This window comes from Lutra lutra, chromosome 3, assembly GCF_902655055.1.
Source record: "Lutra lutra chromosome 3, mLutLut1.2, whole genome shotgun sequence".
NCBI lineage: Eukaryota > Metazoa > Chordata > Mammalia > Carnivora > Mustelidae > Lutra > Lutra lutra.
In genome coordinates, this window is record NC_062280.1 from 6,710,976 (window position 1) to 6,855,154 (window position 144,179).

Below are 144,179 nucleotides of genomic sequence, written 5' to 3' on the forward strand. Positions count from 1 at the left end.
ATCCCATAAAATTGTTCAAAAGATCTGATTGAGGTCAACACTGCTGGCTTCCCTGACATGGGAGGGAAAAAAAATCACAGTTTGTTAATATTGTTCATCCCACCTTAAAAATAACAGGAATACAGTAAACCCTTCTAATGGGGACTTAAAAATAATCAATTCTATTAAGCAAATTTGTGTCAAAGGGAGAAATGAAATGCAATTACGGCCTTTCTTTATTTCTTTCTTTTTCTTTTTTCTTTTTTTTAACAAATATTTACTTATTTGAGACAGAGACAGCATGCACATGTATGGAAGCCAGGGGAGGAGCAGAGGGAAAGGGAGAAGAGAATCTCAAGCAGACTCACTGCTGAGCACAGACCAGACAAGGGGCTGCATTTGATTACCCTGGGATCATGACTTGAGCAGAAGCCAAAAGTCAGAGGCTTAACTGACTGAGCCATCCAGGAACCCCCATTATGGCATTTCTTAAAACTACTATAATGAAAATGTACAATCTTAGTATAAATAAGTCAATTAAATCCAAAATCTAAGGGAACATGTAGTTTTAAATAACTAGAAAAATGAAAATAAAAGTGCAAAAAGAAGTACCTACATGAAATATGCAATAAAAAAGTTTAGAAAAAGAATCAAAAGATAATTTTGAGGATAACTTAATAAATTATTAATTCATATCAAGAATAGTGGGAATTAGGATTTCAGTGAGCATTAAAATTTTCATGAGTGGATTACTGACATCCAAGCCTATCTTTCTAAAGAGTTACCATAATTTGCATGTTCTGTAGACTTTCTATCTGTCTCTTTGATGGTTATTCACTGATCTGCTTTAGAATGAGAATGAAATCCAAAATCTATTAATATTAATTTGTTTTTTATTTATCTTCCATATCATGTAGTTTATAATTTACAAAAGCTCTTGGGGATTAGAGGGTGAATAGATATTCATAATGGTTACATTATTATTACAAATGTATACCATTAGCAGGATAACTGGTTATTATAGTTTTGTTCACTTGCTCTTTTTTATTTGAATTTAGGGTAGGTAGTTTGGTTGCCTTGTTTTCTTTCCTTTTTCTTTTTTAATATATTTCTATTACTTTTTGCTTTACTTTGACCTCCATCTATTAATATTAAAAAGTAATTTCTCTTCACTTTTTTAATATTAGGTTATTATACTTTACCAGTGCATATAGAATCTACATTTTTTACTCTTATAGGCTAATAATCAATCATTATCTAATAATCATCAGCATTTGCCATATTTTTACTAGGCAATCTTTACTTGATAAAGTTTGTCCCCTAATATGTTCTAAGAAAAGATTGATAAGGAAATTATTTCTGTAGATCTTGCATGTTTAAAACAGTTTTTCTAAAAGCTTGATCCTTGAAAGTCAGATTGGCTGAAAATAAAATATTTGGTTTACACTTTTAGGCTTCCTAAAAATGTTTTTCCTCTGCTGTCCAATTTTGAACATGGCTTTTAGGAAGTCATATGATAAACTGAATATATTTCCTTTATAAAGAACTTCATATTGTTTTTAAGAAAAAAAAACATTCAAATAGGGAGAAAAAAAGCCACATTGATGATTGGAAGTTGTCCAAGACTGGTATCCTAGGTTAATCTTTATCTTTCATTAATTCAAAATTTTCTAAAAATACACATAATCCATTTTTTTAAAGATTTTTTTAATTTATCTATTTGACAGACAGAGATCACAAGTAGGCAGAGAGGCAGGCAGAGAGAGAGAGAGAGAAGAGGAAAAAGGTTCCCTGCTGAGTAGAAAGCCCAATGTGGGGCTCGATCCCAGGACCCCAGGACCATGACCCAAGCCAAAAGCAGAGGTTTTAACCCACTGAGCCACCCAGGTGCCCCTATACATAATCCATTTTTATTTTAGAAAATTATCAATTGAGTTTTGGGGGTATTTTTTTCCTGGAAAATTATTTTGGAGAAAAATGAGGAATAACACTCATTTAAGTGTTCGTACAACTTGAGCACTTGTTAATTCCCAACAAGAGATTATTACTTCAATTAAACAGCTGTGATCTGATCCTAGTAAATCAGTGAATTTGTGCCCCTGAAAGGGAAGGCTGACGAATGCCAACATCGAACTATAAATTTTAATTCACCTCTTTCTGAGACAGCTCTCTCTTGCCTAAGGGAGATTGGAAAACACTATGAAGGGACCAGCATTTCATCACCCAGAAAGAGATGACAGTTAAAGTCATCCAAGTACACATAAATGAACATAGAGCTGTCTTAAGAGTTTAACCTGAGTTAATCATGTATCCCCTTCTCTTATTCAAAGTACAAAGTATCCAAAGGCAGAGCTGCGGAGGAACATTAGGAAGAGGCACATATGTAGATGGCCATTTGGAAAATATCCTCAGCAGTCTATATATGAACATTTTTTTCCTATGGGATGAAGGCTTCATTTACCTGAAGCTTCAAACAGTGAAGGTTAAGGTAGTAGGCTTTATCATCAAGAACCTAGCTTTATAACTCTTCTATTTCTTTAGGAAAATTTATAAGTTTCTTTTTTTATCTGTAAAATATGAATAAATACAGTGTCTCGAAAAAAATTTGTAAGGATTAAATGATGTGAGCCCACATTTATATGATTGACACATGAGAGGTCTTCACTCAAGGTGACTTTCTTTCTTGGCCTACATTTTCCAGTAACCTATTGTTCACATCTTTATATGATTTGTTCATATCTTTTGAAACTTAACAGCTTTATGCAATGCAGAAAAGCAACCTCATCAGTAATTATAAACATCACTCTAACAGTGAGCAATGAGGTACATATATTTAATGCCATGCTCTAAATGGCAGGATAAGAGAATAAAACTTTTCTGTGTGTGTGTTTCTGTGTGTGTATCCCATTAAATTTTCTCTTTTGAATGTATTAAATGAGTATTTGAATGTCTTATAATGCCTTTATCTTAGTAATCACATGTAATTCATATATAAATGCATTTATACTATAAATGTGTGCTAACATTTTATTTTACTTGTACGTGAATAATAAAATTTTTGGAGATCACTAGTTTGGTCAGTAAAAGCAAACCAAACTTTGGTAGTATTTGTGAGGTCATGCATGGGTGTACATAACAGAGTAAACTGAAATTAATTGCCGGTATTGCTCTTGACATCCCCGGTTTTGAGCACAACATTTGGCACTATCCCACTCCTCAGTGGCACAGTTCATTTTGTCAGCCAGGGATAGAGCCTGGATGCTCAAGCTGGTTTTTCTCCCCAGGAGTTTTTTAACTCTCAGAGTTGTTTGTGCTGAGCCTCTAGGAACTCAGCAACTACAATTCAGATTTTCCTACCCTAGTTCTCCTTCAGTGGTGGTTTCTGCTAGTCACTACTGCGGGTGCAACCATGGTTGATATATTCAGCTATACATCCCTTCAACCACCTTTCATCAAAATGACTAGGAGGAGGAATGACCAACAGAGGAAAAATTCAGAGACTGTGCCCTTTACCACAGAATTATTGGATATGGACATAAACAGTATGTCAGAAAGGAAATACAGGGTAACAATTATCCAGGCAATGGCTAGGTTGGAGAAAACCATTTGCGGCAACATAGAATCTTTGAGGGCAGAAGTGAGGGCTGATCTGGCAGTACTAAAAAATACTATTAATGAGATCCAATCCAATCTAAATTTTCTAACAGCTAGGATAACCAAGACTGGATTAGTGATTTAGAACACAAAGTGATAGAAAAGAAGGATTAGGAGGAGACCTGGAACAAACAGCTTAGAAGCCATGAAAACAGAATTAGGAAAATAAATGACACCATGAAACGTTCTAACATCAGAATTATTGGGAGCCCTGAGTGGGTGGAGAAAGTGAGAAGACTAGAAGATATAGCTGAGCAAATTCTCGATGAAAATTTCCCTAATCTGGGGAATAGAACAAGTGTTCCTGTCCTAGAGGCAGAAAGATACCCCCCCAAGATCAACAAGTCTAGAAAGAATTCCAGACACTTAATTGTGAAAATCACAAATCATAATTTCAGACAGGAAGTCTTAAAGGCAGCTAGGAGGAAGAGATTCCTTACATACAGAGGAAGGTCCATCAATATAACATCAGACCTGTCCACAGAAACCTGGCAAGCCAGAAAGAGCTGGAAAGACATATTCAGGGCATTAATGAGATGAACATGTAGCCAAGAATATTTTATCCAGCAAGGTTGACATTCAAAATGGATGGAGAGATAAAGAGCTTCTGAGACCAGCAAGGTTTAAAAGAGTATGTTATCACCAAGCAGATACGACACAAAGGTTCTATAAAAGAAGAAAGAACCCAAGAGTGACACAGAACAGAAATTTACAGAGACAATCTATAGAAACAATGACTTCACAACCAACATGATGTCAATAAAAATATATCTTTCAATAATCACTCTCAACATGAACAGCCTAAATGCTCCCATAAAATGGCAAAGGGTTGCAGACTGGATAAAATGACAGGACCCATCCATATACTGTATGCAAGAGACACATTTGGAACCTAAAGATACATCCAGATTGAAAGTGAAGGAATGGAGAACCATCTTTCATGCCAACGGGCCTCAAAAGAAAGCTGGGGTAGCGATTCTCATATCTGACAAATTAGATTTTAAGCTAAAGACTGTAGTCAGAGATACAGGACACTACATCATTCTTAAAGTGTCTATCCACCAGGAAGATATAACAATTATAAATATTTACACCCCCAATATGGGAGCACCCAACTACACAAGCCAAATGTTAATCAAAATAAAGAGTCATATTGACAAGAATACATTAATTGTAGGGAATCTTAACATGCCACTCTCAGTAACAGACAGATCATCTAAGCAGAAAATCAGTAAAGAAATAAGAGCCTTGAATGACACATTGAACTAGATGGACCTCATAGATCTATACAGAACATTCCATCCTAAAAGAACAGAATACTCTTTACACTGTATATGTGAACCACATCTTTTTTATCCATTCATCTGTTGAAGGACATCTCGACTCCTTCCACAGTTTGGCTTTGTGGACATTGCTGCTGTGAACACTGGAGTGTGGGTGCCCCTTCTTTTCACTACATCTATATCTTTGGGGTAAATACCTAGTAGTGCACCTGCTGGGTTGTATGGTAGTTCTATTTTTAATGTCCTGAGGAACCTCCATACTGTTTTCTAGAGTGGCTACAGCCAGTTGCATTCCCACCAACAGTGTAAGAGGGTTCCCCTTTCTCCACATCCTCACCAACAATTGTTGTTTCCTGTCTTGTTAGTTTTTGCCATTCTCATTGGTATAAGGTAACACCTCATTACAGTTTTGATTTGTATTTCCCTGACGGCTAGTGATGTTGAACATTTTTTCATGTGTCTGTTAGCCATTTATATGTCTTCTTTGGAGAAGTGTGTGCTCATGTCTTCTGCCCATTTATTGACTGGATTACTTGTTTTTTGGGTGTTGAGTTTGAGACATTCTTTATAGATCTTGTATACCAGCCTTGTCATTTACAAATATCTTCTCCCATTCCATGGGCTGCCCCTTAGTTTTGTTGACTGTTTCCTTCACTGCACAAAAGCTTTTTATATTGATGACATCCCAAAAGTTCATTTTTGCTTTTATTTTTTAACAATTTTTATTTATTTATTTGAGAGAGACAAAGATAGTAACAGAGCACACCAGTGGGGAGGAGAGGGAAAAACAAGCTCATCATTGACTAGGGAGCCCGACATGGGGCTCAGTCCCAGGAACCTGGGATCATGACCTGAGCTGAAGGCAGATGCTTAACCAACTGAGCCACCCAGGCACTCCCAAAAACTTTATATATTGGGAGATTTACAATCCATTCAGCCTAATCATATATAGTGTGCTCCTATATCTTAAGGACAAAATGTAAATTATATAAACAGGCATCTAAATTTGAGAATCAATGCAATGGGATAGTTTAAAGTTTAAGTGACAATGCATTTCATATTAATTTGCTAATTAGTAATGCTGTGTTTTGAAAATATGTGAACTCAACTGGTTATACCATCTTTGATTAATTTATTATAAATATATATGATTTAATCAGTAATTTTAATCTTCAGGAGATATATATTGAGATGAAAAGAACCTTTTATATCATTTTTATTTCAACTGTTGCTAAACTTAGAATTTACAGGCGTTGACAAGAAAAAGAAAATCACTCAATATTTTAGAGATAAGTTATATTTCAAAAATATAACTCAAATATTCATGGACTCCTGTCTTTATAGTAAAAAAAATTAGATTCTTCTACTCATTTTTGCAAAATATTTAGATCCTTCTACTCATTTTTGCAATATCTACTTATTTTTGCAATGTCACCTAAATAAATGTTTATTAAAATACCCAAAACATAAAAAGATTTTTACTTATGACATGTTCTGAATGTAAGTATTAAAACTTTAAAATATTAAAATTTAAAAAATTTAAAAAATGGTTTTTTTTTGTTGTCAGAGAAGATACCAGTTTTTTTAACTATTCTTTTTTTTTTTTTTTTCAAGATTTATTTACTTGTTTACTTTGACAGACAGAGATCACAAGTAGGCAGAGAGGCAGGCAGAGAGAGAGGAGGAAGCAGGTTCCCTGCCAAGCAGAGAGCCCGATGCGGGCTTCGATCCCAGGACCCTGGGATCATGACCTGAGCCGAAGGCAGAGGCCTTAACCCACTGAGCCACCCAGGCACCAGAGAAGATACCAGTTTTAAAGTTTTTAACAATCTATTACTGTTGTGGGTTAAATAATATCCACCCTCCCAAAATCCATGTCCACCCAGAAACTGAAAATGTGATTCTTCTTTGGAAATAGGTTCTCTGCAGGTGTAATTAGCTGAAATTTGGTAGATGAAATGAGCCTGGATATAGGGTCCATCCAGTTTTGTTAGATGAGCCAACTTTCAATGTCCATCCTAAGATAGTTATTTCCAGCAACAAGGTGACAGTTTGTCTCTCTAAATATCTTTCATGTTCACAAGGATGCACAGTTCATCCTTGTCCCCTTCACAGTCATCCTAGCCACCAGTTCCCTCTGCATTTTTCAACCTTCCCTCTCTATCCATTTCTACAAAAATTGCTTATGTTCTTTTTCTTTGTATATTTTAATACCATGCTGTCTGTTACATAACATCTCAGTTAACAACTTTGGGTTCTCAATGATGAAAATTTATTGTACCATGGTTTTGATTTTAGGCATCACTGATTTCTCATACCTATACTATCTACTTTGGTAAAACAGCACAATGCAAGATCATGTAATCTGGTAGAAGATATTCAGCTTGTATTATTTTTCTGGAGACAATGATTTGTCAGAGAATATCTGATTAGTCATGAAAAGCAAAGTAATCCCAATATTATACTTTTAAAAAAGCTATTTGGAAATGTATATTCTTCTAATCACATGACATAAATCTGGGAGCATAAAGGGTTATTGCTGCTATAGTTATCTTGAAATCAACAGAAAATTTAGTATTTAGTATGTTAATATTTCTTTGATATTTCTTTGATATTTTTTTCTCTTTTTTACTCAAATGTGATCCATGCCATCTAAGGATTTGATCTGCTAATCTAACATCAGTGTCTAGTATTCCATAGTTTCCACTTTGGCTTTGTGACGTTATGGGATTTTTCAAGACCACTATCCCCATTTTCAATAGTGTCCATTCTACTCCTTATTTTCTTAATTGTATTTTGAATTTCAAAATATCCTTTTTTTCGAAGAACTTGATCCTGTATTCCATACATTTCATATGAGTAACATCTCAAAAAGCATTAAAAATCATTATATATGGGTGTTTTTTTATTTTTCCATGAAATTTGCCTTCCTATGATACAGTTTCGTAATTTGCTTAGTATCTTTCTGTCACTTTCAACTAGCAGTTTGCAGTGTTAATTGTTTATTGGAAGGATTTTTAACAATTCACAGCCTTGCCATGCTATGAGCAATTAAATTAGAATCTCTGGGTGTGGCACCGATATTTCTTTAATTCCACCAGATGATCCATTGCTCAACAGAGAGCTCCTGTGCTAAATAATAAATAATCTTTCTTTGACTACATGTCTATGTATTCAATCATACTGAAAACTATCGTCACATAAAATGGTGATCAATTCAAGCTACTGGATTTTTCTAGGTAGTTGTAGTTCAACAGGAAGTGAGCAAGGCGATCTTTCTTTCCCCTCTGACTAGAATTTAACATGTCTATGTGCTGGAAATCACAGAATAATGAGTTCCTTGTCTACAGACTCTATGTATAATCGAGAAAGGCCATGCTCTGTCCGCTTCACCAAAGGGGAATACAATTATTTTCTAATGTCATTAGGATTAGTGTGTTGCAAGGTTATGGGAGAATCTTCCTCATGCTTTGTGGGATTCAATCCATTTCATTCCATTACACCCCCCCCTAAAGCAGCTATGAAATTGATCATTCCTCACATACTGTTCCACAAAGAAAAGTTGCCCCACCACTGGCTATTGACTCCATCATTACTTCTGGCCATGCATCAAAACAGACTGAGATTTTGCCATTGTTTAACAACTAGTTATACTTCTGATTATGCCTTTTTATGGTTGATAGAAAGCAGTCATAAACAGGTACCTTTCACCTACCAACTTTCCTGATTTTTCAGCTATAATATCTGCCATATTTGTAATTAGAACTTTTTCTTAGTTGTATCTTAACAATAACATATATTTGGCTTATAGCAGTGGTTTTCAGTATTAAATCATGAATATGATAATCTGATAAAAATTATAGTTTATTTCAATCTGGAATTTAAACCAGATTATAGTAATTTATGTAGTATTTTAAACTTCTAATTTTAAGAATTAATTTCAATATTTGCATTGATTTTTGTAATCACATATAAACTTAACTGATTTTAATATTCACCATCAGATTTTCTCTTCTGCAATTTCATGATTCATAAATTACAATCCATTTTTATATACTCAAAAAGTGTTTTCAGAAGACATTAAAACTGGTTTTATGATTCCTTACTAGACAAAAAAATCTATTTTTGTGGTAATCAGATGAGACCTTAGTTGCTTCTGTTCAAAGCAAAAATATTATTCTATTGTCATTAATCATTGACTACAGGAAGTCAGAGTGGTTTCTTTTGAAGTAATATGGTATTAAACACTCCTCCCTGATGCTTAAATTTTAATATTTTATGTTTTTATTTTTACCATTTAACTAGGATGAAATTTTGCATAAGAGTGATCTCATTTTAAAATGTGGTAAAACCTGGGCGTCTGGGTGGCTCAGTGTGTTAAAGCCTCTGCCTTCGGCTCAGGTCATGGTCCCAGGGTCCTGGGATCGAGGCCTGCATCGGGCTCTCTGCTCGGCGGGGAGCCTGCTTCCTCCTCTCTCTCTGACTGTCTCTCTGCCTACTTCTGATCTCTCTCTCTGTCAAATAAATAAATAAAATCTTTAAAAAAAAATAAAAAAATAAAATGTGGTAAAACCTAACTGACATATATCCACATTATTTTAGCACCTAAATATTTCCCTCCATTTTAACCATGTCTTTAATTCTGTTTTATTTCCCTATACATTTTAGATTTATCTGTACATATGTTTTATCTTGTCACTTTTCAACAAATTTACTAATAAATAATTTATATACAATTAAAAATATTCCTTCAAAGAGTTCAGTGAGCTATGCCAAATGGGTATACCTGTGTAAACATTGCACAATCAAAACACAGGATATTTTTCTCCACCCAAAAGTTCCCTCATACTAATTTGCAATAGAAGCCTGCTACCCTAGGCCATGGTGATCATTTCTGTGTTTCTGTCACTATAAATTAGTTCTGCCTACTCTGGAACCTCACACAACAATTCATGCAGTTAGTTCTGTATTGCATCTGGCTTTTCTTGACCAACATTTGAATTTTCCTAAACATTTTTCTTTTTTATTTTATTTTATTTTATTTTATTTTATTTTATTTCTTTCCAGTGTTCCAGAATTCATTGTTTATGCACCACACCCAGTGTTCCATGCAACATGTGTCCTCCATAATACCCACCACCAGACTCACCCAGTTCCTAAACATTTTTCTTAACTAATTGTTTCCTTTCTCAGCCTATTCTCTTTGCATCATGCTATTGCCTTGCATATTCTTCATGTTATTCTATCTCATCCTTGCCTACTCCCTTTTATCCATTTAATTCTTTCTCAGAGTCTCAATGTAAAATTTAGTTTTGTCCATGTCTTTAGCTTCTGCAGCAAATATGTATTTCAGAAATGCTATTTATCTTTAAGAATCATAGTCATGTTTATTTTGTGCTGCCTATTTTTTCATATAGATCTAATAAAATTAGTTCACCTAACATTAACATTTTGAATGTTAGTTCAAACTAAGACATAGTCATTTTTCATCATTGTTAAGACTTAATTTCTGCATTTAACCTGTCCTCACATTAAGTCTAATTAGATGCTGGCAAAATCTCCCATATCTGAATGATTAGAGGTTATTTATATTTCCCAACCTAATTTCTATTATTACCATGCCATGCCTTCCTGTACAGAAACTTGGCCAAATCACAGAGGAAATTACTGGTATCTCTACCTCTTATCTTTGTTTCAATACCTGGCAATTAAATTTCAAAAGCTATGCCTCCCACAAAACTATTACTTTATGTCTTCCCACACTCCTTTCTTTCTAGTTCCCCTCTGATAAAGTTTCTAAATTTAGGAAACATAAACTTCAGTTAGATAATATAGTATTTGGAGTCCAGGGAAAAAGATGAGGTTAAAGTCGCTCAAAACACAATCATGTGGGGTGTCTGGTGGTTCAGTTGGTTAAATGGCCTTCTCTTGATTTCCACTCAGGTCATGATCTGGTCATGGGATGGAGCCCCACATGGTGCCCCATGTTCAGCAGGGAGTCTGCTTGAGATTCTCTCCCTCTTCCTCACCCTCCCCTTCTCCCCACCTTGCATGCATGTGCACTCTCTCTCTCAAATAAATAAATAAATCATTTTTTAAAAAGGCTATATTTTATGAAAGTTAGGAGTAAATATAGAAGTATAGGTAACTCACAGATATTGACTTGCATATCTATATAATAATGTATTAAATAATTTAAACACCACCATGCTTTAGAAAGCAAATGTCTTTATATTGGAACTCATGATATCTTTTTTTCTGTACCTGATTATTTTTTCTTTCCTGATTTGGTTCTTTTTTTTTTTTTTCCCCTTCATATTTCTATAGTGACTCTTTTCCAGCTAAGTTATTTTTCCATATAAGTCTTAGAAATATTTTGAAGTAGGAAAACATGCCCTGTGAATTCTGTTTTAATGTCTATATGCAGAAAGTCTAATTATATCTATCCATTCTGAGTAAAACATATTATTGAATCTTTCTCAGTCAAATGTCTCAGATATGGTTGTTATTTCTTGGTAACAGAGTTGAATTATGAGCACACTTAAGTTATTTCTACTTCTAAATAGCAAATTCAAATTACATATAATATCACACACAATAATTACTTGTTAGTACTTAAAATATAAATTTTAAAAGGAAATAATAAAAAGTCTTTTGAAATAATGGAGATCAGTCAATGTTCTCTTTCTATTTGTATTAAATGGACACTATAAATGAAATAATGCAATCTCAAGTACCCATTTGTATGCAAAAAACTGATTTGTATGCACACACTACTCTTCTTCATGGGAGAGATTTCTTAAGGAGCAGGGGTCAAAGCAATTTCCAATTAACCTTTAGATAACAAAAAACGCAAAACTCAAACTTTTTCTGAATATTAAGACAATATCATTGGTAATTTGATAATTTGCTGCAGTGATGAAAAACCTTTAAGACACAAGGTAAAATCTGAACTCCTTTTTTAAAGAACAGAATCTAAAAGAAATTTGATTTTGATTTATTTAGCAACAAGTATTCTTTTTATTATGAAGCAATTCCCTTTCCTGCTTATAGAAACATTAGAGAACTAATATATACTAAAGAGTTAAAATATAACATTATTAGATAAGATTCTATACTGTCTTTAAGAATTTCATAACTGCATTATGAGGAGGAAAAAATTAACATTCAAGGGCCAGAATAAATTTTTACTGTTCTTGAAAAATTTTACAGTAGATTTAACTAGGTGTCATTATTTTGTATTTCCACAGTGACTTAAGTATCTCCTTCAATGACACACTACCTTCTTAATTATTGGTTTAACTGCTACTCGACTGTAAATCTGTAACAGGACTTTAAACTTTTTAACTTTTAATTACAAAGGGCCAATGAATTTGGTGTATGTTTTAATTCTTAATAACAGTGCACACTGCCTCTAGTTAGGTCAGGGATTATAGATATTCTATTGTCTATTGTCTATGAGTGTCTAGTGTAATATCTGTTTGACTATTATATCACTCTTTAAAATGATCCAAAGTGTAGTTCAGATAAGAAAAACTATCAGCTATTTTATTCTCTTATTAATATCACTTTTCACATTATACTTGTCCTTTTTAACAAAATTTGTTCCTGAAATTTAATTTCTTATATAATGCAGCTGAAGTTTTTCTTTGTTAAGTTTAAACTCCAAACTTGTACCAGGAATAAAAAAGACATACAAAAGAATTTCAAATTCAGTCTCACTTCTACCAGAGCTATTCAAGACCAGGCACAGGGTGAAGATGTGTGATAGAAGAGTGTGTTCTTAGACCACTGAATCTTTTAAAGGAAATGTGAGGTTTTGAAAAAAAAATAAGGAGCCATATCAAGAGAACTCAGACAAAACTGCAGTCCATCAGACTGGGTTGTTTTCTTTAATTTTCTTTGACATACAAGTTATTTCCATGTGCCCTTTTGGTATTTGCAGCTACTATGATTATAGATACAAATGGCTCAATTGAGAGTACTAGTTAAACTTCAAGAAGCTCAAGTTCTCCTTAATCCACTATGACCTAGAAGTGAGGTTTTTAGGCCATCAAATTAAAGACTCTGGAACAATATTTATTCAGATTCATAGGCTGCATTTATCAATTTTTTCTCTAAACAAGATTCTCTTGGATAAGAGCGGCTAAATAACAAATGTATAAACAAATTCCTCTATAAAAATCAGATTAAGGAAGTTCACCTACAAAACTACAGTTTTGACTTAGAATAATAATGTACTCTAAAATACGTTATGATCTTTTATCTCAACTTAGATAACTTTCTCTATGCTGTTTCATTTATTACAGCAACAAGAATTACAAAAATGTAACTTTTCTTTGCTGTGCAAAAGCTTTTGATCTTGATAAAATCCCAATAGGAAACAGTTAACAAAACCAAAAGACAACTGATAGAATGGGAGAAGATATTTGCAAATGACATATCACATAAAGGGCTAGTGTCCAAAATCTATAAAGAACTTAGCAAACTCAACACCCAAAGAACAAATAATCCAATCAAGAAATGGGCAGAGGACATGAACAGACATTTCTGCAAAGAAGACATCCAGATGGCCAACAGACACATGAAAAAGTGCTCCACATCACTTGGCATCAGGGAAATACAAATCAAAACCACAATGAGATATCACCTCACACCAGTCAGAATGGCTAAAATTAACAAGTCAGGAAATGACAAATGCTGGCAAGGATGCGGAGAAAGGGGAACCCTCCTACACTGTTGGTGGGAATGCAAGCTGGTGCAACCACTCTGGAAAACAGCATGGAGGTTCCTCAAAATGTTGAAAATAGAACTACCCTATGACCCAGCAATTGCACTGCTGGGTATTTACCCTAAAGATACAAACGTAGTGATCCGAAGGGGCACGTGCACCCGAATGTTTATAGCAGCAAAGTCTACAATAGCCAAACTATGGAAAGAACCTAGATGTCCATCAACAGACGAATGGATAAAGAAGAAGTGGTATATATACACAATGGAATACTATGCAGCCATCAAAAGAAATGAAATCTTGCCATTTGCGACAACGTGGATGGAACTAGAGGGTATCACGCTTAGCGAAATAAGTCAGTCGGAGAAAGACAACTATCATATGATCTCCCTGATATGAGGGAGAGGATATGCAACATGGGGGGTTAAGGGGGTAGGAGAAGAGTAAATGAAACAAGATGGAATTGGGAGGGACACAAACCATAAGTGACTCTTAATCTCACAAAACAAACTGAGGGTAGATGTGGGGAGGGAGGTTGGGAGGGGGGTGGGATTATGGACACTGGGGAGGGTATGTGCTATGGTGAGTGCTGTGAAGTGTGTAAACCTGGTGATTCACAGACCTGTACCCCTGGGGATAAAAATATATTATATGTTTATAAAAAATAAAATTAATAAAAAAATAAAATAAAATAAATAAGTACAAAAAAAATGTAACTTTTCTTAGGGCAGGTTATTTAAGGAAAAATTCAATATGCACCTATCTACTGCACCTTTTTACAATGCCCATGATGGTGTTCTTGTCTTAGTCCCAGCAGTTACTGTGGCCATGACATACAATTTGAGTAATTTAAGGAATATTTCCATATCCCACAAATTATTTCTCCTGAGGGTTTTTCTATCCCTGAAATTCATAAGGATTTATTTAGATTCATAACTAGCACAGATGTCTAGTGGCTTGTCATCAAGTATTAGGTGAATGAATTAAGCAAATATTACATGAGGTAAAACATTACTATACTCTTGATTATTAACTCAATTCAAGAGTTTTCATCAGATACCTATGAGAAGAAAGTGTATATCAGACTATCACGAATGTCTGGGTGGAAGTGAGTAGATTAAAGAGACAGGAAATCTTTAAGCCTGCAGCATCAATGAAAAGGTTCATATTTTCAAAAGTAAAGAGAGGGGTTTAAAAACCAATAGATTAGTACTAAGATAAATTCAAAATTTTAACTTAAACTAATATTTACCATCCACAAGTGTTTGTAGACTGCATTCTATTAAAAAAAAAAAAAATCCCCCAATTCCAGCTCAGTACCTAAATTTCAGGAAAATTCATAGGAGAAAAGTAATTTGACAGATTGTGAAAATGGAGGATTTGAGGAATACCACTGCAAGGGAGGTCTCTGCATATATTCTATCTAACAAAATTTGTCTGGAATAATCATTCCTGGTAATTTCTAAGGTAAGGAATTTATGTAGGCCCAGAGTGGAAGTTCAAGGGTATTTTGTATACCTTATAGGCACAACTATTTGAAGTGCCTTCTCCAAAGTTACCCATAAAAGATTTTGAGGTAATCTATTGGCCTTATCACTTTACAGCCTTGCAAATGACAATAAAAATAAAGCAAAAAAATAAAAGAATAAAGGAATTTTTTTAAAAACAATAAAATCACTGTATCTATCATCCATTTATCTATATCTGTATAGATAACACATAATCTAACTACCTATTGCTGAGCAACAAACTACCCCCAAACTTAACAGTTGAAAACAATAAGCATTTATTATATCACAATTTCTGTGAGTCAAGAGTTCTCACAAGGCACAAATTAAACAGTGCTTCTAGTTCAAGAATCCATAAAACTGACAGACAAGCTACAGTCTTATGTGAAAGCTCAATCCGGGAGGGTCCACTTCTGAATCTGTTAGAGGCAGTTAGTGAGAATGCCTGGAGGACAGCGAAGGGGAAGTCATAGCCAGCTACTGGGAAAGTCAGAGACCTGTCCTGACTTTCAAAACCACAAGAAAACCTGACTTTCAAAACCGCAAGAAGCAAAATCAAACCAGACAGGCCTGAAATGGTGATTACCATGACAGGAAGCCCCTGACCAAATAAAAGAAAGAAAAGGCCTGAAACACTGCTTCCAAGAAGCCCTGTCTCAAGTTATACTACCTCTTAGTTAAAAACTCTCAATAAAAGCTAAAAACCCAAACCCAAACTTGGAGTTCTCTCTCTTGAGTGACCCTCTCTCACATCTCAAGAGTGTACTTCACTTTAATAAACTTTCTGCTTGTACTGCTCATCTGCTGTGTTGTATCTGTCTTTGAATTATTTCTCATAAAAAGACAAAAACCTTCGAAACATCTTTTACATAGGCTGGGTGAAGGCCTCAGGGCTTGAGGTCTCCTTACCACCCAGCAACAAACTCATGCACATGGCAACTGGTAGTTCTTAGGTCCTCTCTGGCTACTGGCTGTAGACATCAGTTCTTTGTCATATTGGTCTCTCTGTAGGGTTGCATATAACCTGGCAGTTTATTTCCCCAAGAATGTGGAATTCAGGAAAGATTGGAATTCTCAAGGCAGAAGCAAGAGTCTTTTATATTACCTAATCTGAGAATTAACATTCCATAACATCTACAATATTCTGTTCTTTAGAAATGAGTTAATAAAACCACATGCAGCCCATGGTCAAAAGAAAGGGCTAACACAAGGGCATAAATATCAGGAAATGGAGATACTCCTTGCCATATTCACACACAATAGCACAAAATGAACTATTGGACTATTATTTATTTTATTTTTTAAAAGGGTCATTTAATTGGCTAACAGAAACTTGAAAAAAGGTTCATCATCGTTAGCCATCAGGGAGATTCAAATCAAAACCACATTGAGATACCACCTTACACCAATTAGAATGGCCAAAATCAACAAGACAGGAAACAACAAGTGTTGGAGAGGATGTGGACAGAGGAGAACCCTCTTACACTGTTGGTGGGAATGCACGTTGGTGCAGCCACTTTGGAGAACAGTGTGGAGATTCCTCAAGAAATTAAAAATAGAGCTACCCTATGACCCTGCAATTGCACCCACCACTGGGTATATACCCAAAAGATACAGATGTATTGAAAAGAAGGGCCATCTGTACCCCAATGTTCATAGCAGCAATGGCCACAGTCGCCAAACTGTGGGAAGAACCAAGATGCCCTTCAACAGATGAATGGATAAGGAAGATGTGGTCCATATACACTATGGAGTATTATGCCTCCATCAGAAAGAATGCATACCCAACTTTTATATCAACATGGATGGGACTGGAAGAGATGATGCTGAGTGAAATAAGTCAAGCAGAGAGAGTCAATTATCATATGGTGTCACTTACTTGTGGAGCATAAGGAATAACACAGAGGACATTGGGAGATGGAGAGGAGAAGTGAGATGGGGGAATCAGAGGGGGGAGATGAACCATGAGAGACTGTGGACTCTGAGAAACAAACTGAGGGTTTTGGAGGGGAGGAGGGTGGGGGTTGTGTGAGCTGGTGGTGGGTATTAAGGAGGGCACATAGTGCCTGGAGTACAGGGTGTGGTGCATAAGCAATGAATTTTAGAACACACACACATGTGCAAATTAATTTTTTTTTAAAGACTCATTTATTTATTTGTGGGGGAGCACAGAAGGAGAGGGAGAGAGAGAATCCCAAGCAGACTCTCTACTGAGCATTGAGGCCAACATAGGGCTTGAATTCAGGACCCTGAAATCATGACCTGAGCTGAAATCGAGAGTCAGAGACTTAACAGGCTAAACCATCCAGGTGCTTTATCATTAAAATCATAACTTTGTTCCATGGGCTTTTATGTTTTAAGATTTTAGTTATTTATTTGACAGAGAGAGAGAGAGAGATCACAAGTAGGCAGAGAGGCAGGCAGAGAGAGAGGAGGGCAGCAGACTCCCCGCTGAGCAGAGAGCCCGATGCAGGGCTCGATCCCAGGACCCTGAGACCATGACCTGAGCCGAAGGCAGAGGCTTAACCCACTGAGCCACCCAAAGACTAAAGGACGTGAACAACAAATATGGATTTTTGAAGAAAAAAACTGCTTTGGGGTCTAGATTACCTTTTTTTTTTTCCTGCTCATTTCTTGGCTTCCTTGAAAAAATCTGCACGTGTGAAGAGTGCGACATAGTGCAATCAGAGCGTTTTATCACGGCTTTCAGAAAGAAATTACCTCTAAATTATGCAAATTGCCTTAATCAACTGGATAAATATGAGTGTGAACAAAACGTAAAGTGTTGTTGAAAATTCATTGATATGCATGTTATCATATTCATCATTCTTATTGTTAGTCAACGGCCTGTGAGAGCCCCAGGAAAATACGGGTTTCCTGCTTCAATTTCTCTACTCTCGTATTTATCTATGCTTTGTTGTTTTATTATTGTTACTGTCAGTCAATTTGACAACAAAGTATATAAAGTCATGAAAAAATAAGTGGGTGTAATATCGTTTGTTGACTGATTATGTAAAGAAGCAGTTTGATAATTTTTATAGTTTTTCAGTTTAATTGACAAAGAAATTGATGTAACTTTCTGGGGAATTTTTATATTAAAAACAGAAACATAAACACAAACATTTTTTAAAGGAAAAGATATGCTCTAAAACAGAAATCTAAATATTAGTTAAAAATTACTTTTGACATGGTGAAAATATACTGACTAAAGTCACAGATAGGGAAAATATTATTTTGTCTATGATTGCACAAAAGTAATCATTGGAATTAGAAAGGATTTTGTGCTTAGTTTTAGTCACTGTTACCTTCAAATGAAGAAGAATGTGAAGTTCTTGAGAGCAAAATTGCAAAAATGTTATTTATGAAACAACCTCCATCCCATTTTAAAGACTGTGTTTTATCCAAAAATATACCCTGGAATAATGGTTGATCCTAACATTGATTTTTATTTTTATTTATTTATTTATTTTTTGGTATTCTTTTTTTTTTTTAAAGATTTTATTTATTTATTTGAGAGAGAGAGAGAGACAGTGAGAGAGAGCATGAGCGAAGAAAAGGTCAGAGCGAGAAGCAGACTCCCCATGGAGCTGGGAGCCCAATGTGGGACTTGATCCCGGGACCCCGGGATCATGACCTGAGGTGAAGGCAGTCATCCAACCAAGGCACCCAGGCATCCCCTAACATTGATTTTTAAATGCCCCTCTCATGCATCTAACTAGAGTTAGATGTGAGAGTTTCTGTGAGAGAAATTTTATTTTCTGAATTTCACATGATTTTTCCATTTTTTAACTTAATGTTTTTATACAAAAACTTTTCATTTTATACAAAATTTGCTTTATACAAGAAGCAAAATTCTCACATGTATGTATTTTCTTATAAAACTCAAAACTTCCAAATCTTTAGTCATTTCTCACGGAAACTATTTCACAATTTATTCTCTTTTCCTATCTAATTACCCATAGCACATCATTAGAATTAACATGTTTTAAATATCCATAGGGAAACATAATATTCAATACGGACTTTGAAGTTTACAAGGTTTGCACACATTCCTGGCCCTGAAAGGGAATTCTAGCTGCATGTAGAATTCTAACAGATGTAGTCTTGTACACGGTTAGCACGCCGACGATATTGTATAAGTTGCAGTAATCAGGGAAGAGGAGGACTACAAGGTCAAGAGGTAAACTTGAAATAGAGAAGAAAAATGAGGCTGGAGACAATTTATTAATGGCTCGCAGGTATCGATGTGGCTGGCTTAACCACCATGTTACTTCTACCAGGGCTATGCACTTCCTACATAACAAAATTATTTCTCTTTCTGGCAAAAGCGTTCAAATATGTGTCTTCCATGAAGAAACCATCATGTGCTACTACTACAACTTCTATATCACACAGGCTGACAGTATATTCAGAGATAAGGCCCTTATTCAGCAAATTTTGCCCAGACCTCAGCACTGTATAAATTACCTGTGTATCTGAAAATTATTAGTATTGGGTCTATTTCTTGGGAGTGTGTCCTTTATATAGCTTTTGATAAAGTACTCAACTTGAGAAGAGTCTTTTCTTTCCTAGTTTGAGGTTTAAGTTGCATATTTCAGTTACTAATATAATAAAGCAAGTAAGTAGATGACATTTTAGAAGATAAAATTTTTATATATAACATAACCATACACAGAAACATTTTCTTTCTCTTTCTGAAACTTTATCAGACATAACGCAATAATTTAGGAAGACAAGAAATAGCAATGTAAGATGAAAAGAGAAACTTACAAAGCAGAATTTATAAAATACTGCATATTTTCAGTTGGTTCATGAGTACGACATACTTCCTATTAAAGATCAGCTGGATTTTGAATAATTTAAAAATTGAATCAGAAGAGACATGATAAAAATACCCTTGTTGACTTATTCATTCAGCAATTTGCAGTTACCCAGCAGCATTTAGCGAGTGCTTCCTTTCATTCTGGGTTGTCTGAAACTGACTGGAAGAATAGGAGTGTTTGCAGGCTTAGTGTTTGAGATAAGGAGCCAATCAAGATTGTTTTTGACCTATGACACATCCCAAATCTGGAGACAAGTCACATGGGCCCCTAAGCAACCAGGGCTGTCTTCTCCTCTTCTCCAAGACATAGCCTGCTCTGTTCTGGTTTTAAGCACTGAAGTGAAGCCTAGGATCTAAAGAGTCCCCACAGTGGTTTCAAGACTCTGACCTTGGTTTCTATTGGTAGGGCACTGGCCCACACCTTACCTGCTTGACCCAATAAGCTTGTGGGAAGGGTTATGCCCAGTTGTTAGCAGCATGTTCTCCCCTAACTACCATGGGTACCTTCAACCATGCAGCCCAGAAAATACAAATTAATTAAAACAAAAACAAAAACAAAAAAACAAAACAAGACAACACAAATTAAACAACCAAACAGTCAGCCTTGAAAGCAGGAACCTATTAGTAGGGATGTGACAGGAGGTAGTGGCACTAATTATCTATATCCTTCTAGGAACAAAGACCATGATGGTCTTAGAATGGCACTCACATTCTGGAGATCCTCTCAGAGGGTGTTGGTGGCTGGCTGGAGTTGCGATGTGAGTGACGGTTCTCGGTTCAACCTCAGGCTTTTCTTGGACTCAATCTCAACAGCTCATTTCAAGAGGAATGCAAGCTGAATGAGGTCTCACAACATCATTGGATAAGAAGAATGTAATTGTGGTCCATGTTTTTCTACCTAGACTATCTATCCTTCTAACCTCAGAAATAGCCTTCTTTCAGTTTATCACTGGCAGGAAAGGGAGGATGCTGCATCAGAAACAGTGATTCACTTTTGACCGGTGTTTTTATATATAAGCCTAACTCACTTTAAGCAAGGGAATATTTTGGATCACTACTGCTTTATATTACTTTACTAGTAACAAACCAAAGACTGAAAACCTATAGTGAACGTTTTTAAAATCTGCTTTCTGAACTCAATAGGATATTCAAAACTAAATATTTTTAAATTTCTCATGATTATACTCGCCTGAAATGTGTATTGCTTTGATGTTTTGAAGTATGTTTGGTCTTAATTCTAAATAATGACTCCAACAGATAGACTACATAATTTGGCATGTTTTCATCTGCAATTCTGAATTAATTCCTTATATGGTTGCTGCATTAGATGAGATAATGTATGTTAAATGCTTAGCACAGTGACTGATATAAATGCTCATTGCATGCTTGTTTTGATCATAAATGATAACTAAAAGAGATCATTTAAGGAATCTCTCTGAACACACACTGATATAAATTTTAATATATGTGTGCATGAAAAGCCCATACACTTTAACTCTCTGAAAAACCTCAATTGCATATTAAGAAAGTGGCTCACAGTTTTTGCTATAGAAAGTTGGCAATCCTGAGGCTGTATTTGGACAGATGCTAACATGGTGCCTGAATGTCTATGCCCTCTGCAAGGGAAGGCAATGTGAGGGGCATTTTTCAGTTCTCCAAACCTCAGAAAGTCCTGACTGGACTGTCAGACTTGTCTTTACTAAGAGGGAAAATGGCAAGATGGTGTACATGTAGTCTAACAGAGCACTTTATCTTATGACACTCAAAGTGTTTAACAATAAATCCTTCCTCATCCATTCAACAGCAAACATGTAGTTCCCTGTAGTTCAGCAGAGAAAAGAAAAATAACATTCATCATTTTCCCCAAGTGCAGGTTCTATCTGGTAGGATTTGCAATCTATAAGAAACTCATCTTTGATGAACTTGACCAGTCTTGCTTGGAATTTTTTTTGGTGTGGGCAGCGGGGGGGCTTTCTTACACATTTATCTGAATAATTTCCCTCTTGTTTATGCCATTAACTTCAGGACAAAATCACTTTACATACCGAAAAAAACTTTACTCTGCACAATATAAATGATTTGTATTTATTTTTTATATTTGTTGATTGCTCTTTAAAGTTTCATTTCTGGAGCTAAGATTCTGGAGCTAAAACTTTACTCTGCACAATATAAATGATTTGTATTTATTTTTTATATTTGTTGATTGCTCTTTAAAGTTTCATTTCTGGAGCTAAGATTTCAGACTTGGTCAGAAGCAAAATTGTTTTTGAAGGCCCTGGGCATTATAGATATTTGGAGGACATTCATAGCAAACTTTGAATAAAAACAAACACATGAATTCTAAAGATGCAGAGCTAAGATTGAGAGAGAAAAAATATTTTCCTTTTGAAAAAACAATAAAATCAGATGGGACTACTCTCCAAAGAAAAATAAGGTTCATCTGTATCTCTTTGCCTGCTTGCTAGTTTTTGTTTTTGTCCATGTTTAGGAAAAAAACAGAAATAAAGATGAGAGGAAAAAATAAAACAATATGAAGTCAGAGAAAGAGGCAAACCATAAGAGGCTCTTAAGCATAAGAAACAAAATGAGGGTTGCTGGAAGGGTAGGGGGATGGGGTAACTGAGTGATGGACATTAAGGTGGGCACATGATGTTACATTAGCACTGGGTATTATATGAGCTGATGAATCACTGACCTTTACCTCTGAAACTAGTAATTCACTACCTGTTAATTAACTGAATTTGAATTAAAAAAAAAAGATGAGTAAACTCACTTTTAGAGCAGCATAGGGATTAGAATCAACGATGTTAAACTAGTATCTTCTCTTTAATTAAATACCTCATGTAAAGTAATATTTTCCAACTGAAAACTGAAGATCCTATGAGAAATACCTATTTTTCAAGGCTATCAGAGATACCTATCATAGTCAGAGGTTGGTCACACAGTCAACCAACACTGAGTCGCTCAACCCTTCGTGCTGGGAGTTCACTTCTCATTCTCACCATGACCATGCTTCTGATATATGCCCTTACCGTCCTTCTTGGGCTGTACTTCCACTTGTTTTCAAGCAATCTTTCTCAAGCTTTTCTAGTTATCAACTTTTTCTATTATTCTCAAATAATTACTGACACCAATTGTCATTATTTCATGGCTTCATGCTCATTATTTAATCCAATTCAATATTAAACAGCTTCAGTAATTAGCATATAAGTACCAAATACACTGAAAGATTTTCAGGATTTTCATATTTAATATGGAATCACTCCATCCCTGAAAACGATTTTTGCCAAGGTTCTCATTTTCTTTTTTTTTTTTAAGATTTTATTTATTTATTTGACAGACAGAGATTACAAGTAGGCAGAGAGGCAGACAGAGAGAGAGGGGGAATCAGGCTCCCTGCTGAGCAGAGAGCCCGATGCGGGGCTCGATCCCAGGACCCTGAGACCATGACCTAAGCCAAAAGCAGAGGCTTTAACCCACTGAGCCACCCAGGTGCCACAGTTCTCATTTTCTTATCCATATGTCTGATTTCCTTTTTCCTTTATACTCTGTGTTTTGTGCCTTAAATGTGCTTGAGTTCTGTCCTCGTTTCATTGTCTAAATACATGCATATACATACATACACATATACTTACAAACACACTCCTAGAGGCTAGAGCTCCCATATAGAGTGAAAAAAGTCCAAGGAGGCTCCGGTATAAATTTCAAAGGAGAAAAAATGGGATAGTCCCTTTAAACCTAAAGACCTGGAATTACCCTGAACGTGGTTTATTAGCTGGTGAAACCCAAGTTTGACAGTTAAATAGGCACTGTGCTGGTTGGAGGTGGTCAGCTGTGCACATGTTGTGACTATTTTGAAATTATGGCATTCAGGTGCCTCTGCTGAGTATGGGGTAGCTCTGGGAATTAGGCTGCTCAATCATGAATACACTGTTGTCAGAGGACTGTAGGAGGGCCAGGCATCACATTAAAATCATTCTCTATAAACAGTATTATATATTCCCTTGGGCTCAAATGACATACCATTTTGAACTCTACCAAATCTATATTCATACCCTAATCATTTCCTATGTGGTAGAGATCAGAAGTCCTAACTCTCTGCAGGACACATCTATCAGAAATTCACAGATGATAGTGTCCAGAATTGAGCTAAGCTTTTACCTTTTTAACTCCATTATTTTTAAAGCCATGGTATCTTAAACCATTGTGCTATATGGATGGAGGTCTCAGTGATTTGTCCTATATAACTGACCATCCCTGACCTAAAGAATGTTGTGCCATATGAGTGACCTCACGAGCCTGTTTAGTTGACACTGGCTGGCCTCCAGGTCAGAACTGGCCCTTCTATGCTAAGAGCTATAAATTTTGCCTCACATCCCCTCTGGTTCCAGGCTGAGCTGGCCCCCCAGAGTGGAATCTGGGAGGGGAGACCAGCACACCTATCCCAGGCTCCTTGAAGATGTAAAGACAAGATAACATAAGAATGCAGCTCACATCCAGGCAAATAAATGTTTACTTTCCGACCCCATCATTTGCCCAATAAAGGGGGGGGTTGCCTGGGTGGCTCAGCCATTTAGCGTGGACCTGTAGCTCAGGTCATGATCCCAGGGTTCTGGGATCGAGCCCAGCATTGAGGTTCCTACTCTGTAAGAAGCCTGCTTCTCCCTCCCAACCCTTGCTTGTGTTCCTTCTCTAGCTGTGTCTGTCAAAAAATAAATAAAACCTTTTTTTTTTTTTTTTTTTAAATATGGCCCTCATGGGAAATGGTCAGTTGGAAGTCTTACCAGAGGAGAGGATGCTCTGCCCAGGCCTCTCCACGGGGCTCCAGACTGGCTCTCTCCACGGGGCTTTCCCAGCTAATGAGGCTGGATGTTGTAAGTGCCCGATTTGATGTAACTTTTTCTTCTTTTTAGTGCTTACCATTGCCCTCAGCTATGTGCAGATTTCCCTTCTATTCTTTCTGTTTCCACTAGGTTTACACTTTATAATACCAATAAAGTGCTTTTCCCCCTTAAAAACCAAAAACACAGCAGTTGTGAATCTTTTCTTTAGAATAACCATGTAATACAGTTTTTTTTTTCTTTTTTAAACTTACCTTTATTGAGTCATAATTTTCATGGAATATGTAGACCAATTTTAAGAGTAGAGTTCTATGAGTTTTGACGAATATATATAAATGTGTGTGTGACCATCACCATGCATAAGATTTAATATATTTCTATCACACCAAAAGCCAGGTAGGCATCTACTCCCAATCCTGACACCAGAAAAACACTGAAATTATTTGTTACTATATATTGTTTTCCTTATTTAAAATTTCATATAATGGACTCATATAATATGTACTGTTGGGTACCTTTGTGTTTTGTTCAGTGTGTTTTCGAAATCCATATATGTAGATACGTGCATTAGCATCCTTTCCTTTCAACATGGAGAAGTACTCCGTTGTGTGCATATACTCTAACGTGTTCACCCATTCATCTGCTAAATGACAAAACAGCCAACTAGAGTGAAGCGGTTACGATCTCTTTCCAAGTCTTAATGTAGATATGTATATATTTTCATTTCTTTTGGGTCAATACCTAGGACTGGAACTGGCAGATCAATACCACTCAGAGATACGCTTAACATTATAAAAGCTGACACTGTTTCCCAAAGTGATTTTTATCATTTAACCTGCTGACTAGAAATATGTGAGAATCCGAGTTGTTTCACATCTCACCGCATATTTGTGACCAGCAGTCTTTTTAATTTTGCCTTTCGAATGAGTGGGTCATGGTATCCTACAGTGGCTGTAACCTGCAATCACTGATGACTAATAATGTCGAGCTTATTTGAATTGTTATAAGTTCATACATCATTTTTGTGAATTGTCTTTTAAATTATTTTGCCAATCTAGTGTTGAGATATAAGATCTCTTTACATATTCTGCATATAATTGTCTATTTTTCAGAGATTTTAATTTTTAATTTAATAAACTTGAATTTCTCTTTTTTTTAATTTATTTTAATGTTATAGATGTGCTTTTGGTGTCAAGCATAAGCACTCTGATGTTCCACATTTCCTTTTCTTGCTAAAACTTCCAGGACAATGATGAAGAGACAGGAGGAAGAAAACATGCTTGCCTTCTTATAATCTTAGGAGAAAAGCATTCTGTCTTTCACCATATGACATATGTGGTAAGTATTTTATAGATGTTCTTTACCAACTTGAGGAGTTTTCTGAGAGTTTTTAATCATGAATCAGCATTGGATTTGGTCAAATTATTTTTCTGCATCAAGTGATATGATCATATTAGTTTGGCTGGTTCAGGTGTTGGATTACAGTGATTCATTTTTTAGTGTTAATGTGAGTTTCAAATAAATCCTACGTGGCCTAATGTATAATTCTGTTTATATGTCCTTGTGCTCTATTTGCTAGTATTGTGTTGAGGGTTTCCATCTGTGTTCATAAAGAATATTACTTTGTTGGTTTTCTTATAATAACTTAATCTGGTTTTATTATTTTTTTATTTTTAAAGATTTATTTATGCATTAGAAAGAGAGAAAGGCAAAGAGAGAACGAGGGGGAGAGACTCCCAAGCAGACTCCATGCTGAGGGCAGAGCCCTATGCAGGGCTCCATCTCAAAACCCTGAGATCATAACCTGAGCTGAAATCAAGTCCGTGCTTAACTGACTAAGCCACCCAGATGCCGCTGGTTTTAGTATTAGGGTAGTATTGTCATAAAATGAGTTAGGAAGTGTTTCTCTTTTGCGGAAAAGACTGTGCAAAATTTGTATTGTTCCTCCCTTAACAATACAATTTGGTAGATTTCACCAGTGAAAACATGTGGACCTGGTGTTTTCTCTTTCTGACATCATGTCTTGTCAAAACTGACAGAAATTACAACTAAGTTTGCAACTTAAAAAAAAAAAATTGGGGGCCCCTGGGTGGCTCAGTGGGTTAAGCCGCTGCCTTCGGCTCAGGTCATGATCTTAGGGTCCTGGGATCGAGCCCTGCATCGGGCTCTCTGCTCGGCGGGAAGCCTGCTTCCTCCTCTCTCTCTCTGCCTGCCTCTCTGCCTACATGTGATCTCTCTCTCTGTGTGTGTCAAATAAATAAATAAAATCTTTAAAAAAAAAATCACTTCAGATCTCTGGTGATTCCAGGAAAGAATGCAGAGTATATCAAGACAATCTAATTGTATCAAAACTGTATGAAATAATCTCACTAAAGTGGTGGAAGAATAATCTCACTAAAGGTGCTGGGAGAAAATGTACTGACCTAAATAACTTGGGAAATGAGTGGAGTCTGGAGTTTTAAAACTGAAGTTAAAAGGAACTCTGTAGGGCGCCTGGGTGGCTCAGTGGGTTAAGCCGCTGCCTTCGGCTCAGGTCATGATCCCAGGTCCTGGGTTCGAGCCCCACATCGGGCTTTCTGCTCAGCATGAAGCCTGCTTCCTCCTCTCTCTCTGCCTGCCTCTCTGCCTGCTTGTGATTTCTCTCTGTCAAATAAATAAATAAAATCTTAAAAAAAAAAAAAAAGGAACTCTGTATAAATAGTGTACAGGGTTTTGTGCCAGCCATTCTGATGCTGCTATACATGTATACTGGAATTGAATAATGGACCAAATGGAAAGTAGATCAGATTTTTTACTGTTTCTCATTGTTGGAGTGGAAATTTACAGTTCAGCAAGGGGAGAAGTCTAGAACAATCCACGTGGTAACAGACCTGAACTGGAAACATTAGTAAGAACTCATGTTTATCTTAACATCTTTATTGATGACTACATACACAAATAGTTATGTGTGTGTGTGTGTGTGTGTGTATAAAATAAACAAAGATTAGTGTATTCACATGTATTTCTTTCCTCTACAGGGTTAAAAAATGATACCCCATTACCAAAAAAGTTTACAACTGGTTCCCAGATCTTTGTTCCTAATTCCAATATCCAGTAAAAGCAATGAGGGCTCCTTGGAGAAATGGATGATTGTAGATATGTGGCACAAAATATATAGAGCATAGAGCATCTTTTTAGTGACAGAAAAAAAAGAAAATACTAAAAATCAAACAAACAAATATTGTCGGGTATGTCAAGGGACACTAGAGCCAACTAAAAGAGTTTCCAATATCCAAAGGTAGAATGTTTGGAGCAAACAAAATAAACAGTATTAGATTATAACCCAAATTATAAAATAAATATTTGTGAATGATTATTTATATAATTAAATAATTGAATAAATTAATAAATGGGGTAAGAGACAAATTTTCCAAATAAAGAATTCCAAATAAATCATGCAGATACTCCATGCTAAAGAGGGAGGGCATAACTCCCTGTATTTTAAGTGTAGAAATGTAGTGACTTCCTTTTAAAGAGTACAGTATGAAAAGGGGAACAAACAAAAGTACCTTCAGGTAGAGAAATCCAACAAACACTATTTCAGCCAATATTCAGAACCAAAATTAACAGTCAAAAGTCATCTTGATAATATGCACCCCTGATACAATGTAAGGAAACAGAACTTTAAAATGTGTGATTTCCTTCTTAAAATCCATACCTGAGTCTATCTGTAAGAAAAACACCAGATAATTCCAATAAAAAGAAGTCCTACAATATACCAGACCACCACTCCTCCAAACTGTCAAAGTCATCATAAATCAGAAAAGTCTGAGAAACTGTTGCAGCCATATGGAGCCTAAAAAAGACATGATAGCTAAATATAACATGGCATCCTGAGTGAGATGCTGAAACAGAAAAAGAACAAAACTAAGGCAATATGAATAAACTATGGACACTCCGTAATATTAGTTGGCTTCATTAGTTGTAGTAAGTATACCACACTAAAATACATAATGTTAATAATAGGGCACTATGATTGCAGGCATATATGGGAATTACTGAACTATCTGCTCAATTTTTCTAATAATAAAAACAGCATGGGATTAACTGGTTATTTTTAAGTAATATTGAATCAACATAATCAACATAATATAAAATAGTGAATTTAAAAATGATACATGATACCTGAGACACTTCTCCAAAGAAGACATACAAATGGCTAATAGACACATGAAAAAATGTTCATCATCATTAGCCATAAGGGAGATTCAAATCAAAACCACATTGAGATACCACCTTATACCAGTTAGAATGGCAAAATTCACAAGACAGTAAATAACAAGTGTTGGAGAGGATGTGGAGAAAGGGGACCCCTCCTACGCTGTCTGTGGGAGTGCAAGTTGGTGCAGCCACTTTGGAAAACAGCATGGAGATTCTTTAAGAAATTAAAAATAGAGCTTCCCTATGACCCTGCAATTACACTACTGGGTATTTACCCCAAAGATACAGATGTAGTGAAAAGAAGGGCCATCTATACCCCAATGTTTATAGAAGCAATGGCCACGGTCGCCAAACTGTGGAAAGAACCAAGATGCCCTTCAACGGATGAATGGATAAGGAAGATGTGGTCCATATACACTATGGAGTATGATGCCTCCATCAGAAAGGATGAATACCCAACTTTTGTAGCAACATGGATGGGACTGGAAGAGATGATGCTGAGTGAAATAAGTCAAGCAGAGAGAGTCAATTATCATATGGTTTCACTTACTTGTGGAGCATAAGGAATAAGACGGAGGACATTGGGAAATGAAGAGGAGAATAGAGTTGGGGGAAATTTGGAGGGGAGATAAGCCATGAGAGACTGTGGACTCTGAGAAACAAACTGAGGGTTTTAAAGGGGAGGGGGCTGAGAGTTGGGGTTGGGTGAGCCTGGTGGTGGGTATTAAGGAGGACATGTATTGAATGGAGCACTGGGTGTGATGCATAAACAATGAATTTTGGAACACTGAAAAAACAATAAAATTAAATTAATTTTTTTAAAAAATGATACATGTAGGGACACCTGGGTGGCTTAGTCAGTTATGCACCTGACTCTTGCTTTGGCTCAGGTCATGATCTCAGGGTCTTGAGATCAAGCCCCCTGTAGGAATCATGCTCAGTGGGGAGTCTGCTTGGAGTTTCTCTTCCTCTGCTCCTTCCCCCACATGCTCACTCTCTCCTTCTCTCACTCTCTCTCATTTAAATAAATAATTTTTTAAAATGATGCATGTATTAGATATTATAAAGCCTTTTTTTCTTAACAGACTGGAATATTTATCAAGGTACTTTTTTTTCCATTGGTTGGTTACTACTAATATGGTTAATTCTTAAGGAATTGGCATGTATTTCACATTCTATATCTAATCACCTTTACCCCACAAGCCTGTATAATTATTAGACTAAAACATTAATCAGTGTCGCAGGCAAGCTTAGCATTCAGAGCTGTTACTGAAAGTTAATTAAAAAGAAATTAACAATAAAATTTTATTTAATACTATGTTAAAGTTACTATCTGTAATTAAAATATGATTTGCAGAAAGAATAAAGAAGGAGGCTTCAAAAATAGCTAAAAATAATTTTCAGTCCTTCCACATATAATGTAAAGGTATAAACTGCTTTTATCAAAGGTACAAATATAGTATGATTTTTTTTTTGTTTGTTTCACTTGCATATAAAATCCTTGGGCATATCTTCTTTCTAAAACACACCATAATACATTTTATGAGCAATCAGGACACTTTCCAGATAGTTATTAGCATTCTGCAATTATTCAACTAGCTTCATGGAGGCTAACAGAAGCAACTTTTAGTTCTCAAGGCACAAATAACACATTTCAGTGTGCACATTTCATTTACAACAGAAGATATCACAGAAAGCAGAACAAAATTTAATTAACAAAATTTATCACTATTGTATTAGTTTGCTAAGGCTGTCATAACAAAATATCACAAACTGGGTAGCTTACACAACAGAAATTTATTTTCTCACTATTTTAGAGAAATCCAAGATGGAGGTGTCAACAGGTCTGGTTTTTCCTGAGATCACTTACCTTGGCTTGCAGATAGTTGACCTCTAGATACCATCACATTGGGATCAGGACATCAATATATGAACAATAGGAGGACACAATTAAATCCATGACATTTATCAAAATTGAAAATAAAAGTTTTGCCATTTTAAGAATTAAACTAGACTGTAATATTAGTTTTCATTGAGGAATTAAACAATGATTCCAATTTCATTTTGTTTTGTTAAGGTTTTACTTATCATCTAGTTTCAAAGGTTCAATCACCAAATAATTTTTCACATATCCACTCAAAGTAAAATGTTCTTTTTTCATTAAACCTCTTTATTTCTCTACCATTTTTTTTTTAATGAGAGGGGCAGGAGGAGGGGCAAAGGAAGAGTGAGAGAGAGAATCTTAAGCAAGCTCCATATTCAGTGTGGAGCCAGACTCAAGGCTCGATCTCATAACCTGAGCTGAGATCAAGAATCGGATGCTTAACTGACTGAGCCACTCAGGTGACCCACTTTTCTACTGATCTTTCTGACCTTTTCTATCACAGTGCTTTTTATTCTAACATGTTCATGATTTAAGATAAAGAATATAGATATTTGGGGCCCCTGGGTGTCTCAGTGGGTTAAAGCCTCTGCCTTCAGCTCCGGTCATGATCCCAGGGTCCTGGGATCGAGCCCCACATCTGGGTCTCTGCTCAGCAGGGAGCCTGCTTCCTCCTCTCTCTCTCTCTCTCTCTCTCTCTCTCTGTCTGCCTCTCTGCCTACTTATGATCTCTGTCAAATAAATAAATAAAAGTCTTAAAAAAAAGATTATAAATATTTATCCAGGTGGACATATTTTCTCCTCCTCCTCCTCCTCCTTCTTCTTCTTTTTCTTCTTCTTCTCCTTCTCCTTCTCCTTCTCCTTCTCCTTCTCCTTCTCCTTCTCCTTCTCCTTCTCCTTCTCCTTCTCCTTCTCCTTCTCCTTCTCCTTCTCCTTCTTCTTCTTCTTCTTCTTCTTCTTCTTCTTCTTCTTCTTCTTCTTCTTCTTCTTCTCTTTTTTTAGTTAGAGAATATGTCATTTCAGAAAATTACTTGAGGGGCACCTGGGTGGCTCAGTTGGTTAAGTGTCTGCCTTCATCTCGGGTCATGATCCTGGAGTCTAGTGATCCAGCTCCACATCATTCTCCCTGCTCAGCGGGGAGTCTGCTTCTCCCCCTGTCCCTCCCCTGATCGTGCTTTCTCTCTCACTCTGTCTCTCTCAAATAAATAAATAAAATCTTTTAAAAAAAATACTTGAAAGTATTAAAAGGATACACAGTTCTGAAATCAAAAATTGAAATAGATGAGTTAGTCAACTTCAATTTTTTGGCCACAGAAAATGCAAGGTAACATCAACATCATTAGCATCATCATTAACCATAACAACCATGTTTTTATATTTCTTATTCCTATTAGTCATATTTTTTTAAGTTTTTATTTAAATTCCAGATAGTCAACATATCGTGTTATATTAGTTTCAGGGGTACAATATACCGATTCAACAATTCCATACATCACCCAGTGCTCATCACAGCAAGTGCACTCCTTAATCCCCATCACCTATTTCACCCATTCCCCCATCCATTCCCTGACGGTAACTAACAGTTTGTTCTCTGTAGTTAAGAGTCTGTATCTTGGTTTGCCTCTGTCTCTCTCTTTGTTTTCCCCTTTGTTAATTTGATTTGTTTCTTGCATTCCACACATGACTGAAATCATATGGTATATGTCTTTCTCTGACTTACTTTGCTTAGCATTATACTCTCCAGTTCCATTCATGTAATTGCAAATGACAGGATTTCATTTTTTTTTGATGGCTGATTATAATTCTATCATATGGAATGATATATTCATCAGTTGATGGACATCTGGGTTCTTTCCATAAATTGTCTATTGTTGATAATGCTATTATAAACATCAGGGTCAATGTGTCCCTTCAAATTAGTATCTTTGTATTCTTTGGGTAAATACCTAGTAGTGCAATTGCTGATCATAGCATAGTTCTCTTTAACTTTTTTTTTTTTTTTTTTAGATGGGGGAGGAGCAAAGGGAGAGGGAGAGAGGGAATCCCAAGCAGGCTCCATTCGCAGTACAGAAGTCCAATGTGGGGGTCATAGATGTCATCAGGTCAGACCTGAGCTAGAATCAAGAGTCTGACATTTAACCAACTGAGCTACCCAGGTACCTCTACTTTTAACTTTTTGAGGAACCTCCATATTGTATTCTAGTGTCTGCACCAGTTCCAACCAACAGTGCAAGAGGGTTCCCCTTATTCAAAATAAAAACTTCTACACAGCAGAGGAAACAATCAATGAAAGTAAAAGGGAACCCTTGGAATGGGAGAAGATATTTACAAATGGACATATCTAATAAAGGTTTAGTATCCCAAATATATAAGGAAAGAAGTTATAAAGCTCAACACCAAAAAAATGAATAATCCAATTTTAAGACATGAATAGGCATTTTTTTTTAGTTTTTTTTTTTTTAATTTTTTTTTATTTTTTATAAACATATATTTTTATCCCCAGGGGTACAGGTCTGCGAATTGCCAGGTTTACACACCTCACAGCACTCACCATAGCACATACCCTCCCCAATATCCATAACCCCACCCCCCTCTCCCAACCCCCTCCCCCCATCAACCCTCAGTTTGTTTTGTGAGATTAAGAGTCACTTATGGTTTGTCTCCCTCCCAATCCCATCTTGTTTCATTTACTCTTCTCCTACCCCCTTAACCCCCCATGTTGCATCTCCTCTCCCTCATATCAGGGAGATCATATAATAGTTGTCTTTCTCCGATTGACTTATTTCGCTAAGCATGATACCCTCTAGTTCCATCCACGTCGTCGCAAATGGCATGATTTCATTTCTTTTGATGGCTGCGTAGTATTCCATTGTGTATATATACCACATCTTCTTTATCCATTCTTCTGTAGATGGACATCTAGGTTCTTTCCATAGTTTGGCTATTGTAGACATTGCTGCTATAAACATTCGGGTGCACGTGCCCCTTCGGATCACTACGTTTGTATCTGGGTATTTACCCTAAAGATGAATAGGCATTTTTAAAAAGAAAACATACAGATAGCAAAGAGACACATGAAAAGATGCTCAACATCACTGATCATCAGGGAAATACAAATCAAAACTAAAGTGAGATATCACCTTACACCTGTCAGAATGGTTAAAATCAACAACACAAGAAACAACAGGTGTTAGCGAGGATGTGGAGAGAGGCTTCATATATTCTTGGAATGTCTCTGTATATGCCAAAATTTTTCCAATATTATTTTCAAAATAGAAGGCACAAAATAATCAGCCTTTTCCTTGTATACCCAATTAAAAAGTATTATTATTAGTAGTAATAATAATACCAGTAGTATTTATACTTTAGAAAAGTTTATTTCAATTTTAGAACTTATTATTGTAAATGTTAGGGTATGATTGTGGTAAAACTTTAGAATAGGTGCTATAGTCTCAATATTTGTGTTCCCCAAATTTATATGTTAAAATTCTAAGGCCCCATGTAATGCATTAAGGGGTAGAGTCTTTGGGAGGTGCATAGGTCATGAGGGCAGCATGAGGGCAGAGGCCTCATGAATTAATTCAATGCCCTTATAGAAGCCTGAGAGATATCTCTCTCTCTCACCCCTTCCACCATGTAAGAACACAGTGAAGCTGTTGGCACTGCAAAAAAAGAGGGCTCTCAACAGAACCCAACCATGCTGGCACCTTGCTCTTGGATTTCTCAGTGCCCAGAACTGTGTGAAAAAATTTATGTTGGTCATAAGCCACATAGTCTGTGATATTTTTTACAGCAGTCTGTAGGGATGACCTAGTTATTTTTCATAGATTAATTACACTCTTGTCTCAAAAATTTTTGTGCCTAAAAACGTAAATCTTCTTGGAATTGACAATTCTCTTACACCAGTTTGTTTTTGATGATTCATTACAGAGTGGATTATTATGACGGTATATTATGTTCATTGATGTAAGTATTTTGTGTCAAATCAGTTACAAATTTAAATATTTTTCTATTGTTTACATATGATCCAACATTCATTATTCAAATGTATCTCTTGTCTTCAATGAATTATTGAGTTTTTGTATAATATAAAAATGGTTTGCTTCTATTTGCTTCTCAACTTCAAAATAATTCCTATTTCTGTTATTGTTGATTTTATCACTTCTGCTTTATATTTTCCCATTATATTTTTATATGAAAATTTCTGTCAGTTCTATGACAAATAAATGAAACAATGAAACAAAACACTACCATTTATGTATATATAAATTATAATTCTTCAATTTCTCACTTATTTTATCAAAATATACCAAATTCTTGCCAAATTGATCTTAAAAATATTTTAGCTTTATCCACAACTTGAATAAACATTTTGCATCTCATTTGAATATCTGTTTCTCTTCCAAATCTTTAAAAATATAAGTTTAAGTCTCCAAAATGCTGCCTTATGCATATTGCAAGATTTGGAGAACTTTATAACATGCAAACTATATCATTACATTTACCCATTAAAAATTCAACTTCAAGTGTGTTTAAAATACTTCTTCTATCGCTGAACTGAAAATTACACATAATTATTTCAAAATACCGAAGTAGTCAACAACTTTAGGAGCTGTGCATTTTCTTCAACAAGATTTAAGCAATGAGCTGTGCACAACACATATTATGCATGATTATTAAAGTTTTAAAAAGTGCATCAGCCCTTTCTAATCACATTTCAAAACAGTTTTTTTGACACTTGATTGGCAGAGAATATTGTTCAAAAGCAGGTTACAGTCACCAGAACTTGGGTGAATCAAGTCACAGATAGTTTTCTTTAATGAAATTTTTAAAACCACTCATAGAGTCTTCTGTTAGATAATAGGTCACAAGACTCTCCCACTGGTCAGAATTTTGTGCACAAAGTCATTTTATTGCTGATTTTTTTTGCTATATCAATTAATTTTGTATTTTTCCATATTTTTTATTAATTCTTGGGGACAAATAAATCCCTTTTTCCAATTTAGTAGTTTTCCAAATGTTCATGCAACAATTTATCAGATTCAGCATTTATTTAAATTTTTGTTATTCTGAAAACCATCACTTTTGGAAAAATCTCTTTTGCTATCAAAATAACAGTAATTACTGCAATAACTATTTTTTAGACTTTCAAAGTAATATTGAATGCTTTCTTTTATTCATTCTTAAAGATTTTGGTCTAGTGAATTATGCTTGATTAATGTATAATCCAAATAAGCACAACCATCCATACTCTAAGGAGTCTTCCTATCTTTTGAAGATTCTTTCTATACTCATTTGGTCTGAAAAATCACCTGAAGTATTGCCTGTCTTGTTAAAATCAGTTTACAATTTCCAATGGTAAAAAGACAACCTCTTCAATGGATGACTTTGGGAAAACTGGACAGCAACATGCAGAAGAATGAAAATGGACTACTCTCTTACACCATAGACAAAAAATAAATTCAAAATGGAGGAAAAACCTAAATGTGTGACAGAAAACCATCAAAATCCTAAAGGGGAAAAGAGGCAGCAACTTCTTTAACCTTGGCTGCAGTAACATCTTAGTAGACATGTTGCTAGAGGCAAGGGAAACAAAAGCAAAAATGAAATATCAGATTTCACCAAGATAAAAAGCTTCTACACAGTGAAGGGAACAAAACTAAAAGGCAAACTACCGAATGGGAGAAGATATTTGCAAATGACATATATGATAAAGGGTTAATATCTGAAATCTATAAAGGCCATATCAAACTCAACACCCAAAAAGCAAATAATCCAACTAAGATATGGGCAGAAAACATGAATAGACATTTTTCCAAAGAGATGTATGAAAAGATGCTTAACAAGAAAAGATCCTCAACATCACTCATCATCAGGGTAATACAAACCCAAACTACATTTGTCAGAATGGCTAAAATTAACCACAGAGAAGACAACAGATGTTGGCAAGGATGTGGAGAAAGGGGTAGCTTCGTATACTGTTGGTGGGAATACAAAATATAGTGCAGCCATTCTAGAAAACAGTATGAAGATTCCTCAAAAAGTTAAAAAATAGAACTACCCTATGATCCAGGAATTTCTCTATTAGATATTTACCCAAAGAATACAAAAATACGAATTTGAAGGGATACATGCACCTTGATGTTTATAGCAGCATTATCAACAATAGCCAAATTATGGAAAGAGCCCAAGTGTTCATCCACTGAGAAATGGATACTGATATCATTTTATATATATATATATATATATATATATATATATATATATATATATAATATAACAATATTACTCAGCCATCAAAAGAATGAAATCTTGCCATTTGCAGTGACATGGATGGAGCTAGAGTATATAAGCCTAAGTGAAATATGTCAGTCAAAGAAAGACAAATACAGGATTTCACTCATATATGGAATCTAAGAAACAAAACATGAACACAGGAGAAGAGGGGAAAAAGAAAAAGAAAAAAAAAAGAGAAAGGGAGAAGCAAACCATAAGAGACTCTTAACTGTAGAGAACAAACAGGGTCACTAGAGGGGAGGTGGCCAGGAGATGGAATAAATGGGTGATGTCTATTAAGGAGGGAATTTTGTTATTGATGAATCACTAAATTCTAGTCCTAAAACTAATATTACAGGATATATTAATTAACTAGAATTGAAATAAAAATTTGAAAAAGAAAAAAAAATTTATTCCAAAAATTTTTAAAACTATTCAAAAACATTTTTAAAAACCATTTATAAACTCATTTTGGAAATATATTTTTATTTTATTATTATTTATTATGTTTTTGAGATGCATCTCTCATTCACTGTCTATCCTGTTGGAGGTCAAATTATAATCACTGATTTTATTTATTTATTTATTTATTTATTTTTAATCATTTGATTTTACTGATTTTAACAAACAAGATATCTTTCATTAGATATACTGTTGATATAAATTATTATTCTTCATAACAGGCCATAATGAAAGAATATGCTACTCTTCAAAGTTAATACATTTTTCAAAATGAAGCTACTGCTAACATTTTTACATTCTCTATTAATTATAAAGTGAGCTTTTTATTCTTTCTTTTTTTTGTTTAGTCTTAGAGAGTATCCTCATACAAAATTAAAAAAAAAATCTATTATTGTGTACAGTATGTATATTTCTTTGTGTTTTTCTCATTCTCATGTATTTAGCCTTTGGAGTCACTTGTGTTAAATAGGAATTTTTGCCATTTTTAGGGCCTGTCAGTCTTCTTTCTTTAAGGTTATATTCTGTGTCATCTACTGAATTTGTTTTCCTTTCATATTAAAAGTAGCCTGGATGACTCAGTCAGCGAAGCTTCTGACTCTTGGTTTTGCTCAGATCATGGTCTTAGGATCCTGAGATCAAGCCTTGCATTGGGCTCTGCACTAGGCAAGGAGCCTGCCTAAAATTCCACCTCTTTCTCTCCCTGTGCTCATAACCCTTTGCTTGTATATTCTCTCTCTCAAAAAAATAAAAATAAATTAATTTAAATTATATTTCACTGATACAGGGACACCTGGGTGGCTCAGTTGGTTAAGCAGCTGCCTTTGGCTCAGGTCATGATCCCAGCGTCCTGGGATGGAGTCCCGCATCAGGCTTCTTGCTCGGCAGGGAGCCTGCTTCTCCTTCTGCCTCTGCCTGCCACTCTGTCTGCCTGTGCTTGCTCTCTCTCTCTCTCTGACAAATAAATAAACAAAATCTTAAAAAAAATAAATAAATAAATTTCACTGATACATATAAGCAATTTAAGTGAATAAAAAGTCAGGGTGTCTGGGTGGCTCAGTGAGTTAAATGTCTGCCTTCTGCTCAGGTCATGAACCCAGTCAGGGTCCTGGGATCCAGCTCCACATCAGGCTCTCTGCTCAGTGGGGAGCCTGCTTCTTCCTCCCCCTCTGCCTACTTGTACTCTCTTTCTTTCTGTGTCAAATAAACAAATAAAACCCTTTAAAAACTTTTTAAAAATGAATAAAAAGTTGACAGTATGAATGTATGTACAACAGCTTACTAATTAATATGTGTAGGATTTTTTTAACTGTGAAAATTGCTCCTTCAAGTGATTTTTACTATGTTTATTATAATTTTGTGTGTTGGGTGCCTGGGTGGCTCAGTCAGTTAAGTATCTGCCTTTGGCTCTGGTTATGATCCTTAGGTCCTGGGATGTAGCCTTGTGTCTGGCACCGTACTCAACAGGGAGTCTGCTTCTCCCTTTGCCCCTGCCCCACTCATGCTCTCAAATAAATAAATAAATAAATAAATAAATAAATAAAATTTAAAAAAAATAATAATTTTGTTGGTTGCTCCATGTAAAACCCTAGATAACTTTAAGATAATTCTCAGATACTAAAGACCAATCAAGTATGATAGGATACATAAACCATGAACTTTCAACAGACTTAATTCCTAGTTGTATTCTGCTGTGCATTATTCTAAGCATCAGAATATTGATGTTTTCTTCTGCATGATTCCAACAAAATTTTAGAGGTTTTTTTTTACATTATGCTACATATTATATTATTAGATACATTCCTATGAGAAGAAAAACTCCATTTTAACTAAGCTTGTAACTTCTGCTTATAGTTTTATATGTCTGATGACAAAAAGGATTTTCCACAAAGTAGGATTTTTTTTCTCCTCCACCACCCACATCTTTTCCATATTTTGTGTCATAAGACAAGTAATATTAGGAAAACAGCCTAACCTGCCCTGCATATTTTTGCCAGGAGTCTGGGTGAGACTGTATTTTGTGCAAAGTATTTGTAGAAGTTATTCGTATATCAGGATGCCTACAAGTAAACCAAATATACATGCAAAGTATTGGGAACCACACTAATATCTCTCATTAAATCAAACCATACATATGCAAAATCCCAATTACACTTAACCATACCAAGTAAAGGCGGCCACTTCAATCATACCTGACACAAAACGTAACTGTGACAGAAGTCAGAAAGTGACAGGATAACAGTCTAACCAAAACACTTGATTAATTTTACAAAAATACATGAACACATCTTTCTCTGACTTATTTTGCTTAGCATTATACTCTTTAGCTCCCATAGCATAAGTGGAATGAATGAACAAAGGGGAAAAAGAGAGAGCAAGAAGCAAATCAAGAAACAGACTCTTAACTATAGAGAAAAATCTGACAGTTACAAGAAGGAAGAGGGGTGAGGGGTTGGATTAAATAGGTGATGGGGATTAAGGAGGGCACTTAATGAGTGACGGGTGTTATACAGAACGTTGAATCACTATACTGTACACCTGAAACTAATATTACACTATGTTAACTAACTAGAATTTCAATAAAAACTTAGAAAATAATACATGAGGATGTGGAAACATTTTTAGGTCCCAAGTCATTGAAAGGACTGGTGTGGAACACAAAAATAAGTAAAAGAAGGTAAATAAAAATTAAGTTAATTATTTTCAATGTAAATTCACTTTCTCAAACAGTGCTGTCAAAAAGTGTTTTGTTATAAACACCCAAATGTTTATAGCAGCAATGTCTACAATAGCCAAACTATGGAAAGAACCTAGATGTCCATCAAGAGACGAATGGATAAAGAAGATGTGGTATATATACACAATAGAATACTATGCAGCCATCAAAAGAAATGAAATCTTGCCATTTGCGACGACGTGGATGGAACTAGAGGGTATCATGCTTAGCGAAATAAGTCAATCAGAGAAAGACAACTATCGTATGATCTCCCTGATATGAGGAAGTAGAGATGCAACATGGGGGGTTAAGGGGGTAGGAGAAGAGTAAATGAAACAAGATGGGATTGGGAGGGAGACAAACCATAAGTGACTCTTAATCTCACAAAACAAACTGAGGGTTGCTGGGGGGAAGGGGGTTGGGAGAAGGGGGGTGGGGTTATGGACATCGGGGAGGGTATGTGCTATGGTGCGTGCTGTGAAGTGTGTAAACCTGGCAATTCACAGACCTGTACCCCTGGGGATAAAAATATATGTTTATAAAAAATAAAAATCAAAAATCAAAAAAAATAATAAAAAAAAAAGAACACGGAAATCCACCAAAAAAAAAAAAAAAAAGTGTTTTGTGCTCAGAGAAATAAAATATTGTAAAATGTTAGAAACTGACTGGATAATCAGAAAAGCCCTCTTAGGGTAAGAGATAGTTTAACTGTTCTCTAGATTATTAAATAGTGTCAACAATGACTGATTCATATGGAAAAATGTTCATTGTCTATGGAATCAGTAATGCAAACACCCACAGACCTTCCTCAGAATCTAAAGAAGTCTAGACAGATGAGGAGGGAGAGAAGACAGTAGAAGAAATGACAGCGATAAGACATGGGTCAGAATATGTCAGAATATGTCAGACTATGATAAGCCACACAAAAGAAATTTTGGAAAGGAAGGCACAGGGACCCAGTCAGGGAGCTGAGGGGCTTTACAAGATTGTGGTAGTAATGATTAGACCACAGAATCTCAGCTACATTTAGTTATTAAAGTTACTAATTTCCCAATTTTGTTCTGAATTACTTTCAATTGGAGTCATGGATAGAATGTAAATGAAAAGTTACAAATCAAATTGAATGTACCACATGTAATGTAATTTTCCTGTTAATATTGCTCCTGTATATTCATGCCAATTTTTTTCACCACTTAAGCATGATTTTATTTGCTTAAAATTTTTATATACTCCAAGTCTGTATTTATGTAATATCGGACCCAATGTTTAGTAAAAGTGAAAAAATGTATGATAAAATTAAATGTTCAAAAGCTAATTCTAGATGGCATCTAGTCTTTTGCTATAAAATGTTAAATGGAAGAGCCAAATTAAATTTGAAAAGAAAATTACATAAGAAGAGATAAATAACATAACTTCCATGCTTTTCACTGTAATAATGCTATATTCTCCAAGGTAATCAATGAGATAAACATAAAATCTAATACAATTTTATCAATGAATTACATTTACTAGGTAAATGGCATGTGAGCAAACACTTGAAACAAATGAAGGAATGATACTTGAGGATAACTGTGAAAGGTCTCCCAGACAGAGGGAACAGCATATGTAAAATACCTAAGGTAGAAACCACTTATCACATCAAGGAACAATTAAGAGATGTGTGTGATAAGTTAGAGAAAAGGAAGATGTATGAAATCCCCCTCTTGCAAGTGCTGTTTTTCAATAGTGTTTAGCTCAAAATAACCCTTCTGTCAAAACGGCATATTTGGGGATTGCATATTCTACCACCTTGAGAAAAAAAATACAAACATACAGAGCAGTGAAAATTAGACATATGAGAAAAATGGAGTTAGAACACTAGGTAAATGAGGAAACACTTAATAAATTTAGAAAAATTTTGGTTCTATTAACAACTCAAAAGTAATATTCAGTCATTATTTTATACCCTACAGTAAATCTTTTCTAGTTGACACAAAGGCTTGAATATTGACATCAAAATCTTGGAGTGATGAAGGGTTTCTCAACACAATGCAAAACCCATAACCCAATTTTTTTAGTAAACAAATTTTTACCCAAACTAAATGTCAGAATATTAGTGAATCAAAAACACCAAAATGAAGTAAATAGAAAAACTGCAACTTGGGAAAACATAGAATGCTTATAGTTAATTAATGGTTAATATCTTGAAATTATAAAGAACTCCTTAAAAAATAATTAAAATACATACAAATCCATGCGACAAAGTAAAAAGCATATCCAAGAATTTCTGGGAAAGAAGGAAAACCCAGCAATAAACTCCCCATAAAGGTAACCAGCCTTATTAATAATCACCAAAAGAGAAAATAAAAATATATTATTTAATCTTAACGAATTTTCCAAAAGTTTTGAAAGTCATAATGTTAGGTGTTGATGAAGATATAAAGCAAAAGTTTTTGGTTTTGTTTTTGTTTTTACAAAAGTCTAGATGGAGTTTAAACTACTACAATAATCCAGCAATCTTATTCCTAAGTATTTACCACAGAAAACTCTTATACATTAGCTCCATGGACAAGTTCACCTATGTTCATAGCAGCATTATTTGTAAGAGTATTTGTAAGAGTAAGAGTAAAATCCCCAATTTAAAACAATTGGGGATTTGTAGAAATCCCCAACTGTTTTAAATGCAGAACTGAAATTAAGAAACTATAGCTACATGCTTTGACATGGGTGAGCTCCTTCAAAAAATATACTGTGCCAAATAAAACAAAACAAAAAGCAATGTGTAAAAAAATAAATAAATACATACATAGAACACAGTAGAGTTTAAATACATTTCAAAGATTTCCAAGACTGAAAAATAAAATGTCTAGGATGGAATTCTTATGTGGTAAAACCATGGAGTTTTTTCGGGGGAAAAATGGTAGTGGCAAAGTACTTATCTGATGGTGGAGTTCAAATATACTAGTATACTAGCCTATTAAGTTATTTTGTAGACATTTATTTTATTTACTTTTATAACTTGCATTTCTAGAATCTATAATTTTAAAAGAATTAAATATCTCGAATAAAAATTTCCTTGAAATAACTATGGAATTTTATTTTAAAATAAATAATATTTGATATAAAAAGTTTTGCTTAATGATATTTATTTAACTATACTGGCAACAGGTGAGGTTGCTACTTGCCTTCATATCTTAGAAATTGGAGTATAACTTTGGAGATACAAGATAACTAAATGTGTTAAAACATCAAGAAAAACATGAGGTTTTATTTAATCACATAATCAAAAGTGTTTTGTTATTTGACAGTGCTTTTCATTAAGGCTAAATTGAGAATGCTACAGAAGGTCACACATCTGTTCTTTGCAAATGCATTTGTTACCAAAAACAAAGAAAAAAAAAAAGATTAAAAAAATAGAAAAGAATTGTTTTTTTAAAATATCATGCATAAAACTGAATTAAATCATTTATACATAAAAATTATATAACTATAATTATATAATATTCTTTCTCAATTTATTTTATATCCTAAAATTTTGAGGCTCTCAATTTTTTGCTATGTAACTTTCTGGTTGAAAGTAGGATTATTCAAAAATTGGTTAGAAATTCAATAGTATAATTTAGAGTTTGAAGTTAGAGAAATGTGGAATTTTTATTAAACATAAAGAACCAACAGCTATGCTTCACATGTTAAAAGAGAGTCACCAAATTGATCCCGCAATCAAAGGGAAGCATTTACACAAAAGCATAAACATCAGGAAGAGGATATCTTTGCAGGACACCATGGAGATTCCATTCAATGAGAATGTATTTAGTACTTTCAGGCCAATATATTTAACAAATTAGAACAGACAACATTAAAACAAAAAACAAACAAACAAAAAAACCTCCTTTATTAATTCAATAGATTAAAAATACAATCAAAATTTTCCCAAAGAAATGCCAGTCTTAGATGTCTTAATTGGTGAATAGTATCAAACATCTAAAGATGAAATGACACAAATTGTACATATATCCTTTCAACTTATCATTTTTAATATAGCATATCCCTGATACTAAACCAGATAAAAACATCACAAGAAAAAAAGACTAAGCAATATCTCTCATTAACAGTGTCTCAAAATTCTTTAACAAAATAATAACAAAGCAAAACCAGTAATACATAAACAAATGTGGTTTATCCTGACAATACAAGGTTGCTTTAATATTCAAGAACAATGATAAAAGAAAAGTCTCCTTTGCAGAAAGGGTTCCAAGTAGATCTGCCCTCAAGCGGAGCAAATTTCTCTCTCCTAAAGTGTTGTCGCACATAGTAGTTTCTTTCCAGGAGTGCAATATGGAAAGGGGACAAATAGGTAACTTTTCAGTGGAGAAACATGAAAACTACCTTAGCCAGGTGATCAAAGTCAACATCCAAAGTGATATGCCATGTTGATACTATGTTCTTCTGGCAATAGGCGATGTAAATGGCACTTTACCTATGTACTCCTCCTCCCCAAAACCCAAACCTTGTCTAATGATGAGAAAAACATGGGACAAATCCCAATTAGCATCATTTTACAAAATACCTTGCAATTAGGCCTCAAAATTGTCAAGGTCATAAACAAAGGAAGTCTGAGAAAACATCCAAGGAAAGAAGAGAAGATATGACAACTAAATGTATTATGATATCTTGGAAGGAATTCTGGAAAAGAAAGCAATGTTAGGTATAAACTAAGGAAATCTGAATGAAGTATGTTTTTTAATTAAAAATATTGTATCGGGCGCCTGGGTGGCTCAGTGGGTTAAAGCCTCTGCCTTCGGCTCAGGTCGTGATCCCAGGGTCCTGGGATCGAGCCCCATATCGGGCTCTCTGCTCAGCAGGGAGCCTGCTTCCTCCTCTCTCTCTCTGCCTGCCTCTCTGCCTACTTGTGATCTCTCTCTGTCAAATAAACAAATAAAATCTTAAAAATAAATAAATAAATAAATAAATAAAAAATAAAAAAATAAAAATATTGTATCAACATGTTTATTAATCATAAAAAATTGCAAAGTAATAATTTAAGATATCAATAATATGGGTAACTGATTAGGGGTAGAAGGAGTTCACAGCAAGTCTTCCCAAAATACACCACTTGGCATGTGGACCATTTTGAACTAAAGGTACATAAGACGCTGCAGGCTCAAGAGAAACTCTTGCCCCTTCCTTATCTACCTAGAAGAATGTAAATTGGGATCTTTCCTACACTTAGAGTTATTACCAGATATAAATTTTACCTGAGTATCCCATATATGGGTTCTGTATAGCAAGGCAAATATCTAATTACCAAATATCTGAACTTACTGCCCTGTGAACTACCCTCCTCCCTTCTGAAGCCCCAGACCCCTCTCCCTTTCCTTAGCTCAGAACGTATATATACCTCATTTTCCCTTTCTGTCTTTTAATCTCTCATGTATCTGGGGAAATTAAATTTGATTTACTCCTATTAATCTGTCTCATGTCAATTTAATTCTTAGATCAACCAGAAGAAACTTTGAAGAATAAATTTGTTTTCTTCCCAAAAGAGTGCAAGGAAGCTCTGTACTATCTTCATATCATTTATGGGGAAAAAAAAAAGACCCCAAAACTTCTAAAAATTGTTGTTTAAGAACAAATGTAATTCATCAATTAAAAGAACAAAAAATAAAATCATAAAAATGTGAAAGATGATTTAGTAATAGAGTATATTGTAATAAAAGTCATAAAATAAAATAAAATGACAATTTGAAAAGATCATTTGAAAAATCTATAGCTAACATAAATCTAATGCTAAATGAAGTATCCTTTTCACCTCACATCAGAAAATAGGCAAAGATACCCACTTTCACATCTAAGATTCAATGTTTTACTGAAGTATTTGTATAGTATGATAAGAAAAATAAAGATATGGATAAAAATTCAGAAACTTCACTCTTCTTATGAATGACATCATTTGTGAAATTCAAAAAAATTAAAACAAATGAAAAAACCAACTAATTCTAATAAATGAATTTGACAAGATGGTTGGATATAATATATATATATATAATTTATAGGATAAAAATAAGGTATATTACCAACATGACCATGGGGGAAAGCAATTATTTCTTATGACAGAATAAGTGTTCTGGTAGATGGAATAATGGCCACTCAAAGATATACATGCCCTAATCTCTGGAATCTGTTAATATGTTACCTTAGAAGGAAAAAGGGATTTTGAAAATGTGATTAAGAATCTCAAAATGAGAAAATTATGCTGGATTATCTGGCTGGACCCAAAGTAATCACAAGGATGGTCTGAGCAGAGTAGATGTGACAAAGGAGAGGCCAGAGTGATTCAAGGAAGGAACCGCGCCTCATCTAATGCCAGTAACCTCTAGAGGAAGCTGACAAAGTGAAGGGCATGGATCTCCCCCTAGAGCCTCCATCATGAAAACAAATCTGCCTCTAAATTAGTCCTTCTGACTTCGAAACATGCAAAATAATAAATTACTGTCCAGAGCATAAAAATACTCCTATAACTCAATAGAAATTAGAAACAAACCAATAAAAAATGAATAGTATAAGAAGATGTATAATGGCCAACATGTATACATGATAATATTTTCAGTATTATTTAAGAACAATAGCCAAAAAAACCACAACTTTTAAACTGTGATGTGATACCTACCCTACAACCAACAATTCCATACCACGGTGTTTGCTTTATAAATATATGTTCCTCAAAACGAGGTAAAAAATGTTCATAGCAGTCACATATTAGAAACTAGGCAAATTACATAATTATAATAAATAAAATATTACACAATATTAAAAAGAAGTGAAACGTTAATACATATACCAATATGGATTAATCTCAAAAGAATTACATTGGGAAAGGAATCAGGCATAAACATAATTTATGATTGTACTCTGATTAATTTAAGAACACAGGCAGAAGTAATATGTCATGATATAAATGAGTAGTGTCTCCCTTCTGGAATGTAGGTGATTGTATAGGGGAGGAAAAATGATTTTCCCTTTACCTTTCTAGGTTCTTGGTTGAGATCCCTCTATAATTGAAAGACAGATTAATAGGAGAAAAAGAAATATAACTTTAATAACAAGTATACCTTCTTATACATAGGAAATAGACTGAAAAACTGAGTTACTCCTCAAAATGGCCTAAGCCACCACCTTAAACTCCACCTTCTGCTAAAGACGAAAGCAGTTGTTGAAAGGCAAGGTAAACAGTAATGGGAGGTTAGAAGGAAAAGCACAGTAAAGAAAGGTAGGTTGTTAGTATGCAGATTTAGTTCCTAGCCTTCTCCGTAAACGTTTCTAGACATTTAATCATCTTTCTCTTCCTGGTAAAAGGATACCCCTACAAAAGATTTTCCTTGTAAATGTAAGTCTCTTACCAAAATGTAATTTCTACTCAGTTTTTTGAACTTTTCCCAGGTCTGCAATTTCTTAAAAATAATCAGTCTAAAATAACCCTATGGTAAAAAGCCATATTTTGGGGTGGCAAATTCTGCTCCCCTTCAGCTGTGAATAGGCATAAGGATAAGAGAATTCTCTGAGTCTGATGGAAATGTCCTATATGTGACTGAAGAGTGAGTTTAATGAGTGTGGAGTTATCAAAACTCACTCAAATGAACTTAAGGTCCATATATTTACCTTAATTATTTAGAAACAGAAAAAGTAGTACTAATCTGAAAAGTGTTTTTGGGATGGGTTAGAGAAGTGATGCTTTTTATTAGAAATCTTGTATTACTTTTATTTTTTAATATTTAATATTTTTAATTATATAAGAAGATTAAGACACATGTAAAAAGTATAGTATCAAAGTAAATTGAGAATGAATTTTGTAAATAGATGTGGTGAGCTTTTATATAAACCACTCTAAAAGGAATAATCGATTTTAAAATTTTATTTTTTCATCCTTTTGCTTTCTCAAGTATCTGGCCTTTGCCCTGGACTTCCCTAGGCATCCATCTACTTAAGAAAATTAAAATTTGTTACATATGGAATGAAAGGAGAAAGGCTCAAACAGTATTAAATTTTTTTTACATTCTAATTGGATTGTGCACAAGACAATGGGTCTTTGTAAGTCAGGCTTTTCACTTGAGAAAGGATTTTCAAAGTCTTTTATTCTTCTTTACTATATCAACAGCTGTACTTCAGACAGCTCAAATACTGAAGTTCTCACAGTGAAGCAGGGATGTAGGATTCACCTGTATGAACTAAGCAAAAAGGACAGAAGAGTGGAAGCTAATTCAACTACCTTCTCAGCTTGAAAGTTTTGAGGGCAAAGAAGAGAGAGAAGTGACTATCTAGGTCCTAATTTCACTCTTTTTTGTTTTTGTTTGAGAAAATAGCAATGCCTTCAATGAGGAAAAGAGGGCAAAGAACAGTTCCACTGCTATCAACGTAGGACCTGAAGAGACCTGTCCATTCACAACCAACAGCTACCTGTGGTATAGTCACAGCAATTCTGCCCCACAGTATGGTCAGGCAGAGGGAGAGGCTCTAAGGTTTAGCAGTCTGAACTGCTTCTCATTTCTTCAGTAATACACAGACATTGCGTACGTCTCTGAGAGTCAGAGGGGATCTCCGGCAAGGAGCTGCACAAAGCGAACAACAGGTTCAACCTTAGTCCCTTGTTTTAAGCCCCACCAAGACATAATACCTAACCTAACTGCAGTTGCAGACTCTCCTAGGAGTGTAATTTTAAACCCATCAGTCTGGAAATTCTTGTTCAGTACCAGTGAGGTAATATGTTGATAAGACTCCCTGCTCTTTCCCCTAAGGAAAGGTGACCTTACCTGAAACAATCCTTTCCTCTTGTTTCTATCTATAAAACCCTTCCATCTGTTATAACTCCTTGGAGCCCTCCAATTTGTTGGATGGGATGCTGCCTGGTTCATGAATCATTGAATGAAACAAATTAGATCTTTACATTTACTTAGTTGAATATTTGTTCTTTAACAGAACCAAGGTGACACCAAGTCAGCATAAGGAAAACCTATCCAATGACTGAAAATCGTTTATTCTAATTAGAGATGGTTTGCAAAAAAAGACTAACTTAATTATTAAAGATATTTCATAACTTGTGCAATCCAATATGATTTTTTTTCCTGTAGACCAATGCATAATGAAAATATAAGAGGAAGACCAAATAAACCATGAAAACTTTTGTTTTTAATAACAATCTTCTTCACATCTGAGTTTTAATACAGGTAAAGTCTGTACTCACTATACCCCCATTTTTAACCTCACATTCCTTACATATAATTTATGATACATAACCTCTTTGTTTCTACCCCTTTTTTTTAAAAGATTTTATTTATTTATTTGACAGAGAGATCACAAGTATGTAGAGAGACAGGCAGAGAGAGAGAGAGGGAAGCAGGCTCCCTGCTGAGCAGAAAGCCCTATGCAGGGCTGGATCCCAGGACCCTGAGATCATGACCTAAGCTGAAGGCAGCAGCTTAACCCACTGAGCCACCCAGGCGCCCTGTTTCTACCCTTTTGTTTGTCTATATTCCTCTTTTTATTCCTTTCTTTGTAATCTGACTTTTGATCATTTACCCCAGCTAGAGTCTCCCAACACATTACTTAAGGGAGGAGAGGCTAAGTTCTTTTTTTTTTTTTTTTTTTGACAAAGTTCTTGAAAGGAACAATTTTAATATGATTTCATTTTCTCTTACTTACATGATTTGTGGATTATAATTTGAATAACTTTCAAGGCAACAACTCATCTAAATTATTCTTCTCTCTTGGTAGTTGAGGGACAGGAAAAAGGCTCAAACAACTAGAGAGACACAGGATAGGTAAGAAATAGAGCACAAACAACTAGAGAGACACAACATAATTTTTCTATATTCTTCTTTTTTTTTTTTTTTAAGATTTTATGTATTTGTTGTCACAGAGAGAGAGAACACAAGCAGGAGGAGAAGCAGGCAGAGGGAGAAGCGGGGTCCCGGCTGAGCAAGGAGCCTATGAAGGACTAGATCAAAGGATGTTGGTTGGGATCATGACCTGACCTGAAGGTAGTTGCTTAACTCACTGAGCCACCCAGGCATCCCACAATGTAATTTTTTCTTTTTTTAATCTGAATGCCAAATGTTTGGTTCCCAAAACATCACCAAAACAATCTGTTGATAAATAGGCTGTTGTTCTATGATGATAGTCTTAGGAGCATCCTCACAGAGAGAAAGGCCATGTCAAGAAATATATTGAGGGGTGCCTCGGTTGTTCAGTTGGTTAAGGGTCTGACTCTTGATTTTGGCTCATGTCACAATCTAAGGGTCATGAGATCGAGCCCAAGTTCAGCTCCACGTGGGCATGGAGCCTGGTTAAGATTCTCTTTTTCACTCTCCCTCTGCCTCTCTTCCCCTAAAAAATTAATTAATTAATTAATTAATAATAAATATGTTGAAGTCTAACCTAAGGTGGTTTAAATAAACAGAGATTGATCAGAATCAGATAGGAATCATTATGATAATTTATGATTAGGAGCAGATAGAAATCGGCATTTTGAGATGAGGGAAATAGTCTCCTGTGTAAATGGTCATTCAAGATGTTTATATTAAAGAGTAGCTAGGTCTCATGAAGTTACTAGAATCAACATTAAAATTATATTTGCAACTTTTATCTTCCTGGTCAAGGTCCCTTAGCAGAGTAAAGTCATCTTGATGAAGACAGGGGACTAGCATATGAATATAGACAATAATGCAGGTGGTATTGGCTCTCACTATGAGGGTTAGCAAACGATGACGGTGATGGTGACCCTTGGATGGGACACGATGATAATCAAATATTTAAACGGTAGCCATATAGAGGATATTATTGTTTAAAGCTCTCAAATAAGGAAGTTGGATAAAGGAATGGAAATAAGAGGGTGGAGCATTTTAGTTGATAAAATAGGATACGTTTTAGAGTTATCTAAAATATGGTATTTCTCATGAGGTAAGAAGTTTCCAGAACTATTTAAAAGCATTCCATCCAATTACATATCATCTTAGCCTGCATCAAACAATCATAAATCTTTGCGGTTTTCAAAAGAAAATATGTGTTCCTTCCCTAAACTTATCCCTACCCCCACTTCCCTTCAGTATTCCCTTAAAGCAACATGTCAGTCATGAATGAACTACAGTCCTGTTCCCTCATCCTCATTCTTAGGTCCAGTGAATGGACAGCCTCTATGGCAAATTAGAAAGGAAACATGGTAGGGGTGCCTGGGTGGCTCAGTCATTAAGCTTCTGCCTTCAGCTCGAGACATGATCCCAGGGTCCTGGTATCCAGCCCGCACTGGGGTCCCCGCTCAGCGGGAAGCCTGCTTCTCCCTCTCCCACTCCCCTGCTTGTGTTAATCTCTGACTGTGTCATTGTCAAATAAATAAATAAAATCTTTAAAATTAAAGAAAAGGGGCACCTGGGTGGCTCAGTGGGTTAAGCCGCTGCCTTCAGCTCAGGTCATGATCCCAGGTCCTGGGTTCAAGCCCCAAATCGGGCTTTCTGCTCAGCAGGGAGCCTGCTTCCTCCTCTCTCTCTGCCTGCCTCTCTGCCTACTTGTGATTTCTCTCTGTCAAATAAATAAATAAAATCTTTAAAATAAATAAATAAAATAAAATAAAATAAAATAAAATTAAATTAAATTAAATTAAAGAAAAAAAGAAAAGGAAACATGGCAGAACAACTCAATACTTCTGCAAATTTCTGACCAGAAGTGATCAGAGGTACTGGCAGGAAATCCATTTGGCAAAGCAATTCACTGAAGAAGCTTAGATCGAGGCATGTGAGGAATGAGGAGTGTTGAAGATGAGAGGACGCACATTCTCCCACAGGGGAAGCAATGAATGTTTTTTAAATACCACAAACTTCCTCCATGACCAAATCTAGAATTTGTGTATTGGATAAAACTAGAAAATGTCGAATAAACCTTCCACCATTAATGTTCTATTATGTTCATGGAGCCCTAATTTCCTCATTTATAAAACAGTAAAAATATTGTCATGCTATTTCTGATTTCCATGGATCGAATGAGATACATCTTGTGAATATAGTTATTGGCACTAGACTTCCTAAATTCCTAAAATTTCTTTATTTCCTAGAAAAACATTGCTAAAATGTAGGTTTATTATACTCTTACATAAATATGAAAAGGAAGTAGCATTTTGTTTTGAAATTTATAGTTATAATTTTACCACACATTTACTACTGTTTTTAATATATCTTATCCATTCAAAATATAAGATGATAAAATATATATCATAATGAAAAACTTATATGAGCTTGTTAAAATGATCTATACATCTATTGCAAAGTCTAATAAATTGTCATAAGTATCCTATTTTATGAGTTATTGCATACAATTTGTATCTGAAGTGGGTCAGTACTATTATCTGTATTAAATATGAATAAATACAAATATAAGGAGGTTAAACGGCTGAAACTATATGTCATGTCAAAGATCAAATCAGAGATTTGTACTGCTGTGTTTTTATTTATTTTTTTTAAGATTTTATTTATTTATTTGACAGAGAGAGATCACAAGTAGGCAGAGAGGCAGGCAGAGAGAGAGAGGAGGAAGCAGGCTCCCCGCTGAGCAGAGAGCCCGATGTGGGGCTCGATCCCAGGACTCTAGTATCATGACCCGAGCTGAAGGCAGAGGCTTTAACCCACTGAGCCACCCAGGCGCCCCTGCTGTGTTTTTATTTCAAAGTCAATAAAAATTTAATTTATGTAGGCAAACTTCACCAACTTGACTTAAAAATAAGTGAAATATATTGTTATGAAAATATTCTGACAAGAATGACCAAATTTCAATAAACCTTAGCTCTTCCGCTCTCTCCAGCTCCAAGCAGGAACATGTTTTTCCCTCAACTGCTCTATAGGTTTTATTCGTGTGTGTGTGTGTGATCCCCAGAAAACAGTCTGTCATTTATAACAATCAGTCCATAACGTTTTTTATCCTCCTCTGACTGTCATACGCTAATAATTCTCGTTGATAAATCTCTTTGAAGACATTGTTACTGAACTTTCGAGGCTGTCGTCATGAAAAATGCAAAGTATGTGTAAGAATTGCAATCCAGGGGGCGCCTGGGTGGCTCGGCGGGTTAAGCAGCTGCCTTCGGCTCAGGTCATGATCCCGGCGTCGTGGGATCGAGTCCCACATCAGGCTCCTTGCTTGGCGGGGAGCCTGCTTCTCCCTCTGCCTCTGCCTGCCATTCTGTCTGCCTGTGCTCGCTCTCTCTCCCGCTCTCTCTGACAAATAAATAAAATCTTTATTAAAAAAAAAAAAAAAAGAATTGCAATCCAGATGTTCACGGAACCATGAGGGTGACAATAAAGAACTCTGCTCTATAAAAAGCAGCCAAAATAATCACTCCCATAACTACGGACACACTTTGTCACCAGGCATCAAAGTTGCTCTGCTTAATATCAGCATCTTACAAAGTATCATGCTTCCAGACCTTCATTTCTTAGAAGTAAGAGATTGCCTGGAGAACCAATACAAAACTGTCCAACATGATTGACTTATCTGCCCTTTGGTTTTGTTCTGTTTATCTCAAGAATAAACAATGTTGTTGAAATCATACTTGACATGTAATCAAACTGTCGGTGAGTGTGCAAGTCGTGTCTATGTTCCTGCGTGTGCATGGGGCTATATGCATGTGTGCATGTGCTTTTGTGTGGTGATGGGGCCAGTTTTAATGTTTTAATTTTCTTTTCCTCACTATGAAAGCAGTAGTTTAAGTCATTGGACCCAGTTCTGAAACATTCCTGTTTCTGCTTGTTTTATTTTTGTATATTTAGGGCATATTTAGGTTTTTTTAGGGTACCAGTTTCCTCATTCCTCAAATTTGTTTCAATCACTATTAAAATAGAAGGCTTCTGGTGTCCCCCTATATTGCCCTATTATAGTGACAAAAACTTTAAGAGTAGATTGTAGCAAAAGAAAAAGAGATGTGTTTTCATTCCATCTTCAACAATCACTAGAACAAATGAACATTTCCCAAGATTATATACTGAAATGATGGCTGTATAGTATCTATCTTTCCTTTAATGTCTAATCTAAGTAATCATTACCCTTTTTCATGTTTCACAAAATATGACTTCATAAAGGCTTCTTTAGTTTTGATAAAATTTACATTAATGACATTATCTCTAGGCCATTCAATATACTTATCTAAAGCAGACATTTATTTTTCAATTTTTTTAATAGATCTTTTAAAAATATTTTATTTATTTATTTAAGAGAGACAGCATGAGAGAGAGAGAGCACAAGCAATGGGGAGAGGGAGAGGGAGAGGGAGAAGCAGACTCCCTGCTGAGTGGGGCGCCTGGCGTGGGACTCTTTCCCAGGATCCTAGGCTCATGACTGGAGAGGAAGGCAGATGCTTAATGGACTGAGCCACCCAGGCACCTCTAAAATAGACATTTAGAGCAGTTTTAAGTTCACAATAAAATCGAGCAGAAAGTTAAAAAGAATTTTCATATACCTCCTGCTCTGTCTCCCCATGCACAGTCTCCTCCACATTCCTCACCAGAGCAGTACTTTTGTTACAATCAGTGAACTTATACCAATGCATCTTTACCACCCAAAGTTCGCTGTTTACATTGGTGTACATTCTATGAGTTTGATAAATGTATAATGACATGTGCCCAACATTACAGTACAATACAGACAGTTACACTAACCTAAATACCATCTGTGTCCCACCTATTAATGCTTTCCTCACCGCAAACCTCTGGCAACCACTGATCCTTTTACTGTCTTGCTTTTACCAGGATATCAGAGTTGGGCTCATACAGTATGCCTTTTCATATTGGCTTCTTTCACTAGGTAGTATGCATTTAAGTTTCCTTTATACCCTTTTTGGCTTGATAGTTTATTTCTTCTTAACACTGAATCGTATCCCATCATCTTTATATACCACAGTTTACTTATCCACTCACCTATCAAAGGACTTCTTCTTGGTTCCAAGTTTTAGAAATTATAAACAAAGTTGCTATAAACATTCTTGTACACTGCTTTTGTTTTTTTTGTTTTGTTTTGTTTACTTATTTGTTTTGTTTTGTTTTTGGTAATAAGAAGAGATTACATGAGATCTACCCTCTTAACAAAGTTTTAAGTATACAATACACTACAGTTAACAATAGACACAATGGTGTACAGCAGATCTGCAGAACTTATTTATATTGTACAATTGGAACTTTATGCCAGATGCACAGCAAGTCCCATTTACTCCTCCCACCAGCCCTTGTTAACACCAATGTACTTTCTGAGTTAGATGATTTTAGATACCTCATCTAAGTGGAATCATGTAGCATTTGTCCTGAGATTGGCTTATTTCATGGGGCATAGTATTTCCAAGGCCCACCCACATTGTCACATATAGCAGGACTTCCTTCTTTTTTATGGATAAAAAATGTTTCATTGTATCCAATGACAAACATTTAGGTTGTGTCCACATTTTGACTATTCTGAATACTGCTGTAATGAACACAGGAATGCATGTCTCTTTGAGATCCTGATTTTAATTCTTTTGGATAAATATTATGAGGCAAAATTGCTGGGTCATATGGTGATTCTAATTGTAACATTTTGAGGGACTTCAATGCTATATGTGAAGGTTTTGTGTGAATATAAGTTTTCTATTGACTTTGGTAGATACCAAGGAGCATGCTTGCAGGGTGATATGGTAAAATTTTCTTTAGTTTTGCTAAAAAAAAAAAAAAAATCCAAACTATCTTCTAAGTGAATGTATCATTTTGCATTCCCACCAGCAATGAATGAGAGTTGCTATTTATCCACATCTTCAGTAGCATTTGGAGTTGTCATTGTTTTCAGTTGTTACCATTTTTTAAAAAAGATTTTATTTATTTATTTGAGAGAGAGAGACAGTGAAAGAGGGAACACAAGCAGGGGGAGGCAAGAAGGAGAAACAGCCTTTCTGCTGAGCAGGGAGATGATGCAGGGCTAGATCCTAGGACCCTGGGACCATGACCTGAGCTGAAGGCAGTCGCTTAATGACTGAGCCACCTAGGTGCTCTGAGTTGTTACCATTTTAAAAGGTGTGCAGCGTTACCTTGTTTTGACTTGCAATTCCCTAATGGTATGTAATGTTGAACATATTTTCATGTTTATTTACCCTCTTCATGTCTTCCTTGGTGAGGTGTCTGTTCAGATCCTTCATTCAGTTCTTCTCATAAGCAATCACACAACAAAGATCAGCCAACAGTTATTAATAGAAAAGTTGTTTCTCTAGAGTTTTTGGCTAGTTTTATCTTAACCACTTTATGACAATTATACTTTTAGAATGAGAAAAGGCCACTTATTTTTATTTATTTTGATTGTGTTATGTCAGTCACTATATAATATAACATTAGTTTTTGTGTTTTTTTGTTTTTTTTAATTTTTTTATTTTTTTCAGCATAACAGTATTCATTATTTTTGCACCACACCCAGTGCTCCATGCAATCCGTGCCCTCTACAATACCCACCACCTGGTGCCCCCAACCTCCCACCCCCCCCACCCCTTCAAAATTCTCAGATCGTTTTTCAGAGTCCATAGTCTCTCATGGTTCACCTCCCCTTCTAATTTCCCTCAACTCCCTTCTCCTCTCCATCTCCCCTTGTCCTCCATGCTATTTGTTATGCTCCACAAATAAGTGAAACCATATGATAATTGACTCTCTCTGCTTGACTTATTTCACTCAGCATAATCTCTTCCAGTCCCGTCCATGTTGCTACAAAACTTGGGGATTCATCCTTTCTTTCTTTTTTTTTTTTTTTTTTTAACAGCTTTATAAACATATATTTTTATCCCCAGGGGTACAGGTCTGCGAATCGCCAGGTTTACACACTTCACAACACTCACCATAGCACATACCCTCCCCGATATCCATAACGCCACCCCCTCTCCCAACCCCCTCCCCCCATCAACCCTCAGTTTTTTTTATGAGATTAAGAGCCACTTATGGTTTGTCTCCCTCCCAATCCCATCTTGTTTCATTTACTCTTCTCCTACCCCCTCAACCCCCCATGTTGCATCTCCTCTCCCTCATATCAGGGAGATCATATGATAGTTGTCTTTCTCCGATTGACTTATTTCGCTAAGCATGATACCCTCTAGTTCCATCCACGTCGTCGCAAATGGCAAGATTTCATTTCTTTTGATGGCTGCATAGTATTCCATTGTGTATATATACCACATCTTCTTTATCCATTCGTCTGTAGATGGACATCTAGGTTCTTTCCATAGTTTGGCTATTGTAGACATTGCTGCTATAAACATTCGGGTGCATGTGCCCCTTCGGATCACTATGTTTGTATCTTTAGGGTAAATACCCAGCAGTGCAATTGCAGGGTCATAGGGTAGTTCTATTTTCAACATTTTGAGGAACCTCCATGCTGTTTTCCAGAGTGGTTGCACCAGCTTGCATTCCCACCAACAGTGTAGGAGGGTTCCCCTTTCTCTGCATCCTCACCAGCATCTGTCATTTCCTGACTTGTTAATTTTAGCCATTCTGACTGGTGTGAGGTGATATCTCATGGTGGTTTTGATTTGTATTTCCCTGATGCCGAGTGATATGGAGCACTTTTTCATGTGTCTGTTGGCCATCTGGAAGTCTTCTTTGCAGAAATGTCTGTTCATGTCCTCTGCCCATTTCTTGATTGGATTATTTGTTCTTTGGGTGTTGAGTTTGCTAAGTTCTTTATAGATTTTGGACACTAGCCCTTTATCTGATATGTCATTTGCAAATATCTTCTCCCATTCTGTCAGTTGTCTTTTGGTTTTGTTCACTGTTTCCTTTGCTGTGCAAATCTTTTGATCTTGATAAAATCCCAAAAGTTCATTTTTGCCCTTGCTTCCCTTGCCTTTGGTGATGTTCCTAGGAAGATGTTGCTGCGGCTGACGTCGAAGAGGTTGCTGCCTGTGTTCTCCTCGAGGATTTTGATGGATTCCTTTCTCACATTGAGATCCTTCATCCATTTTGAGTCTATTTTCGTGTGTGGTGTAAGGAAATGATCCAATTTCATTTTTCTGCATATGGCTGTCCAATTTTCCCAACACCATTTATTGAAGAGGCTGTCTTTGTTCCATTGGACATTCTTTCCTGCTTTGTCGAAGATGAGTTAACCATAGAGTTGAGGGTCCATTTCTGGGCTCTCTATTCTGTTCCATTGATCTATGTGTCTGTTTTTGTGCCAGTACCATGCTGTCTTGATGATGACAGCTTTGTAATAGAGCTTGAAGTCCGGAATTGTGATGCCACCAACTTTGGCTTTCTTTTTCAATATTCCTTTGGCTATTCGAGGTCTTTTCTGGTTCCATATAAATTTTAGGATTATTTGTTCCATTTCTTTGAAAAAAATGGATGGTACTTTGATAGGAATTGCATTAAATGTGTAGATTGCTTTAGGTAGCATAGACATTTTCACAATATTTATTCTTCCAATCCAGGAGCATGGAACATTTTTCCATTTCTTTGTGTCTTCCTCAATTTCTTTCATGAGTACTTTATAGTTTTCTGAGTATAGATTCTTAGTCTCTTTGGTTAGGTTTATTCCTAGGTATCTTATAGTTTTGGGTGCAATTGTAAATGGGATGGACTCCTTAATTTCTCTTTCTTCTGTCTTGTTGTTGGTGTAGAGAAATGCAACTGATTTCTGTGCATTGATTTTATATCCTGACACTTTACTGAATTCCTGTACAAGTTCTAGCAGTTTTGGAGTGGAGTCTTTTGGGTTTTCCACATAGAGTATCATATCCTCTGCGAAGAGTGATAGTTTGACTTCTTCTTTGCCGATTTGGATGCCTTTAATTTCCTTTTGTTGTCTGATTGCTGAGGCTAGGACTTCTAGTACTATGTTGAATAGCAGTGGTGATAACGGACATCCCTGCCGTGTTCCTGACCTTAGCGGAAAAGCTTTCAGTTTTTCTCCATTGAGAATGATATTTGCGGTGGGTTTTTCATAGATGGCTTTGATAATATTGAGGTATGTGCCTTCTATCCCTACACTTTGAAGAGTTTTGATCAGGAAGGGATGCTGTACTTTGTCAAATGCTTTTTCAGCATCTATGGAGAGTATCATATGGTTCTTGTTCTTTCTTTTATTAATGTGTTGTATCACATTGATTGATTTGCGGATGTTGACCCAGCCTTGCAGCCCTGGAATAAATCCCACTTGGTCGTGGTGAATAATCCTTTTAACGTACTGTTGAATCCTATTGGCTAGTATTTTGGCGAGAATTTTTGCATCTGTGTTCATCAAGGATATTGGTCTGTAGTTCTCTTTTTTGTTGGGATCCTTGTTTGGTTTTGGGATCAAGGTGATGCTGGCCTCATAAAATGAGTTTGGAAGTTTTCCTTCTATTGCTATTTTTTGGAACAGTTTCAGGAGAATAGGAATTAGTTCTTCTTTAAATGTTTGGTAGAATTCCCCCTGGAAGCCGTCTGGCCCTGGGCTTTTGTTTGTTTGGAGATTTTTGATGACTTTTTCAATCTCCTTACTGGTTATGGGTCTGTTCAGGCTTTCTATTTCTTCCTGGTTCAGTTGTGGTAGTTTATATGTCTCTAGGAATGCATCCATTTCTTCCAGATTGTCAAATTTGTTGGCGTAGAGTTGCTCATAGTATGTTCTTATAATTGTCTGTATTTCTTTGGTGTTCGTTGTGATCTCTCCTCTTTCATTCATGATTTTATTTATTTGGGTCCTCTCTCTTTTCTTTTTGATAAGTCTGGCCAGGGGTTTATCAATCTTATTAATTCTTTCAAAGAACCAGCTCCTAGTTTCGTTGATTTGTTCTATTGTGTTTTTGGTTTCTATTTCATTGATTTCTGCTCTGATCTTTATGATTTCTCTTCTCCTGCTGGGTTTAGGGTTTCTTTCTTGTTCTTTCTCCAGCTCCTTTAGGCGTAGGGTTAGGTTGTGTACCTGAGACCTTTCTTGTTTCTTGAGAAAGGCTTGTACCGCTATATATTTTCCTCTCAGGACTGCCTTTGTTGTGTCCCACAGATTCTGAACTGTTGTGTTTTCATTATCATTTGTTTCCATAAATTTTTTCAATTCTTCTTTGATTTCCTGGTTGACCCATTCATTCTTTAGAAGGATGCTGTTTAGTCTCCATGTATTTGGGTTCTTTGCAAATTTCCTCTTGTTATTGAGTTCTAGCTTTAGAGCATTGTGGTCTGAAAATATGCAGGGAATGATCCCAATCTTTTGATACCGGTTGAGACTTGATTTAGGACCAAGAATGTGATCTATTCTGGAGAACGTTCCATGTGCACTAGAGAAGAATGTGTATTCTGTTGCTTTGGGATGAAATGTTCTGAATATATCTGTGATGTCCATCTGGTCCAGTGTGTCATTTAAGGCCTTTATTTCCTTCTTGATCTTTTGCTTGGATGATCTGTCCATTTCAGTGAGGGGAGTGTTAAAATCCCCTACTATTATTGTATTCTTGTCGATGTGTTTCTTTGATTTTGTTATTAATTGGTTTATATAGCTGGCTGCTCCCACGTTAGGGGCATAGATATTTAAAATTGTTAGATCTTCTTGTTGGACAGTTCCTTTGAGTATGATATAGTGTCCTTCCTCATCTCTTATTATAGTCTTTGGCTTAAAATCTAATTGATCTGATATAAGGATTGCCACTCCTGCTTTCTTCTGATGTCCATTAGCATGGTAAATTCTTTTCCACCCCCTCACTTTAAACCTGGAGGTGTCTTCGGGTTTAAGATGAGTTTCTTGTAGGCAACATATAGATGGGTTTTGTTTTTTTATCCATTCTGATACCCTGTGTCTTTTGATTGGGGCATTTAGCCCATTAACATTCAGGGTAAGTATTGAGAGATATGAATTTAGTGCCATTGTATTGCCTGTAAGGTGACTGTTATTGTATATTGTCTCTGTTTCTTTCTTATCTACTACTTTGAGGGTCTCTCTTTGCTTAGAGGACCCCTTTCAATATTTCCTGTAGAGCTGGTTTGGTATTTGCAAATTCTTTCAGTTTTTGTTTGTCCTGGAAGCTTTTAATCTTTCCGTCTATTTTCAATGATAGCCTAGCTGGATATAGTATTCTTGGCTGCATGTTTTTCTCATTTAGTACTCTGAATATATCATGCCAGCTCTTTCTGGCCTGCCAGGTCTCTGTGGATAAGTCTGCTGCCAATCTAATATTTTTACCATTGTACGTTACAGACTTCTTTTCCCGGGCTGCTTTCAGGATCTTTTCTTTGTCACTAAGACTTGTCAATTTTACTATTAGGTGACGGGGTGTAGACCTATTCTTATTGATTTTGAGGGGGGTTCTCTGAACCTCCTGGATTTTGATGCTTGTTCCCTTTGCCATATTGGGGAAATTCTCTCCAATAATTCTCTCCAATATACCTTCTGCTCCCCTCTCTGTTTCCTTTTCTTCTGGAATCCCAATTATTCTAATGTTGTTTCGTCTTATGGTGTCACTTATCTCTCGAATTCTCCCCTCGTGGTCCAGTAGCTGTTTGTCCCTCTTTTGCTCAGCTTCTTTATTCTCTGTCATTTGGTCTTCTATATCGCTAATTCTTTCTTCTGCCTCATTTATCCTAGCAGTGAGAGCCTCCATTTTTGATTGCACCTCATTAATAGCTTTTTTGATTTCAACTTGGTTAGATATTAGTTCTTTTATTTCTCCAGAAAGGGCTTTTATATCTCCCGAGAGGGTTGCTTTAATATCTTCCATGCCTTTTTCAAGCCCGGCTAGAACCTTGAGAATCATCATTCTGAACTCTATATCTGACATATTACCAATGTCTGTATTGATTAGGTCCCTAGCCTTTGGTATTGCCTCTTGTTCTTTTTTTTGTTGTGAATTTTTCCGCCTTGTCATTTTGTCCAGATAAGAGTTTATGAAGGAGCAAGTAAAATACTAAAAGGGTGGCAACAACCCCAGGAAAATATGCTTTAGCCAAATCAGAAGAGATCCTGAATTGTGAGGGGGGAGAAAGGGGATAAAAAGGGGTTCAGAAAGAAAGAAAAAAAAAACTATTAAAAAAAAGAAAGCCGATAAAGAAAAAATATAAAAAGAGGAAAAAATATATATATATTAGATAAACTATTTAAAAAACGTTAAAAAAAAGAAAACGGTAAAAGTTAAAAAAAAATTTAGCAGAAGAAGAGAAAAAGAAAAAAATTGAAAAAGAAAAAAAAATTAAATTAACTGCAAGGCTAAAAAATCATGGGGAGAAAGCCATGAGTTCCGTGCTTTGCTTTCTTCTCCTCTGGAATTCCGCCGTTCTCCTTGGTAGGTGAAGTTGGTCCTGGCTGGGTTTCCCGTTGATCTTCTGGGGGAGGGGCCGGTTGTAGTGATTCTCAAGCGTCTTTGGCCCAGGCGGAGTTGCACCGCCCTTACCCGGGGCCGCGCTGAGTCATCCGCTCGGGTTCGCTTTCGGGAGCTTTTGTTCCCTGAGCGCTTTCCGTAGAGTCCGGAGGACGGGAATAAAGATGGCGGCCTCCCGGTGTCCGGCCCGGAGGAGCCGAGAGCCCGGGGCCCCACTCCTCAGTGCGCCCTCAGAGAACAGCGCCAAATGACTCCCGTCACCCTGGCCTCCGGCCGCGCTCCGAGCTGACCGAGCCTGCGACCGGTTCAAGGTTCAACCCTGAGCTGAGAGTCACTCCTCGGCTCTGTCTCTGCAGCCGGCTTCCCCGTTCTAATACCGGTAAGCTCTGCGACACTGAGACACCCCCGATCCTTCTGAGACCCTGCGGGACCTGAGGCCGCGCTTACCCCGCCTGGGCTTCACCCCAGTTAAGCCTCTGGAGCGATGTCCCTCAGTGGAACAGACTTTTAAAAGTCCTGATTTTGCTCCGTTGCTCCGCCGCTCGCCGCTCGCCGGCCCCTCCCCCCGCGGTCTATCTTCCCGTCGCTTTGGATTCACTTCTCCGCCAGTCCTACCTTGCAGAAAGTGGTTGATTTTCTGTTTCTGGAATTGCTGTTCTTCTTCTCTTCAATCTCCCGTTGGATTTGTAGGTGTTTGCAATCTTTAGATAAGCTATTTAGCTGATCTCCCGCTACCTGAAGTAGTCTCAGCCTGCTACTTCTCCGCCATCTTGACTCCTCCTATAACATTAGTTTTTGATGTAGTGTTCCTAGATTCATTGTATGCACATAACATCCAGTGCTCCATGCAGTACATGCCCTCTATAATACCCACCGATCCTCCCACTCCCTTCCCCTCTAAAACTCTGTTTGTTTCTTGAAATCCACAGTCTCTCACGGTTCATCTCCCCTTCCCATTTCTCCCCCTTCACTTTTCCTTTCCTTCTCCTAATGTCCTCCATGCTATTCCTTATGTTCCACAAGTAAGTGAAACCATATGATAATTGACTTTCTGTGCTTGACTTATTTCACTCAGTATAATCTCCTCCAGTCCCATCCATGTTGATGCAAAAGTTGGGTATTCATCCTTTCTGGTGGAATTATGGACTATACGGATATGGACCACCATATGGTCCCTAGGGATATGGTGGTCCATATCCATTCATCTGCTGAAGGGCATCTCAGCTCTTTCCACAGTTTGGCTTTTGTAGACACTGCTGCTATTAACATTGGGGTATATATGGACCTTCTTTTCACTACATCTGTATCTTTGGGGTAAATACACAGTAGTGCAATTGCCAGGTTATAGGTTGCTCTATTTTTAATTTTTTCAAGAATCTCCACACTGTATTCTGAAGTGGCTGCACCAACTTGCAGGCTGACCAACAGTGTAAGAGGCTTCCCCTTTCTCCACATCCTCTCTAACATTTGTTGCTTCTTGCCTTATAAAATTTTTGCCATTCTAACTGGTGTAAGGTGGTATCTCAATGTGGTTTTGATTTATATTTCCCTGATGGCTAATGAAGATGAACATTTTTTCATGTGTCTGCAAGCCATTTGCCTGTCTTCTTTGCAGAAGTGTCTGTTCATATCTTCTGCCCATTTTTTGATTTGATTATCTGTTTTTTGGGTGTTGAGTTTGATAAGTTCTTTATAGATCTTGGATGTCAGCCCTTTGTCTATAGTGTCATTTGTGAATATCCTCTCCCATTCTGTGGGTTGCCTTTTGTTTTGTTGACTGTTTCCTTTGCTGTGCAGATGCTTTTGATCTTGATGAAGTCCCAAAAGTTCATTTTTGCTTTTGTTTCCTTTGCCTTTGGAGACGTGTCTTGAAAGAAGTTGCTATGACCGATGTCGAAGAGTTTACTGCCTATGTTCTCCTCTAGGTTTTGATGTATTCCTGTCTCACATTGAGGTCTTTCATCCATTTATAGTTTATCTTTTTCTTTGGTGTAAGAGAATGGTCAAGTTTCATTCTTCTGTATGCAGCTGTCCAATTTTTCCAGCACCATTTATTAAAGAGACTGTCTTTTTTTCTACTGGTTATTTTTTTTTTTTCCTGCTTTGTCAAAGATTATTTAACCTTAGAGTTGAGAGTCCATATCTGGGCTCTCTACTCTGTTCCATTGGTTTATGTTCTGTTTTTGTGCCAGTACCATGCTGTCTCAGTGATCACAGCTTTGTAATAAAGCTTGAAATCAGGCAACATGATGCCCCCAGCTTTGTTTTTCAACATTTCTTTGGTATTTTGGGGTCTTTTTTAGTTCCATATAAATTTTAGGATTGTCTGTTCCAGCACTTTGAAAAATATCAATGGTATTTTGATCAGAATGGTGTTGAAAGTATAGATTGCTCTGGGAAGCATAGACATTTTAACAATGTTTATTTTTCCAATCCATGAGCATGGACTGTTTTCCCATCTTTTTGTGTCTTCTTCAATTTATTTCATGAGGGCTCTATAGTTCCTTGAGTATAAATCCTTTACCTCTTTTGTTAGGTTTATTTCAAGGTATCTTATGGTTTTGGGTACTACTGTAAATTGAATCAATTCTCTAATTTCCCTTTTTACAGTTTCATTGTGGGTGTGTAAGAAAGCAATTGATTTCTGTGCATTGATTTTGTATCCTGCCACATTACTGAATTGCTATATGAGTTCGAGTAATTTGGGGGTGGGTATTTTTGGTTTCCAGATTATCATGTCATCTGCCAAGAGAGAGCTTGACTTCTTCTTTACCAATTTGAATACATTTTATTTCTTTTTGTTGTCTGATTGCTGTTGCTAGGACTTTTATTATTATGTTGAACAATAGTGGCAAGAGTGGGCATCTTTGTCATATTTCTGATCTCAATGGGAAGGCTCTCAGCTTTTCCCCATTGAGGATGATATTCACTGCAGCTATGGGGAAGAGATTCCTATGTACTGAGGGGGAACATCAGAATAATGTCAGAGTTGTCCACAGAAACCTGGCAAGCCAGAAAGGGCTGACAAGACATATTCAGGGCACTAAATGAGAAGAACATGCAGCCAAGAATACTTTATCCAGCAAGGCTGACATTCAGAATGGATGGAGAGATAAAGAACTTCCAAGACTGGCAAAGAGTAAAAAATTATGTGACCATCAAGCTGGCTCTACAATAAATATTAAGGGGGGGTTCTATAAAAGAAGAAAGACCCCAAGAGTGATATATAACAGAAATTTACAGAGAGAATCTATAGAAACAAGGTCCTCACAGGCAACATGATGACAATAAAAACATATCTTTCAATAATCATTCTCAACATGAATGGCCTCAATGTTCCCATAAAATGGCACAGGGTTGCAGATTGGATAATAAGAGAGGACCCATTCATATGCTGTCTACAAGACATGCATTTTGTTTGTTTGTTTGTTTTTAAGATTTTTTATTTATTTGTTTGACAGACAGAGATCACAAGTAGGCAGAGAGCCAGGCAGAGAGAGAGGAGGAAGCAGGCTCCCTGCTGAGCAGAGAGCCCGATGTGGGGCTCGATCCCAGGATCTGGGGATCATGACCTGAGCCAAAGGCAGAGGCCTTAACCCACTGAGCCACTAAGGCACCCCTACAAGACATGCATTTTGAACCTAAAGATACATCCAGACTGGAAGTGAAGGGATGGAGAACCATCTTTCATGCCAACGGACCTCAAAAGAAAGATGAGATAGTGATTCTCATATCAGATGAATTAGATTTTAAGCTAAAGACTGTAGTCATAGATACTGAATGACACTACATCATTCTTAAAGGGTCTATCCAACAAGACGATCTAACAATTGCACATATTTATGTCCCCAGCATGGGAGAAGCCAAATTTATAAGACAACTGTTAATCAAAATAAAGAGACATATTAATAAGAACACAATGATTGTACAGGATCTTAACACGCCACTTTCAGCAAAGGACAGATCATCTAAGCAGAAAATCAAGAAAGAAACAAGAGCTTTTAATGACACTTTGGACCAGATGTACCTCATAGATATATGTAGAACACTCTACCATAAAACAACAGAATACTCATTTTTCTCAAGTGCACATGGAACTTTCTCCAGAATAGACCACATATTGGGTCACAGATCAGGTCTGAATAGATGAGATTATTCCCTGCATATTCTTAGACCACAATGCTTTGAAACCACAATTCAATCACAAGAAAAAGTCTGGAAGAAATTTAAACACTTGGAAGCTAAAGACCATCCTCTCAAGAATGTTTGGATCAATGAGGAAATCAAAGAAGAACTTAAACAATTCATGGAAACCAATGAGAATGAACCTATGAGATATAGCAAAGGTGGTCCTAAGGGCAAATACATAACTGTCTAAGCCTCACTCAAAAAAATAGAAAAATCCCAAATATACAAACTGTTTTTACACCTTAAAGAACTGGAGAAAATCAACAATGAATTGAGCCTACCCCATACATGGGAAGGGAAATAATTAAGATTAAAGCATAGATCAATGAATTAGAAACCAGAGAAACAGTAGAACACATCAACAAAACCAGAAGGTGGTTCTTGAAAGAATTAATAAGATTGATAAACCACTGGCCAGACTAATCCAAAAGAAAAGAGAAAGAACCCAAATTAATAAAATTATGAATGAAAGGGGAGAGGTCACTACTAACACCAAGGAAATAAAAAACAATCATCAGAAAATATTATCAACAGCTATATGCCAATAAGTTAAGCAACCTAGAAGACATGGGTACATCCCTGGAAACTATAAAGTTCCAAGACTGAAACAGGAAGAAATTGACAACCTGAACAGACCAATAACTAGTAACGAGATTGAAACAGTGATCAAAAACCTCCAAAAAAACAAGAGCCCCGGACCTGACAGATTCCCTGGGGAATTCTACCAAACATTCAAAGAAGAAATAATACCTATTCTCCTGAAGCTGTTTCAAAAATTAGAAACAGAAGGAAAACTTCCAGACTCTTTTTACAAAGCCAGCGTTACCTTGATCCCCAAACCAGGCAAGGACCCCATCAGAAAGGAGAATTTCAGACCAATATCCCTGTTGAATATGGATGCCAAGATTCTCAAAAAGATTTCCTACCATGATCAGAGGGGATTTATCCCGGGATGCAAGGTTGTTCAGCATATGCAAATCAATGTGATAAAACAAATGAATAAGAGAAGAGAGAAAAACCACATGGTCCTCTGAATTGATGCAGTAAAAGCATTTGACAAAATACAGCGTCCTTTACTGATTAAAACTCTTCCAATTATAGGGATAGAGAGAATATTCCTCAACTTCATAAAATCCATCTATGAAAAAGGCCATTTAAAGAATAACTTGCTGCCATCTCTTGCATGTTATGAAAGAGCGATAAACTTCGAAGTACTGAAGATGGTAATTTATGAGGAGTCCATTGATCTGGAGTGATAAATGTGAGTAGACTATTGCCTTCTTCAGATAATGCTCTTCAAGGAAAATGTGAAGCAAAAAATGAGCTGAATCACTTTATTTAATAGATAAAATGAATATTGAGTTCCTGAGACAACATAAAAAATAAAAGAAAATAGATTTGAAAAATATATATATACACATTATATATACACAATGACACAATATATTATAAATATATACATACACACACGCACAGACACACACATATATGAATGATATGGGGGATCAAAAGAGAGGAAAGAAGAGAAAGGGAGAAAACAAAATTACAAGGAAGACTGAGTCAGTGGATTTTAACTATGCTGCGTAACAACCAGTTTTATCTAATAATGAAGTACAAACTTTTTTGGTAATATATTAGTTTTATTAATGCCATTTCAATAAATTTCTAATGAGAACAATAAATCTTGGGGTTCTATTGTAAGCTAATAAAAAGAACTGCGGTGGTACAATATGAAGTGGGCCAAAAAGAGAAAATGGTGGACACAGGAACTGAAAGTAGGCGACAGTGAGGAAATAGGCAGCAGTACATGTGGTAACGAACAGAAGTACCTTTGAATAAAAAGGAAAATTCTGGCTATTGAATAAAACTCCCTTAGAATTGGAAGGAATATTTTATGAGACTTAACAAAGCTATAATATGGTAACATGAGGCATATTTTTGGATAATAAAAATTACTCAAAGGGTGGAAGATTTGTTTCGTGTGGATTGAAGGTATCAACTATACCCTCAAATGTTCTACAGAATATTTCCAGCTATTATTAAATATTCATATATTCAGCTTCAGTATTGTACATAGTTACTCTCTTGACTTTTGTTTTCTATTTTAACTGGCATTTTTACTAGCTCATATTTGAACAAAAATATAAATTATAATTTATATTTTTATAATTATGTATTTATAAATGTACATGATGGCTCAAAATATATTGAAATGCAACTTCTCCTTGCAAGTTTCTTTTTTGCAAAACTGTAATAAGAGAGTTTGGGCTACTTTTCTCTTCTACTATTCCTATATGTGAGTTTTTTTTTAATTTGAAATATGACTGGTAGCACAAACACATCTACTGAAATCAAAATCCTTTTAACTTTAATGTTTTAACTTCCTACTTTTTATTTTTAATTTTTCTTGTTCATGTATGTATTTCTATAGATATTGAAATTTCATGTCGAGAAGAATACTGCTTTCCATGCTAGGTCTTAGTGGGTGATTATATATAAAACCCTTTCTTCAAAACATTAGAAAAAAGACATCAAGCAAAAATCACCTCTTGAAAGAAACAGTCACCTAAATGAGTACTAATAAAATGACACAAGTGACTCTCTTTTTTTTTTTTAATTTTTTTTTAAAGATTTTATTTATTTATTTGTCAGAGAGAGAGAGGGAGAGAGAGCGAGCACAGGCAGACAGAATGGCAGGCAGAGGCAGAGGGAGAAGCAGGCTCCCTGATGAGCAAGGAGCCCGATGTGGGACTCGATCCCAGAATGCTGGGATCATGACCTGAGCCGAAGGCAGCTGCTTAACCAACTGAGCCACCCAGGCGTCCCACAAGTGACTCTCTTAATTAAAATATCTAAGGGGCTAAATGAGATAGTCAAGAAAAAGAAATCTACTTATAAAAATATTTTCCATAATGGAAAGAAATTTGGTACGTGGTTACCTTGTCCCTGAAGTACTATTAAAAATGTAGAAAGGAGATAAAATTCACATCTTCCTCCACATTCCACAAGGGATATTTTGGGAACACAGAAGACTTTTATGTATAGTGTTTATTTTTCTTCATAAACCTCGAATCATACTTGATTACTCCCTGATCACATTCAATCAGTCATCACGGTTCCTTGATTCAGCTAGTGAAACATCTATCTCTCATTCCCCAGCCAGTTCCTACTTCTTTTACTCCATTTGAATTTCTTAGTATATTTTATCACACTTGTAATAATAACTTCTTTACTAATCTCCAAATCCTTTGTATTGCCAAATTCTAATATTTCATATAATGAAAAAAAAGCAACAGATTCCAAATACAATACTGGCATCTCATAATTCACAAACAGATTCAGTTTTTTCCAAAGATCAACCATTAAATAACCCAATTCTTTGCACTCTATTCATAGGCAATAATACATCCTCACTACCACCACTATCATCATCATCATCATTAAATATTCTGCAAGTCCCCTTTCTTAACTCCTGAATCACTTTCCAACCATGAGGCTTTAAATCCTCCCTCCATTTACTCATTATTAACCGTAGTTTTCTACACTCTTTTAGGTTTCAGTCTCTGTATTGAGTCCTGCAACTGCAATGACACACAAAACACCAACTATGTCACTGTCATCATGACAAAGGCATACATATAAAGAGAAATGTAACAACATAGTTGGTGATGGAGGAATATAGACACCGAAAGATCTGATCTTGGAAAGTATTGTGATGTTTCTGAAATAAAACCATGACAAGAGAAGTACAACAAAAAAGAACACTGATCAAGTGCCCAGGAAATGTGTAGAATCTGAGCTCTGTCAAGCTTGGTGATCCCAAATCGCCTGCATCTGGGGCTTGGCCAGTGAATTTTCCACTTTTTATAATGGGTATCTGCACCATTTGTACCGAAGTCTTCAACTATAAACCAGCCAATGACCATGAGAAGAACAGTAACTTCTAGTCCACGGTTGATGCCCTCCCTGATTCATCACTGTCTACTTATTTAGTTTGGTAGAATATAACACTGTCACTCGAAATTTAAAAAAAAAAAAAATCTAAAGGACTCCCATACACTCAACTCAGTAGTACTTAAAACTCCAATAGTTAGAATATAGTTTAAAACAAAGCGGGGTGCCTGGGTGGCTCAGTCAGTTAAGCTTCTGCTTTCAGCCCAGGTCATGATCCTGTGGTCCTGGGTTCCAGCCCCTTGTCTGGCACCCTGCTCAGCAGGGAGTCTGCTTCTTCCTCTGACCCTCTCCCCTGCTTGGGCTCTTGTACATTCTCTCTGTTCCTCTCAAATGAATAAATTAAAAAAAAAATTTAAAGCAAAATAAAATAAATCCTTCAAAGCTGGGACAAACAGCTGAACAATGCATTCACAAATAAAAATCCATACATTTTCACCCAATTTTCACAAACATACTTTGTCATGGGTATCCTCTAAATTCATTTCTGAAGATACTTACCTAAAAAATAGTTAGTATTTAATGTCTACAGGTCTGAGGTGAATGAGTTTAATAAGATAATGACATTATTATAAATAAGAATTATATAATAATAGAGAATGAAATATTTTAAAAGTGTCTCCCAGGATTGTGCCAAGGTTATATGCATAAATTTGTTTTGTCAAATAATAATGTATGGACCATTTGTTTTTACTACATAGAAATTTGAATTATGTGGACATTTTCTCTTTAAATAAATACATAGTCAAGGTCTATGACTACATTTTGAAGCTATGGTTTCAGATATGAAATGTTAAAAAAACACATGAAAATCAAATCACTTACCCAGTTATTTATTCACTCAACAATCACAAAGATTGGAAGTTGAACATGATTATTAGCTTATCACATTCAGTTTCTTCTGAAAAATTAGAACATTGTATTTAAGCAGCTTATGTAAAATGGTACCCACGAAGTCATATAAAAAATAAAGTTTCCAGCCACTTCTATATAAAGTTTGGAGGACATAAATCACTTTGGATCAAATTTTTACTATTATGGGACAAAATCCTTTTAATGCATTTCTTTTTTTAAGCCAGGAGCCCAATGTCATTAGACCAGTGGCTTGATAAAGAGTCCTAAAACTGACTAAAGATGACAGTCAGTAATTCTGATAGAGGTGAGTAAATCTGCATAAGAGTTAGAGCTCCTTTTTAGGGAAATGGGCCAGCTTTTGAAATTTGCTTCAGATACACTCACTGTTAATAGAAATTTACTGATGGATCAGTAATGGAATAAACAATCACTAACAGGAAAGCACATGACCAACAAAAGGTAAGTCATCATGAGGGGAGATGGGAGTTAAGTCATGGTCCAGGGTTTTGTCAATGACTAATACTACATGGCAGGTGGCTCAAGCTTGGAGCCTCCTCAATCCCAGCTACCTTAGAAAAAAAATGGCTATTAGGAATAGTCTGAGCATGTGAGCATAAACCACAAGAATATAAAATACTAAAAATACAAAAATGCATTTTTAGTACAATCTGAATGATATGCAAATAATTTGAAAATATTTAGACAAATATTCTAACCGGTTATGAGTTATTTCTAAAATAGCTTGTTCACTCAAACAAGTTTATACAGATACAGATTACCACAGAAGAAGTAACATTCGATTAGCCATTAAGGCAATAATGGATTTCCTCATGCATGTAATAGAAGTGTCCCACTACATGGCTATTTCTAATCCAAACAACAATTCACTGTATTAGAAATGTTATTATTGATAGGAATGAAGCATCTTAGAGTTAGAGGGAACATTGATAATATGGTGAAATGTATCCCTATACATTTATAAAATGGACTTTTTTTATATCTCTTTGTTGACTATTTCCAAGTCTATATATTTTTGTTTGTTCTTGATCCAGTAATAATTTTGCCATATGAGTTAATTATCTGGTTATGACCACCTAACAACTTAAAATATATTGATGGACAAGTAACTGATTATAATTCTTTTAAAAGACATACATACATAACAAGAAAGATACTTTTTTGGGAAGGTCTATAACCTTAGGAAATAAAATTGATTAAAAAATCATCAAAGTTAGGAGTGCCTGGGTGGCTCAGTGGGTTAAAGCCTCTGCTTTTGGCTCAGGTCATGATCCCAGGGTCCTGGGATCGAGCCCCATATCGGGCTCTCTGCTCAGCAGAGATCCTGCTTCCTCCTCTCTCTGCCTGGCTCTCTGCCTACTTGTGATCTCTGTCTGTCAAATAAATAAAATCTTAAAAAAAAAAATCATCAAAGTTAAACCTTAGTGGTACTTGCAAAAATATGTAACATATAAAACTGTCACTTTTAATTAAGATTGTCCTGGGGGGCACCTGGCTGGCTCAGTCAGATAAGCCTCTGACTCTTGATTTTGGCTCAGTTCATGACCTCAGGGTCCTGAGATCAAGCCTCATGTCAGGCTCTGCACTCAGTACAGAGTCTGCCTGACCCTCTCCCTCCCATTTTGCCCCTCTCCCACTTGAATATGTGCAACACGCAACATGCATGTGCTCTCTTTCTCTCTCCATCTCTCCTTCACATAAATAACTAACTAACTAAATAAATAAAGTATTTAGAATTAAGATTGCCTTGTTTTTACCCTGATGTATGTCAAAGGGCACATATAATAAGCTACATGAATTCAAAATATAAAGAATAGATAGGAATTATCTGATATATTTTATTAAAATATAATACTGCTGAAGCAAGTCATTTGGGAGATAGTCATTGTATTAAATTATATATATTCATTTAACTACATTAAGATGGACTCAAAGAGATTTTGTGATACAGCACATAAATAGGAAGGCACTATTCCAAGTGCCTGGTTTTGGTAGTTCATGGTACCAACTTGAAAATAAATTTGAAGAAAACATCAGATAGCTTCCTAACTAGTATCATAAAATATGTTAGAAAAAAAATCTCAAAGTTTAAATGCAGGGAAATTTAGCATTATCACAATTATCACATTCCTTAGAAAAACAGAGAAATTATTTTTTTTCTATTTTCACAGAATTTCTAAAAAAATCATCCAAACCAATGCATTAATTTACTGTATGCATTTAAGATTTACAACTTACGTATTTCAAAGTTCTACTGAAGAATCAGAGCATATTGTTGGTTTTATAAGACTCCAACTTCCAGAGTTAATTGGTTGACCAAAAGGGTCCAATATTCCTTCTGTTTTTTATCCTAGGGAAACATCTAGCAGCTAGGAGACATGGATCTTGAAGAGAGCTAAATTGAGGAAGTTCTCTGTTTCCTTATAAAGAGGTACAATTTTAAAATAAGGTAAATATGAATGAACAGTAAATAAAAATAATGAAGTAATGAAATCACTATTAATTGTCAGTGGCATTTTTTCTTACTACATATTCTAAAATCTTGGGACTTATATTTAATTTGATACCAATGAAATTAAAAGTTTTAATTTCCTTTGACTAGGTTAAAAATTTAATTTATGCCATATTTCTCATGAAAATTCCATTAACGGAGTATAATCAGAAAAATCAATCAAGTAAACACAATTTTTCATATTTCATAATGTGCTGAAAGATGATTAGCTTGCAACAAGAAAATCATTTTCAAAGACTTACTTTATTTTTTTAAGGATTTTATTTATTTATTCGAGAGAGTGCAAACATGAGCAGGAGGAGGGGCAAAGGGAGAGGAAGAAGCAAACTCCCTGCTGAGGGGGAGCCCCAGGTCAGGCTTGATTCCAGGACCCTGATAGCATAACCTGAGCTGAAGTCAGACAATCAACTGAGCCACCTGGGTGTCCCCATTTTCAAAGTTTTAAAGAAAACCTGGCAATATTAAGGTTAACCTTGTGACAGTCTAAGAAGAATATGCTATTATGCCTAGATAAAGGGGGGGAAATCTGTAAATATATACATGTTAAGTCATTTTCCCCTATTCTGATACTGAATAGTTGAGTATGGATTTAGAACTGAATTTGCCTATGTTGTTTGACACGGCTGCCGCCTACCTGTAGGACAACTTTTTAAAATAAAATTTGTAACTGTTTACCTTCTCTGAGTGAAAAAAAAAATAAAACTTTTTGTTTTGTTCTGTTTTGTTTTTTTGAGGAGGGGAATAAGTTTTTCAGGGCTGATTCAATCCTGTGCTGTAGATTGGATTTCAGCCCGGAACTGCCCACCTACCTAGATGACTCTGTGTGCTGAATAACCACATCCAGTGGTCCCCTTATCCTACTACATTAGCTGTTCTTGTAAAGAGTTCATCATTATTTTAAAGAAGAGAGTAGAGCAAATAATATTAAAAAGAACCCTGTGCAGCTACCACTTTACAGTAATCAATGTTAACCTTAAACTGATTTTTTCATAAGAACATTTTTTTAAAAGCAAAACATTTCTGCAGATAAATGTGAGGTCTCTTTGGTTTCCTTCCTCAGTACAACTTCCTTTCCATAAGAAGTTCCTGCATATTTGTTGTATATTTCTGATTTCAGCTTTTATGGTCTCATACATGAATATATCTATAGTTATACACACAGGCATATAGTTTATGAAGACATATATATGTGTCTTATGTATTGATAGATGAATATATTTATGAATATACATTTGCATATATACTATGAACACAAATATGTACATATATATCCATAATCATAAAATTGCTTATTTTTGAAAAATATATGTTATATCATATTGGGGAAATAAAAGACCATTAAACTTCTCTGAAGATTCTGATCTGCCTAAGACAGGAGACTAAGAGGAAAATATAATTTGAGTCTTTCCAATTAAAGGACAATGTCATGTAATTCTTACTGGAAGTCAGCAGCCAATAATCGCATTTATATATGGTGCTTTTAATTGGCATTTTAGTGCTACCCCTTTATGTATGAATAGAGAGACAATGGGGTTTTCATCAAACATTTGAGGAAAGCTTTAAACAAATTAAAAGGAGTCATGGGCACCTGGGTGGCTCAGTCAGTTAAATATCTAACTCTTGGTTTTAGATCAGGTCATAGTCTTAGGATCATGATCTTGGGGTCATGAGATCAAGCCCTGCATGGGGCTCCATGCTGGGCATGGAACCTGCTTAGGATTCTCTCTCCATCTCCTTTTGCCCCTCTTCCCTCCATGAGCACTCTCTCTCTAAAAATAAAATAATAATAATAATAATAATAATAAATTTCTTTTAATAAAAAGAGAATAAAAAAGGAATGAAGGGAGAAAGAAAGGGAAGAAGGAAGGAGGGTGGTGGATGGAGAAAGACATAAAGAGAGGGAACAGACAAAATAAATTTGGAGAAAACAGAGACAAAACAGATAAGAACAAATTTCCAAACATAGTTTATTGCTATCCTGAAAGATATAAAAATATGCATCATCTCTATGAAACAAAAATGGTTAAAAGAATGTTCAGAAAACAAAAAGTTCCTTTGAAAATTAAAACAATGATAGTTAAAATAAAAATCTCAATTTAACCACTGGAATTATAAGGTGAGGCATTTTTCCAAGATTTTGATGGGAAAAAAAAGAATAGAGACAGAAATCAGAAAGAAATAAGATGAACATCAGAACATTTGTTCAGGAGGTGAGATATAATGTAAAAGTTCCCGAAAAGAAAATGAGAGTGAGATTAAGGACAAAAGAGAGAGAAAGGGGATAAAAGGAAGGAGAGATTATAGCAAAGGGAATTATGAAAAAGACATTCAGGAATATTCTCCAGTACTCAAGGTCATAAATTTTGAGATATAAACATACCAAGTGCCAACAATGCCCTACAGCAAAAGATTCACTCACATTTTGAAATTGCAGAACACAGAAAAAGAAGATACTAGTTTCTGTAAAGATCTAGTCAAAGGAAAAGAGTTGAGAGAAAGAATGATTTTAAATTGCAATATTTAAAAAAAATAGATATAGTGGGGCAAATTTCAAAATACATAGAAAAATATTTCAAAAATAGAACACTCTACTGAAGCAAAGTTTCAATTGAGAGTGTGAGTTCAAAAATGATATTTTCAGACATGCAAATTTTGAAAAAGAAAAAATTAACTCTGTGCACTCTTTCTAGGGAGCTAATGGAAAATGTATAGCAGTGAAAGAAGGAAGCAAGCATTATCTGACTGATCTCTCAGTAGAGACATTGATTTTTTTTTAATAGGCTACACACCCAGCACAGATCCTAAAGTGGGGCTTGAACTCATGACCCAGAGATCAAACACTTAACTGACTTGAGCCCCCAGGCAGCCCATAGACATTGATCTTAAACTGGCTCAGGAGTAGCGTATTACTCTCACCTACATGCTTGGCTATTCAAAGCCCTTTTTTAGTATTATACATTATAGGGTCCCTAGAATCATTGAGCCATTCCATTTTGGCAGCCTTTATCCAAGTGTCATTTTCTGATGGACTGACCAGTATGAAAATGAATTGGTAGAGATTGATTTCAAATAAATTTTTAAATATTCAGTGACTTCCTGCTGGTGTTCCTGAAGTGTTGGGAAGTCCTAAACTGTACCAATTCTTGCATGGGACATTCATGCATCTGGAAATTCTAACACTTTCTCAGGGTGAGTAGAGGGACAGTTATTCCAAGTAATATCTGTGGTGGAGTATGTATTGGGAGTATGTAGAGATAAGGATAGAGAGGCAAAGCTTCAAATAGATTAAGAGAAATTCTCTTTTTATTGCTATAGTCAAGATATTTAAGAAGGCCAAATTTGAGTAAGTATTTTTTCTTGGAGTTTTCTTTGTATCAATCATGGGAAGCAGATCATGAAATATTTGGTATTTGTCCTCCAGTATTTTGTAAGGATCTTGTATTAGTTAGCGTTCTCCAGAGAAACAGAACCAATAGGAGAGAAACAGAATGGAAATCGAGGTAGCAGAAATAGAGTGGCAGATGATAGATGATAGAGCTAGATAGATGATAGATATAGATAGAAAGATAATAGATATAAGAAAAAGAAAAAGAGACGAAAAGAATTGGCTCATGGGATTACGGGGGCTACCTCCGAAAGCCTACAACAAACTGGTTGGAGATTCAGGTAAGGGTTGATGTTGCAGTCTTGACTCCAAAAGTTGGAAACTGGAGTAGAATTTGTATGTTTCAGTCTAGAGGTGGACTTCCTTCTTCAGGAAATCTCAGTCTTTGCTCTTACGGCCTTCCACAGTTTGGATGAGACCCACCTATGTTATGGAGGATAATCTGCTTCACTAAAGCCACTGGAATTTTTCTAGAGATTAAATTAAGTCTATAGTATAGGTTTGAATGATATAGACATTTTCAAATACTAATTCTTTCAATCCAAGAACATGAGATATCTTTCCATTTATTTATATTTTCTTCAATTTCTTTCTTTCTTTCTTTCTTCCTTTCTTTCTTTCGCTTTCTTTCTTTCTTTCTTTCTTTTTTAATGATTTATTCATTCACTTTAGAGAGAGAGAGAGTATGCAAGAGTGGGAGGAGGGGCAATGGGAGAGAATCCTCAAAAACACTCTCCACTGAGTGCAGAGCCTGGTGCTGGGCCCCAAGTCCCATGATCCATGAGATAATGACCTAAGCCTAAACCAAGATTAGGAGGTTTAAACAACTGAGCCAGCCAGTGACCCGTCTTCAATTTCTTTTATCAATGTCTTCTAGTTTTCACTGTAAAGATATTTCACCTCTTCGGTTAAATTTATTCCAAGGTATTTAAATTTTTCTTTTTAGGATTTTATTTATTTATTAGAGAGAGAGGGAGAGAAAGAGAGAACAGGAGGAGGAAAAGAGGGAGAGAGACAAGCAGACTCCTTGCTGAGCCCAGAGCCTGTCTGGGACTCCATCCCACAACCCAGAGACCATGACCTGAGCTAAAATCAAGAGCCAGACAATTAACGACTAAGCCACCCAAGCACCCCCCTCCACAGGTATTTATTGTTTTTGATGCTATTATGTATAGTATTGGTTTCTTAATTTCTCTTTCAGATAGTTTGTCATTACTGTATAGAAGCACACACACATGCACCCTTACTGATTTAAATGATAATCACATCTAAAACATAAATATGCAGCAATAGCTATACTGGTATATGACCAAACAAATGGGCACCATATGCTTGTCAAGTTTAAACATAAAATTAGCAATCACAGCTCACTTAAACACACCAATTTGGTAGTATTACACAATGTCTGTGTAGTATTACACAATCTCTATAGAGACTATTGCAATTCTAAGTCATCCTTTGTAGAGTTTTGTCAGTTAGAAAAATAGGCACATGTGTTTAGATTATAGTGAGGAAACACATGAAAGGCAGGAATTCTCTTAGGAGATTGTGGCTTAGAAGTGGGTAAACCCATGATAGATGCACAAGACAATGCATTATGATCAGAACAAATTGGAAATGTAAGTGCTATATTAGGGAATAAGTCTAAATATATGTTGGCTTCTCTGCCAACTATGGAGTTAGGGCCACGCTGCATTGAGCTGACAACCAAACAGACGTATTACTAGGAATTAAATGATATTCTCACGTGAAACAAGCAAAGAAACTGACACAGAGCCCTTTAACAAGGCAATCGTTCTCTTACAAGGTTATTTTCAGGGACCCAAAGCAATGATTCAGTAACCGAATCTGAAGTTTACAGTGAAAATCTGCCTTCATAAAGCAAAATACTGCCAGTCTTATTGGGTACACAGCCCCAATGTCTTGGAGCAACCTAGATAGCAAGTTAGGAAGTCTGGTAAACACCCGTTTGCTATGAGCAATTCTTAAGACAATAAGACAGCATTTTATGAGAGACAAGTGCGGGAAGCATGGATATCACAGAGTTGTTTTCTGGCTTAAATGTGTGCAACTGGGTGTTGTATATAAACCATGAGTCTTGGAACACTGCATCAAAAACTAATTATGCATTTATGGTGACTAACATAACACAATAAAAAATAAATAAATAGGGGCACCTGGGTGGCTCAGTGGGTTAAGCCGCTGCCTTCGGCTCAGGTCATGATCTCAGGGTCCTGGGATCGAGTCCCGCATCGGGCTCTTTGCTCAGCAGGGAGCCTGCTTCCCTCTCTCCCTCTCCGCCTGCCTCTTTGTCTACTTGTGATCTCTCTCTGTCAAATAAATAAATAAAATCTTTAAAAAAAAAATGATGAAATTTCCAGTGGTGCTCTATGAACACGAGGGGAACAATATTGCTCTATCAATGGTAAATCAGTGCTCCACAAACATATAATTAGGCAGCTGTGGGACTAAGCCAAGAGGTTAATACATGAAATAATAATTTTGAACCACTAAAAACCCTCAATCAAAATGATCTGGTGAGGAGTAGTCTGTCCTGAGAGCAAGAAAAGTAGGGTCATACAGTCTGTATAGAATTTTAAAATAATGACAAACTAACTAAAAGATAGCTTGCTATTTATTATCAGTATGTATCAGCAATTGTAAACAATGTCAGTCGTAAATACTTACCTCAGAAAATATTCTTTTATTGTTCTGAGTTCTAAACAATCTTTGTGGTTACTGCTAGTTTTTAATAACATATATAAGTATCAAACTGGCATATTTTATAACTTTTCCTTCCATAAATATTGTATTCTACATGGAATTTAATTCTAATAACTGTCAATAATGGCTAACACCCAACATATACAAACTCAGTATGTGTATTTATTTTAAGATTCAAGTTCAAATTGGTTGAGATTTGTTGAGCTTACTTTTAGAAAAATTTGGGTCTCTGGGCTCTTATGGCTCTTCATACTCTTAATGTTAAGTAATTTCAAATAAAGAATGATAGGACAATGAGTGTAAATATGAAGAAAAGAACTTGACTTACTTAAGTGCTGTTATAGTATGTGGCTACTTGAATTTTTTATTTGGAATATAAAAAATAGCACAGAGAATCATAGGGAAAGGGAGGGAAAACTGGATGGGAGGAAATCAGGGAGGGCAACAAACCATGAGAGACTCTTAACCACAGGAAAAATAAATGAGGATTGCTGAAAGGGAGGAGGACGAGAAGAGGGGGTAACGGGTGACTGGTATTAAGAAAGGCTCATATGTGATGAGCACTGGATGTTACAGGCAACTTATGCATTACTAAACTCTACATGTGAAACTAATGATGCACTATATGTTGGCTAATTGAACTTAAATTTAAAAAACCTATGAAACAGTATGTGAACTATAAGTTTTAATTTTTCCTTTTGGTATGTGCAAATTTTTAGTCTGTGAATGAATATTAAACAATAGCTTTAAAAGTGAAATTTATTTTTAATAATCTTTTTAAAAATAGTGATTCAAGGAGTGCCTGTCTGTCTCAGTCAGAAGAGCGCACAACTCCTGATCTTGGGGCCATGAGTTCAAGCCCCAACATGGGTGTAGAGATTACTCAAAAAATAAACAAAACTTTAAAAAAATGAATCAAGAAAATATTTCTTTCTTTTTTGATTGTTCAGATTTTGAAGTAATTTTTATTTTTTTCTATTCATTTAATTTTTTAAAAATTTTTTAAATTTCTTTTCAGAGAAAATATTTATTTTTAATATTATAAGATTATTTCTGATTTACTATATAGAGAATGTTGAAGTATTAAAATATTCTTTCTATATATGATAGATATGCCACTGAAATTGTCATTCTGAGACATACACATGAACACACACACACACACACACACACACACACACACACACATCGTATCTATCATATACTGTTCCTTGGAAGAAGAATCTGTGAATCACACACAAACCACTATGAATTCCTCATAACAAAAGTCAACATGTAAAACATGTTGGTAAATGATCAGCAGACTCCCTTTGGGCAGCTGCCTGACCTCACCATGTCACTTGCCTTCATAACCCACTATTTAAAAAATATGCAAAAGATTTAAATGTTCACCTATCTCACAAAAGAAAATAAACCAATGGAGTAAACATGAAAAGATGTTCAACATCATATGTCATTAAGGAATTGCAAATTAAAACAGCAAGATACCAATACAGAAAGATTAGAATTGCCAAAGTTCAAACCACAGATGCCCCAGGAACTTTCATTCATCGCTGGTGAGAATTCAAAATGGCATAGCTACTCTGGAAGACAGGCAGTTTCTTACAAAATTAAACACACTCTTACTATATGACTTGGTAATTACACTCAGTGGTGTCTACTCAAATGCCCTGAAAACTTAGGTTCACAAATAAACCTACACATGGATGTAACATCAGCTTTATTCATAATTGCCAAAACTTGGAAACAGCCAAGATGTCTTTCAGTAGGTGAATGCATCTGGACAAAGGAATATTATTTAGCCCTAAAAAGAAATTTACTATCAAGCCACAAAAAGATGTGGAAGAAATTTAAATGCTTATTACTAAGCAAAAGAAGACAAATCTACGTAATGTATGATTTCAACTATATGACACTCTGGGAAAAGCATAACTATTCAGACAGTAAAAAGATCAGTAGTTTCCAGGTGTTAGAAAGGAAGAGGGGATAACTAGGCAGAACCAGGGGATTTTAGGACCATGAAACTATTCTGTTATCATACTGTAATGACAGATAACGTCACTGTACAATTGTCAAACCTACAGAATGAACATCAAGAGTGAGCTCCAGTGTAAACTGTGGACTTTATGTGATGAAATGTGTCAATATAGGCTCATTAATTGTAACAAATATACAACTTTGATGAGGGATACTGATAATGGGGGAGGTAGTACATGCTTGAAGACAAAGGATATATGAGAACTCAGTATTTCTGTTCAATTTTGCTGTGAACTTCTCTAAAAATAAAGTTTACTAAAATATAAATACATAAATAAAGGTAAAAAATTCACAAGAAGATACTCACATTAAGTCATAAGCAATATTTGATTCAGCATTTCAGAGATCCCGGTTCAATTACAGTGAATATAGTGATTTAGAAAACAAGTCTTCAAATATTTTGGACTAAGATAGTGACTTCCTCAGAGCGGAGCTGCCCCTGCTGAGAACCCACGGAGCCCACACACCAATTTCCCTCTGGTCTGCTCTGCAATGATCACTTCTTCTCTGTAATCACAGAGCTTCATACATGCATGAGTTTTTCTGTCTTCAAATGGGAACTGTAGTTGGCCTATTGTTATGAATGAAATGCTCCAAAAAAACTTTTGGAACTTGTTTAAAGAAAATTATTAGACATGTGGTTTTATAGAAAAAAATAATAAAAAGAGTGAAGAAAAGAATAGATTCAGGGAAACAGTGGTAATTGCTAAGTGGTTTGATTATATGCTCTAAGAAAGAAAGAAAAAGATTTTCTCAGTGGAAGAAGAGGGCTGGTAAATATGTTATTGTGGAATTGTTAAGAAATTAACATTCTTACTGTTCACAAAAGATGGAGACCTCATTTTTTTCTTCATAAAAATATTACAGAAATTTGTCCCTTTCCCCCCATCTATACAGCATAATGATGATTCAGCTAATTCTGTTGGTAATTACCTGACAAATAATTTCTCCCCCCCAAATAAATTTTGGTATTAAAAAACAACTCTGCCTAGCTTATCTCTATAACTTGATTTTAAAAAATTACCAGTTTGAAACATTCAACAGGTTTTATGTGTAATTATTTTTTGGACTATTACTCTGAAATTCTTTCCTAAATCTCTCTCAAAATGAGTAATGTAAAAATTAATGGCTGACACTAATTTCAATATAATCATTCAAAACTAGACACACACCTATATACATCTATGAATTTCATCCTTTAAAAATATTTTCCCTGTTTTTGTTTTGCAACTTTCCCCCTTTACTCCTAGTATCTTCTGTTTTCAGTTTTTAGGAGGTCATATCTTTACATTTGAATTTATGAACTTGTCATTTTCTAAACACCCCTAGGCAATTTTGTGTAATTTCTTTATCCTCATTGGCAAAACAAACACCTACAATTTATTTCATTTAAAAATCATTATCACTTAATCAGAATATAAATAGATGCTTCAAATAAAAATTGTGTTGCCACAAACCTACTTTTCCATTTCCAAATTATCTGTCTTGACTGCCTTCCAAAGTCACAGTCTTAACAACAATGCTCACGTTCACTCAAATATAAATGTATGAGTGTGTACACACCGATACATATCTGGTTGGTCTAATGAGTGTGTCGTTCTCTATTTAATGGGGGCAGTAAAACAACCAAGATGTATTTCTTAGGACTCAGGACCTACGAAATATGGTAGATCATTCTGAATATGTACTCCGAACTTGACATCTTGGGTTTTCATCCTGGTTCCTGACTTTAAGAACCTTGTAAAAGTTCTCAATTTAACTATATTTTAATTTCCTCATTTGAAGTATGGATAATTTAGGAATCATACTTTGCTACATGTAGAATATTTTGATTGGGGCACCTGGGTGGCTCAGTCAGTTAAGCATCTGCTTTCAGCTCAGGTCACGATCCCAGAGTCCTGGGATGTCATGCCATGTCGAGCTCTGGGCTCAGCAGGGAGACTGTTCCTCTCTCTCCCTCTGCCTGGGGCTCTGCCTGCTTATGCTCTCTCTCCCTCTCTCTCTCTCTGTCAAATAAATAAATAAATAAAATCTTTTTAAAAATTAAAATAAAATAAAATATTTTGATTGCTAAATAGGACATTGAAAGCATTCAATAAATGTTAGTGACCATAATGAGCATCATCGTTATTATTAAATAGGGGTTAGAAAAATTATCTAAGAATGAACTTAAGCACATAATCAGATTGCTGGTAATAAACATTTTACGTTTCCAGTTTACTCAGTCATCATAGGAGAGCAATTCACTTTTAGGACTATGTCACTCAGGGAAAGGAGGCATCTTTGCTAAATTATCAATGTTTTGTTATCTGGGTGCCCTGAATCTGTTCAACATAAATCTGATATTTCCAGAGATGGAGACATATCCAGTAAGGCCCCAAGAGTCATAGCAGAGCCTTAGTCAAAGGAATTATACAGAAAAGAGTAGGGAGAGAAATTACAAGTTGCCTTTCACAGAGACACTGCATGTATCAGAGAAGGCTGAAGACAGGCAGACTGAAAAGCAGAAGTTGCTATGGAGAGAAGCAGAGTGAGTGATTTCAAACATTGAATGAGACACATTATGTTGTTGATGCTCTTGATCTCAGAATTATCCAGCACTATAGACAGAAGATTCAGTGTGATGCAATTTAAGGATATTGTCTTTACAAGTAGAAGGATCCTTGCTTATCTGAAAAAGTGAAATCCCCATTTTTTAGAGAGGAGTGTCAATAAACAGATGCATGAAAGTCCTTACAAAGGACCATCAGACTATTCACACATTTTAACTTATCAAACGAATATAACCCATGGTACTAAGCTTTTATATCTCAAGGTAAACTTAAGTCTCTCACATTAAATCACTTTGCTTTATAATGTTATGTTTATCTATAATAACTCCTACTCCTAAGTGACCTGAAAAACACAATATCATTCTGCTAAAATTAGGAATTAATTTAAAATAGCATACTATAAAGCTGAATGTCTTCTACCAGAGTAACTGCAAAAGAATAAAAAACTGGATTCATGACTTCCTTTTATTAAAGGAGCTCTGATACACCATCATCCTCTCCTGTTGTTTAGCATAGAAAAGCAGAATATCTACATGTGTTAAATGTGAGTTAAAAATAAATAAAATGTAGATATTTTATAACAGAAACTAGCTCAAGAAAAATTGTTGATTGAAATTTTTGCTTGTCTGAAGTATTTCAAACATGAATTCACTTGTCTTTTTATTTCCCTGTCAAGCTTATTTTCACTTACTTAACATCAACTTCTCAATTTCCAACTCCCAGAAGACCTTAGTGTTCTGGTTGAAAGAATCATATAAAGCTCAACATAAAATCTCACTCTTTTCCATTTTCAAAATATGTTTGTAAGAAGGCCCAATGTCACCACAATTTGGAGGACAATAAGAGAGGAGGGACAAGTTGCTATGGGAACCAGACGATCACTTTGATGAAAATTTACAGTTTATTCATGGTCACAAGAGGATGGCATGGCAATGACTACACAAACTTTCTCAAGTATAATTTTATCTATAAAGCAAAAGAGCTAACATCAGGTTAATTATGAATATATGTTTTGATTAGGTGAAATATATAAAATAAATAAAATTTGCAAAATATTTTAAGGTTCCTAACTGTTTTTGTTCTTTCTAGTATATATTTTTTATCATCAGAATTCAGTGCTCCCACAACAGGGCCTAAATTATACCCTAGTATTTATTGATATATATATTAAATAGTTATTATATTTTAATTCAATGAATAAATGAGGAAATGTATCCTAAAATCATACTTTTATGTACAAATATTATTCCCCAAATTATTTGCCATCATAAAAAACTAACAACCTAAAAGCTACTAAAACAAATAAAGAGCTTATTATAATTCCTATGAATGTAGAACTAGTAGTCATTAAATGTTAACATTCTGGATAACTTTTAGCAAGGATGCTGAGGAAAAGGTTAAGACTATGCAAATCTCCATTATTATATTATTACTTGCTGTGTATACATAGTTTATATCTATGTGCCCTTACTCCCACACCATTTCATGAGTACCTTGAGGGCAGATGTCCTGCCCATTCAATTTTGGCATTTCTACTGCCTATTGCATAGTGTAAAGTAAGTATTCAGTTAATGTTTCTCAATTAAATCAATAAAACTAAAACACCTGCTGTGAAAGATAATGATGTCAAGTATTAATGAAGGAATTAGCTTTCTTATACATTGTTACTGTTAGGAATAAAAATAGGGACACTTAAAAAAATAACTCATCAGGAAATAATAGATTCACATATTCTAGGATCTAGGAATTCCATTCTTAGGTATGTATCTTAGACTATATTTCACAGGAGACATGTACAGGAATGTACAGAGTTTTACTGCCCTTAATCACAAAATGCCAATAATATCAGCTATGATTTATTGAGCACTATAAAATAGCTGGAGCTCCTTGTCATTTAATCCTCAACATACTCTTAGGAGTGATATGCTATGTATGTTTTTTTTTTAAAGATTTATTTATTTATTTACTTGACAGAGAGAGATCACATGTAGGCAGAGAGGCAGGCAGAGAGAGAGGAAGGGAAGCAGGTTCCCTGCTGAGCAGAGAGCCTGATGCGGGGCTCAATCCCAGGACCCTGGGATCATGACCTGAGCCAAAGGCAGAGGCTTTAACCCACTGAGCCACCCAGGCGCCCTAAGCTATGTATGTTTTTAACAGACAAGGATGTTTTAAGTTAAGGAAGATTAATTCATTTACTCAAGACCATTTAGCTAGTAAATACCAAAACCTCACTCTCTGGATTCAGAACTCATGTTAAACTGGCTTAAACAAACAAATTTGGACACTAGTTCCACATACTTCAACATAACAATGGGTGAATGTAAATTGTGATAAATATATACAATGGAATAATGTAGAACAAAAGAACCCCAAAACAACAGAGTTTCATGTGCTGACCTAGTGAATTTCATAAAATTTGGAGGTTAACATTATACTTATACATTCTACTAATCTTTCTGACACCTGGCCAAGTCTTATTCACAAATAGTTCATCATCCTTTCTCTTCTTACATTGTATATATCCTGCATCAAGCAGAAAAAGAGGGAGGGTAAGTACAAGATTCCAACAACATTCATTATCCAATGAGAGTTAGTTATTGTTTTAAGGAAATATTTTGATCTACCAAATAATTAAACACAGATTTAGTTGTCATCATGCAAAAAGCTAATTATTTCCCCTCCCTCAAGTGCCATGCCTTAACCTCACATTTAGTGTCAATAGTTAGTTTTATTTCAACAATTAGTCAATTATTAATTAAGGCTACTTCTTCTTCTGGACAATTAACCATTTTAGAAAAACACCAGTAGTAGTTTTGACATAAATTCTCAGAGCATTTGATTATCAATTCGGCATTATCATGGGATTTGTTACAATCAATTAAATTAATCTAATTAATTAGTAGGCACCAGTATTATATCAAATAGCAATTACATTGTAGACTATTATTATTGTAAAATAAACAACTTAAATTTGTAGTAGTATTTTTCACATCCTTACTGACAAAATAATAATAATAATAATAATTAGAAACACATTAAGCAAGAAAAAGTACAAATTTTGTACTCAAAACTACAAAAAATTATTGAAAGAAATTAAATGCTTAAATATATCAAATAATATCCCATGTCCATGGATAGGAAGACTTAATGTTATCAAGAGAGCAATAATCCCCCAAATGATCTATAAATTTAACATAATATCTGTCAAAGACATTGACAACCTAATCCTAAAAAAAAAATTAAAAAACCACTACAAAGACCTATTGGTAAGGATGTAAAGAAAAAGAAACCCTCTTGCACTGTTGTGGAAATGCAAACTGGCTCAACCACTCTGGAAAACAGTATGGAGTTTCCTGTTAAAAAGAGTACCACCAGATGGTCCAGCAATTATATTACTGGGTATTTACCCAAAGAATACAAAAATACTAATTCAAAGTAATCATGCACCCCAATTTATAATAGTATTATTTAAAATAGCCAAACTATGGAAACAACTCAAGTGTCCATCAACTGATGAATGGATAAAGAAGATATGGTATATACACACAATAAAATATTACTCAGCCACAAAAAAGAATGAAATCTTACCATTTGCAACATGGATGGACGTAGAGTATTATGATAAGGGAAATATGTCAGTCAGAGAAAGACCAGTACCATATGATTTCCCTCATACGTGGAATTTAATAAATGAAGCAAATGAGCAAAGAGAATAAAAAGAGAGAGAGAGAGACAAGCAAAGAAATACACGCTTAACTATAGAGAACAAACTGATGGTTACCCAGGAGGAGTGGGTTGTAGGATGGGTGAAATAGGTGATGCGGGTTAAGAAAGGGACTTGTGATGAGTACCAGATGTTGTATAGAAGCATTGAATCACTATATTGTATACCTGAAACTAATATACCACAGTATGTTAACTAATTGGAATTTAAACAAAAACTTTAAAAAGTTATCTGTAGGGATGCCTGGGTGGCTCAGTTGGTTGGGCGACTGCCTTCAGCTCAGGTCATGATCCTGGAGTTCCAGGATCGAGTCCCGCATCGGGCTCCTGGCTCTGCGGGGAGTCTGCTTCTCTCTCTGACCTTCTCCTCACTCATGCTCTCTCTCACTGTTTCTCTCTCAAATAAATAAATAAAATCTTTACAAAAAAAAAGTTATCTGTAAATATGTCAACTACCAAGATTAGCCAAAACAGTCTTGAAAACAAGAATAAAACTGAACTCATACTTCTTAATTTAAATATTTCAATACTATAGTAATCAAGGTAGTGTACTACTTGCATAAACATAGATGTACAGATCTACGGAACAGAATTGAGAATCCAGAAATAAACATTTTAATTTATGTTCAATAAATTTTTGACAAGAGTGCCCACAAAACTCAATGGTAAAAGAATAATCTTTCCAAGAAATGGTGCTGGAACAAATGGATATTTCTATATAAAAGATGAGTGATCGCTAATGTGTACATTCCTCTGAGAATGACCAAAAGGGGTCTAAAATTAGATGGTGTTGATGCTTGCACAGTTCTGAATACACTAAAAACCACTGAATTGTACAGTTTAGATGGGTAAAATTTATGGTATGTGAATTATAGCTCTAAAAACCTGTTTTTAAAATATGGGGTGCCATACTCAGCAATGGCTTGAGGGAACACATTAAAAAAAATGAAGAAAGTTGGAGCAGAAAGACATGGTGGATGTAAATTTTAATTAAAACAAGCAAGGTGGCTAGGATTGAGTTAGCATTGGAGAGAAACGAGAGGATTTCAGAGCATATTATATATTTTGAAGATTAACATAGAAATACGTCTTCTTAAAATGTGTTTCTTTGCATTTAATCTATATCCCACATTTAGACTATATTCAACCAGGGGGGCACCTGGGTGGCTCAGTCAGTTAGTCTTTGGCTTAGGCCATGATCCCTGTATCCTGGGATTGAGCCCTGCACTGGCTCCCTGCTCAGCAGGGGGTCCGCTTATAACTTCCTCTGCTTCCCCCTCTGCTCTCTCACTTGCTCTCTCTCTCTCACAAATAAATAAAATATTTTTTTAAAATTAAAGCATAAAAAATAAACCTATTCAACTGAAGTTAATTAATAACCAGGGACATACTTGAATTCTGTCAGCACTTCACTGAGGATGTATTTCAAATGCATCTATATGGCCATTCTGAAAAGTCACAGGAATTGCATGTATATGATACAGTTAAGCAAACAACATGCCCTGTACATTCAGCATAATTTTGTATAAATCTGGAGGTCAATCTTTGGCATTTTGCCACAAGCCCATTTCTTTTCTGGATGTCAAATTAAGTATTCCCAATATCCAGCATGTATTTTCTTTTACACTTAATGTGTTGATGAATTTGAAGAAAAAAAGTCACATTTGTAATAAGACCTCATTAAAGCCCTTTATGTCAAAGTATTAGCTACTTACAACTGTAATATCCTTCTATATTTGAAATGCTTTGTTTAAAACTTAATTTTAGTCATTTAGAGTTCACTGAGAATGCTAACCTTCTCATAGTTTATTAAAACCTTTGATTTATTTTCTGCCTCATTATAAGAATATGGTCAAGAACATTTTAATACCCCAACTTTATATTTTATAACTCTTCCTTTGACTTCATTGTTTGGGTCATTCTGGGTTCAAAAAAAAAAAAAAGTGCTTATTTTTTTTTTTTTACCAGACCCATCAATATGCAGAGTCTCTCATCGCCTTCAGTGTTTATTTTAGTAGAGTACTATTCATTCAATACAGGAGACTAGGCATTTACTAAAAATTATGGAAACATAATTATTTTCTTCAGTTACCTTAAATGAAAACACAAATAAAAGTTTAGCTAAGTTTAGACTTTTCTCATATGAGTTATTACCATTATTTGCAAAATTATTATAGTCTGCAATGTTTTGCAGATGTCTTCTAATTTTGTTTAAAATTTTTAAGTAAAATATTTTATATTAAATATCCACAAAGTTTCAAAGTATGTTCCTAACTGCATCTGTGAGTGTTTTTGTTTCAAATTTTTGTATGTATAAGTATAGGTAAGTACATAGCTTTATACTTTATAAATAAATTTATTTCAAATCCTTTCACTGGGTCTTCCTAGACCTGAGAGATTATTGCTATGGTCTAAATGTTTGTGTCCTCCCAAAATTCGTATGTTTAAATCCTCACCAACCCCCCCTATGATCCAAGTGTTAGTAGGTAAGGCCCTTGGGAGGTATTGAAGTCGTGAATGTAGAACTCTCTTGAAAGGGATTAATGCCTTATAAAAGAGGCTCCAGAGAATACCTCACCCTTTCCACCATATGAGAAAATAAGAACTCCACAGTCTGGAGTAGAGCTCTCACCTGACCATGCTGGGAGCTTGATCTTGGACTTCCAGCCTCCAGAACTATGAGAAACAAATTTCTGTTGTTTATAAGCTTCTCAGTTTGTGGTGTTTGTTATAGCAACCCAAATGGACAGAGCCAGCTCTTATTTTTAGTATTTTTAATGAATTTTATAAAAAAGGATATTGAAATTATTAAGTGCTTTTTCCAAAGTTTGTGATACACCCTGCCACTGTAACACTCCCTTACAATCATATGCACTAAAGCATATCCCAATCTTTCTTCCCCTATACTGAGAATACCTACTTTCTTCTAGTCTTTTCTTTCATATTGCAAAATAAGATAATAGGGAGAAATTAGAGCAGTGGTTACCTAATTATAAGCCTTATTTTTCACCTGAAGGGCTTTCTAGCATGGAGATAGTCTACTTGGTTTAGGTTTATGTTTGCCACATTTATTGTCATCTTTATATCTTTCAAAAGCCAGCAAGAGTTTATTAGTAGGAAAGAGAGAGCATCTCCCCTTCACAGCAAGAGACATTCTTTTAGATAATCCTTAGAACAAGCTAAAGCTGAAAAACCTGATGGCATGAGGGAAGAGACCCATGTTGGAAAGAGAATAGGGGTTGTTTACTAAGGGAAGAAATGCCAGTATCAGGTGCAACACTCATCTAACAGTAGGAATACTTGTTACATTAACAAGATTTACTGACAGACTCCATCTGTGTCTTCTCACCAAACAAGGTCACTCAGTCAGATACTATGGAGCCTAATGAGGAAAGTGCCAAGTCTCTGGAGTGATAATGAAAGTTCACTCTGACTTACGCCTCAGGCACTGGCAATATTTTTAGGTCTAGAAAATAAAATAAGGTACAGAAAAAGGTCATAATTTTTATCGAGCTGATCCACCTTGAAAAATAGCTGTTCATGTAACTGAGTATGTTTAGTAATTTCTTTCCTCTTTTTTAAGATTCAAGGTTACTTTTCTATTCTTCAAAGTCCTTACAGGTCTTAATACTTTATCTGAGCATTAGATTTATGTATGTTATTAGGTTAAAGGGTCTCTGCCACAGTTTTCAAATTTTTTTTTTATGTCTAAGAAAGTAAATATCTACAAATTTCCAAGGGAATTTTTATGTTGGGGGTTACATGTAATATATTATTAGCTCTTTCTTTGTAGAAAAATCCTTACAAAGTTTTTCTTTTTCTTTTTTCTTTCTTTCTTTCTTTTTTTTTTTTTTTGTGCATTAGATACTGCACTATTTCTCAAACTTGGGAATCAGATGCCTGGATTCACATCATAGATACTGCTTTTAAAAAGCTTTTTGACTTGGGCAAATAGCTTATTACTTCTGAGTCTCAGTGTCCTTAATGGAAAAATAATGGCTTTAGAATAAATAATAGTGGAGATCCCTTCCAATGTAAACTAAACATTCTCCAGGCTCATTAGCTACACATGACCTTATGTACCCTCAAAAGACTTCCAGTGCACCTCTCCAAATATACATTTCACATAGCTCTAGTTTGATTCAAAGTAATTTCATGATATTAAAACATACCTGACTTCTTTATTTTTTATCATTCTTTCATTTGATATTCTACTTACTATTTCATATATATTTATATACTTACTATTTCATATGTATGCAATATATATGAAATACATATTGCATACATATGAAATATATATAAATATATACATATATATTTCATATGTGTGAAATATATATATACATATATATTTCATATGTATGAAATATATATATTTCATACTTATTATTACTATTTCATATATATTTATATATGAAATAATATATTACTATAATATAATATAAGTAATATACTACTTACTATTTCATATATATTTATAAAACCTTAAAGTATATAGCTTCGGCTTCCAAATTTGTTACTTCCAAATTTTATTATAAAAGTAAATGAAACTTTTGATCATCTGCCATTTACTTTAACTCTTCCCAACTAAGATTCCCTCATTAAAAGCAAAACAAAAGCCCACCATAACCCTCGAGTCACAAAGCAGTCTATTGTCCCAATCCCTTGTACTAAAGTGAAAGAATACTAGAAGTACCTGGCCTTAAACTTAGTAGAAAGAACAAAGCTTCACAAAAATTACACCACAGATGATCAGATTGATCAAAAACAAACTCACACTTGTGGATTTGCCGTTCAATTGAGTAGAGGGTTCCCTAGGGTAATTTGAAAACTTTTATTCGAGTAACACTATTGAAAAGTTACTGTATGTCAGTGCTGTGTCAAGGGAATTAGGAAAGACAATTAGTTTAAGTTAAGACATTTTAAATCTGAGATGTCCTTGATCTAGAACATACTGTGAGACAAATTAATTGTTTTTATTTGTTTATTTATTCAGGACCATCTCCTTGGCATTGTGGAGCTAATCATCTTGGAAAAAGAGGGAATATGACTGTAGATAAAACAGGAGAATAATTGTTAACTAACATTATGATGGAAAGAAAATAATCAGTAGTAGATAATAAGTGGATAATGAGAGGACACTGGCATCCGGCCCAACTTACAGAGGGCACTCAGAGAAGTTTGCCCGAGGAGGTGAGAATGAAGGTTTAGTGGAGTCCGCCACATGAACCATAGTGAACAGTGACCTCTGCAGGAGTCTAGGTCCCTATTTAGTAGAAGTGGGGACTCTACCATCTAAGTGCTTAAAATTTAAAAAAAAAAAAAAAAAGTAGCATAACAAACTTACTGTTTTGACAAAATGAATTTATACTTTTCTTAACTTATGTAAATTTTCTTTGGGTAACTCCAATTTTTTATATAAAAGTTAAACAATCATTTTAATATAAAAATTATTATATATTTATAAAAATTATTTTATAATAATAAAAATTATGATTATTTCAAGAATCCTCCAAAAAGTATTTTGGGACAGATCTTCTTGGACTTTTTTGTCCACATGCCTTAGGCAGAAACACTTTTGCCTTCTCTATACCTTTCCTATTTCACGATGCAACAATCTGATATTTTATTAGTTTTCTCCCGATCTTCCCAATCCCAACTCTTCCATTGACAGACCAGCATATTTTAAGCTATTATCACCTTCAAGGAATGACCATTTCTGGAATATGTTGCTAATTTCAAGCCTCTGTCATGCCTTTCCTTTCTGAAGAGTATATTCTTCATTCAGTTCCTTATTCTTTATTTTTCAGCACTAAAGTAGGGTGACTCTCTCCTTCCTTTTAACATGTTGAGCATAATTCTATTGCCCATAGCACATTTTGTCCTAATTATCTTCCAAGAGCTTCTATCTGGAGAGGAGATAAAATGAGAGCACTACAGAATCCTGAAATACCCACTTTTGTCCACCCAGCATTTATTATACTCTTCCCTTTATTCTAGAGTCTCGTCAATAGCAGATGTTAGTAAAAGTCTGTGGGGTGAATGAATTTGCCAAAAAATGTGAGGAAATATGAGGTAAGTCTTACTTCCTGGTTATGTGCCATTTCGATTTGACCATGCTTTCTGAAAATGAAACATTCCAACCGCCCTAGATGGTGGTCATTAAATTCTTACGGAGCCCCAGGTGAAAGAACATTCAATCCCATGTAGGGTTTTGTTTTTAATTTCTCTTTAATAACCAAGTATTTCAAATTTAATGAGGTATTTATTTTAAAAATGATCCCTCACTAGAGAAATATGGTTAATGCACAAAATACAAAAGCACTAGCATCCACATGGAATATTAGTACAAAATATTTGGGGATCAGATTTAGATTTTAAAAATTCTAAGATCTCTTATTAACTGTAACACTGTTTCCGCAAATATGTGGCTGTCACTTCAATTTTTTTCTCCAGATGCAAATGCACAAAATTAATTACAAAAAGTTTAGAAAAAAAAAAAACAGAAACTGATACCAATATAAATAATTATAAATCTATTTATAATAATAGAAGACAGTTGGGTCATGCATGGTATGTGTAATATTGTGTAAGTCTAACACTGGTTAACTAGTTCTTATAAAAATTATGGGTGTTTTGAGAAAAAATTGGCAATCTACTTCAAATATTTATGGAATAAGAAGTATGAAATTGAAAATGTTCTCCAGAATTATGTTCTATAAATTGGCACATAATGCAAGGCAGAGATAAATATTTTAGCTTTTCTTGTTTTGTTCTATAGTTACTCTTCAGAGAAAAGCTCTGAAATCTTATTTATAATCAGGTTCCTATTTCATAAGGTTATAGGTTAACGCATGTTTAAGAGAGTTCCAAATACCATACAATTATCTTTATAACTCTAAATGTATCAACTGATGAAAATCTGAAAATATGTTACCCTTCCAAGTTTATAATACAACTTTTGTTTTAATTAACTACATAGATATTAAAATATAAAAATTCAACTAAATTAATTTAAAATTTCTGCAGCTTTTTTTTTTTTTTATACTTTGGAGAAGGGTATTGTTTGTACTTTGTTTTTAGAATGGAGAAATGAATGGTGCCCAAATTAGTCATTATAATCAAGGCTATCCCAGGTCAAATGGTGAAAGTGGAGTTTATTTTCACATTCAATACCTCATTTTGTTCTGCCTGTCAATAGTCTGTTCTTGTAAAGACCTTCTTAAATCAAAATTCACAACTTTTCTTTCTATAAATTATTCTGAGTATTTTGCCACCATATTGATATGTTTGTAGATGTTAAAGCATCAGTAACTCGGATATCATTTGCCTTTTAAATAAAGGCTTTACTCAAAAGTTGAATGGGAATCTTGTACCTTTCAGGGACTCTTTTTTTTTTTTTAATATCTTATTTACTTATTTGAGAGAGGGGAAAGAGAGGAGTGAGAGCACAAGTGGGGTAAGGATAAGAGGGAATAGCAGACTCCCCACTGAGCAAGGAGCCCGATGTAGGACTTGATTCCAGGAGTTCAGCATTATGACCCCAGCAGAAGGCAGATGCTAATGACCAAGCCAGGGACTCTTAAGCTAAAAATACAAATGGTAAGACTAACCGAGAGCATGTTGACATTTCTAGGCATAGTCTATGAATGAATGAATGTCTTTTTATTTGTAATTTCAGAGTATACAAATAAAAATATATGATGATTGTTCACCTTTATACTTGTGGCTCCTAAAATTGATTAATACCCATACCAGGGGGTGTTTGTTAGTCTACATAAGAACTAGGAAGTAAGGAGGAAAGGATGGTAAAGAGAGAGAGAAAGAGATTTTAAAAAGATATTTTAATCTAAGAAAAATAAATAGTATATTATTAATATTTCTGAAGTATTTTAATGTATTTTGAAATATCGACTCCCAGTTCTTAGAAGCTTAAAATAGTGATTCTGTTCTGCAGTTCCAGCTGAGCTCAGCTCTGTGGTCTCCCCTGAGGTCACTCTCACAGCTGCAGTCTGGTGGTGATTCACGGCAGCTGCAGAATTCACCATGCTCTCGCTCTCTCATAGCCCCCACGGGGCAGGAAATTGGTCTTTATAGTCAGCCAGACTGCATCCTTTCTCTTCCATGTGGCTTTCCAACAGAAGATTCAGATTTTTAGGTGGCAATGGCATGGCTCCTGCAAGGACAGGAGGAGAAACTTTGGGACCCTCTGAGTCTTGCTCAGAAGGGACACAGCAGTACTACTGCCACATCCTACTAGTCAAAGCAACCCAAACCCCATCTTGAAAGCCAGAGAAACGACTGTATCTTTTGATGGAAAGAGCTGTAAAGTATTTGTGCTCATTTCTAACCTAAATACTAAGTGTATTCCTCAGTCTTGGTTCATTAATTTTTCAGAATTCTCATTTCCATCATAAGCATCTCAGTTTTTGAAAAGAACAAATGATTTTTTGGGGAATGTTCATTTGTCCTTCAGTGCAGAAACTTCTCAACTCAAGAAAATGTCAAATTAAAAATTCTCATGTAAATAATTGTGATTTTGAAGAAAATGTACTTTGACATTTTAAATTTTCCTATTTGCTAAATTAAGAGGAAAGAAGAGATTCTGTTCAAATAACATTGATATTTGCAATTGATTATCTAATTGGTAAATTTCTGAATGTCATCTAAATAAAGCAGAAATGTTTTTAATTAATTGTGTTGGTTTCATTCTGTTTTTCATTTTGTTGTATAAAAGATAATGACATAAAGATAATTTAACTCTTTTTTTATTTATTTTTTTAAAGATTATTTATTTATTTATTTGTCAGAGAGAGAGAGAGAGAGAGCGAGCACAGGCAGACAGAGCGGCAGGCAGAGGCAGAGGGAGAAGCAGGCTCCCCACAGAACAAGGACCCCGATGTGGGACTCGATCCCAGGACTCTGGGATCATGACCTGAGCCGAAGGCAGTGGCTTAACCAACTGAGCCACCCAGGCGTCCCTTAACTCTTTTTTTTAAATGAGTAAGAGAAAAAGCGTTCTCCAGAAGAATGAGAGATATGGACCAGATTAAAATTTTTGTCCAGAAGTTTATCCAGATGGTACAAGGGTTATGAGCACAATTTGGAAGACTAAATATATATATTCCCATTACAGATTAAAAGTACTAAAGATACACACACATACATATACACTGTCATGCAATTCATTTTAGCAACTGGGGTTCACTCAACCCAAGACAATTTTCATACTGTAGATATTCTATTCAATGCAAAGCAAAACAAAATAAGCCTCAAGAAAGCTATTTTTGAAAGAGGAAGAGCCAGAGAAGTGCAGTGGAAAATGAAAGCCATACTCCTGGACTTTCATGAAAAAAGTCTTAAACCAGCAACATGTTGTGTGATGGGATTCAGTACTGAAGTCATTCAGCTATGTTTCTCTCCCTTGATTCCTCTTGTGTAACTCTGACAATTCTTGAATTTGGCTCCCACTCCAAAACTTAATTCTTGAATTGGCCACATCAGATTTGGCAGATTTGCCCTACAAGGGCAGAGTTGAGGAGAAAAGCTTATTAGCAAAACCCATTCACACAATTATGTTCTCTCAAGTCATTTATAGAGCATTTCATGCTTGATATTCAAAGCACTCAGTATTACACCTAGTAATTGCATCATTAAGTGCAATAAAGGTCTTATGCCTGGGTTAAATGTCATAATATATAATGATGAGGATAGTCCATTGTCCCCATAATCACATTCCATTTGTACTGCTAAAAACTTCACCCTTCCAACATTCCCCCATGGTCATATTTTATAGACTACATCAAACTTTTTGTGTTATTTTCACCCAGATCCATTTATTATTGTCCTAATGACCTCAGTCTTGGCCTAGATCATCTATAATCTGACCCCAGTACTCTATGTGAGTCTCCCCAGGGTCATCACAATTATTTATACACCAATTATATATTGTCAGTACATTTTTTTTTTCCTGGCAGCCTGTAACTCAATAATCACAAACACTGTGAGAATCACTAAACAAAAGATAGAAAACATTTCCCTATTTAGGGTTTTAGTGACTTTTTTTCTAATTATGGTAGTAGTATGTGTTTTAAATATATTAAATTCAGAAAAGTATAAAAAGCAGGCAAATATGATCTCTCTGGTTAGTTTGGTTTATTTCCTTTAAGAGCCCTTTATGACAAAAAACAAAACTAATACTAGTACTATTAATAACAATGGCTATCATTTAATGACAAAAGTTATGTTTGGCACCTTTCTCAATTTTTCATATATTTCTTTGGCTTCCAAATAATACTCTAGTTAGAAACCATTCATCTTATTTTACAGATAAATTAGTGATCAGAAATATTATGCAAATTATCACAGGGCAAAAAATTATTAAGTGTAATAGTCAATATCCAAATCAATATCTTGGGCATCAGGGTGGCTCAGTTGGTTGAGTGACTGCCTTCGGCTTAGGTCATGATCCTCGGTATTGGGGTTGAGTCCCGCATCGGGCTCCCAGCTCCATGAGGAGTCTGCTTCTCCCTCTGATCTTCTCTCTCATGCTCTCTCTCACTGTCTCTCTCTCTCTCAAATAAACAAATAAAATCTTTTAAAAAAATCAATATCTCTTTGAATCCCATGCTTAATATGTTAATCACTGTATTTTAGGAAAATAATGGAATAGTTAATATATACCTTATTTTAAAAATTATCGAAAAGGAATGAGGAAAGTTAGGAGGAGCAAAGAGAAAAGACAATAAAGTATTGCTTTAGGCAAATGGGCTTAAAACTGAGGAGAACCACCTGGGCACATTATGTATGCAATCCATGGTTCACTGTATAAATCAGTTGACCTATAAGGGTATGTCATGCAGTATATACTATTTTCTGTCTAGTGGAGGCTTGCTGTTGGGACATTAATGTGAGTCTCCAATATCTAAACACTGTGTACCCAGTTTCACAGGAACAGCCATCTGAGTAAGAGGCAGAATAATGGCCTCCACAAAGAGGTTCAATTCCTAACCCCTGGTTATGTTATACAGGAGAGGAAAATTCAGGTTATGGATGGAATTAAGGTTCCTAATCAGTTGACCTTGAGATGGAGATTATCCTGGATTATCTGGGTGGGCCCAATGTAATCTCAGCATCTATATATAAGTGAAAGAAGAAGACAGAAGGGAGAGTGTCAGCATGATGAAATAGGAGAAAAACTTGACTGGCTGTTGCTGGTTTTAAAGATAGAAGGGAACAAGAAATCGAGAAATTCAAGCAATCTCTAGAACTTGGAAGAGGCAAGAAAAACAGTTCTTCCCTAAAGCCCCCAGAATGGAATATAGCCCTGCTGATACAATGATTTTAAAATCAGTGATATCCATTTTAGACATCTGACCTCCAAAGTGTAAGATAAATACATTTGAGTGGTTTTAACCGACTGTTTGTGTAATTTGATAAAGCAGTGATAGAAAACTAATATAAATGCCTTCCCCCAATCTCTCTCTTTGCAATGATTCTAATCTTATTTCCTTCAGACCCTTGACAAACATCCAAGCCATTGGCTAATTTCCAGGTAGACCAAAATTCCCTTCATAATAGGGAGATGACCACATGTATTACAGATCTGCTCATTTACCACTGCAATTTTGGTCCACCCTTGAATGGCCTACAGTGAGACAAGTGTCTATTTTCAACTCACAGCATCATATCAAGGTGAATCATCTTGGGTGAACTGGGTTTGATTTTTTTTTCTTCCTCTTCTTCTACATGATGTCATAGGAAAATTATCTATGAGGTCATAGCTCTGGCTTGAGTAAAAGGTATTAGTGCTATAAAAATACATGGCATGGTATCAGAACAACCTATTTATACAGTTCACTTAAGCCCTCTTTAACAGGCTCCAGCCAAATCCTGAATAAGCCATTTCCATCACAAAACGAACTTTTTACTTGACTGATTTAAAAAATCCAGCTCATGATAGTTCATTTTTATGATGTCACCTGGTGTTCCATGATTAACTAATCTTTCTATTTGGGCCTAGTTCCTTCTAATAGGACACTTTTCTAATTCTAAGTAGTTCCCCGTGGCTCATGGGACTTGTCATCAACTGCACAAACATCTATATCTAGAATCACAGGATCAGCATGACCTGAGGGCAAAGCAGCTTGTGGAGAATCGTCACCTACAATAGTCCCCTCTTCTAAAGGCACCACTCAAAACTGCAAGCCTTTATAGGCCATCAAATATATGATTAAAGATGATATTTTTCAGAGTGATATCTGCTATATTTTGAAGGGTGGTATATGGTGTTTATAAAATGCAAAGAAGCTCACCTAACAGTGTTTGCCTTTACTTTAGAGGGAACATACTGACAACAAAAATCATCTAACTTCTTAAAAATGTACATTACTCTAAAGACCCTGAATCTTTCTCAGGTTTATCACATAAATGTTTCAATTAATTTATTTTACAAGGATATCCAAAGTACTGACCTTTTCTGCACATTAGGTCCAATAAGTACCACATCATCAATATAGTTCTGTTTAGAGATGTTTGCAGAATGTCAAGGGAATCAAGGTCCCTTTGGACTAGACTATGATAGTAATATTAACATAGCTCTGAGATAGCCTAGAGAATATGAACTGCTCCCTTTCCTATGTGAATGCAAACTATTTTGATCATTTTTCCTGATGGGGATTGACAAAATGCATTCACTAGATCAAAAGTCACATACCAAATTTCAAAGACTGTGATGGTTTGTTCCAGTGCAGGGATTGTATTATCACAGCAATAATGATTGGACTTACCACCTGATCACATTTTCAGAAATCAACTGTCATTCTCCATTAACCATCTAGTTTTTGCAGTGGTCATTCTGGTGAGTTGAACATAATGTGCTGAAGATCATAGACCTGGTAGGGTGTCAATTATCCTTACAATCCCAACCAAGATGCAATATTACTTATGACTTAACTTGGCTAATGGGAGATAGAGGAGGGGAACTGTAAATGCTTTCCTGAGCTTGCTTGACCTTCCTACCAAGGTGGGTTTTTTTGGTCTGTTTTGTTTTTTGGTTTTATTTTTAATTTATTCTCTAGACCAGAGAACTCTTGTGAGTGTTCTACATATCCATCCTGAATATGCTCTCAGGACCGAGAAAATGACCATAGGGTGGTCTTTCAATCCATTGGACTGTCAGTGAACTTTTGCTAAACCAGAAATCACTTTAGAGTGGTCTTAATATACCTCTACTTCACAAGTAAAGATATAAGAACAGTATTCTAAATTTCTGATATCTTATTATCTCAGACTCTGTATTCAACATCTCTTAAATATATCTAAATCATATCCCTCACCATCCCACCACCCAATGCCCTGCCATCTACAATTACTCTAGCAAATTGCTATGAGTCCATTTGAGGAATGAGTGAGAAATATCCAGCAGCCTTTGATTCCTTCTTCACAGGTAAAGGACTTTCTCTTCATTTGATGATGTATAGGTATGAAAAGTGGCTCAGATCTAAAAACTGGGCAAGGAATTTTCCATTTTGGTAGCTGACATCAGCCTTTGTTCACCAGATTTTGGTAGATTTTAGTGAAATAAATCAATAAATAACCTTATTTGCTGCCAACGTATCTGCTCTCTTGAACATCATGGTCTATTAGCATCATAGTCTACAGATTTCTGCAGGTCAATGTACCCTGATTGCCACTCTGGCCTTTCTGGCTCTTATGGTAATTATGTCACTTTCCATCTACAGTTTAAATCATGTCAACTGGCTTTGCTCATCCAGATTGCTATCTCCATTATTAAATTTAAAGAACCCAGTTTTACAGCAACAAAGCCTAACTTCAACCCTGACAAAAAAGATAGCTACCACTGAGTTTCTCAATAATGCCATTAATCCCTCAATAGCATGTACCTTAATGCTTTACTTAAGGAAATATCCTTGGGTCATTTCTGGAAATCAGACCACAAAGTAATCAAATACATTCATACACACCTCTCAACCATCAGACTCCTTGAAAAGTCTGTCAAAGTGGTTCTGACATGTTCTTATTTCCTCTAAAGTACTATCATGTCAGAGCTTCAAGGTACTATATATATCCACCAAACCATGGGAGAGAGTGCTCATATAATACCGGTAGTATCTAATCTATATTCTGTTCCTTCCCAGTGTATCAGTCTCAAGATCACCCTCTTATTGTTTCCCTTGTTCTCATTATACATATATGCCAGGTACTGTAGCTCTTTGGTTAAATAAGTTATCTCCTTCTGTGGAATTACTGGATTTCTCCACTCGCATAGGGACAGACTCCATAATCCTTATAATTCTACTGACTCCATACCTTTGAATGCTACATCAACTTCACAATGAGCATTTCCCCTTTCTTCTCAACACTACTCTGGTCACACACACAGCGATATTTAGTATTGCTAACAACCAGTGTGGCATGCTTTATGTGCATGCTCATGACATAGTCCTATGTAGGGTTTTGAGATGATTTATTCAATAGATTTTTTTTCTTTTACTTAAATTTTCTGTTACTTATTTCTATTGAAAACATATGTTGAAATTTTACTTGTGTCAGGCATATAGTGAACAAAACTGATTCAAGTTGCTCATTGATTAGAGTAAGAAAGTCTTTTAGGACAATGAAACAGGGAAGAAGCTTAGTGAGTTCTGGAAAGTGAACATTTTTATTGAAATATTAAGTAAGTTGTAGGAATTAAGGTCTAACTTAATTTTTAAGCATAATTTTCCTGTATGCTGGCCTCTCAGAAAAGGAGTTAGGGTCCTGCAAAGATCATGGAAATAAGCTTAATGTGTATAATAATAAATTCTGGTTAACTAAAGCCTTTAGATCTCAGCTGCCCATCATTCCAAGAAAAGCTTGTGTTTTCCCAACTGTAAAAACTAGTGTGGTGAATCTTGCTGGTAGCTATCACATATCTACAAATAAAAGAGCTGGCTCTTAGCACCCTAGATAGTAATGCCCACAAACATAAATACTGATCTTTCAGGATAGGAATGGAGCAAAGGTTCTTTTATGTCATATTACCTTGGCATATTGCTCCCCAATCACACTGGAGGAAGGGCTTACTGCTTCCTAATCATGCAGTTACACAGTCCCAGTATCATTACTTCTCAAAGGCTCTGTTGTCTAGATGTACTTGATCTCAAAGTGTTGCCGTAGAATGAATGAACAATGTAGGACCCACACTATTGCTACTAGATCTTTATTCATGAGTTTTCTCAAATGAAAGCTATTTTTGCATGTTGATTTTAGATGCTGTTTGACCAGCTACCTTTATTGCATGACAAATGGTAAGGCACATCATTGAGAAATAAGATAATTAAGAACAAACGAACAAACAAGAACAAAAAACTGACGTTTATGTAGAAATGAGCCACAAGGAGACCAAGCAGTATGTTCCAAGTAGAAGGGACAGTTCTAATGAATTAGTAGAATAACAAGGGGTCAGTGTGGTTATAGGCAAAGTGAGTAAAGCAGAAAATGGAAGAAGTCAGAGACTGTGGGTCAAAAAAAAATAGGGCTTTCAAAGTTTTCATGAGAACATTGGCTTTATTCTGGGTGAGATGGTGATATAGACTAAATGTTTATGCTTCCTCAAAATTTGTATGTTAAATACTGACAACCAATATGATGGCATATAAAGGTGGGGACTTGGGGAGAAGATTAGTTCATGAGGGACCTGGCTGGTGCTATTAGACTTACATTATCATACTGGATCTTCAAAATCAGAAGTTATTAAATCTCACTGCATACATCACAAATCCCCTCAATTAAAAAAAAAAAATTGCCCCATGGCCTGTAGGTATCTCTTAGTGAACATGCCATGTAATTCAGACTTTTCCAGCACATGACTGAAATCTCTTCCCCCAATTTTCTGCCTGGCTCCATCGACTTGGTTTATACACCAAATATCCATTACTCAGGTACACATTTATTGCCCTTCCCACCTAAAGAAGAACTCTTCCCTCAGTCTCTCTCTTTCTCATAATTTTTAGCAGTTTTTTTAATAGGAAGTTTCATTAATTAATATTGTCTTATTTTTTTATTCATTTATATTTTTCTTCTTTTAATAATGACTAACTTCACAAGATCAGTGATTTTTCTACTCTTTTTGCTGCTGCATCTCAAGTTCCTGGAAAAGACCAGAACATAATAGATTGTATTACTTACTAAAAATAATAACAAAATACCTCTCTGAGACTGAGAAAATCTGCTTTCCCTGAAGGTTGCAGTTTTGTTAGTCATAGGTTATCTATAGAAGTAAAGAGAGTCAGCTGGAGATAAAAATATCAGCATTAGTCAAGATTAGCTGATTGAAGGATGTGGCTACAGATTTGCTGATAAAGGGTTTTGCTAATATTCCCTGATTTAGGAAGACTCATTCACCAAATTTCAGGGGCAATTAGATAAGCACAAAATTCCCCTCAGGTATAGGCTTTTAATTTCATAGTAGAGAGGAATCTTAAAATGAGCCCTCTTTATCTACAGACTGAACTAAAAAATAAAAGAGACCACGGGGTCTTTTCCTTTCCGATTATTTCTTTCTATAAGATCAACCAACCAGATATGTTAGTCTTGATCCAGTGAGGAGGCGATAAAATAGATAATTCAGTGTCTCCTGATAGAAATCTAAGCTCAAATAGATGACTGCTTACCTCTTGTCATCCCCAGTACACTACATACTGGTTTTGGCAAAGCTGTATATTTCATATTTATTAAAATTATTTAAAAAACTGAGTAAATTAAAGGAATATTTGGGAGGTATCTTTGGAAGATAGAGGAATGACAGTTCTTATCAAATTGTAGTTTTAGAAGAGCTCAAACTTCAAAATGAATTGGATTTTGAAATCAGCTTTACTGAGTCCTCACTATATTATTCATTGTTTTATTATAAACTTGGACAGTTTCAGTAATATTAGTCCTATCAGATTGTGTTTATAATATAATCTATTTTTCCATCTCAAACTTGCTTCTTGACTTCCTTTTGCCAGAACACAATATTTGACGTTCCATTCCTTCCCTACAACCTCATCCAGTTCTCTTGGTCAAATAAAAACCTGAGCTCAAAGATGACTCTGTATATTTAAATTTTGTTAACCCCTCCTGTGTTACACAATATGATTGCCCTCAATTTTTTTGCTCTATTTTTCCTTGCAAAAGCGTTATACATTCCTGCCTGTGACCCTGCGATTTCCAGGTATGACTGTGTGGGAGTAGGCTTCCACAGCTCATTCTCCTTGGGTTTAGCTATTCGCTTTGGCCAATGGAATATTAGCATAAGCCATAGCCTATCAGATACTTTAAGAGCCACCACACAGGTGGATTTTGTACTCTTTCCCTGTTACTGAAAATCATGTCTTCAGTAGGAGATATTCCTTAGAAAACTCTGTGGAGCAAAGCTGTATTAAGTAATCCACAGCTACCCACATACACATCAAGAAATAAATATATGTTGATGTAAACCACTAAAACCTTAGAGTTCTTTGTTTCCACAGAAAACCTAGCTAATAAAATTGCAGATGGATAGTTTTCATTCCACATACATCTTGGAACAACCTGTTTGTGGATATGAAATTTAGTATACTCTGTATGATTTACCTATTTTCATCTATTTGTGAATGATGTATATTTTAACCTAAATCCTTTGAGGTATGGTTTTGAAGAAAGAGAAAACACACACACGTCTATTATAAGTCACCAATTTATTTAATAGAGATATGAAAACTGATCACATAGGAGGTCTCACATAGCAGATCCAAGAGTATATCTTTATGAGGCATTTTCCCATGCCTCTGAATTTCCTATGGAATTTACTGCTATGCTAAACACACTCTATCCACAAGTATGGTATTAGCAAAATTGATAAAAATATTTTCCCTGTGCTATTGCTTTTAACTCACAGACTTGTATTTCCATTCATGAAAAATACACACTATCAAATAAACATATAAAAAATATTTAGTATTTGGCTCTTCTCCTTGGGTCAAATTTAATATCAGCACAAGCATATCATTATTCAAGAAACAAAATAAAAGAAAAAGTCAGTTTTCTAATGTCCCTGAATATCCCTGTCTTTTACTTTCAAGTGACCCTAAAAACAGGAATTCCTCAAAAATCTGTTTCATAGAAACATTTGACATGGCACAATAGTGGTATCTTATCAATTTCTGAATTTATGTACTCCTTGAGGGAAAGAATCAAATCTTATGCTCAGAATATCTACTTAGTGCTCAACTTGTTGTCCCTAAAGCAGTGGATAGTTAGGAAATAAATGGGAAAAAATATATAATGTTAGTTTAATATTGTTTACTCTATAAACATAGTTTACTATTTTGTAAAAAGGGAAAATAATATTTTTCATATACCAAACTAAAAGAATGCTTAATAGAACAACATCTTATATTATATATATTAGGAAATGCTGTTTGACTAGCCAAAAAGATGGGTCTAGAAATTGTATAATTATGTAATGGATTTTTTTTCATGTAACTATGAACTTTTAAAAAATATTCCAATGGAGAATCAATATGCCATGCTAACATGCCACAGTTTTGTAGGACTACCTATGCAGAACAGTCTTTAGCAAAGAATACACTTTTCCACAGTCAGTTATTGCTGTCCTTAATCATGAATTTATCTTTCTTAATAGGGATACAAGTCATAAATTGCTTTTGTGGGAGTGAACATATACCCAAATATTTTCAGGCATAAAGTCATCAACAGAATAACACATTTGGATAAAGGAATATTTTTTAGAAATCCCGTGTTCCCTATGATGAAATGGTGTTAAGTCGGAATGAAAAAGAAAAAAAAAAAAAAAACCCTCATAAAATTTCCTTCAGTGACAGATGATAGAAAGGAAAAGAAAGTCTTGCTTATTAGAATGACAAAGGATGAGCTGGGTTGTTTTAAAAATAATATAAGAGCTGTTCATATTTTTTAACAAAATGTTGAAGCCAAGGAAAAGAAAGTTAAATCACTGAGTTTTTCCACAGATAACGCCACTGATTCTATCCCTATTAAAAGGGAAGAGTTTGCATATTCCCAGACATCTTTGATTTAATAACCAATAAAAAGAATATTGGTTACCTCTTTGAGGCACTGAGATACTACTAATGCACTGAAAATTAACTCCCCTGCATCCAGGCTCTTTTTTGTCTAATTAAAACAATAATGCTACCTGATAGTTTATCTATTTATTCATCTTTAAAGTTTACTTTATAATATTTTTAATGCTAAACAGTTTGAATTGCTAAGGCATGTAACAGAAAGTTTTGTTTATCTGACTGTAAAAAATATTTTTCTAATTTTAGCCACCTGGATTGGAAAAGAAGCAACAGGTATCGGTGAGGATGTGGAGAAAGGGGAATCCTCTTGCACTGTTGGTGGGAATGCAAACTGGGTGTGACCACTCTGGAGAACAGTATGGAGGTTCCTCAAAAAGTTAAAAATAGAACTATCCCATGACCCAGCAATTACACTATTAGTTATTTACCCAAAGGATACAAAAATACTGATTCGAAAGGGTACATGCAACCCAAAGTTTATAACAACATTAGCAACAATAGCCAAACTATGGAAAGAACCCAAATGTCCATTAACTGATGAATGGATAAAGAAGAGGTTGCGTGTGCGTGCACGCGCGCGCGCGCGCACACACACACACACACACACACACACACACACACACACACACAGTGGAATATTACTCAGCCATCAAAAAGAATAAAATCTCACCATTTGTGATGGTGAGGATAGAGCTAAAGTGTATCACACTAAGTGAAATGAGTCAGTCACAGACAAATACCAAATAATTTCACTCATATGTGGAATTTAAGAAATGAAACAATGAACATATGGGAGGGGAGAATAAAAGAGAGAGGAAAACAAACCATAAGAGATGCTTAACTATAGAGAACAAACAGGGTTGCTGGAGGGAGATGAGTGGGGGATGGCTATATGGGTGATGGGGATTAAGGATGGCTATTGTGATGAGCAGTGGGTGTTGTATGTCAGTGATGAATCACTTAACTCAATTCCTGAAATCAATATTGCACTGTATGTTAATTAACTAGAATTTAAATAAAAATTTTTAAAAAATATATAATTCTATTTTTAATATGTGGTAGCACTAACTTGGTTTATTTAGTTGTATTATTTCTAGTCTGCTTACTTATAAACAGATTTACCATTAGATAATAATTAATCTGTGTTGATAAATAGCAATTTAGTATAATTTGAAAGGAACAGAAACTACTGAATATTATAAAATCTAAGATTAGATTAATGTCATTATTAGGGAACATGTGACTGAGAACCTCAAGCTAACTTGAATTGTACTTACTCTGCTGTATCACTATAAAATATACATGGATACAAGGATAGAAATAGATACACAGATAGATAATTAGGTAGGTAGATAGATAATAATTGCAATTTCTAAAAATATATATAAAAGATACTTATTTTTACTTTCATCTTTGCTACGATTTCATTACTGTTATCTTATATTCTCAACAAAGGTAGCTTCCAACTACAGACTAACTTTTTTTTTTTTAAAGATTTTATTTATTTATTTGACAGACAGAGATCACAAGTAGGCAGAGAGGCAGACAGATAGAGAGAGAGGGGGAAGCAAGCTCCCTGCAGAGCACAGAGCCCGATGTGGGGCTCGATTCCAGGACACTGGGACCATGACCTGAGCCGAAGGCAGAGGCTTTAACCCACTGAGCCACCCAGGTGCCCCCAACTACAGACTAACTTAATGTGCATTTAAAATTCTTTGTAGAGTCAAATTATATATATGTTTTTTACTTATATATTTGAATTCAGTACAAGGGAATAAAATTACGCCAGCTTTCACAGAGCAGTCTAAAAATGAATTTGGAACTGAGGAGAACTGTTCAATGTGCCTCTTACACATCAGGAACACCCATTTGTATTTTGGTCACTTTTAAAAATTACATTTTGGTATGACACACTTATTTTCAGTAGAGAATTAAAACATTTTAAGAGAACGTGAATGATCACATAAAATGACACTGTTCTCTTTTATAAAATTTGTTCCTGTTTTAATCTCTGTTGTTTTAGCAAATAAAGTGACTGAGAACACAAGAAAACAGACAGAACTCTCCTATTTCCCTTTCTCTTGTCAGCTAGAGTGGATAACTATAATTTAGAAAAATTAATCATATTTTAGGTACATCCTGGATGCCAGTTCCTTTATTACGACCATGATAAAATGGCCCTGCCTCGTGTCTGTTTCGTTCCTTCCTCAAGTGAAAGCTATTCTCCTATCATGACAATTTCCTCCCTTCAGCTTGTGTTTGATACTCTCCCTAATCCCCTGCAAAGCAATATCCAAAGCATTTTATTCAATAATATTTATATATAAGTGCATATATATGGAACTTAAAAAAATTAATATCATGTAATGGTTTCAAATTAAAAAAAGGAAACAAACACATTGCTTCTCAAAATCTGTGGGTTTTTTTGAGTAAGAGAGAAAATCACTCAATGATTTTCAATTTATTCCATGAAAGTGAGTACACTAAATTACAATTTTATTACTTCCTTCAAGTAGTTAATGAAAGTAGGTTACTCACTGACTTGTTACCACAAACTGATGCTTTATTTAAATGTGAATGAGCAAGAGTCTTTGAACTACAGAAACTGAAGTCAGCCTAAGAACTTGGGATGTGTTTTGTTTTCTTCTAAGGGACTCAGAAAAGAATGGGCAAGATAAGACATTTTAGAAAAAAATAAATGTTAATAATTTACATTACACTAGATTGCTAAAAAATATATGGGTCATATGCTCTTTTCATCTTGTAAAAGACAAGAATTAGGGACTCTATCTGATTCACATGCAGCAGGTTTGATTTGTTAATGGTGGTGATTGAGGTAGGGTGGGAAGGTTGGGGGGTATAAATATTTTAAAACTTAAATCAAAGCTGCCACCATTCAAAGAAAAATTGTACTTTCTAGTGCCTTGTCTCACTTTTATAAGAAGCCAGGACAGAAATATATTAATTAAAATAACTCCTTATCGTATAAGAACAACAAAAGGATAGTGACAAAGGATAAACATAATTCTCACTTAGGCAAAACATGTATTCAGTGTTCCTTACTGATGGGGTGGCTCTCCTACTCTTTTACAAGTAGTGGCTGGGGTTAAAGCCACTGCCAATTTGTAGCCTCATCATCTCCAACACTGAAATGTCAAAATCTCAGTTTGTCTACAGTAAGCAAATTAAAGGAGGAAAGACAATGGAGGATTTTAAGTGGGAAATTTGGTTTAAAGACCAGGGCTAGAAATGATGCAGTCTATTCCCATTCCCATTTTATTGGTTAGAACTCAATTATATGACTCCAGATGATTATAGAGGAGACTGGGAAATGTAGTTGTGTGCCAAGGAAGAACAAGAAATTGACTTGCTGCAAATTATTCTCTATAAGAACTTGTATTGGTCTAGGTCCTCAAAAAATAACATTTAAAAAGTAAAATTCAGGGCGCCTGGGTAGCGCAGTCAGTTAAGTGTCCCACTCTTGATTTGGGCTTAGGTCATGACCTCAGGGCTGTGAGATCAAGCCACACATTTGGTTCTACACTCAACACAGAGTATGCTTAAGACTCTCTCTCTCGGGGCGCCTGGGTGGCTCAGTGGGTTAAGCCGCTGCCTTCGGCTCAGGTCATGATCTCAGGGTCCTGGGATCGAGTCCCACGTCGGGCTCTCTGCTCAGCGGGGAGCCTGCTTCCCTCTCTCTCTCTCTCTCTCTGCCTGCCTCTCTGTCTACTTGTGATCTCTCTCTGTCAAATAAATAAATAAATAATCTTTAAAAAAAAAAAAAAAAGACTCTCTCTCTCTGTTCCTTCCCTCTCTCTCTCTTTCTGACAGATAAATAAATAAATAAATAAATAAATAAATAAAATATTGAAAAAAAAATAGAGAGAGAGAGAGAAAGTAAAAGTCTGGGGGCCCCTGGATTGCTCAGTAGCTTGAGCATCAGATTCTTGGTTTCAGCTCAGATCATGATCTCAGGGTTGTGGGATCGAGCCCCACGTGGGGCTCCATGCTCAGCGGGGAGTCCGCTTGAGAGTCTCTCCTTGACTCTCTCCCCCCTACCCACCACTTGCATGCTTTCTCTCTGGAAAACAAAACAAAACTTTAAAAAAGAAAAAATAAAATCCGATTACTAACTGCTCGATTATCTCTGCCTTAAGGAAATATATTTAATGAATAAAAACATTATTTGGGTTTTTATTTACCACTAATGAACTATACTCATTTTAATATGTATTAAGCCAAAGTATACTTGCTAGATTACATCTCATTATGACCTTTGCTACTGTTTTTACAAGGTGAGAAATAAATGAATGGCTGAATACTTCTATACAGCTTACTATGTCCCAGACACTATTCTTAGTGCTTTCCAGTACTTAGCTGATTTAACCCCTGGAACAACCTTTTGGTATATGGTCTATGCTCATCACATATAGATGTGGCAACAACACCAGACAAGTTACATGATATCTAATAAGTAGAAAATCTAGGATTTTGAAGCAAGGATGTTTTGTTCCTGAGTCTATACATTTAAAGGTCTTACTATAAGTTCGGGAAACTAACATCCTTCTTTTTTTTCTTTTTGCATTCCAACTTCCAAGGTTAGTAATTGTACATAGAAAAGGGATATTCTCATTCTTATTCTTGCTCTTATTCGTTCAAATAGGAGATCTATTAATCTTCTAGAAACCACCTTAGCCTCAAGCACTACTAAGTGTTGAACATACACGAGTTAAAATGCTTACAAGTAATGTAGATTGTTTCCTTATATATTTGTAGAACTAAATGCAAACTTTATCTTAAGATTGCTATTTGACTTAACTGCACAGTAGCATTCTGTCATATCTTAGAAAATAATATATTAGCAACACAGCTAAGAGAATCCAGGAAGTTTGAAAAAACGCAACGTGAGCAGAGGTTGTAAGACCGGATAGCAAAGCTGGCAGGGGGTTATGGCCTGAGAAACCCACATTTACTCATAACCAGGGCCTAATTCCCATCATCTCCCCTGCTGTCAGGGAAAGGCATTTTGGAAGAAAGAGAGATGATTACCAATTTTGTTTTCAGAAATCACAGAGGGACTTCTGTCAAGTTTCTGGTCTCATAAGAAAAAGTACAATTTTCAGAGTGTTTTGATTCAGGCTCTGGTAAGTTTTCTGTGATTCACCTTGACACATTCATTTCCTTGGCATGCTTTACATGGTATGTATATGGACATGATCTTTTCTTCTTTTTTCAATTTGCCAGTGGCAAAGCTAATTATTTGTGATGTTATACATTTAAGGATTGGTAGTAGGTGTAAAGATGCCTCGCCTAAAGTTTTTACCAGGGATTCTTCGTTTAAATATTACCATTACCAATAAATTCTTTAATAAACCACACTTATTATTTGAAATGTGGCATTTTATGTAAATCCACAGAATGATTTACCCACATCTTTTTTAGAACTTCTCCATAGCCTACCATTAATAATAATGTTAACAATAACAACAGAAAATAATAATGATAACAACATATGCAGTATGCTAGGCAATTTAAAAATGTGGATCTGGATAGTTTTAGAATGGTCGGAATAGGTTTGATAGAAAGTAGACAATTCCCATGTTTTACTTCACACATAACCGTAGCCCAATGTTTCTACATAAAAACCTCAAACAAAAGAAAAGTAGTGTCAGAATAAGATGGACTAAACAGTTCAAAAATTAGGAACTATTTTTAAGCTGAGAAAAAAGTGGCTCTTTCTCTTCTAGGTATTAAAGGTGAAAATTGTTCCTGTTCTGCATAACAGCTGCTTGAAAATCTTAAAACTAATTTTCACTTTAAAAAAATAGTTTAAATTTCTTCTGTTCATAATTTGTACTTTGATCACTGTCCTCTCTTTTTGGATAGTAGTCCACTTGAATTTTTTTTTTTAAGATTTTATTTATTTATTTGAGAGAGAGACAGTGAGAGAGAGAATGAGAGGGGAGAAGCTCAGAGGGAGAAGCAGACTCCCTGTGGAGCTAGGAGCCGCATGTGGGACTCGATCCTGGGATTCCCAGATCATGACCTGAGCCGAAGGCAGTTGCTTAACCCACTGAGCCATCCAGGTGCCCTTGAAATTTTTTTTAAGTTAATGGCAATACATGGGCGCCTTGCATCAACAAGTCACATGAGATCAATAATTTGTCACCTTGGGACAGATATTTTGTTTTAGTTTCAGTTTGCCATATGAATTATAGTAAATTAAGTTGCCTTAAACCATCTTCTAATGAAGATGCTTAGAAGCTGTACTCTGAAGTCAAGCTCACTGTTTCAAATCTATCTAGCAAATGGTTGATTTTATGTGGCAAATTTATTGACCAATCTTTTAAACTGTTATTTTGAGGACTGATCTATTACATAGGAAGTACTTACAAAGCTCTTAAGTAGAAGTTATTATAAATATATGCAAATGTTTTTACTAATATATCCTTTATAATAATGTTTTTTTTTCCTCTGGATTCTTCTTTCAAAGTAGAAAAAAGTCTTTGTGCAGATGTTCTCTATTTCCTGTTTATCTAGTATGAGGACTTTCAAAATATTTACACCTGCTACCGAAGACACTAGTGCTAACAAGCAAATTTTGAAAGAACAAATTACTAGGTTGTTTAACTGTAGGCACCATAAATTGGTGATTCTCATAGACCATCAGACAAAGTTCTTAAATATTTTTTTTCGGTACAAAAGCATGAAGAAAGGATAGCAAGAGATATTACTGATTACTACATAAGTATATACTTGCAGATGGCCTTATCTAGTATGTATGTGTTCCTGTAATTGTTTCTGACTTGACAAAAATTATTAGGCTCGATGGGTTGTTCAATGGACAAGAAGAAAAGGTACCTTTTACTTTCCCAGTAATATTTAAAAATACCTCATCATCTTGCGTATTTATTTGTTAAATCATAAGAAGGAAGAAAATATAAATATAACCTACAATTTTAAAAAGAAGTATTTTTTGCTTAAAATATGCAAAAAACATTTTATTCAACTCTGTTCACTGATAGTTTATGCCCAAATAAACTTACAGAAATAATAGAACTAATAGTTCAGAGTGAAAATCTGAGACTGTCTCCTAGTGTGTGTGATGAATTCAAATCATTTAATTTAAACATGAGAGAAGATATTTATATGAGTTAGTGAGAAAGGAAGTGCTGCAAGACTTACTGCAAACAATACTGTCCTCATACATTTTTAGTATTTAGTCATAATGAGACCATTTCTATGGAAATGAGACTATCACTTAGTAGTTTTTTGCAATTGATTCATTCATAATAGTTCTATGAGATCAGTGATCTATTTTAACGCAACTTCCCAGGAACTTCCTTTGTCATAAGAACTAAAGGCAGCAAAGAAATATTTTACAGAGATATAATTTGCCATCTCCACAGACCACAGTTACATCTCCAGATCAAATTAGTAAGTTTACAGGGGCGCCTGGGTGGCTCCGTGGGTTAAAGCCTCTGCCTTCGGCTCAGGTCATGATCCCAGGGTCCTGGGATCGAGCCCCGCATCGGGCTCTCTGTTCAGCAGGGATCCTACTTCCTCCTCTCTCTCTGCCTCCATCTCTGCCTACTTGGGATCGCTGTCAAATAAATAAATAAAATCTTTAAAAATATTAGTAAATTTATAGATGAAATTTTATATAAATATTGTAAGAATCAATAATAGTGGGCACTTCCTGGACTTGTGTTTTTAACATAGCCATATATGTAGTGTACTCTATATGGTCAGGATCAGAGCAATCAGAGCAAAATCAGAGCAATAACATATGGATAATTTTCATTAATCTCCTACTATGGTGATGGAAATTTATTTAAGATGAAATGGACAAGCAGATTCTTTTAAATTAGTATTTTGTTTATGTGTTCCTGTATTAGTACAGCAAACATTTACTAAAATGGTTTTTAATCAGGTAGAATTGGACTTGAATTTGGCTTCATAACCTCTTCACAGGAAAATACAAGATGTATTTCATTTTACTAACCTTTGTTTCGCATGTAAAATGTGGTTGATAACACTTCCTCCATCCATTTATTTACGGAAATACGTGCTTGAGAATTTAAAAAAAAAAAAAAAAGAGTCCAAAGTACAAATCAGAATGTCTAGAATATAGTAAGTGCTAAATAAATAATTACTGTTATTATGAACACTTGCCTAGTATGTATTAACATTGTGTGTATATTTCTGCTTTCAATCCAGAAAAATGTTATGAAAATAAGAAAATCACTTAATTCAAATTGTCTCTTTTGTTCTACAGTAAATTTTCAATAAGGAAAAATATATGAATCATTGAATCCTCCTACTAATAAAAATAAATAATTTCAGGAAACAAGTTGCCAAAATTAATTATTTAACAAAATCTAGTAAGAGACCTTTTAATGTGTAGCAATATATTCTCAACATCTTATTACCCATGTCTTCTAGTCATTCATTACATGCCCTTTAGGCATAGAAAGATTGATTCCAATGAGCACAGTAGATCAGCAGTTGAATTAAAAAGAAGAAGAAGAAGAAGAAAGAAAATACCCCGTTTATATTAACACTCTTTATCAATTTGGTAAGATGAATAGTACATTCATTCAAACTGTTTACTCCTCATTACACTGAATCATTAATGCAACTGCCTTGTGTACAAGTACAGCTATGCCTTTCTGTAACAGAATTAGAATGTATATAAAACAAAGATATGATAGAGCTTATTTGTTTGAATCTAGGTTTTTTGACCCTGGCACTACTAACATTTTAGGCCGGATAATAATAATAATTATTGTGTTTTACGGGGAAGTTGTCTCGTGCATTGTAAAATGAAAAGCCACCTCCTTGGCTTGTACCTGGCGAATGTCCTTTGCATTCCCACCTCCCCTTGCCACAGGTGTGGCAATCAAAAATTTCCAGATATTTCCAAAGGTCCTCTGGGCCTCAAAACCACCCCTGGTTGAGAACTACTGTTGGAATTAAGATTTGATATAGTCAATAGATTGCAATTAGTAATAAGCCTCATTTAATATGTAGGCTCCTATTTACCTTCTCCATTTTTTTCCTTGCAATTTAGTTGATAAAGAAATCAGTGGTTTATCTCATAACATTTTCCACAGTCTGAATTTTTGTGGATGGCCTCCTTGTGGTATAATTGAACACATTTCTTTCCCTCTTCTATTTCCTACAAATGGGTAGTTAGAGCTAGAGATGCTTGATAAGATTCTGGTTCAATTTTTTAGTAAGAGTACTTCAGAGTTGTTATTGTGTACTTCCATCAGGAGGCACATAATGTCAGGTTATTTCGACATTTATGATATTAGGTCATTGCCCAGAACTCGCATTTTCCTCAAGGTTGCCAAACTGAGATATTTTAATGTTACCTTTCATTTAAAAAATATATGACCTTGATTCACAATACCATAAGAACAAATCTCTCTCATCAACCATACGGTCACCTTAAGGTACAGTTAATATAGTAAATAAACAAGAAATTCTGGATTTTTACTCTTTATTCAATGATTTTCAAAATATTAAAGAAGTTTACTAGCATCTTCCAAGATTGACCAGTGATTTTTTTTCTTGTTTTAAATTGTCTTTTGAACTCAAAGATTTAAGCATATTTGATATATTTAATCCATCACAGTTATTATTCTTACTGAGGTTCATGATTTCTATTTCTGACCAAGGAAGGTAGCTTTTATAAATGAAATCCTAAGTGTAACAGATATGATCACAGTAATATCTGTGACTTTTGAATGCTTTGTATGCTGGCTATGTTTACACTACAGGTAAACTAGATCCTTGCACTATATGTAAAGTTACATAATATTATTTGAAGATAGACTCTGTCTAATGAAAGATACATATTCTAAACCCTATGGTAACCACTAAAAGTGGTAAGAGAATGAGGTCATATTATATATTTCTACCACTTCCTCCAAACCATTCTCAGTCCATTCCAGCTACTTAATGACACAGTTGGTATTAACCTGCCTTTTACATATAGTTATCCTCTTTGGGTTTTGATAATCATTCCCTATCCTTGCTTCTTTCTTTCTTTCTTTCTTTCTTTTTTTTAAGATTTTATTTATCTATTTGACAGACAGAGATCACAGGTAGGCAGAGAGGCAGGCAGAGAGAGAGAGGAAGGGAAGCAGGCTTCCCGCTGAGCAGAGAGCCCCATGCGGGGCTTGATTCCAGGACCCTGGGATCACTACCGGAGCCAAAGGCAGAGGCTCTAACCCACTGAACCACCCAAGTGCCCTTCTCCTTGCCCCTTTCTTACATTTAGAAACAGTCCTTTTGTTAAATTCTTCTCCTATTAACCACTATCTATAGATTGTTGTAATCAGGATAACAAATGATTGAAGGATTATGAGAATAGTTGTTTGGGGAGAAAGGTGGGCAAGTAAACTTGGTGATGGAGAATACAAATTAGAAAAATTAAAAGCTAAAGAGGTAAGAGAAATCAAAATTCTAAAAGGAACAGAAAAGATGTAATAGGATGAGAAGAGAAGAAAGGGTAACTATTAATTACAAAAACAAAATTAATATATTGAAATAGAATAAAGACAGAAGAAAAATGAAAGGGGAATTGAGAAACATTGTAAAATAAACATGAAAATCATGCCAATAATTTTTTAAAATATACAGATTTTTTTAAGGATTTTATTTATTTATTTGACAGAGAGAGAGAGATCACAAGTAGACAGTGAGGCAGGCAGAGAGAGAGGGGGAAGCAGGCTCCCTGCTGAGCAGAGAGCCCAATACAGGGCTCTATCCCAGGACCCTGAGATCATGACCTGAGCCGAAGGCAGAGGCCCAACCCACTGAGCCACCCAGGCACACCCATGCCAATAATTTTTAAGCATTTAATATATTAATACAAAACAAAATTGTTATAGTAATCATACAGACTTAGGTATTTTTCTATGCAACAGGAAATAGAGGAGAGCTAAACTAATGGTCCCGGGGAGTGAGCTATAGAACAAAGGGGAAAAAAATACATGGACCAAGAAAAAAGGAAATGTAAAACAAAACAGGAGCATTTTAGTAATGAGCTCAGGGTAAAGCTATAAAGGTATAGAGGCCATAAAATTACTAAGTAAAAGAAACTAGTCTAAAAAGGCTACATACTGTATCATTCTATTTATATGACATTCTTGAAAAGAAAAACTAGAAGAATAGTAAACAGATTAGTCATTGCTTACAAAGGTTTTAGGGGTGAAAAAAGGTTGAACAGATGATTCACAAAGAATTGTAAGGGCAGTGAACTATTCTGAATGATAATATAGTTGTGGATAATGACATTCCACATTTGTCAAAACCCACAAAACCATACAGCATAAAGGGGAACCTTAATGTATGTAATTTAAATAATCATTTACGATGTCAAGACATACTAGAATGGAATGCAGACTATGACAAACTAATTGAATTGTATTACAAATCTAATAACCTAGCTGAACTGAGTTAAGGAAAAAAAAAACTGCTGACCTAACGAATTTTAGAAATTAGTGCAGACTCTAAGACTAAAGGCAAAAGGAACTATACATAAGCAGTGCACTCTAGTTGGCAAAGTTCTTATGCTGGGAATATGGGTTAACAACCTGAATCTAATATTCATATACACTGGAATTAAACAATTAAGTAAATGGATGATAGTGCATAGTGCTGGGATATAAGTTTCTTGTTGGTGGTGGGTAATTACAGAGAAGCAAAGTGGGAGTTTATCATGATCCCTGTAGTACTACATTAAAGTTGGAGATACCAGAAGGAACTCATTTGTGGCTCAATATTGATACAGATGGATACCTATGTAAATATTTATAGATGTATGTATATGCATCTGTTAGTTGCACATACATATCCCATTGATCTATCATTTGAGAAGCCCTAGAAACAAAAATGATATAGTGGCAACACTTACACCCATCAGTTCTAATGTTATTCTTCATTAAAAGAAACCAGATCTCCTTGGAGAAAATGAAAATGGTTGATTCTAGGGCTGGGACAGGAAATACATAAGATAGCCTAAATTATCTCGTAGTACCAGAAAGCAACAAAGAGCTAAAAAAAAAAACAAACAAAATAAAAGGAAAACAAAACTATGGAGTCATATCAAAAGAATAAAGTGTCAACTCAAAGAACTTTCAAGTGCCAAGAGATAACAGCTTGAACAGCTTAAACAATGTAATCTAATGTAGCGTTAGATTACAATCAAAATGATTTTAAAAATGAGCCCATACTGATACAAATAATTAAAAAATGGAGGAAATAGCCAAAATTTGTGCTACACATGAAGTCACAGTGTCTACATGGATAACTGAGTACCCCATAGATCAGTGCAGAATTCCAAACTAGAAGAGACCCTGTCCTCGCAAAAAGGTGAAGTATACCTCTCTACTTCTTAAGTATAGACTATGCATAATGTCTTCCTTCCAATAGGTATAGTATGAAAAGGTGAAAATTAATTTCATGAGAGTTCAGGTTCAAGATGGTGACTTAGGAAAACTCTGAACTCACCTCCTCCACAGAATACATCAAATTATACCTATTAATAGAACAATTCTTCCCAAAGAATTGAGGGCTGAAGGAACAGCTACTGAACAACCGAAGATAGAGAGAATGACAAGAGAACATGAAGGCTGATGGAGACATGTTAACAAAGGAAACACCTACTACCAAAACTACCAAAAGCACTGAGGAGGGATAATACTGAGGAACCAGGAGACAACTCTTGGTCCCTGGGCACAGAAAAAAGCCGTGCTTTAAAAGAGCAACTGGCATATAGAAAACACAACACTAGAACTCCACTAAGCAGTGGAGGAGCTACATGAAAGTTCTCAAGGTTAGAGGGACTGAAGAATGACAGTTTACTTCCCACCCCATCTTAAGAGCCTAGATTGGAACAGGTTTTGGACACCACAATGGGCAAGCCCAGGGTCTCAGTGAGCTTAAGACTTCACCAAGTCCAGGGTCCATAAGTCTATACCAGCCCTAGTTATGCTGGGACACAGAAAAAAAGCCATGGTTTATTTATTTTTTTAAAGATTTTTATTTATTTATTTGTCAGAGAGAGAGAGAGCAAGCGAGCACAGGCAGACAGAGAGGCAGGCAGAGACAGAGAGAGAAGCAGAATCCCTGCTGAGTAAGGAGCCCGATGTGGGACACGATCTCAGGACACTGAGATCATGACCTGAGCCAAAGGAAGCTGCTCAACTGACTGAGCCACCCAGGCATCCCAAAAAACCCATGGTTTAAAACGACCAAGAAACTTTGGTAATGCTCTCACCCCTCCACATTAAAAGCCTAGACTGGACCATGGTCTAGATACACAAAGAGGTGGCTTTGAATACCATAATTGGAGTGTCCCATAAATTAGAGTCCTGATGCCTAAATGGGTGTATCTAGACACCATAACTGGTAGGTCTCATCTTCACAGGGATCTTATGATCTCAGTAAGCCCAGGGTCTTCAAGCCCATTCCAGCCCTCATCATGCCAGGGCAGAGCGGGGGGAAAAAAAAAGGCCCAGACCAGGGGCTCCTGGGTGGCTCAGTTGGTTAAATGCCCAACTCTTGATTTAGGCTCAGGTCATGATCTCAGGTTTCTGGGATCAAGCACCACATTGGGCTCTCTGCTTGGCAGGGAGACTGCTTACCCTTCTCTATCTGCCTGCCTACCTGTGATCTGTCTCTCTCTCTTTGTGTCAAATAAATAAAAACTTTAAAAAAGAAAGAAAGAAAGAAAGAAAGAAAGAGCAATCTTTTTTCACATGAGCTTGTGATCTCAGTAAGCCCAGGGTTCACAAGCCCACATCAGCCACCCTGTGGTGTTATGGCACAGAAAATAAGACACAGTTTTGTGTTTTCCATTTTTTTTTTAATTTTTATTCACTCATTCTTTCACTTTTAGTTTTTAAAAATTTGTCTTGTTTTTATTTTCTTCTTTTTGTTTTTTTTTTCCTTATTTGTTCTCTTGTTCTCTTTTTTCTTTTCCTTTTTCTTTACTTTTTCTGTAAAAAGCCACATTTTCAAAGATTAACTAGCATGTACAACCACAGTTCCAGCCAGCCAGCAAAAGTCACCAAGCACATACAATCTACATAAGGGACACCATACATAAGACCACTCATTCAAATTTACCAGAAGTAGCCATTTTGCCTAGTGCATAGAAACAAACACAGAAATTCAAGCAAAACGGGGTGACAGAGAAATATGCTTCAAAAGAAAGAATAAGAAAAAACAAACTCATAAAAAGAACTAAATGAAACAGAGATAAGCAATATGCCTGAGAAAGAATTTAAGGTAATGATCATAAAGATACTCATCATGTTAGAGAAAAGAAGAGAATAATTCAGTAAGACCTTCAATAAAGAGATAGAAAACATTAAAAAGAACCAATTAGAGTTGAAGAATACAATAACTAAAATTTAAAAAAAAAAGGCATACTAGAGGGAATCAACAGTAAACGAGAGTATGCTGAAGACCGTATCAGCAATCTGGAAGACAAGATAATGGAAAGCACATAAGCTAAAGAGAAAAATAAGAAAATATTTTTTTTTAAATGAGGGTAGATTAAAAGATCTCTTGGACAACATCAAGAGAACAAACATTCCCATTAGAGAGGTTCCAGAAGAAGAAGAGAGAGATGGGTATAGAAAACTTACAAGAGGAAATAATAACTGAAAACTTCTCTAACCTAGAGAAGAAAATAGATATATAAGACCAAGAAGCACATAGAGTTTTGTTTTATTTTTTAAGGTTTTGTTCATTTATTTGACAGAGAGAGAGCACAAGCAGGTGGAGTGGCAGGCAGAGGGACAGGGAGAAGCAGACTTCCTGCTGAGCAGGGAGCCTGACATGGGGCTCGATCCCAGGACCCTGAGATCATGACCTGAGCTGAAGGCAGATGCTAAACTGACTGAACCACCTATGTGCCCAAAGCACAGAGTTTCAAACAAGATGAACCCAAGGAGTTCCACACCATAGAGTCTAATAATTAAAATGTCAAAGATTAAAGATAGAATCTTAAAACAGCAAGAGTGATACAAAAAAGTTACCTACAAGTGCAAATCTGTAAGGCTATGAATTGACTTTTCAGCAGAAACTACACAAGCCATAAAGGGGTGGTACAGTATATTCAAAATGCTGAAAAGAAAAAAAAAGTCTATAACTAAGAATACTAGGCAATTTTGAAGGAGAAAAAAGGAGTTTTCTAGACAAACAAAAGATAAAGGAATTTATCATCACTAAACCACCCTTACAAGAAATGCAAAACTAATGGTCATAATTAGATATAAGAAATATATAAAAGATAACATGTAACATATGACTATATGGAATGTGTTTAAACTTAAATGCCCATCAAATCAATATTGACTGTTATTTACCTAGAATGTTATATATGAAACTCATAGTAACCACAACCTTAAAACTTATGATAGATACACAAAATGTAGAGAAAGCCAAATAAAACACAATGGAAACACATTCATCACAAAGAAAGAGAGCAAGAGGAGAAGGAACAAAGAAAATAACCAGAAAGTAAATTTTAAAAATGACAAGAAGTACATACTTATAAATAATTACTTTAAATGTAAATTATCTAAATGTTCTAATCAAAAAACATAGAGTAGTGGAATGGATTAAAATAAAAACAAACAAAAAGAAACAAAAAATAAAAAAAGCAAAAAGTAAAAAAAAAAAATTTAAAAGCAAGGTTGCCTACATATGCTGCCTACAAGAGACTCACCTCAGACCTAAAAATTGATACAGACTGAAAGTAAAGGGATGGAAAAAAGTATTCACCATGGAAATGGAAGTGAAAAAAAATAAATTGGAGCAACAATACTTATATCAGACAAAACAGACTTAACATAAAGACTCTAACAAGAGACAGAACGGCATTACATAATGATAAATGCAAATATCTACACACTCTAGAGTACCTAAATACATAAAGCAAATATTAATAGACATAAAGAAATTGATGGGAATATAATAATAGTAGGGGACTTTAATGTTCCACTTACATCAATGGAGAGATCATCCAGACAGAAAATCAATAAGGAAACAATGTCTTTGAATGATACATTGGACCAGACAGACATAACAGACATACAAAAGATTCCAACTAAAACAACGGAATACACATTCTTTTCAAGTGCACATGAAATGTTCTTCAGAAGAGATCACATATTAGACTATAAAATAAGTCTTAATAAATTGAAGAAGATTGAAATCATAACCTTTATCTTTTCTGATGCAAATAGTATGAAGCTAGAAATAAATTACAATTAAAAAAACTGGGAAAAAACCCACAAAAGTGGAGACTAAACAACATGATACTAAAGAACCAATGGGTCAGAAGAAAACAAAGAGGAAATAAAAAAAAAATACATCGAGAGTAATGAAAATGAAAACACAATGGTTCTAAAATCTCTGAGAGAGTGAAGAATGAAGAACTAAGAATGAAGAACTATGTTCTAAATATATAATCTAATCTTACACCTAAAGGAACTAGAAAAATAAAAAGAAAACCAAAGGTGAGTAGAAGAAAGGAAATAATAAAGATCACAGCAGAAATTGGAAATAATGACAAAGACCAAAAAAAAAAAACAACAACAACAACAAAAAAACACAATGAAACCAAGAGCTGATTCTTTGAAAAGATAAACAAAATTGACAAACCCATATCCAGACTCATAAAGGAAAAAAGATAAAGGACCCAAATAAATAAAATCAAGAAAGAGGAGCACCTGGGTGGCTCAGTGGGTTAAAGCCTCTGCCTTCGGCTCAGGTCATGATCCCAGGGTCCTGGGATTGAGACCCGCATCAGGCTCTCTGCTCTGCAGAGAGCCTGCTTCCTCCTCTCTCTCTGCTTGCCTCTCTGCCTACTTGTAATCTCTGTCTGTCAAATGAATAAATAAAATCTTTTAAAAAATATTCACAATCAATCAACTTTATATACCACATTAACAAAAGATAAAAATCTTATGATCATCTCAATAGATGTTGAAAAAGAATCTGACAAGATTCAACACCCACTCATGATAAAAACTCTCAGCAAAATGAGGTTTGAGGGAATATACCTCAACGTAATAAAAGCCATATATGAAACACCCACAGCCAACATCATACTCAGTGGAGGAAAAATGAGAACTTTCCCTCTAAGGTGAGGAATAAGACAAGGTTGTCCACTTTTGCCACATGTATTCAACATAATAATGGAAATCCTACCCACAATAATCAGAGAAGAAAAAGAAATAAGAGGCTTCCATATTGACAGAGAAATTAAGCTGTCACTATTTGCAGGTGACATTGTACTACACATAGAAAATCCTAAAGACTCTACCAAAGAACCTACTAGAAATAAAAACAAATTTCAGTAAGTGGCAGATACCAAATACCCAGAAACTGGTAGCATTTCTACACCCTAAGAACAAAGTTGCAGACAGAAAAATTAAAAAAATCTGTATCTATATCTATCTATCTATCTATCTATCTATCTATCTATCTATCATGTACAGTTTCTCCAAAAAGAATAAAATACCCAGGAATAAACTTACCTAAGGAGGTGAAAGACCTGTACTGTGAAAACTATAAAACACGGATGAAAGAAATTGAAGATGACACAAACAAATGGAAAGATATTCCATGCTCATGGATTGAAAGAATTAATATTGCCAAAATACCCATATTACCCAAAGCAATGTACAGAGTCAGTGTAATTCCTATGAGTATAATAATAACACTTTTCACAAAACAAGAACAAATAATAATTGGGAGAATAACATTGCCAAAATGTGCATAAGCAATCTACAGAGTCAATATAATTCTTATAAATAAAACACTAAAACCTCTCACAAGACTAGAACAAATAATACTAAAATTTGTATGGAACCACAGAAGGCCCTGAATAGCAAAGCAGTCCTGAAAAAGAGCAAAGCTAGAGATAATCGTAATTCTGAATTTCAAGATGTATTACAAAATAGTATGGTACTGGCAGAAAAAAAGAGACACATAGATCATGGAACAGAATAGAGACCCCCAGAAAAAAAAACCCACATTTATATGGTTAACTAATGTATGACAAAGAAGGCAATATACAATGGGGAGGATAGTTTTTTCAATAAATGGTGCTGGGAAAACTAAAGGTCATCTATAAAAAATGAAACTGGACTACTTTTTAAACTCCATACACAAAAATAAACTCAAACATGATTAAAGACCTAAATGTGAAACTTGAAAGAATAAAAATCCTAGAAGAGAACACAAGCAGTAATTTCTCCAATATTGGCCATAGCAATATTTTCTAGCTATATCTCCTAAGGCAAGGGAAACAAATGCAAAAATAAACTATTAGGATTGCATCAAAATGAAAAGCTTTTTCATGTCAAAGGAAATAATCAACAAAACAAAAAGACAACCTACTAAATAAAAGATGTTTGTAAATGATATAGCCAATAAGGGATTAATATCTAAAATATATAAAGAACTTATACAACTCAATAACTCCCCCTCAATAAACAATCTGATTAAAAAATGGGCAGGGGGCCTGAACAGTTTTTCCAAAGAAGACATACAGATGGCCAACACATGAAAAAATGTTCAACATCACTTATCATCAGAGAAACACAGATCAAAACAATGAGGTATCACTTCACACCTGTTAAACTGGTTAAAATCAAGAAGGCCAGAAACAAATGTTTGTGAAAATATGGAGAAAAAGGAATGCTCATGACTGTTTGTGGGAATGCAAACTGGTGCAATTACTGTGGAAAACGGTATGGAATTTTCTCAAAAAATTAGAAGTAGAAATACTATACAATGCAATAATTCCACTGTTGGGTATTAACCAGGAAAAACAAAAACATTACCATGAAAAGATAAACATATCTCTATGTTTACTGCAGCATTATTTATAATAGCCAAGATATGGAAACAATCTAAGTGCCCATCAATATAGGAATGGATTAAGAAGACATGGGGGGTGTGTGTGTGTGTGCGTTTGTAAGCATATATATATGTGTGTGTATGTGTGTATGCATATATATGTATATATATGCATACATATATATTCCTTATATATATAATAGAATATTACACAGCCACAAAAAAGATGAGATTATGTCATTTGAGACAACATGGATGGACCTAGAGGGTATAACGCTAAGTGAAATAAGTCAGACTTAGAAGGAAAAATACCTTATGATTCCACTCAGAAATTATTTCTTTTTTTAATATATTGATTCTTAAAAAATGAATAAACAAAAAGCAAAATCAGAACTATAAATACAGAGAACAAACTGATGGCAAACTGGAGGGGAGGAGAATGGGGGAGCTGGACAAAATGGGAGAAGGGGAGAGGGAGACACAGGCTTCCTGTTACAGAATGAGCCAGTCATGGAATAAAAAACAGAGCATAAGGAATACAGTCAATGATACTGTAATATTGATGCAATAGGACTGATGGTAGTTATCCTTGTGGTGAAGATGGCATAATGTATAAACCTGTCAAGTCACTGAGTTATACACCTGAAACTGATGTAACATTGTGTGTCAACAATACTCAAATAAAAAATAATAATTTTAAAAACCCTTTGTGATTAAAAAAAATTGACAAAAACACTAACTCAGTATCATCAGTGATACGATATGATGAGAATGACAGTTTACCTCTGTAATCTTTTCCCCCAAAAATCGTAACCCAGACTAACTGTAAGAAAATCATGTCCCACAGAGGGTAATTGCACAAAATATCTGAATAGGGCCCTTACAATGAAAGAGGTCATGAAGCACAAGGAAAATCTGGGAAACAATCACGCACAAGAGAAGCCTAAGGAAATGTGATGACTAAATGGAATGTGATCTCCTGGACAGGATTCTGGACAGGATTCTGGATCTCCTGGACAGAAAAGAGATGTTAAGTTAAAAAAAAAAAAAAAAAAGAAGAAGAAGAAGAAAGAAATATAAGTGTGGACTTTAATTAATAATATAAATATTAGTTCACTAATTTTAATAAATGTACTTGCTAATGAAGATCTTAAATATAAGAGAAACTAGGTACAAACATATGGTAATTGACTGTACTATGAATCTACAACTAGTCTAAAATATGAAAGTTATTTTAAAATAGAGTGTATGCTAAATACTCTATGTATTTTGTCAACATTTTTGCTTACTGAATATATTTTTTCCCAAATTTCCATATGAAGAAACAAGTTCAGGTAAAGCTTCAATTACATGCTCCACATTGTATAGTTGGTATATATTCCACCAGGATCCAAAATAAGTGATCTACAAATCTAAAGTCTGTTCTTTCACTGGTGTGCTGTAATTAATAAACTTAAGTCTACAGTTGATCCAAGCATTCTTAAGCAAGGTAGTCTTTAGCTTCTAGGTGTTTGAGTTCCTTCCGAACTTTTCCTTGTGATTGAGCTCCAGTTTCAAAGCATTGTGATCTGAGAATATGCAGGGAATAATCTCAGTCTTTTGGTATTGGTTGAGTCCTGAGTTGTGACCCAGTATGTGGTCTATTCTTGAGAAGGTTCCATGCGCACTTGAGAAGAATGAGTATTCTGTTGTTTTAGGGTGGAATGTTCTGTATATATCTATGAGGTCCATCTGGTCCAATGTGGCATTCAATGCTCTTGTTTCTTTATTGATTTTCTGCTTCGATGATCTATTTCTGAGAGAGGCTTGTTAAGATCTCCTACTATTAATGTATTCATATCAATACGACTCTTTATCTTGACTAATAGTTTTCTTATGTAATTGGCTGCTCCCATATTGGGGGCATAGATATTTACAATTGTTAGATCATCTTGGTGGATAGTCCCTTTAAGAATCAGCCAGGAGATCAAAGACAAAGAAGAACTTAAACAATTCATGGAAACCAATGAGAATGAAGACACTTCAGTCCAAAACCTATGGGATACAGTAAAGGCTGTCCTAAGAGGGAAATACATAGCCATCCAAGCCTCCCTCAAAAAAATGGAAAAATCCAGAATACACCAGCAGTCTCTACACCTTAAAGAAATGGAGAATCAACAACAAATCAAACCAACTCCACATAAGAAGGGAAATAATCAAGATTAGAGCAGAGATCAATGAGTAGAAATCAGAGATACAGTAGAACGTATCAATAAAACTAGAACCTCGTTTTTTGAAAGAATCAATAAGATCAATAAACCATTAGCCACACTAATCCAAAAAAGAGAGAAAGCCCAAATTAATAAAATTATGAATGAAAAGGGAGAGATCACAACTAACACCAAGGAAGTAGAAACAATCATCAGAAGTTATTATCCACTGTTATATGGCAATAAGGTAAGCAACCTAGATGAACTGGATGCATTCCTGGAAAACTATAAACTCCCAAATTTGAACCAGGAAGAAATCGACAACCTAAATAGACTGATATCTAGTAACGAGATTGAAGCAGTGATCAAAAACCTCCCAAAAAACAAGAGCCCAGGACCTGTTGGATTCCCTGGGGAATTCTACCAAACTTTCAAAGAAGAAATAACACCTATTCTCCTGAAGCTGTTTCAAAAAATTGAAGCAGAAGGAAAACTTCCAGACTCTTTCTATGAAGCCAGCATTACCCTGATCCCCAAACCAGGAAAAGACCCTACCAAAAAGGAGAATTTCAGACCAATATCACTGATGAATATGGATGCTAAGATTCTCAACAAGATCCTAGCAAACAGGATCCAACAGCACATTAAAAAGATTATCCACCATGACCAGGTAGGATTCATCCCTGGGTTACAAGAATGGTTCAACATTTTCAAAACAATCAATGTGACGGAACAAATCAATAAGAGAAGAGAGAAGAACCACATGGTCCTCTCAATTGATGCAGAAAAAGCATTTGAAAATCCAGCATCTGTTCCTGATTAAAACGCTTCAAAGTATAGGTATAAAGAGAACATTCCTGAACTTCATAAAATCTATCTATGAAAGACCCACAGCAAATATCATCCTCAGTGGGAAAAAGCTTGCAGCCTTCCTGTTGAGATCAGGAGCACGACAAGGATGCCCACTCTTACCACTCTTGTTCAACATAGTATTAGAAGTCCTAGCAACAGCAGACAACAAAGAGAAATAAAAGGTATCCAAATTGGCAAGGAAGAAGTCAAACTCTCTCTCTTTGCAGATGACATGATTCTTTATATGGAAAACCCAAACTCATACAGCAATTCAGTAACGTGGCAGGATACAAAGTCAATGTACAGAAATCAGTGGCTTTCTTATACACTAACAATGAAAATATAGAAAGGGAAATTAGAGAATTGATTCCATTTACTATAGCACCAAGAACCACAAGATACCTGGGAATAACCCTAACCAAAGAGGTAAAGGATCTGTACTCGAGGAACTACAGAACACTCATGAAAGAAATTGAAGAAGACACAAAAAGATGGAAGACCATTCCATGCTCATGGATTGGAAGAATAAACATTGTTAAAATGTCTATACTGCCTAGAGCAATCTATACTTTTAATGCCACTCTGATCAAAATTCCACTGGTATTTTTCAAAGAGCTGGAGCAAATAATCCTAAAATTTGTATGGAATCAGAAGAGACCCCGCATCACTAAGGAAATGTTGAAAAACAAAAATAAAACTGGCAGGATCACGTTACCTGATTTCAAGCTTTACGACAAAGCTGTGATCACCAAGACAGCATGGTACTGGCATAAAAATAGACACATACACCAGTGGAACATAGTAGAGAGCCCAGATATGGACCCTCAACTCTATGGTCAAATAATCTTCGACAAAACAGGAAAAAATATACAGTGGAAAAAAGACAGTCTCTTCAATAAATGGTGCTGGGAAAACTGGACAGCTATACGTAGAAGAATGAAACTCGACCATTCTCTTACACCATACACAAAGATAAACTCGAAATGGATAAAAGACCTCAACGTGAGACAGGAATCCATCAGAACCATAGAGGAGAACATAGGCAGTAACCTCTTCGATATCAGCCACGGCAACTTCTTTCAAGATATGACTCCAAAGGCAAAGGAAACAAAAGCGAAAATGAACTTTTGGGACTGCATCAAGATCAAAAGCTTCTGCACAGCAAAGGAAACAGTCAATAAAACAAAGAGGCAACCCACGGAATGGGAGAAGATATTTGCAAATGACAGTACAGACAAAAGGTTGATATCCAGGATCTATAAAGAACTCAAACTCAACACACAAAACAGACAATCATATCAAAAAGTGGGCAGAAGATATGAACAGACACCTCTCCAATGAAGACATACAAATGGCTATCAGACACATGAAAAAATGTTCATCATCACTAGCCATCAGGGGGATTCAAATTAAAACCACATTGAGATACGACCTTGCACCAGTTAGAATGGCCAAAATTAGCAAGACAGGAAACAACAGGTGTTGGAGAGGATGTGGAGAAAGGGGAACCCTCTTACACTGTTGGTGGGAATGCAAGTTGGTGCAGCCACTTTGGAGAACAGTGTGGAGATTCCTCAAGAAATTAAAAATAGAGCTTCCCTATGGCCCTGCAATTGCACTACTGGGTATTTACCCCAAAGATACAGATGTAGTGAAAAGAAGGGCCATCTGTACCCCAATGTTTATAGCAGCAATGGCCACAGTCGCCAAACTGTGGAAAGAACCAAGATGCCCTTCAACGGATGAATGGATAAGGAAGATGTGGTCCATATACACTATGGAGTATTATGCCTCCATCAGAAAGGATGAATACCCAACTTTTGTAGCAACATGGACGGGACTGGAAGAGATTATGCTGAGTGAAATAAGTCAAGCAGAGAGAGTCAATTATCATAGGGTTTCACTTATTTGTGGAGCATAACAAATAGCATGGAGGACAAGGGGAGAAGGAGAGGAGAAGGGAGTGGAGGGAAATTGGAAGGGGAGGCGAACCATGAGAGACTATGGACTCTGAAAAACAACCTGAGTGTTTTGAAGGGGCAGGGGTGGGAGGTTGGGGGAACCAGCTGGTGGGTATTAGGGAGGGCATGGATTGCATGGAGCACTGGGTGTGGTGCAAAAACAATGAATACTGTTACACTGAAAAGAAATAAAAAATAAATAAATAAATAAATAAATAAATAAATAAAAAGTATTATAGTAAAAAAAAACTTACGTCTACAGACACATCCTTTATATAAGGGCAATTTTTGTTTGCCCTCATGAAGGAATAAACACTTGGCATTAGCGTAATAATCAGAATGTGAGGTCATGTAATAAGGGAAATGATAACACTAGGAAATTATAAATAAATGAGTAAGGTATGATAGAATTACTTTTCTTGCTTTATAGGATTACCACCATTCATGAAAAAAAAATGATAGGACTTCATATTTATTAGTCTTAAATGTACCTGTGAAAGATGAAGCAAGTAGTTGGTACTTACAATATTAATTAGAATTGAATATTTTGCCATTAACTTAGGCTTATAGATTAGATTATCTGATCTATCCTCCTTTATAATGTTGATGAAACCATTTTGACATCTTTGAATTATTTGTAAAAATTGTTAACTACTTACAAAATTCAGAAACTTTATAAAATCAGATTATTCTCTACATACCTATCTTTACACGAGAAAATGTAATTAAGGGAAAAACTGTGGATCATTATGACTTTTATGTATCTAACAGCATTGCTCAATTTAAATGCATGCTTTTTACTTTGGCTTTTTAAAGAAAGCAATTCATTGATTAATGATGGTTGAAATTTCCTTTCTCCTTGTGTCACTCTAATTCCTGAAAGTTATAGCAGGTCAGAAAACATCTGAGTGGTTTGTTCAGGAGCCAATTACTTTTATGAATACATTAAGAGGAAAAACATTCAGTATATCACCAGAATTTAGAGGAGGATAAAGCTTTCAAATGCTCCCTTCTCAAATTGCCCTTATAAAAGGAATGCAAACATTATAAATATTTCTATTTAGCATGATCATTTCTTCTGAATTTTGAGGTGTAGTATATTTTGAAACTAGTATCTCATAAGCAATTTAATTGACATATGGATAAGGTACAGTAAGCTGCACTAGAATCCAACGTATTTGAGTTTGACCCTCACATAAGCTCAAATTTTGAAAAAAAAATTTATATAAATTGTTACTCCGCTTGAAAGTGAGTTGGTTAATCTGCTGAGTATATAGCCAATAAAATAGCTAATAAGATAAAAACATATGGAGGAAAAGTAATTCAAATTTAAGGATTTTAAGAATACTGTTTTATATATGGCTACCAATTTATTTAGGCAAGACATTCTAATGTTGGAACTTTCTAATGATATTCATAAGCATAAGGACATAATACACATTTCTAAAGTGTTCAGGTAAAACAGCCAAGAAAATCTTGTCCCTTCCTGAGGCTAATTCATTAGCACTTTGCCTATGACAGTCACCAGCATTAACTTTCAAATGAACTTTCCTAACTGCTAAAAATAGTAGCAACAATTTATTCCTGGAATGGTTTTACATGTTGAGTATTCATTTTAATATCCAAGATAAAGCACTGAAGATATGAACTAGTATACTCAGATCTGTATGTGTCTAGATATATCCAGAGATGCTTCTTAAATATTCCGAATGGAAAAATTGAGTTACAAAAAACAGATGTATTCTTATATGGACGATAATCTTCATAAACAATGCTGGTAATAAATTACCCATGCAAAATCACCATTATGCTCTGAAGAACCAATATCCATTATCTGTCCTGTCATTTAAGCCATTCATTAATTGTGACCTCCGTCTCAACATGATGATGTTCACAATGGCACATACCATTAATTATGCATGAGGTTTGTTCAACACTTTTCCCTCGAAGTGTTGAATTTTCCAACTATACTAATACCTTTCAATCTGGTAAATAATTCATAGGACTAAATATCTAAGAAAAACTTATATATGAATAAATTCAATATTTTATGGGAGTGAAGTATTGTCATTATATTCCTCTCATTTGTACAATGTAATAAAGTTTGGCAACCTGTTTTACATTGTGTAATGTATTTAAAACTGTGAGCTATGCACTGGGAGGCACTCATGTTTCTACTTTAACAAACAGAACAAAATCCTAAGAGAGGTGGTTGGAGAAAGGAACAAAAAAGTAAAAGAGTTGAATAAGCACCATAGAAGGCAGACTCTGTTAATGAGGAAATATATGTGAAGCTTTAGTAAAATTCTTGGGAGCTATTCTGAAGAAGAATGTTAACTGATGTAGTCTTCTTACATAAATTAATACAATATGTACAGTTTTTAAAGGCTGACTTTTAGGACCCAGGTTTTTGAAGATCCCCTTTCCTTTATCCTGTCTGCGGAAAAGTAAAGCTCCCTAGTGATCTCAAATGAGCAATATTTTCTAGGTGCCCACAAGAGTGTATGTGAAAACTGTGGATACAGCAAAGAGATTCGCATCCTTCCACTTATAAATATAAGCAGTTAGTATTTATTACGTCCTCCCTCTGTATCAAATTCTGCAGAGCTAATGTAATCCTTTGTTCCAAGCTACAGGAGGCAGTTCACAGTTTAATACGACCAAACTTTCAATTTTGTTATATAGTGGAAGATATTAATCCCAAGCTTTAAAACCAATGAATGGAAAAGCACTGCAGTGGTTGTTACTTGGCATTAACAAAAACTTTTCTTAAGAATTACAGGATCTTGACGATAATAGGTTTTTAACCTAATCTCATTATTACTGGTTTTACAGTTCTAATATCTTCATTTTAATAATAATTTAGTATTATGTACCTATTATTCTACTATTCCTCATGATTTCTGAAGCTAATAATTGACATATTAGTGCACTAAAAAATTAATTCAGTGTTATCATTGCCAATTTTTTGCTGGAACTGCCATATCATCAGTCAGAGAGATTGAGGGTAGGAGCAAAACAAAGAAATTCTAATAGTAACCCATAATTTATTAGCATTACAGTTACTGATTTAATGGTCTTTTTAAAAAGAACCTATGAGTGAAGTGTATGGCTGAAAGTCATAAATGCAAATTTAAATCCATGCACTAATTACACGTAGCTATTTTATAAGTCTGTTCCCAGCATTTGCTCAGCTTTTATGGATAATTTTACATCCTTTCCCACAAAGGTCATGCAATTTTTATTGATTGTAAGGTACACACATTCCAGGGAGTAACATTAAAAGAAAACTGTCTATACCACAGTAATCAATCAAATGGAAAAAAAAAATTGAGAGAGCATCTACAATAAATACCTACATGTTAATCATTGTGACAGTCAATTAACAAATTCACCTTCTGTGTTACTAAGCTGCAGGCATATGAGATAAACCTTTTTAAAATATTCAATTGTCTTAGTTACAGATTTATTTTAGGAAATGTTATTATCCATTTTCCACCTATTTTTAACAAGAAGAAATCAAATTTTCTCATGTTTAAAATGATGAATCTAGTAATTCTTGGAACATGGTGGCAGTGACTTAAGCCAATTTTGAATCTTCCTGAATCTGCCCAGAAAAACAGCACACTTGTGGACAATATTTACAACAAACTTGACCACAGTGTTATCTCTTCAGAATACAGAGTACAGAGTATGAAGACGTAGAGCTCATTAAGAGCCACAAGACCTGCCTGGTATCAACATCTGAGCAGGAAGAAGTAGAAATTAACAGGACAAATGAAGACCTGAAAACAGGCAAACTCCAAAAGAAACAATAGATACTTATTGGAATGTGACCCAAAGTAAGCTGAAAGGTAATTATATACCTTATGCTTAGAAGGAGAAAGTACCTCTGCTACCACGATGTGAGTAAATGAAGAAAAACATGGCTTGATTCAGTTAGCAGGAGGTTCATGTTCCGTCATTGCTGATTCAGCAAACTAATAATAGTTCCTATTATTTAATATGCTATGCATCATTATTTACTCTCAACAATGCTCAGTGAACTTCCTTCTGGCTAAATTTTTGTAAATATCCATCTTTTTTTTTTTCTTTTTCTTTAGACTAGGTTCTTGAAGGCTGCATGCCTGCATCAAAGATATTCAAAACCTTTGATATACTACCTTTCAGCAAATTTAAAAACCAACTTGTATTTACTTCATCCAGCAGTGTATCAAAATGGCATGCTTCTTAGAAAATCTAAAAAATAACACATATTTACTAACTAAATACATAAATGTTAGATAAAATTAGTTTTAGACCAGGATCTTCGGGAATTAGTTCAGTTACAAAATTATATAACACTACCAATCTAAGAAATAATGCCAAAACAAGTACTCACTTTCCTTCCTAATCACTAAAAATCAGAAATTATGAGTTTTGCAAATCTTTACACAAAACTTTATTAGTATTTGCTATTATCAACCATTGATTTTGAGGTTTCATAAAAATGAAATTGTTATTGTTTAATAAATTAGCTGGGAATCAAAAATCTTGGCATTAAAATTTATTTCCCTTTTTTTCATAATACATATGAGCCCCTTAATCCATTAGGATCTAAGGTTATGCAAATACTGACATATTAATAGAGGATTTTAGGACAAGGGCTTTAAGGATATCAGATAGAGTGGATAGAGTTGAAAAAATCTTGAGTGGATTAAAGTAAGATTTCACATGGTACCCTCAAACAAATCAAAACATATTAAATTGTTTTTATGAAATTATTTTTTGTGTTTTTAATACAAACATGAACGTATATTTCTCCCCAGTTCCTTTAAATGGTTAAGCCAGAAAAGTAATATATTTCAGATAAGTAATGCAGTATTCAGCATTTTGTAGACTTTCTTAATGCTGGCAAATGAATAACACAAAATGCTATGTATCATTAAAAATTACTGATAATCTCTAATCTCTAAATCTCTAATCTCTTTATAATATAAAGTTTTATGGATGATTCTTCTTTCTCTTTCAATATTAAAAATAATACCTATCCATGTAATTTATAGGATAACATTATTTCATTTCAATTTCAATAGTACAGTTTTCTTCACATGATATATACCAATTTATATATTTATGGTTTTTTGTACTGGTTATATGACAGTGTTCAAATGTTGTTTCTAGGTGTTTTACCTGAAATATTATTCAATCAATCGCTTTCTTCTTTCAGTGGTCAAGGAGCTATTGCTAGAAATTTGATTCAAACACATGCCTTTTTGAAATATGATGGGTTGATTATTTCAAAATGAATTATACCTTCAGAGCTGTGGACTTACTATTGAAACTGAGAGATCATAGGAGTTAACTTGGAATCTTATTATATTGATGATTCCTGATCCCCTGCCTCATACTTGTAACTAATTTATTGGGACTAGATTGAAGATAAGAACTCAAGTTACCTGAAATCCAAATGGTATTTACTGATAAGCCAGATTTGGGAATCACAAACTTAAAGACCTCTATATAGTAACGCACGCATATCGGTAATTAAAAAAAAAAAAAAAAAGACCAATGAGGCTTGTTGTTGATGTCTTTTCTCTCAAATCTAGGAAAAAAGGAAGTGAATTATCCTTGGTGATTTTTTTTTTAAGGTTTTATTTATTTTACAGAGAGGGAGCACAAACAGGGGGGATGGTAGACAGAGGGAGAGGGAAAAGCAGGCTCCCTACTGAGCAAGGAGCCCAATACAGTGCTGGATTCCAGGACCCTGGGATCATGACTTGAGCCAAAGGCGGCCCCTTAACTGAGCCACCCAGGGCCCCTGTCCTTGGCGTTTCTGATATGAGTATATGGGTCTGAGAGAAAAGATGCCATTTTGAGTTTGAAAACAAGTAAAAGAACCACTTTAGATGAAAAGACGTTGAAATCTGAGGATTCAACAGCAGAGCCCTCTGAAGACTTCTGAAGACACAAAACACTAAAATGATTATGGTGCTCTTCATGTATGTAACTCAGCGTAAAAATAGGGAACATTATAAATGTAAGATCATTTAAGAATGTTCTAACCTTTGCCATGTTGACTTCATTAATATCTCTTGAAATATCAAATTTAAAATTCTTTAAAAAGATATAATGGCTTTTCATTGAACGCCTGGGGTCATAATTTCTTAATGTATCTTTCTAGTCGTCTTCCTGTCTTGTTCATTAACTCTAGTAACACATGCAGTAGAGCTCCTGAAGTTGCCCTAATACTCATGGATTCTCTGTATATTTTATTTGAGTTATGTTTCTCTTAGTTTCATTTTGCAGTTTCTATCACTGTGTCTTCAAATTTGCCAATCTTTTCCTCTGTAATAGCCAATCTGTCATGAATTCCCTCCGGTAACATTTTCATCTCACCACTGTAGGTTTTACCTCTCAAAATTTGAGGATTTTTCTTTCTTCTGTACTCTGTAAAATATGTTCAATCTTTCTTCTACCATTTTGAACTAATAGAACACTGTGTACTAACTGGTTTGATATCCCTTCCTACTCTTTCTAACCTCTACTTATTTCATCATTGGTTTGGTTAATTCACTTTTCTCCTCCTTCTTTTGGGTGGTTTCCTGTTTTTTGCATGCTGGGTAATCTTTGTTCGGATGCCAGACATAGTGAATTCTATTTTGTGGTGCTAGATATTTTTTATTACTATTCTTCTTGAACGTTGTTTTGGGATGCATTTCATTACACAGAAACCGCTATGCCATTGCCTTTAAGATTTTTCACTGGGGACTGAAGCAGTATTTTGTCTGGAGCTGATTAATCTTAACCATCAGACAAAATCTTTCTGAGTACTCGGCCTAATGTGTTGTAAATCATGAGACTTTCCAGCCAAAATAATGGGAACAGGGACTATTCCTGACCGTATTGAGCCCTGTATGCTGTTCTCTTGAAGCCTTTTTGGTGCTCTTTCCCAGCCTAAGCAATTTTCCCACACAGTTGCGCTCACCAGTACTCTATCAGCTATTTGAAAAGGGCATCTGCAGATCTCTGGAGTGTTCTCAGTGCAGCTCTCCATCTCTAGTACCCTTCCCTGAGAATTTGCTAGTTGGGTTCTCCTTTTCTGTCCCATACCCTTTCCTCTTTCACGTCCCATGTCCCATACCTCTTTCAAGGTAGCAAGCTGCAGCTATTATAGAATTTGTCTTACAAATTTCCCACCTCTCAGAAATCACTATATTGGCCAATCTTAAAAACTATTGTTTCATATATTTTGTCTACTTTTTAATTGTTTTAGAAAGTATATCTCACCCAGATTATGATATATTGGCCCTGAATATAATTTTTGATGAATAAAGTTTCAAACAAAGCAACATAAATAGTAAATTCTATAGATTAATCTTTTAAAATATACTGACTGTATAAAAGTAAAAATATTGTACAGAAAAGTTTGAAATATACAGCAAATTGTTAAAACATGAAATAAAAGAACATGCATGCTAAAACAGTTCAGTAATAGAGTTAAAAGTGTTCTTATGTTCTTTTATTATCTGGAATATGTAAACGTGTCATTAATATTAGTAATAATAATATTATTAACATTATTCATAATGCTGTAATCTAGTCCAGAATAATATTTTAAAAATCATAAAATTGCATATAAATTCCAAAGTAACAGGTAAAAATGTAGTAAGAACTATCTAGCCAATGCAAAGAAAGGCAAAAGAGAAGGAAAAATAACACAGCAAAAGCAGATCAATAAAAGCAGAGACATGTGGTGGATTTAAAAAATAATATTAGTTACATTAAATATATTTGTACTTAGTATTCTAATTAAAACACCAATATAGACACACTCAACTATAAATTTAAAATGAAGCAAGCAAACATGATTTAACTATCTTCTGCATATAAAATGCCTATCTAAAGTAACAGGATATTAACTGGATGAAAAAAAATTGGAAAATATATAACCTGAAAATACTAACCAAAGAAACATGGTAAAGTTACATTTATATAAAGGAATAATCAACACAAAAAGCATCATTGGAGATAAAAAAGAATATTTCATTATAATAAAATGCTTAATTCACCAAGAAGAAAATAACAATTCTAAACTATTATGCAGGGGCGCCTGGGTGGCTCAGTGGGTTAAGCCGCTGCCTTCGGTTCAGGTCATGATCTCAGGGTTCTGGGATCGAGCCCCGCATCGGGCTCTCTGCTCAGCAGGGAGCCTGCTTCCTCCCCTCTCTCTACCTGCCTCTCTGCCTGCTTGTGATCTCTCTCTGTCAAATAAATAAATAAAATCTTTAAAAAAAAAAACAATTCTAAACTATTATGCATATTTTACTAACATGGCCTTCACAAATAAGAAAAAAAAATCAATCTACTAGAAAATAACTGATAAATAGAAAATTATGCTAGGAGCTTTTGACACATATTCCTCAGCAAGTTAATGAAAATAGAAAAAAAACAATTAAAAGCAGATAAGACTTTAAAAATGCCACCCAGACACCCAAATGTATTACAGTTTTTAAAGCAAATTTGAAAAATTCTACTTTCAATTATATCTTTTCATTGGGGATGAATTTTAATATATTTCATTATTTTACCTTCCTTTTTGTGATTCAGTCTGTTGTGTGCTTTTATATATCTATACATTAATTTATTAATATAATCATAATATATGAGCTATAAAAACTGTAAGTATTAAAGTAATCGACTATTTTCTGGTATAAAGGCTTACAATTTTATCAATTTTTAATTTTACATTTAATTTATTTTGAATTTCATTTGTAAACTTAAAAATAATTGTAATTAGAATTTTGTCTTTTTTTCATTTTGTAAATTTTTTTTCACATCAATGAGAAATCACATTTAATGGAATAAGAAATTAAGTTAAAATATAAATTAATATTATTCTACTAATACTATTCTACTAACAAAACTTTTAAGTAGTGAAACTTGATGGAAAACTTACTCATTTAGAAGGCAGCATTAATTAACATACATTTCAAAAAGATTTGATAAACTACATTAATGATATAAATCATGTTATAAAATAATTTCAAATATATGATATATATGTAAAAAGACAAAATACTTGTCAAGGATTTTTTTCTTTTTCATATTAATTATAAGCATATCTAGAAACATAATTAGGAAAAGGAAGTTTTGTTTTTTATGGAAGATTTTTTATAAAATTGTTAACCTCCAGAAGATAGAATTCTATTTTATATGTCACTCCATAAATTTCTATAATGATTTAATCAACAAAAAATAACATTTGAACATAACACATTATCCAAAATAAAAGACTGGTATATAATTAAAGTGCTAAACATAGAATTTCCTTCACAATACTAACAATTTTATAGTCATTAAGTAACTAAGAAAGCAAAGAAAAATTGTACAAAATGACTGTTCATGAGAAGTGATTTTGATTAAATGTTAAGTGTCATAATTTGGTTTGATTACATACATAAAGTTGCTAATAATCAAAACATATTTCATACTACTCTGTTTATAATGACTACTAATGACTGGTCCTGAATTCCGGAATGTCATCATCTGACATGAGCTTTAAGTATAAATGAAAAGAAACTGAAGGTGACAATTATGTAATAAGGTTACTTACAACTTTTCCTAATGATAATTAATCAATTAGTGATTTTAATCAAGGCATCTTGACATTTTTGGTGTGTATTTTTAGAATTAATAAAAAAAATCATACGATACTCTGTCTATATAATCAGAATATTTATTCAGGAAACATTTACTAAAATGATTACTAGGTACAAGGTATCTTTATGTGTGAATGAGAAAATGAAAATGATTAATTGTCTTAATGGAAATTAAAATCTAGTAGCGGAGATTATAAAACAATATCAAAATTATTACTAACAAATATAATCTAATAGGCAGTATACAAATGACAAACATTTTAAAGAGATTGATATGAAAGGATAATTACTTCCTGCTCAGTAAATCAGAGAATAGTTTGGGATAGCTTACATTTGTGATCATTAAAAATGCAAGTTTGAACAAATTAGGGAAATGTAAAATCTAATTGAAAGAAACAAAGCAGAAGAATTGCATACTTTCTAGAAAATATCTATGTACTTGGATGCATAATAATAAGAGAAGTGGCATGAAAGATAATTTGCCTGACCATGGTAGATCCTGACTATTGGGATAATCTCTCTAAATATTGTATAATTGTGTTTCGGGTAACCTCTCTAAATAATTTGGAAATATAAGGGAGATGGAAAATGATTATTTTATTTAATAAAATATTAGTTTTGTTTAATCTTCCTTGTATCAGCAGCCTCTCTGAATTACACACAGAGAGTACTTATTTAGTGTTTATTTGCAGGTTGACTTCTACCTAACAACTTTTAAACTCTGCCTTTTGCCAGTAAACGGGTGGTGTTTCCAGACAGGATCACTCACAGGGAATATTAAAATACAGTGTTAGACTATTTGCAAAGAGCAATGGAGAGATTCCACTTTTTTCCTTTTGAATTTTCACACCCAAGAAGTGCAGTTTTGACATGAGTTACTTATTTCAGTCAACAGAGAGATCCAGGAGTTTTTATCACTACCTTTTTATACTTGAATACTTTAACAAGTACTTCAAATTTTACAATACTTTTCAAAACTACCTCTAGGTTCTTGCATTTCTAATCAGCTTGTATCCTGAAATATTTGTAATATCTCTTAAGCTTCTGACACTTTCCACATTTTGCCCAGAGAGTTTGAAGAAAATATTTCCTTTTCCCCCTGTAGTTTTGTTCAATTTAAACTTATGAGAAGTAACTTCAATTTTGAGTTTTTATGAAACATCATATAAAATATAGTGAAGGCTATAGGTTTTTTTTTAAGATTTTATTTATTTATTTGACAGAGAGATAGAGATCACAAGTATGTAGAGCAGCAGGCAGGGCGGGGGGGAGCAGGGTCCCCACCAAACAGAGAGCCCGACGCAGGGCTCGATCCCAGGACTCTGAGATCATAACCTGAGCTTAAGGCAGAGGCTTAACCCACCCAGGCGCCCCCTTGGCTTACTTCTTGAGCTAAGATGGTTATTCAGGTTTATCTAGAAAATACCTTTTCTATTTTTATGGATTTTCCTCACACACAGAACTTCTAGTGAATATGGTTCTGATAATTGCTTCCATTAAACCAATTTAGAAACCATATATTTTATGTGCGAATAAGGAAGGAAGCAAATTAGATTCAGATGCATACTGTGCTAAGTTCCGTGGCTACATATGGAAATTAAGGAGTACTAAGAAGTACTACTTTCTTTTGGATGCCCTTGTCAATTGTGTGACTCTGCTAAAAAAACAACAGTAGGGAAAATTTGGCTTTGCATTTTGAACAACAGCAACACAGTGGTCTTTTATTGAACAAAACTGCAGGAACAATGTTGTACTGTAAATATTTTCTAAATCCACAATTTATTTTCTTTCCCTGAAATGTTTCCCTGAAATCTTCTCTTGCAAGTCACTTTATACTATTAAAGAGAAAAATAAAGTTCAAACTTTGTAATCTGACTGAAGTAGGACAGTAATACACACACACACACACACACACACACACACACGTTAAATTTCTTACCCTTATTTAAGAACTTTGGATTTATATTTGAAATTTGATAACTTGAATGTATTTCCTCTCCTATTATTCATTTTCGTTGGCCCGAATCATCCCCCTTTTCGTTATTACTGAAACATAAAAAAAAAAATGTTTAAGAAAACTAGACATTATCATCATCTCAAATGAAAGAAAAAGTGTTATTTCAGGTAAGTCTGAGTTCTATCTATAACTAAAGTTTTCCCTCATTTCAAAAAAGTGAGTGCAGTGCAATAGAATTATGCTAACCTTTAGAGAAATTAGAGAACAAAGTAAGAATATCTCAATGGTGTTTGAATCCCTGTGTCTAGTTATATCTGGTGTCCAGGTTTATCTTTGTCTTTCTGGAGGTTTTTTGACTCTTTTCTTAGATTTCATGAAACAATACATTTCTTTTTGTCGTTGTTGTTCAAATTAATTTGAGTTGGGTTTTGTCACCTGCGACCAAGAATTGTAAGGAATAAACTAAAATATTTGCATTTTGTATTAAAGACAGGTGAAATATTTGCTGGTAAAACATCTGATTAAGAGGAAAAGCATGATAAAGTTTTAGCTTAAAAAGGAACCTGGATGTACCATGAAGTGTAGCTTAAAGAAGACATAACTACTTGACCAGCTAAATTTGATGCGATAATTTAGTTTAGAGAAGGGGAGCAACAGAAGTGAGCCTGTGCCAGTAGGGATAAATAGGAGGAGGCAGAACCTGGAGATATTTAAATGAGAGAGTCCACAAAAGTTGATGACAAGTTAGCTGGGATGAAGCAGAGAGTGGGAGTGAGTTCTTACGTCAAAGACTTGGGCAAGCGGAAGAATGACAATACTGTACATCAAGTCTGAGATTGGATAAGGTTATTTTGGAGAGTATCTGATGATTCTTATTTTGTTGAGGATATTAAGAGATTTCGAACTACTACCACTATTCCCACCTTCTACTACTAGAAAAATCCAGTAGATAGTTATTTGGTTCATGAAGACAGGAAAACAGATCACCTTGGGATTTAAATTTT